At 42.7% G+C, this 117,265-nt stretch overlaps 1 protein-coding gene, 1 non-coding gene and 4 pseudogenes across 2 annotated transcripts; 4 read left to right on the top strand and 2 right to left on the bottom strand.

Annotated features, from left to right (window-relative positions):
* The first annotated feature begins 11,849 nt into the window (after nt 1-11,849).
* Nucleotides 11,850-101,316, top strand: SNX4 (sorting nexin 4). Its single transcript, XM_053564503.1, has 14 exons — nt 11,850-12,022; nt 28,759-28,880; nt 36,305-36,440; nt 36,518-36,667; nt 37,746-37,793; nt 46,092-46,147; nt 55,428-55,500; nt 67,434-67,495; nt 73,941-74,006; nt 81,331-81,420; nt 84,298-84,397; nt 88,427-88,572; nt 92,790-92,904; nt 100,019-101,316. Exons 1-14 carry the CDS (start codon nt 11,882-11,884, stop codon nt 100,064-100,066), a joined length of 1,353 nt encoding a protein of 450 aa, XP_053420478.1. The 5' UTR covers nt 11,850-11,881; the 3' UTR covers nt 100,067-101,316.
* On the bottom strand, nt 19,928-22,493 carry LOC128567322 (GTP-binding protein 4-like; annotated as a pseudogene).
* LOC128568076 (putative KHDC1-like protein) lies at nt 61,171-67,145 on the bottom strand (annotated as a pseudogene).
* Nucleotides 80,011-80,174, top strand: LOC128568330 (U1 spliceosomal RNA). Its single transcript, XR_008375134.1, has one exon. It is a non-coding gene; the product is annotated as a U1 spliceosomal RNA (small nuclear RNA).
* LOC128568352 (uncharacterized) lies at nt 94,537-94,662 on the top strand (annotated as a pseudogene).
* Nucleotides 101,317-107,978: 6,662 nt separating the features above from the next.
* Nucleotides 107,979-108,074, top strand: LOC128568315 (uncharacterized; annotated as a pseudogene).
* Nucleotides 108,075-117,265: the final 9,191 nt, after the last annotated feature.

The raw sequence follows: 117,265 nt of genomic DNA, 5'->3' as shown, positions 1-117,265 counted from the left end.
CGTTGTGGCAGGGGCCTGTAGTCCCAGCTACTTGGGAGGCAGAGGCAGGAGAATTGCTTGAGCCCAGGAGTTGGAAGTTCCTGTGAGCTGTGATGACACGGCACTCTACCCAGGGGTGTCAGCTTGAGGCTCTGGCTCAAAAAAGAGAAAAAGAAATATGTTTGTAATTTCCCTTTATAATAATACATTTTTTCCGATTTTAATATCAGGTGTATCCAGATGAAGTAGAATGATTTTGAACTATTTCTTCTTTTTCTATTGTCTATAAGATTTGGCATGATCGTTTTTTGAAATTATCTTTTATTTTTTATTTATTTATTTTTTTTTGTAGACACAGAGTCTCACTGTTCCACCCTCAGGTAGAGTGCCATGGCGTCACACAGCTCACAGCAACCTCCAACTCCTGGGCTTAAGCGATTCTCTTGCCTCAGCCTCCCGAGCAGCTGGGACTACAGGCGCCCGCCACAACGCCCGGCTATTTTTTTGTTGCAGTTTGGCCGGGGCCGGGTTTGAACCCACTACCCTTGGCATATGGGGCCGGCGCCCTACTCACTGAGCCACAGGCGCTGCCAATTATCTTTTATTTTTATTTATAAATATTAGTTGTCTATTTTTTGAGACTTTGGAAAAAAAAAAGTTGTTAACTGATGACTCCATACTGAACCTCAGAGAGAGTCAAAGCATTCTACAATAGACATACTTTTATTTGACAATGTGAATGTTACTTTTTTGCATTATTATAATTATTATTGCTCAATTTTAAAAAAAGTACCCCCCCAAAAGAGATGGAAAATATAACAAAAATAGATAAAAGCTGTAGGTTATCAGCTTAGAAGATCTGACATGAGACAAGAGACCAAAAAGAGGCAGCGCCTGTGGCTCAGTGAGTAGGGCGCCGGCCCCATATACCGAGGGTGGCGGGTTCAAACCCGGCCCCGGCCAAACTGCAACCAAAAAATAGCCGGGCGTTGTGGCGGGCGCCTGTAGTCCCAGCTATTTGGGAGGCTGAGGCAAGAGAATCGCTTAAGCCCAGGAGTTGGAGGTTGCTGTGAGCTGTGTGAGACCACGGCACTCTACCGAGGGCCATAGGGTGAGACTCTGTCTCTACAAAAAAAAAAAAAAGAGAGACCAAAAAGAAGAGAGAAAACAGGAGAAAAAAACTATTAAATGAATAAAAACAAAACAAAACATTTTTCTTATGAAAAACAGGCCCGGGTGGCGCCTGTGGTTCAATGAGTAGGGCGCCAGCCCCATATACCAAGGGTAGTGGGTTCAAACCTGGCCTCGGCCAAACTGCAACCAAAAAATAGCCGGGCGCTGTGGCGGGCGCCTGTAGTCCAGCTGCTCGGGAGGCTGAGGCAGGAGAATCGCGTAAGCCCAAAAGCTGGAGGTTGCTGTGAACTGTGTGACGTCATGGCACTCTACGGGCGGCAAAGTGAGACTCTGTCTCTACAAAAAAAAGAAAAGAAGAACAGGCCCACTATGGTGTTTCACACCTATAATGCTAGTATTTGGGAGGGCTGAAGCAGGAAGATAACATAAGGCTAGGAGTTCAAGACCAGCCTGAGCAAGAACGAGACCCTGTCTCTAAAAACATAGCTGGCTTTGTGGTGGGCACCTGTAGTCCCAGCTACTCAGGAAGCTAAGGCAGGAGAATCCCTTGAGCCCAAGAGTTTTGAGGTTGCTGTGAGGTAGGCTGATGTCATTGCACTGTAGCCCCAGGTGACAGAACAAGACACTGTCTCAAAAAAAAAAAAGAAAAAAAAACCCAAATCTTATAGAAAACAATACATTTATGAGTATGCTAATAAAGTCTCCCCATGTTATTGGATTCAGCTCTGTAAGAGTAGTGAATTAGTACTACTTTAGAATATTTGTTTTACAAAAAAAAAAATAAATAAAATAAAACAACAAAAAAAGAATATTTGTTTTACTATGTCCATGTCTTCATGACATCCAATAGCTCTTTTTTTTATTTTTTTTGTAGAGACAGAGTCTCACTTTACTGCCCTCGGTAGAGTGCGGTGGCATCACACGGCTCACAGCAACCTCCAACTCCTGGGTTTATGTGATTCTCTTGCCTCAGCCTCCCAAGCAGCTGAGACTACAGGCGCCCGCCACAACGCCCGGCTGTTTTTTTGTTGCAGTTCGGCCAGGGCTAGGTTTGAACCCGCCACCCTCAGTATATGGGGCCAGTGCCCTACTCACTGAGCCACAGGCGCCGCCCAACATCCAATACCTCTTTTGAAAGCAAGGCCCAGATAGTAAGGAAGGAGCACTGTCTACTTCCAAAAGCTACTTATCCACCTCACAAGAGCTGAAGGCTTTTTCTGTTTGTTGTTTTTTTTGTTTTGTTTTGTTTTTACCTGTATCTAGGTACTATTTGGCTAGGGGAATAGGTCTTTCTGGAGTCTTTCTCCATATTTGTATATATATTTTTGGGGGGTAAGAAGTTTTAAATGTACATTCCCTTCTGGCTATTAGGAATTATATGTAAAGAAATCCAAGACTTGGCGGCGCCTGTGGCTCAGTCGGTAGGGCGCCGGCCCCATATACCGAGGGTGGTGGGTTCAAACCCGGCCCCGGCCAAACTGCAACCAAAAAATAGCCAGGCGTTGTGGTGGGCGCCTGTAGTCCCAGCTACTTGGGAGGCTGAGGCAAGAGAATCGCCTAAGCCCAGGAGTTGGAGGTTGTGTGAGGCCACAGCACTCTACCAAGGGCCATAAAGTGAGACTCTTGTCTCTACAAAAAAAAAGAAAGAAAAAAAAATCCAAGACTGGAAGTAATAAAAAGAGAATGTTTCAATTGTATATTTGGGCTCTTAATTTTTTTCCCTATGATCATGACACAAATATATTGATAAACTAAAAATGAGGAACGAGTTAAATCCTGTATATTTAAAGGCGAGACTCTTCAACCCCTTTCTCTTTTCCTATTTCTAAAATATTGGCAGTTAGGCTTATATTCTCAGGCAAGCGATCAGAAGGTCCTTTTGGGGAGAGAAACTTCAGAGGGTTCAAGTTAAACCCTCTGTAGAAATTCTAGAAAAGAAGAAAAGCTCTCAGGAAGTAGAACAAAATGAAAAAAGATGAAAAGTAGGAATGAAATAATACAAAAATTAGAGCAATCCAGGAAATCTAACATAAAGCTAGAGGGGATTTTCAGAAGAGAAAAGCAATAGACAGGAAGACATTTGAAAAACAGCAAATAAAATTTCCCAGAACTGAATGACACGAATCCTATAGAAAGTACCGTAAGTACTCTGTACAATACGGGAAAAATAAGAGCCCCAATTAAAACATGTCATTGTGAAATTTCATAACATTAAGGATAAAGAGAAGATTCTAAAAACAGAATGATTTCACCCAATGTAACTGAAAGCTAATAGGCAAGAGCAATACCTCCAAGTGTTGTGCCAAAGTTGCATGGTGCGGCGCCACAGAGATTAAGACCTGTTATGAAATTGTATGGTGAATAAGGAAGGCTGGAGTTTTCTTATTTTGCTTTCATATTTTCCATGGCATGCAGCAACTTTATTTCTTACACCGAAGCTTATATAGGCAATACTACATGTACACACAATTAATCAATAAACATATGACTTAAACCTTAGCCCCAGGCCTCTTACTGCCTGGCACCTATGGGTCTACGGATTAACCGATAACCACTTCACTAGCATTATCTAAAGTTATGCTTAGTAATCAAAAACAAAACCACAAAACAAAGTTCTAGGGGAATAAGCTGTTTGAATGCTTGTCCTTTAACAGACCATCTGGAGGCAGTCATTCATCTTTAGGGAGTAGTCTAGAAATTCCTGAGATATACAGGTATCCGCCTGCAGGCCTGCCCCCATGAAGCCAGGCCTTTAATCACTTCTACGTGACCAGGCCTTTGGCCACATAAGGAGTTCTATCCAGGTTTTTTTCCTTTTTAACTCACAAAAGACTTCGAACTTGCCTTCACAAAATGGAACCATTTAAAGGCTTATTTATAGGCTTTCCACCTATATCCAAGTTTGCCTGGAATTTTATCCAGCCAAACAACAAATCATAATGTTCAAAATTACTTAAAATTTATCTCAGTATTTTTTGTGGAAGTTATTATATGCTTCAGAAAATGTAAAGAGGAGGGGATGGAAAGCAAGAATTGGAAAGGTATGGATGAAGTTAAGAAAAACAGGATCCAACAAAGGAAAGAGATAAAGAGAGGAATCCATTCTGTAACACTGACAAATAGTCTCCCATGACCTAGCTTCTCTAACAGCTATCTTATCTGTGGACAGTACTGATGTTAGAAAGTTCTTGGAACTAAAATCTTACTACTGGTTGAATATTCCTTATCTAAAATGCTTGGGACCAGAAGTGTTTCAGAATTTTTTGAATTTTTGAATATTTGCATTAATCTTACAGGTTAATTTGAAAGTCTGAAATCTCAAATATTGCAATGAGCATTATCTTCGAGCACCATGTTGGTGCTCAAAAAGTTTCCAGTTTGGGAGCATTTTGTGGTACCCAAACAAAGGGCCCCTAAAGGCCCCTAACTGTCTCAGCCTGAGTCCCTGCATATCTCAAACCTCTCCTTGGGTTAATTCTGAGAACAGGTTTCAGTATAAGGAAGTTCCCTGAGTTCCCAAGAACTCCTAGCAACAGGTAAAATAATGGTAGAACTTACCCCATCCTCCTAGCAATGGCTAAAAAATGGTGAAAAGTTTACTCAAGCAAAATTTCCCAAGCCAAGTTTGTCCCCATGCCAGCTGCCACGCAGTCGCCATGCTGTAGCCCCCTGACTGTAACCCCACCCTTGAGTTAACCGGCCATGTTATGCTTCTGTTTTTGCTTGGCTTGCCATGTAGCACAAAAAGAGTATAAAAATCACCCTGCTCCTCTCTTCAGGGCCGTTTGCCTTTGGGCAGCGGCCCACCTGCACAGGTGTAATAAATCACCATCTGATTTATACCTGAAGGGGGGTCCGAGTTTTTCTTCCAGGTGGCACATGTGTACAACAATTTCAAATTTCATATTTTTGGATTTGAAATGCTCAAAGGGTAGTATATCATTGGGCTCAGTTCTCATTGAGTTCATAAAAGGTGAGAATAATTTTTCTTGCATATGACAATGCTTTAAATTTTTAAATGCCATTTCATCTAGTTTTAATATTCTGAGTTTATATAGCTATTCTTCATTCAATGGGGTTTCATTTCGTGGTCACTCTTCTGATAATGCACTATGTGCCAATGTGATGTGGACTACTTGGAAAAGTTCTTAATAGTGCCAGTGGGTCTTATTTAAACCCATTGATGTCGGGCGGCGCCTGTGGCTCAAGGAGTAGGGTGCCGGTCCCATATGCCGGAGGTGGCGGGTTCAAACCCAGCCCTGGCCAAAAAACCACAAAAAAAAAAAATAAATAAACCCATTGATGTCTTCTTTTTTTTTTTTTTTTTTTTTTTTTTTTTGGCCGGGGCTGGGTTTGAACCCGCCACCTCCGGCATATGGGACCGGCGCCCTACCCGCTGAGCCACAGGAGCCGCCCCCCATTGATGTCTTCTTCCTTTTTAATGGCTTTATATAATGGAATTTTTTTTCTTTCTTGAGACAGAGTCTCACTCTGTTGCCTGGACTAGATAGCTCATAGCAACCTCAAACTCCTAGGCTGGGACTATAGGTACCCCGCACAATGCCCAGTTAAGTTTTCACCCATGAAGTATCCACAATCATGATAAATGAAAGTATTTATTCTCTTCAATAATTTACCCCCTACCCCTTTTTTAATTTTTTGTGAGACAGAGTCTCATTATGTTGCTTTCAGTAGAGTGTTGTGCTGTCACAGCTCAACACAACCTCAAACTCTTTGGGCTTAAGCGATTCTCTTGCCTCAGCCTCCCAAGTAGCTGGGACTACAGGCACCCGCCACAACGCCCGGCTATTTTCTTTGTTGCAGTTGTTGTCGTTGTTTAGCAGGCCCAGGCCAGGCTCAAACCCGCCAGCCTCGGTGTATGTGGCCGGCGCCCTACCCACTGAGCTATGGGGGCTGAGCCTGCCCCTGCCCCTTTATAATCTCTCCTTCCCACCTCTTCCCTCTCTTCACTGAGTCTCATTTCCAGGAAGCCACTATCAGCAAATGTAGTAGCTTAAGACAATAAAAATATATTCTCTCACAGTTTTGGAGGCCAGAAGTCTGAAATCTGGATGTCAGCAGGGTCATACTCCCTCTGTAGGCTCAAGGGGAGAATCCATTTTTTGTTTCTTTCAGGTTCTAATGCCTTTTGACTTTTTTTTTTTTTTTTTTTTTTTTTTGAGACAGAAAGCTCTCACAGCAACCTCCAACTCCTGGACTCAAGCGATTCTCCTGCCTCTGCCTCCCAAGTAGCTGGGACTACGGGCACCCACCACAGTGCCCAGCCATTTTTTGGTTGCAGCCGTCATTGTTTGGCAGGCCTGGATTCGAACCCACCAGCTCAGGTGTTATGGCTGGCACCTTAGCTGCTGGAGCCACAGGCACCAAGCCATCTTTTGACATTTTTTGACTTGTGTCCAGACACTTAATTCTCTGCCTCTGTGGTGGCATTGCCTCCTTTTCTCTGGGTCTTCTCCTCTCCTATCTCAGATCTCCCCCTGCCTTCCTCTTATAAGGACACTTATAAGAGTGTCGGGCGGCGCCTGTGCCTCAGTGAGCAGGGCGCCGGCCCCATATACCGAGGGTGGTGGGTTCAAACCCGGCCCCGGCTGAACTGCAACAACAACAGAAAAAATAGCTGGGCGTTGTGGCAGGCGCCTGTAGTCCCAGCTGCTCGGGAGGCTGAGGCAGGAGAATCATGGAAGCCCAGGAACTAGAGGTTGCTGTGAGTCCTGTGACATCATGGCACTCTACCGAAGGCAGTAAAGTGAGACTCTGTCTCTACCAAAAATAAATAAATAAATGGAGTCTAACAGTGCTGTCTTTTTTGTTTTGGTTTTTGTTTTCATATCTGAAAATGAAAAAATATTTTATTTTTTAGAAAAAATAGGTCAGGAAGGTTAAAAGGCAATACCAGAGGGTATGGGCACAGAACTGCATGTATTTATACAAAGTACTCATGTAAGAATATCCCAATATAGGCAGCGCCTGTAGCTCAGTGCGTAGGGTACCAGCCACATACACCAAAGGTGGCGGTTTTGAACCCAGCCTGGGCCTGCTAATGAGCACTGCAACAACAACAACAAATAGCCAGTGTTGTGGTGGGCACCTGTAGTCCCAGCTACTCGGGAGGCTGAGGCAAGAGAATCTCTTAAGCCCAAGAGTTTGAGGTTCCTGTGAGATGTGATGCCACAGCACTCTACCCCAGGGTGACAGCTTGAGATTCTGTCTCAAAAAAGAATATCACTATGTAAAGATCCAAAAATATCTCTCAAGTGGTCAAAACAAAATGCTCAAATCATTCCTAATTCCTAAGCTTCATAGCATTTCCTAGACAGAAGGGGCTAAATAGTTAACATTTGAAAAGTCCTGGCTCTGTGCCTGTGGCTCAAGGGCCTAAGGTACCAGCCATGTACACCTGAGCTGGCAGGTTTGCCCATTAAACAACAATGACAGCTGTAATCAAAAAATAGCCAGGTGTTGTGGCAGGCGCCTGTAGTCCCAGCTACTTGGGAGGCGGAGGCAGGAGAATTGCTTGAGCCCAGGAGTTTGAGGTTGCTGTGAGCTGTGATGTTACAGCACTCTACCCAGGGCAACAGCTTAAGGCTCTGTCTCAAAAAAAAAGAAAAAGAAAGAAAAAAGAAAAGTCCTGGCCATATGTGGTGCCTCATGCCTGTAATCCTAGCTCTTGGGAGGCCCAGGTATGTGTATTGTCTGAGCTCTGAGTTCAAGATCAGCCTGAGCCAGAGTGAGATGTCGTCTCTAAAAAAATAACTGGGGACTGGGCGCTGTGGCTCACACTTGTAATCCTAGCACTCTGGGAGGCCAAGGTGGGTGGATTGCTTGAGCTCACAGATTTGAGACCAGCCTGAGCAAGAGCCAGACTCGGTCTCTAAAAATAGCAGGGCAGGCTCGGTGCTTGTAGCTCAGTGGCTAGGGTGCTGGCCACATACTGGGCTGGTGGGTTCGACCCAGCCCGGGCATGCCAAACAACAATGACAACTACAGCTCTCTCCCCCCTCTCTCTCCTCTCTCTCTACCTCTCTCCCTCCCTCTCTCTCTCTCTCCCCCCCCCGCCCTTTCCTCTCTCTCTCTTTTCTCCCCCCTCTCTCTCTTTCTTTCCTCACTCCTTCTTGGTGTTGTCCTGCAAATCCCCTCCCCCCCCCCCCCCCCCGTCACCAATAAAGACCTTTCGTACAAGCAAAAAAAAAAAATAGCTGGCATTGTGGTGGGCCCCTGTAGTCCCAGCTACTCAGGAGGCTGAGGCAAGAGATTCACTTGAGCCCAAGAGTTTGAGGTTGCTGTGGGTATGATGCCACAGCACTCTACTGAGGGCAACAAAGTGAAACTGTGTCTCCCCCCCCCAACAAAAAAAAGAATCCTGAAGGCTTTTTCCTTGGTTAATTACATTATGGTTTGCCTTTAATCAAATACTTTATTTTTTTAAATGGATAAAAAGTATTAGGTACGTCCACTTGAAGGAAAGTACTACCAAATCCAAAAGGGGGGGGAGGAACCAGCCATGTAACAGTACCTCTCGCCCCCTACCATGAGAATGTGACCTTTTGTAACTGTTCCAGGAGATAGCCCCGAGCTGAAGCAGATAAAAGGGCTAAGCAAATGTTTAACTGTTAATCTTGTCTTAAGACAGTTAAGTAATGAACCAGAGTTCTTCTTATCTAAAAAGCCCCTGCTATGTCTGCTACCCCTCCCTACTTTGTGGTTAAAGCCCCTGCCATGTCTGCTACCCCTCCCTACTTTGTGGTTTTTGCCTTTATAAGCTTGCAAAACCTGCTGTTCGGGGCTTAAGTCCTCTGCTCCTGAGAGAGTTATGAGCTAAGCCCCAGCATGCTGGAATAAAACCCTCTTGCTGATTGCATCAAGTGCCGTCTCTTACGGTTGATTGGGGTTGTCGTAGTCCCGGACAGAGTGGGGGTCTTGTCCCAAATCTTTCACACTGTTATGACAGACAACACGTTGCAAATTATTTCTGGTATAATATATTCTAACAAAGCTTAGAAATATGTTGTGGTGGTTTTGGACTAAGTTTTTTTTTTTTTTTTTTTTGTAGAGACAGAGTCTCACTTTATGGCCCTCAGTAGAGTGCCGTGGCCTCACACAGCTCACAGCAACCTCCAACTCCTGGGCTTAAGCGATTCTCTTGCCTCAGCCTCTAGAGTAGCTGGGACTACAGGCGCCTGCCACAACGCCCGGCTATATATTTTTTTTTTTTTGGTTGTAGTTTGGCCGGGGCTGGGTTTGAACCCGCCACCCTCGGTATATGGGGCCGGCGCCCTACAGACTGAGCCACAGGCGCCGCCCTCTTTATCAGTTTTCTTTTCCTTCTTTTTTTTTTTTGAGACAGTCTCATTATGTTGCCCTTGGTAGAGTGCAGTGGCATCACAGCTCACAGCAACCTCTAACTCTAGGGCTTAAGTGATTCTCTTGCCTCAGCCTCCCAAGTAGCTGGGACTACAGGTACCCGCCACAATGCCTGGCTATTTTTTGTTGAAGTTGTCATTGTTGTTTAGCCAGCCTGGGCTGTGTTCAAACCCGCCAGCTTCGGTGTATGTGGCCGGCACCCTAGTCACTGAGCTACAGGCGCCAAGCCCTTTATCAGTTTCTTATTGCCTTGCTGCAACAGCCCCTATACTCTTCTGTATTTTTTTCTTGGCTGCTTCCTCAGCCATAGAAGCAGTTCCCTCCTCCCTGTCATCTGGATCCAAGTCACCATTCAAGTGGCCCCTGAAGGCCTACTACCTCCTCCATACTGGCCATGTTGCCTCTCAGAGTGCAAGGGTATGAGACAGAGCATCGAGGGCCTGCTCCTTCGTCACCCACCTATACCAGTGACCCAGTGTGATCTTTTTAAAGAGGTCTAGTTTATTTCACTCAGCATAATTATTTTGCTCTCTATCCATGTTGTGTGTTATCAGTAGTTCATTTCCTTTTTTTTTTTTGAGACAGAGTCTCACTTTGTCTCCCTCAATAGAGGCTGTGACGTCACTGCTCACAGCAACCTCAAACTCCTGGGCTCAAGTGATTCTCTTGTCTAAGCCTCCCAATTAGCTGGGACTACAGGAGCCTGCCACAAACACCTGGCTATTTTTAGAGACGAGATCTCACTCTTGCTAAGGTTGGTCTCCAACCTGTGAGCTCAGGCAATCCACTTGCCTCAGCCTCCTAGAGTGTTGGGATTATAGTTCCTTTCCTTTTTTTTTGAGACAGAGTCTCAAGCTGTCACCCTGGGTAAAGTGCTGTAACATCATAGCTCACAGCAACCTCATACTCTTGGGCTTTAGCAATTCTCTTGCCTCAGCCTCACAAGTAGCTGGGACCACAGGCGCCTGCCACAACGCCCCACCATTTTTTTGGCTGCGGTTGTCATTGTTGTTTGGCGGGCTGGCCTGGATTCGAACCTGCCAGCTCCAGTGTATGTGGCTGGCACCCTAGCTGCTTGAGCTACAGGTGCTGAACCTCGTTTCCTTTTTATTGCTGAATAATAATCCATTGTATGGATTATATCCTAATTTGTTTATCCTTTCATTTGATGGACATTTCCAGGGTTTTTGGTTTGTTTTGTTTTTGAGACAGAGTCTCACTTTGACACCTTGGGTAGATTGTCGTTGCATCACAGCTCACAGCAACCTCAAACTCTTTTTTTTTTGGCCGGGGCTGGGTTTGAACCCGCCACCTCCGGCATATGGGACCAGCGCCCTACTTCTTGAGCCACAGGTGCTGCCCGCAACCTCAAACTCTTGTGCTCAAGCAATTCTCTTGTCTCAGCCTCCTGCATAGCTGGGACTACAGGTGCCCATCACAACACCCGGCTATTTTTAGAGATGGGGTCTCACTCAGCTTGGTCTTGAACTCCTGAGCTCAAGCAGTCCACCCACCCGGGTCTCCCAGAGTGCTGGGATTACAGGCGAGAGCTATTGTGCTGGCCCAGATATTAGCACTTGGATATGGTAAGTGAGTTGAGCTTTAGGGATGAACAGAAATTTGCTCCCAGGCCAGAGCAATCCAGGAAGAGGAAATTGTATGTCACAGCTTAGAACAGGTAAGTGTTTGGACAAAAAGATCAGTATTAGTCTTGAAAAATTGAGACCAGACTTTTCACAGAAAATACTTCAAGGTGGCACAGCCTGTTACAAGCATGGAGCATTTCTCCTCAGGTTGCCATGGTGAAAGCTCATCAAGGAAGCAGGTTTAGAAAATTAAACAAGAGATGTTTGTAGAAAATTGTAAGAGATTTCCAGGCTTCACAACACATTTACAAAAGAACTCAAGTCCCTCTTCAGCCAGATTCTTCACTTTCCTCAAAGTAAGAGTTACTTTTTGCTGAATGTATTACTCAACCTGCTGAAAGTGAATAATTTATGCAGCGTTTATCTTTCTGGGAGAAAATGGAACTAACCATAGCAAGCAAGGCAGAGGCTGGGAGGAGGTCTACAATTTCTTTGGAGTTTCAAATTTTTGTGAGATGATCAACCAGAACGGTCCCTATACCTACTTCCGGTGTTGACCTTCCCATTGCCTTTTTCTCTGATCTCTCTCCATCAGTTCTCCCAGCTTTCTGGGTCTGGGGGATTAGCAGCTAACCTGTCGGCTTGTAGACCCACCTTTCCCCCAGCTCCAACTCCTCCCAGAGCCTCAAAGTCTGCTCGGCAGCAGCTGACCCGGGGCAGGGACCCGACCAGCGCGGATGAGGGGCGGGGCCGGCCGCGACAGCGCAGGCGCACTGGCTTCGCCGCGCGGCGCAGTAGCCATGGAACAGGCACCTCACGACCCTGAGCGGCAGCTGCAGCCCGCGCCCCTTGAGCCTCTGGGCCGCTGCGATGCTGGGCTGGAGGCCGCGGGCGGTGAGGAAGCAGAGGGGGCCCGGGACGCGGGATCTGCAGTCGACACGGTGAGGAGAAGGGATAGCAGGGCCCTCGGGGCCTTTGTTGGGGCCTAGCGGGCTGGCCCGGCCGGGCTGGCAGGGGTCGGGGGGTTCGGCCGGGAGGCCTAGTGAAGCCGGGGAAGCGAGGAGGAAAGGCGGGCGCCGCAGGTGCAGTTGGGGCGGGGGCGGGCCCAGTGAAGCGAGGGGGTACGAGCGCCGCGCGCTGCAGTTGGCGGAGGGAGAGGGCGGCGGCGAGGGCACTGGTGGGAGGCGTGGGTGCAGTTCCGCAGCGGTGGGGGTCGGAGGCTCTGCCTGGTGAGGCTGAAGGGGGAGCAGTTTTCCGTAGACCTGGACCAGAAAAGGGACGCTGATGTTTCAGGCAGCACCGGGGTTTGCTGGGGAGATAATACAATGGGACACTGTGGTGAGTGGGCAGCGCTGTTTGAGAAGGAAGAGAAAGGGGGCCTAGAACGAGGAGCGATCTGGGGCAATACAATAGATAGTTGGCCTGGAGCTGCCATGAGGAAGAAGTGCCAGGTTCAAAAAAAGTTGCAAATGAAAAGACATTTTTTTTAAAACTCCTTATTTGGCTGCAGTTTTTCTTATTATTCTGGGAAGGGGGAGTGCCATGTTTCTTATTAGAGGCTTTCTGTATCCCATGTACTTGCTTTGTGAAGCCCTATTGGTAATTAGTGATTTTCATTTGAGGAGGAAAATGTATCATCTTGTATTTATGTTTTTTTGTGTGTGTGGTATTTGGCCGGGGCTGGGATTGAACCTGCCACCTCCAGCATATGGGACCAGCGCCCTACTCCTTGAGCCACAGGCGCCGCCCCGTATTTATGTTTTCATTCAAAAGTGTTTTCTTGTATAAAGCAGGATTTGTAGACTAGCTCAGATTGAAGCATTTCACAAACTCCATGTTGGACCACTCTGCCCAAAGTCTCCTGTGTGTATTGTTCATCCAATTATTTTACTACTTTTTTTCTGGAACAGGTGTTAGTGCTGTTATTAACGTTGCCATCCTTGTGTTATATGGATAAAGAAAAGTGCAAGCTGTTTGCTGAATGCAACTAGAAAGACTCTTTTTTTTTTTTTTTTTTTTTTTAATTTGGCCGGGGCTGGGTTTGAACCCGCCACCTCCGGCATATGGGACCGGCGCCCGTACCCGCTGAGCCACAGGCGCCGCCCAACAACTAGAAAGATTCTTACATTTAGAGACCAGCTACCCAGGGACTTTGTTGAAGGTTTTTCCTATGTAGGAAAACATCAAGATACAGGGTAGAATGAAGACTTTAGGGCAGCGGTTCTCAACCTGTGGATTGTGACCCACAGGAACTACACTAAAGGGCCACGACATTAGAAAGGTTGAGAACCACTGCTTTAGGGTTTAAAGTTTTTTTTTGAGTTAATTTTTTTTTTACAGCAATTTTAGGTTCACAGCAAAATTGAGAGGAAGGTATAGATACATTCCATATACTCAGGACCCTTCTGCATTATCAACGTCTCCTATCAAAGTTGTACATTTGTTATAAATGATGGTCTACATTGACAACATCGTTATCACGTATAGTCTAATAGAGTTCACTGTTGGTGTTGGACATGGATTATAACATACATTCTCCATTATGATATCATACACAGTATTTTCACTGCACTAAAATTCCTGTGTTCTCTTTAGTCATCCCTCCCTCCCTCTTTAATCTTTGGCAACACCGATCTTTTTACTGTCTCCATAGTTTTGCCTTTTCTAGACTATCATATAATTGGTATCATATAATATGTAGTCATTTGAGATTCACTTCTTTTACTTGGTGATGTGCATCACCCCTAATTTTGCTTTTTTTTTTTTGCAGTTTTTGGCCAGGACTGGGTTTGAACCAGTCTGATATATGGGACCGGCGCCCCACTCCTTTGAGCCACAGGTGCCGCCCCCTAATTTTGCTATTTTTAAAAGTTATTGCTACCATGAACTTCTTTTTTTTTTTTTTTTGTAGAGACAGAGTCTCACTTTATGGCCCTCGGTAGAGTGCCGTGGCATCACACAGCTCACAGCAACCTCCAACTCCTGGGCTTAAGCGATTCTCTTGCCTCAGCCTCCCGAGTAGCTGGGACTACAGGCGCCCGCCACAACGCCCGGCTATTTTTTGGTTGCAGTTTGGCCAGGGCCGGGTTTGAACCCGCCACCCTCGGTATATGGGGCCGGCGCCTTACCGACTGAGCCACAGGCGCCACCCGCTACCATGAACTTCTTACATATCTCTTGGTGCCTATGACCAAGAGCCTAGTATAAATTTAGGAGTGGACTTAGAGGATTGTAAGTGAGACTCTCTCAAGAAAAAACAAAAAACTAAGGGCCGTGTCTGTGCCTCAGCGGGTAGGGCGCCTGCCCCGTATACCAAGGGTGACAGGTTCAAACCCGGCCCCAGCCAAACTGCAACAAAAAAATAGCCGGGCGTTGTGGTGGGTACCTATAGTCCCAGCTACTCGGGAGGCTGAGAAAAGAGAATTGCCTAAGCCCAGGAGTTGGAGGTTGCTGTGAGCTGTGATGCTACAGCACTCTACAGAGGGTGATAAAGTGAGATTGTGTCTCTAAAAAAAAAGGATATAATTTTGAGAAGGAACAAAAGGTGTAAAAGATGTGTTCTTTTAGCAACAGTTTTTTACTGCAAAATATTTATGCAAATAGTAGTCAGATATGGCAAAATCAGCTTTAGTTTTCTGCAGAATTTAGGAGGGAGAATAATTTGTACCAATTACTACCCAGGAGGTAGTATAAAGAGTATTGCCGGGCGGTGCCTGTGGCTCAGTCGGTGAGGCGCCGGCCCCATATGCCGAGGGTGGCGGGTTCAAACCCAGCCCCGGCCAAACTGCAACAAAAAATAAAAATAGCCGGGCGTTGTGGCGGGCGCCTGTAGTCCCAGCTACTCGGGAGGCTGAGGCAAGAGAATCGCTTAAGCCCAGGAGTTGGAGGTTGCTGTGAGCTGTGTGAGGCCACGGCACTCTACGGAGGGCCATAAAGTGAGACTCTGTCTCTACAAAAAAAAAAAAAAAAGTATTGCCTAAGGGTCACAAGAGTCTTGTGGTTACAAATTCACTCAGCAGGAATCTGTAAGCACATTTTCTATATACTCTCTTGTTTATCTTTTCTTTCTTTCTTTCTTTTTTTTTAGGAGACAGAGTCTCACTTTGTCGCCCTTGGTAGAGTGCCATGGCGTTATAACTCACAGCAACCTCTAGCTCTTGGGCTTAGGCGATTCTTTTGTCTCAGCCTCCTGAGTAGCTGGGACTACAAGCGCCTGCCACAATGCCTGGCTGTTTTTTTGTTGCAGTTTGGCCAGGGCTGGGTTTGAACCTGCCACCCTTGTCATATGGGGCCAGTGCCCTACCCATGGAGCCACAGGCGCCGCCTCCCCCCCCCTTTTTTTTTGAGACAGAGTCTCACTATGTCACCCTTGGTAGAGTGCTGTGGCGTCACAGCTCACAGCAACCTCAAACTCTGGTGCTTAAGTGATTCTCTTTCCTCAGCCTCCCAAGGAGCTGGGACTACAGGCGCCCAACTATTTTTTTGTTACAGTTGTTTATGTGGATGGGGCCGGGTTTGAACCCACCACCCTCGGTGCATGTGACTGGTGCTGTAACCACTGTGCTATGGGCGTCGAGCCATCTTTTTCTTTTTCTTTTTTTTTTTTTTGAGACAGTCTCACTATTTCGTCTTTGGTAGAGTGCTATGGCATCACAGTTCACAGCAACCTCAAACTCTTGCCTCAGCCTCTCAAGTAGCTGGGACTATAGTCACCTGCCACAACACCAGGCTGCTTTTTTGTTGCAGTTGTCATTGTTGGTTAGCAGGCCCGGGCCGGGTTCAAACCTGCCTGCCTCGGTGCCCTAACCATTGAACTACGAGCACTGAGCCAGTCTCTTTTTCTTTCTATGATTCTTCAGTCCTTTTCTTTTTTTTTTTTTTGCAGTTTTGGCTGGGGCTGGGTGTGAACCTGCCACCTCCGGCACATGGGGCTGGCGCCCTACTCCTTTGAGCCACAGGTGCCACCCCAGTCCTCTTCTTTTTCATCGTTTAATTAGACTTCACTTGTCTTTTCCTTTTGTTCTTTTTCCCTACGGCGAAGAATGTATTCTTTTTTTTAAGAACATATTCATTTTTTAAACCTATAGTCAGTTCTGTTTAAAATAGTTTGGAAAATGGGAAAAATGGGAGGCAAATCCAGTTTCTCAGAAAGTAGTAATTAGTCCTAGCAGAAGGGAAAAAATAGCAAGGGAATGGAGGAAAGCGTATTTTTAAGACCAGAAGTTTCCATTGAGTTGGAAGGTAACGAATGGACAGGAGTAGCTGCTTACAGTACTTCCAAAGAAAAATCATTACCTGAGGAATTCTAAGTGATTTTCTTTTCTTTTTTTTTTTGCGTTTTTTGGCCAGGGCTGGGTTTAAACCCACCACCTCCTGCATATGGGGCCAGCGCCCTACCCCTTTGAGCCACAGGCACCGCCTTCTAAGTGATTTTCAAAGGGAGAACGCCCTAGGCTGATGGGGAGTGCTGATGGGGCTAAGAGAGCTTGAGCAACTGGTCATTAAAAATTCCAGTGCACAGCCAGCACTTTCACTGACAGGCAGCAGATAACTAAGAGGAGTAGACCAGATTGTGAGTTAGGTTTGGGGCACTCTGTGGGTGAGGATAATCTAAAAAGGGAAGAGAAAATTTATAGCCATAGTTACAGACTTACCAGTTCAATAGCAGATGATAAAGTTATACTTTAAGAATTTTTATTTTATTTTATTTTAATTATTTATCAAAACAGAATCTTACTTGCTATGGCATCCTAGTTCACAGCAACCCCAGTCTCTTCCCAGTTCAAGAGTTCCTCTCAGGTAGCAGGGACTAGAGGACCTGCACAATGCCTGGCTGTTTTTTCAGTAGAGAAAAAACAGGTTGGCATACTCAAGAATTTTTTAAAAAGAAAAAAATAATTTTTCTACCTCAGTGGCTTTTAGGAAATGATAGTTAATCCTGACTTCATGGGACACCCTCTGATACTTTTTTGTTTTTTTTTTTTTTTTTAAAAAGAAATGTTTGTCAATCAATGCATAGGGGCACATGTGAAGTGAAACTCAATGAAAATATAGCAGGTGGGAAGAGGGGATGGGTAAATTCACACTTCATGGGTACAATGCACATTATTGGGTTAGGGGCACCCTTATAACTTTGACTTAGTCTGTACAAGACAAGCTGTATAACCAAAACTTGTATACTCCCATGATATTCTCAAAAAAAAAAAAAAAAAGAAAAGAAAACAAATATTGGTTATAATCCACCAAATTAATTTCATGATTTACCAATTAATTTTCATGATTAATTTCATTAATTTACTCAGTTTGGAAGCCTGTTCAAACTTATTTTATTTTAAATAAAATTGATGTTTTCTGAATAGCTGTGCTGTTACTTTAAAAGTATTTTTATAGGAAAGAAAAGCATAAGAGGACAAATCATGTATTATAATCCTGGTTTGTTTTTTTTTAATTGAGACAGAGTCTCATTTTGTCACCCTCAGTAGAGTGTTATGGCATCGTAGCTCACAGCAACTTGAAACTCTTAGGCTCAAGCGTTTCTCTTGCCTTCCTAGTAGCTAAGACTATAGGCGCCCACCACAACGCGTAGCTATTTTTTTTTGTTTGTTTGTTTTTTCGTTTGTTTAGCAGGCCTGGGCTGTGTTCGAAACCACCAGCCCTGGAGCATGTGGCTGGCACCCTAACATCTGAGCTACAGACACCCAGTCTTGGCAGAATTTTTTTTTTTAATACATACATCTGTTTAATACATACATCTGTAATGGCAGCTTCCAAACCCCAGAATCTCTCTCTTTTTTTTTGGAAACATTCTCAAGTTGTTGCCCTCAAACTCCTGGGCCCAAGCAATTCTCCTGCCTCAGCCTTCCGAGTAGCTGGCACCACAGGTGCCCACCGCAATGCCTGGCTGTTTTTTGGTTGCAATTGTCGTCGTTGTTTAGGAGGCCCAGGCCAGGCTCGAACCTGCCAGCCTTGGTGTATATGGCCAGCACCCTACTCACTGAGTTATGGGCACTGAGACTTTTATTTTTTAATGTAAGCATTTAATAGTTATAAATTTTACCCTTAGTACTACTTTATAAATTTTGCTGTGTTGTAGTTTTATTTTCTAATTTTTCTTGTGATTTCTTTTTTCTTTTCTTTTTTTTGGAGACAGAGTCTTACTTTGTCACCCTTGGTAGAATGCCTTGGCGTCACAGCTCACAGCAACCTCAAACTCTTGGGTTTAAGCAATTCTTTTGCTTCAGCCTCCTGAGTAGCTGGGACTATAGGCACCAGCCACAACGCCCAGCTATTTTTAGAGATTGAGTCTTGCTCTTGCTTAGGCTGGTCTGAACCTGTGAGCTCAGGCAATCCACCTGCCTCGGCCTCTCAGAGTGCTGGGATTACAGGCATGAGCCGCAGCACCGAGCCTAATAATTTTTCTTAGTGCATTAGTCTTTTGGGCCAGTGGCTCATGCCTATTATCCCAGCACTCTGGGAGGCTGGGGCAGGCAGATCGCCTGAGCTCACAAGTTCGTGACTCGCCTGAGCTAGAGCAAGATCCCATTTCTAAAAATAGCCAGGAGTTGTGGTGGGCATCTGTAGTCCCAACTACTCAGGAGGCTGAGACAAAAGAATTGCTTAAATCCAAGAGTTTGAGGTTGCTGTGAGCTATGATGCTACGGTACTCAACTGAGGGTGACAACGTGAGACTCACAAAAACAGAAAAGTATTCGTCTTTTAAATCATATAGAAAATAAAAAGTTGAGTTTATAAACTGCTGTTACAATAATACTAGTTTTATAATTTCCCATGTACTTATTTCTTTTTTTTTTTTTTTTTGCCGGGGCTGGGTTTGAACCCACCACCTCCGGCATATGGGACCGGCACCCTACTCCTTGAGCCACAGGTGCTGCCCACCCATGTACTTATTTCTATTGAGGTTTTTATTTCTTCGATGTGTTTGCATTGTTATCTTAAGTCCTTTCATTTACCTTGCAGGGCAGGTCTAGTGGTAATAAACTCCTTTAGTTTTTTTTTTTTTTTGTAGAGACAGAGTCTCACTGTACCACCCTTGGTAGAGTGCCGTGGCGTCACACGGCTCACAGCAACCTCCAACTCCTGGGCTTACGAGATTCTCTTGCCTCAGCCTCCCGAGTAGCTGGGACTACAGGCGCCCGACACAACGCCCGGCTATTTTTTTGTTGCAGTTTGGCCGGGGCTGGGTTTGAACCCGCCACCCTCGGCATATGGGGCCGGCGCCCCACTCACTGAGCCATAGGTGCCGCCCCTTTAGTTTTTATTCATGTGGAAATGTCTTAACTTTAGAAGACACACTATAGAAGGGTAATTTCCCAGGTATATTATTCTTGGTTGACAATTTCTTTTTTTCTTTCTTTTTTTTTGACTGGAGAATAATTTAATAGAGTATTTTAAGTACCGAGTTGACACCCTCACAAACCACTCCCTCCCACCCCTACGGTGAGAACAGGAGCCTTATGCCCACACCCGGGGGAGACGCCTTCGCTATGAAGCACAAGTTTCCTCTTTGGAGAACAACAAACAACCTAGTCAAAACAAGCATCAAAAACAACATAGTCATCCCAATATCACTCCAGTTCTGCAAATCTGAAGCAATTGATACTCCATTAAATGCAGGACCACTGCCTGCTAAAATAGCTAAAATATTATGCAGTGACAAAAATTCCTGCATCCACAGGCTTAACCCACAGTTTTCAGCAAGCAACAAGTGCTTCAGTTATATTCAGTTGTTTCCCTCTGCTTTCAAATTACAACTCCCATTTTATGAAACACCAGACCAAAGCAAGAAACTAACAACAAGAGCCTGTGCTCCATGTTGGGGGAGGCTGCTATCTCCTGTCCTTTTTACCAGCTTTCCTCTTCACGGAGAGCAAGTGCTCGGGCTTCATGTCGAATATGTGCTTGTCCGCTTCGCCTTTCTTCCCCAGGCGGTTCATTTTCTTCTGAGCATTCTTCATCATTGTCTTGGCTTTCTTCACCATCTTGATGCCTGAAGACCAGAAACATCATGTGGAGTTCTAGAGCAGCTCCGACTCTGGGCCACAGAAGAGGGAGGAATGGAGTCTTCCCGCTTTCTCTTCCAGGTGGTGCTCCGAGACCTTCTTGCCTGCACCGTGAAGTGGGCATCGTCTTTCCCATCCATGTCGACACCAAGACTACACATGTCATTCTCTAGAACCGCTCAGTGAACCTTCTTAGCAGTTTGAGGCATCTTGGGCCCCTGTGTATCTTTTTCCTTGGATTCCAGAATTTTCAACTTCTTTTTTTTCTCTGATTTGTTTCGCCAGCTGTCGGATCTCCACCATCTCTTCATCCTCCCTCTCAGACTCACTGTCATACTCTCCTGCTGCTGTTCTCAGCTTTTTTTTTTTTTTTTGTAGAGACAGAGTTTCACTTTATTGCCCTTGGTAGAGTGCCGTGGCGTCACACAGCTCACAGCAACCTCCAACTCCTGGGCTTAGGCGATTCTCCTGCCTCAGCCTCCCGAGTAGCTGGGACTACAGGCGCCCACCACAACGCCCAGCTATTTTTTTGTTGCAGTTTGGCTGGGGCTGGGTTTGAACCTGCCACCCTCGGTATATGGGCTGGCGCCCTGCTCACTGAGCCACAGGTGCCGCCCAGCTCTTCTTTTTTCAACTCTTCTAATTTCTTCATTATGGCTGGATCGATAAAATCAGCTATATTATGGCCTTCCCAGATTTCTGATATCTTATCACATTTTTCAGAAGAATTCATTAAATCCCAGTACTTCTGGAGATCCAAAATATAATCGTCTCCCATTTCCAGCTCAAGATCTTGTTCCCTCTTTTTTTTTTTTTTTTTTTTGTAGAGACAGGGTCTCACTTTATGGCCCTCGGTAGAGTGCCGTGGCCTCACACAGCTCACAGCAACCTCCAACTCCTGGGCTTAAGCGAGTCTCTTGCCTCAGCCTCCCAAGTAGCTGGGACTACAGGCGCCCGCCACAACGCCCGGCTAGATCTTGTTCCCTCTTCTGGGGCTCCTCCAACTCCATTCTCTTCCTGCGTGCCACCACGCCTTCTGGGATGAATGGGGGCCTCTCATCTCCCTTGTTTGGGATGGCTAAATGCAGTCCGTTCAGCACCTCGTTCACTTCATTGCCCTTCATTTTGGTTTCCACTCGATGAGCCAAAAGCCTGTCACAAGCCTCTGTTTTCACCTTGATGATGCCCTGCTCCATCAGGGTGCTGGTCTCTATCACAGGGAATCTTCAGCCTGCAAGTCCATGAATATTTTCTGATCATCTTCAGAAAGTTCAGCTATTCTCTTCACATCACAATTGTTTACCACAACTATAAGAGGCGTTCCTTAAGCCTGTGGCCACACTGCTCAGACAGATCCATCACGTAAAGGATGGCGGCACACAGGTGGGCCAGGGCTGTGATGGCCTGCATCTAATGGTGTTCTGATCCTCCAAGGGGTGATCCAGAATCCCTGGAGAGTCAGCAACCTGCCAGCGCAGATACTTGTAATCCATGTACCCAAAAAACAGAGACTTGGTCATGAACGCATAGGGCTGGATATCCACGTCCGCTCTTGTGACCTTATTGATGAAGCTGGACTTCCCGATGTTGGAGTACCCACACAGATGCAAAGTCCTTTTTTTTTTTTTTGTAGAGACAGAGTCTAACTTTATCACCCTTGGTAGAGTGCCGTGGCCTCACACAGCTCACAGCAACCTCCAACTCCTGGGCTTAAGCGATTCTCTTGCCTCAGCCTCCCGAGTAGCTGGGACTACAGGCACCCGCCACAACGCCCGGCTATTTTTTGGTTGCAGTTCAGCTGGGGCCGGGTTTGAACCCGCCACCCTTAGTATATGGGGCCGCCACCTTACCGACTGAGCCACAGGTGCCGCCCGCAAAGTCCTTATATTTGGATCAGTTGTTGGCAAACGGGATAAACGCTTCTGCACTTGCTCCAGGTACTCCCGGCTCTGCTTCTGCCTCTTGGTCATGGTACATATGCATCCAAGCACGGCCCGCTTCAGCTGCTTGCAGCGGTACAGAGAGTCGCCGTACTTCATGAGCCTCACATAATCTTTAGCAACATTGTCCACTAGATTTTTGGCAATATTTATTTGTCCTAGAGCCAACTTTTAATGGTCCTTATCGTAGAGAATATTCATCAAATCAGCGTAGAATGGGTGGCTGTCATCCAATTTGGGAAAATCTGTGAGAATTTGTGAGAGTTTGTCATGGTAATTCTGTTGAGTAAATTTGACTTCTCTCATGTAAAAATGTCTAATTCGATGAATTTTTTCATCAAATGTTTATGGATAACTGTTGGAGTCTTTCGTTGAGTCTTCGATAATGTCAGGTCAATAAAGTCCTTGGCAGAAGGCACCACCGTAATCTTCCTGAAGTTGTAGTGCGCCATGCCGGCTGAACAACTGACAATTTCTTTCTTTAAGTTAAATGTCTTAACTTTAGAAGCCACACTATAGAAGGGCAATTTCCCAGGTATATTATTCTTGGTTGACAATTTCTTTCTTTCTTTCTTTCTTTCTTTTTTTTTTTTTTTTTAGTTGTTTGAAAAAAAAAATAGGGCAGCGCCTGTGGCTCAGCGGCTAGGGCGCTGGCCGCATATGCCGAGGGTGGTGGGTTCAAACCTGGCCCTGGCCAAACTGCAACAAAAAAATAGCTGGGCGTTGTGGTGGGCGCATGTAGTCTCAGCTGCTTGGGAGGCTGAGGCAAGAGAATCGCCTAAGCCCAGGAGTTGGAGGTTGCTGTGAGCTGTGTGACGCCACGGCACTCTACCATGGGTGATAAAGTGAGACTCTGTCTGTACAAAAAAAAAAAAAAATATATGTATGTATATATATATATATATATATATCACTTTCTTCTAGCATCAAGTTTCTGATGAGAAATCTGCATCTTGGGCGGCGCCTGTGGCTCAGTGAGTAGAGCACCAGCCCTATGTCGAGGGTAGTGGGTTCAAACCTGGCCCCAGCCAAACTGCAGCAAAAAAATAGCTTGGCGTTGTGGCGGGCGCCTATGATCCCAGCTACTTGGGAGGCTGAGGCAAGAGAATCACCAAAGCCCAAGAGCTGGAGGTTGCTGTGAGCTGTGACGCTACAGCGCTCTACCCAGCACGGTAGCTTGAGGCTCTGTCTCAAGAAAAAAAAAAAAAAGTCTGCATCTTTTGGTTACTATTGTTGTTTTTACACTGGACACCCATGTATTTACCAGTTAGATTATATACTTTTTTATTTTCATTTCAGAATATTACAATGGTACACATGTGTTTTGGTTATATAGTTTGTTTTATGCGTAAGTGTTTGATCGACTGGTTCCAATTTAGTATTGAGTACATGTGGTGTTTGTTCTCTATTCTTGAGATTCTTCACTTGGAAATGGTCTCCAGGTTCATCCAGGTAGTTATAAAAAATACTAGATCACTGTTTTTTTATGGTTGAGTAGTACTCCATGATATACAAATACAACATTTTTTTGAAATTGTGGATTAATAGAGGGATATATATATATGATTAGGTTACATTTGGGGGGTTTGTTAGGAAAAGTCTGAGTTGTCTTTGAGTCCTTCACCCAGGAGATGGGCCATATACCCCTACATTGTACCTGTTAGGTGGGAACTTACTAAATCCCTTCCCCTCTTTCTCCCTCTCCTCTTCTTGAATTTAATTGTGTTTTTCCTCTTACATGGACCTATAGTTGTTCATCAACTAGTTTCAAATTAATGTTGGAGCACATGGGAGACAATGGGATGTTTGTTTTTCCATTCTTGAGATACTTTACTAAGGAGAATGTTCTTCAACTCCATCCAGGTAAATACAAAAGATGTAAAGTCTCCATCTTTTTTGTGACTACATAGTATTCCATGGCATACACATACTACAGTTTTTAATCCATTCATGGGTTGATGGACACTTGGGTGGTTTCCACATCTTTGGGATTGTGATTTGAGCATAATCATTCAAGTGCAAATGTTGTTTTGTTTTGTTTTTTGAGACAGAGTCTCACAATGTTGCCCTGGGTAGGGTGCTGTGGCATCACACCTGACAGCAACCTCAAACTCTTGGGTCTAGACCATTCTCTTGCCTCAGCCTCCCAAGCAGCTGAGACTACAGGCACCCACCACAACACCCATCTAGTTTTTGGTTGTAGTTGTCATTATTGTTTGGCAGACCTGGGCTGGATTCGAACCCGCCAGCTCCGGTGTATGTGGCTGGTACCCTAGCCGCTGAGCTACAGGCGCGGAGCCACAAGTGCAAATGTTCTTATGGTAAAATGATTTTTGCTTCTTGGTAAGATACCTAGTAATGGATTTCAGGATCAAATGGAAGGTCTACTTTTAGCTCTTTAAGAGTTCCCCATACTTCTTTATAAAAAGGCTGTATTAATTTACAATTTCACTGACAATGTATACGTTTTCCTTTTTTTCTGCACCTTGCCAGCATCTGCAGCTTTGGGACTTTGTGATATGGGTTATTTTCACTGGGATTAAGTGGTATCTCAAAAGTCTTTGATTTGCATTTCTCTGATTTGGAATGATGAGCATTTTTCATGTGTTCATTGGCCATTCTTTCTTCTTGGGAAAAGGTTCTGTTCATTTCTTTTGCCCAGTGATCAATGGAGTTGTTTGCTCTTTTCTTCCTTTCTTTCTTTTTTTTTTTTGACATAGAGCCTTAAGCCTGTCATCCTGGGTAGAATGCTGCGGCATCACAGCTCACAGCAGCCTCCAACTCCTGGGCTTAAGCGATTCTCTTGCCTCAGCCTCCCAAGTAGCTGGGACTACAGGCGACCGCCACAGCGCCCAGCCATTTTTTGGTTGTAGTTGTCATTGCTGTTTGGCAAGCCCAGGCTGGATTTGAACCCACCAGCTCTGGTGTATGTGGCTGGTGCCTTAGTCGCTTGAGCTACAGGCGCCAAGCCTCTTTTTTCTTTTTCTTTTTGAGACAGATTTCCATCATGCCACCCTCGGTAGAGTGCTGTGGTGTCACAGCTCACAGCATCCTCAAACTCTTGGGCTTAAGCGATTCTTTTGCCTCAGCCTCCCAAGTAGCTGGGACTACAGGTACCGCCCACAAATGCCTGGCTATTTTTTGTTTGCAGTTGTCCTTGTTGTTTGGCAGGCCCGGGCTGGGTTTGAACCCTCCAGCTCCAGTGTATGTGGCTGGTGCCTTAGCTACCTGAGCTACAGGTGCCAAGCCTGCTCTTTTCTTGTTTTTTTGCTTGAGTTCTTTGTAGATTCTGGTTATTAGCTCTTTGTCAGATTTGTACGTGTGAGTATCTTCTCCTTTTCTGAAGGTTGTCCAAATTGCATATTTTATTGATCTACTCATGTATTTAGGCATTTAGGTTGTATCACATATTTGCTATTGTAAATTATGCTGCTGTAAACATTTGAGTACAAGTGTCTTTATGATAAAATGTCCTTCTTTCCTCTGGATAAATACTTAGTAGTGGAATTAATCAAATAGTAAGTCTGCTTTTAGTTCTTTGCAGTATCTCCATACTACTTTTCATAGAGGTACTAGTTCTAGTTTACAGTCCCATCAACAGTATAAGAGTATAACTTTCAGCTTGGCGCCCGTAGCATAGTGGTTACGGTGCCAGCCTCATACACCGAGGATGGTGGGTTTGAAACCAGCCCGAGCCACCTAAACCACAATGATGACTATAACAAAAAAATAGCAGGGCATTGTGGCAGGCGCCTGTAGTCCCAGCTACTCGGGAGGCTGAGGCAAGAGAATCGCTTAAGCTTAAGAGTTGGAGTTGCTGTGATGCCACAACACTCTAACAAAGAAAAAAAAAAAGAGTATAACTTTCTCTCCACATCCCCTGCTGATAGTTTTTGGCCGGGGCTGGGTTTGAACCCGCCACCTCCGGCATATGGGGCTGGCGCCTTACTCCTTTGAGCCACAGGTGCCGCCCTTTTTTTTTTTTTTTTTGAGGACAGCGTCTCACTATGTCACCCTCAGTACAGTGCTCTGGCGTCACAGCTCACAGCAATCTCAAACTCCTGGGCTTAAGCGATTCTCTTGCTCCAGCCTCCCAAGTAGCTGGGACTACAGGCATTTGCCCACAACACGTAGCTATTTTCTTTCTTTTTTTTTTTTTTGTAGAGACAGAGTCTCTCTGTACCGCCCTTGGGTAGAGTGCCATGGCGTCACACGGCTCACAGCAACCTCTAACTGTTGGGCTTACGTGATTCTCTTGCCTAAGCCTCCCGAGCAGCTGGGACTACAAGCGCTCGCCACAACGCCTGGCTATTTTTTTTTTTTTTTTTGTAGAGACAGAGTCTCACTGTACCGCCCTCAGGTAGAGTGCCGTGGCGTCACGCGGCTCACAGCAACCTCTAACTCTTGGGCTTACGCGATTCTCTTGCCTAAGCCTCCCGAGCAGCTGGGACTACAGGCGCCTGCCACAACGCCCAGCTATTTTCTTTGTTGCAGTTTGGCCGGGGCTGGGTTTGAACCCGCCACCCTCGGCATATGGGGCCGGCGCCCTACTCACTGAGCCACAGGCACCACCCAACGCCTGGCTATATTTTTGTTGCAGTTTGGCCGGGGCTGGGTTTGAACCCGCCACCCTCGGCATATGGGACCGGTGCCCTACTCACTCAGCCACAGCGCCCTAACATGTGGCTATTTTCTTGTTGAGATTGTCATAGTTATTTAGCTGGCCCAGGCCGGACTCGAACCTACCAGCCTTGGTGTACGTGGCTAGCGCTGTAACCACTGTGCTACGGGTGCCGGGCACGATAATGTTTTTTTTTTTTTGAGACAGAGTCTCACTCTCCCTCTCTCTCTGGGTAGAGTGCCATGGCATTGTCATAGCTTACAGCAACCTCAAACTCTTGGGCTCTACCTATTCTCTTGACTCAGCCTCCTAAGTAGCTGGGACTATAGGCCACTGCTCCTGGCTAGTTTTTAGTAGAAACAGGGTCTCATTCTTGCTCAGGCTCATCTTGAACTCCTCAGCTCAAGCAATCCACCTGCCTTGGCCTCCCAGAGTGCTAGGATTATAGGTGTGAGCCACTGTGCCTCGCCCAATTTTCTTGACTACTCTATATTTTCCTTTAGTTCTTTGAGCATCTTTAAGTAGTAGTTTTCTAGTCTTAGTTTAGTAGATCTGCAATCAGGTCTTTTTTTTTTTTTTTTTTTTTTTGAGACAGAGTCTTATTCTGTTCCCCAGGCTAGAATGCCATGACATCAGCCTAACTCATAGCAACCTCAGACTCCCAAGCTTAAATGATCCTCATTCCTCAGCCTCCCAAGTAGCTACAGTACTACAGGCATCTGTCATGACACTCAGCCAATTTTTTTCTTTTTTTTTTTAGAGATGGAGTCTCGCTCTTGCTCAGGCTGGTCTCAAAGTCCTGAGCTCAAGGGATCCTCTCACTTCAACCTCCCAGAATATGAACTATTAGGTCTTCTTCAGTGGCATTTTCTTTTTTCTTTTCTGTTTTTGTTTTTAAGAGATGAGGTTTTGCCATGTTGCCCAGAATGAATTTGAACTCCTGGGCTCAATTGGTCTTCCTTCCTTGACCTCATGAGTTTCTGGGACCACAGGCACATGCCATCACAGCTAGCTTCAGGGCTACTTTTTGTTGATTCATTTTTTTCCTCTTTAAGTGGGACATATTTCACTGCTTCTTGGTATGCTTTGTGATTTTTTTGTTGAAAACTGGACATTGGAATGTAATGATGTCATAACTCTAGGAATGAGATTCTCCTCCTACCCCTGAATTTACTTTGTTTTTGTTACTACTTTTGTATATGAGGTCAAAGTTCTCAACTCCTCTTAGAAAAAGTGCTACATACCTCACTGCTGAGTATCACTAGGGTCAGTGACCTTCGAGGTACTCTCCTTGGAATGCTATGCACTGATGCCTATGCTTAGGCCACCCTTAAAAGCAATTTTGAAGTTCTTTTTCTAGATTGGCCCTCAGAGCTGTTATCATATAAAGGTTTGACAATTAAGTTTGTGAACTCATAGTGATGTTCAGTAATGAAATTTGTATCTCATCATTCCTATTATGTCTAGGTGGGGAGATAGATTCCTGGAGCTTATTACTCCACCCTCCTCCCAGCATCCTTTGTGAATAATGTGTTTTTAAGCATTTTTTCTTCCCAGCTACTCGGGAGGCTGAGGCAGGAGAATCGCCTAAGCCCAGGAGTTGGAGGTTGCTGTGAGCTGTGTGATGCCACGGCACTCTACCGAGGGCAATAAAGTGAAACTCTGTCTCTACAAAAAAAAAAAAAAAAAAGGTTTTTTTCTTACAGATTTCTATGTAAATTTATTCTTGGCCACTTATGTGAAATCTAAGTTTTAATCATCAAATGTGTGGTACTTGTTAAAATAACTCTGAGAAATTTATTTATTTATTTATTTATTTATTTTGTGGGTTTTGGCTGGGGCTGGGTTTGAACCTGCCACCTCCGGCATATGGGACCGGCGCCCTACCACTTTGAGCCACAGGCGCCGCCCAACTCTGAGAAATTTAGTGTTGATAAAGAGAGGCTGTTATTTGCTGCTATCAGCTGGTAAACCCTAACAACTCAAGAAATTATCTTGACATGTGTACCAGTAATGTGTTTTATTTATATAGCTAGGGTTTTCTGAATATAATCTAAAGGGTTCTTTTTGTTGTTGTGTTGTTTATATTTCTCCAGATGACAGAAAATAACTTTTGGTTGAAGAAGATAGAAATCAGTGTTTCAGAAGCAGAAAAGCGAACTGGAAGAAACGCCATGAACATGCAGGAAACGTACACGGCTTACCTCGTTGAGACAAGGTGGGAGGCGCCAAGTCCAGCGAGGGTTAGAAAGAATGCATTTTCTGGTAGCTATTGATGTAAACTTTGTTACGGAACACAATTTTTTACAGGCTTTTCTCTTTTAGGAATTGATTTTGTTTCTTTTCAACAGGTGAAGTAAAGAGCTGTTTTTTGCTGTGGTAGTCTTGGCAGCTCTAGCTATATTTTAATGTATTCATTTTGAGAGGAGAGGGAATGTTAGTAGAATTATTTTGGGATCTGGAAACTTGACACATGGTTTGGTAGAGTTCTTTATGTTAGAAGCCCTGGGCAGTTTTGCAAAAGAATACCAGGTTCTGGCTCGGCGCTTGTTGCTCAAGTGGCTAAGGCGCCAGCCACATACACCTGAGCTGGCGGGTTCAAATCCAGCCCGGGCCCGCCAAACAGCAATGATGGCTGCAACCAAAAAATAGCCGGGCGTTGTAGTGGGTACCTGTAGTCCCAGCTACATGGGAGGCCGAGACAGGAGACTCGCTTGAGCCCAGGAGTTGGAGGTTGCTGTGAGCTGTGATGCCACAGCACTCTATCCAGGGCAATAGCTTGAGGCTCTGTCTCAAAAAAAAAAAATAACCCAAAATAACAAAAACAAAAAAAGGATACCAGGTTCTCAGGATGGTATGGAGTGAATTTAGGTAGATGGAGATGTTTAACAGAGAATTCTAGGAGTGGAGAATGAGGCTTGAGTCACCTTAGAGCAGTTGGGAATTACAGAGGAATTAACAAAAAGAATTATTTTTTTTTCCTGATTCAGAGTCTCACTTTGTAGCCCTTAGTAGAGGGCCATGTCATACCTCAAACTCTTGAGCTCAAGTGATCCTCCTGCCTCAGTTTTTCTTTTTTTTTTTTTTTTTAGTGGAGACAAAGTCTCACTCTTGCTGAGGCTGGTCTTAAACTTGTGAGCTTAACCGATCCACCTGCCTCAGCCTCCCAGAGTTAGAATTACAGGATTATAGTTTTGAGCTAACTCGCCTGGCCTTTTTTTTTTTTTTTTTTTGAGACAGAGTCTCTACTCAGTCGTCCTGGGTAGAGTGTTGTGGCGTTATAGCTCACAGAGACCTCAAACACCTGGGCTGAAGCCGTCCTCTTATCTCAGCCTCCTGTAGGTACCTGCCACAATGCCTAGCTAGTTTTTCTATTTTTGGTCGAGACAGGGTGTCACTCTTGCTCAAGCTGGTCTTGAACTTCTGAACTTGGGCTATTTACCCACCTGGGCTTCCCAGAGTGCTAGAGTTACAGGCATGAGCCACCACGCCTGTCCAGAAAGAAAAATTAATTGAGATTGGAGTTTTAGAACTTGGGGCAACAGTGAGAATAGCTCACATCACAAAATTTCAAAGCTGCAGATGCTGGAGTGGATGTAGAGAGAAGGGAACATTTTTACACTGCTGGTGGGACTGCAAAATAATAGAACCTTGGGCGGCGCCTGTGGCTCAGTCGGTAGGGCGCCGGCCCCATATACCGAGGGTGGCGGGTTCAAGCCCGGCCCCGGCCAAACTGCAACCAAAAAATAGCCGGGCGTTGTGGCGGGCGCCTGTAATCCCAGCTACTCGGGAGGCTGAGGCAAGAGAATCACTTAAGCCCAGGAGTTGGAGGTTGCTGTGAGCTGTGTGAGGCCACGGCACTCTACCGAGGGCCATAAAGTGAGACTCTGTCTCTACAAAAAAAAAAAAAATAGAACCTTTTTGGAAGGAAGTATGGAGAATCCTCAAAGAATTCAAATTAGACCTTCCATTTGATCCTGCAATCCCATTACTAGGCATCTACTCAAAAGAAAAAAAATCATTTTATCATAAGGACATTTGCATTAGACTATTTATCACAGCTGGATTTACAATTGCAAAAATGTGGAAACACCTAAAAGCCCACCAACCCAGGAGTGGATTAACAAGCTATGGTTATATGTGTACCATGGGATACTGGTCAGCCATTAAAAAGATGAAAACTTTCCATCTTTTGTATAAACCTGGGTTGAGTTGGAACACATTCTATTAGTGAAGTATCGCAAGAATGGAGAAGCAAGTATCCAATGTACTCAGTTCTAATTTGAAGTCAGTAGATGATCTAATGCATACCCTCATAAGAGAAAAACTCAAATCAGTTCAAGGTGGGGGCCAGGGGAACGAGGGATTGGGGAGAGGGGAGAAGGGAGAGGATGGGGGTTACAATGCATAACACACCTCTTGGTGTTGGACACAGTTATAAGAGGGACATTACCTAACAAATGCAGTCAATGCAAACCTAATTCTTTGTACCCTCAATGAACCTGAAACAATTAAAAAAAAAAAAAAAAGAGTAAGAGTGGGAAAAAAAGTTCTGAAATCATATTTTTTTCTTTTTTTTTCTTTTTCTTTTTATTTATTTATTTATTTATTTTTTGTAGAGACAGAGTTTCACTGTACCGCCCTCGGGTAGAGTGCTGTGGCGTCACACGGCTCACAGCAACCTCTAACTCTTGGGCTTACGCTATTCTCTTGCCTCAGCCTCCCCAGCAGCTGGGACTACAGGCGCCCGCCACAACGCCCGGCTATTTTTCTGTTGCAATTTGGCCGGGACTGGGTTTGAACCCGCCACCCTCGGCATATGGGGCCGGCGCCCTACTCACTGAGCCACAGGCGCTGCCCAAAATTTTTTTTTTTTTCCCTGCAGTTTTTGGCCGAGGCTGGGTTTGAACCTGCCACCTCCAGCATATGGAGCCAGCGCCCTACTCATTGAGCCATAGGCACTACCCCTGAAATCATATTTTAGGTTGACAGAATAAAAATAAATTCTTGTTTCTTATACAATACCTAAAAAAAAAAAGCAAAAACAAGAAAACAAACAAAAAAAGGAACTTGGGGTGAAAACAGAAAGGACAAAATAAATCATGGAGTAAAAGTTCAAACTCACCAGCAAAGTTGTCTTTTAACCTCATCAGGAAAAATTTAAAGGAATTGAAGTTGTTTTGCTTAAGTAAAGACAAAGGGAGATTCAATTATTATTGCCAATAATAAACAGTTTACATAAAGAGTGTATTATCTCTTTTTGTCTGCAGAGACTAAGCAAAAATACTTGTAGTTAAAACAAATAGATTGGGTGGCCCCTGTGGCTCAAGGAGTAGGGCGCCGGTCTCATATGCCAGAGGTGGTGAGTTCAAACCCAGCCCTGGCCCAAAACCAAAAAAAAAAAACAAAACAAATAGATTAAGAAAGAATTTTGTTTTTCTTTTTTGACACACTCTCTCTGATGTCCAAGCTAGAGTGCCATGGTGTCAGCCTAGTTTACTCCTGTCTTGAATCCTCCTGCCTCAGCCTCCTGAGTAGCTGGGAATACAGGCACCCACCACCACGCACAGCTAATTTTTCTGTTTTTAATAGAGACAAGGGTGTCATTCTTTCTCAGGATAATCTCGTTCTCTTAAGTTCAAGCAATTCTCTCCCTCTTTGGCCTCCCAGATTGCTAGGATTATAGGCACGAAGTACCATGCCTGACCAGAATATGTCTTTTTAGAATATTTAGGAATCCCTTGATAGCTTTTGAGAGGCAATATGTCAACATTGTGTAGTTCTTCTAATTTACAAACCAAGTTAATGATGGGAGGCTGGGTGGCGCCTGTGGCCCAAGGAGTAGGGCACTGGTCCCATATACTAGAGATGCTGGGGTCTAACCTGGCCTCTGGCCAAAAACTGCAAAAAATAAAACAAAAACAGGTTAATGATAATATTTGTTGGCAGGGTTAAATTAAATATTGCATGTATTTAATCAATTATGTGCTATTAAATAGTTAATGAAGAGAAAACGGGATAGTTTTGAGGTCCAGTGAAAGTCTTCTGTGCGCTTTTATTCAGTTTCTAATTACTACTCCCAGCTTTATTTATTTATTTAGTTATTTTATGGGGTTTTTTTTTTTTTTTTTTTGAGACAGAGTCTCACTATGTCATCCTTGGTAGAGCATCATGGCGTCACAGCTCACAGCAACCTCAAACTCTTGGGCTTAAGTGATTCTCTTGCCTATGGAGTAGCTGGGACTACAGGTGCCTGCCACAATGCCCGGCTATTTTTTGGTTGCAGCTGTCATTGTTGTTTAGTGGGCCCGGGCTGGATTCAAACCTGCCAGCTCAGGTGTACGTGGCTGGCGCCTTAGCCGCTTGAGCCACAGGCGCTGAGCCCTTGAAACTTAATGTTAACACAGATATTTTTTCAGATGAAGTTGAGAATCTGGATTGGAATGGTATTAGTCATAACTAATGTTTAGGTCAACTCTTTAAAATTAATTATTATTTAATAATCCTATGTTTTTGCCATGGGAGTGATTTGTACTATTTATGTTTCATATTTATTTCCTTATTAATAAGCAATGAATAAATTTGCGACAAACTTAATATACAAAAATAAAAACAAGCATCTATTATGCCAATCATGACGTGACGTAAATACTTTCTGAAGACTTGATTTTATGCTGTTACAACACTGATTGACTTAGCTTCTGTGTCTTTATGTCCTAATATACATATGCATATTGTACTTGTATGTGCATTTCTTGGAGGGCAAATAAGTTATTGTCAAACAATTAGAAAATAGAAAGGTCCTGCTAACATTTAAAAGACTGATGCTTTCGGGGCGGCACCTGTGGCTCAAGGGGTAGGGTGCCGGTCCCACATGCCGGAGGTGGTGGGTTCAAACCCAGTCTGGCCAAAAAAAAAAAAAAAAAAAAGTGATGCTTTCTGCCTCAGTCTCCTGAGGTGCTAGGACTACAGGCACATGCTACTTCACCCGGCTGCCCCTGTAGACTCGCCTGTGCCTTATGCAAGGTCAGTTCACTCAGTCCTAGGCATGGCAAAAAAAATAAATAAATAAAAACAAATAAAAGACTGATGCTTTCTAATATAGGTGCTTATGCTAGCAAAAAATCTTAAATAGTAAAAATACTTTTAAGTATCCTTTACATGATTTTACCTTAACTTTTTCCTGGCCATAAGTTGAACTTTTATATAGATGAGATGTGGTATTATCTACCAACTCTTTATAATTAACAGTAAGACTAGAGATGAATTTTTATGATCCCTCCTTCCCCATTCTTTCAGAGCTAATCAATATTTTGTTTTTTTTTGTTTTTTTTGAGACAGTCTCACTATGTCACCTTCAGTAGAGTGCCGGTAGAGAGCTGTGGCATCACAGCTCACAGCAACCTCAAACTCTTGGGCTTAAGCAATTCTTTTTTTTTTTTGTAGAGACAGAGTCTCACTGTACCGCCCTCGGGTACAGTGCCGTGGCGTCACACATCTCACAGCAACCTCTAACTCTTAGGCTTACGCCATTCTCTTGCCTCAGCCTCCCGAGCAGCTGGGACTACAAGTGCCCGCCACAACGCCCGGCTATTTTTTTCTTGCAGTTTGGCCGGAGCTGGGTTTGAACCCGCCACCCTCGGCATATGGGACCGGCGCCCTACTCACTGAGCCACAGGCGCCGCCCGGGCTTAAGCAATTCTCTTGCCTCAGCCTCCTGAGTAGCTGAGACTACAGGTGCCCGCCACAATGCCCAGCTATCTTTTGGTTGCAATTGTCATTGTTCTTTAGCAGGCCTGGGCCAGGCTCGAACCCGCCAGCCTCAGTATATGTGGCCGGCACTCTACTCACTGAGCTACGGGCGCCGAGCCCAGTATTTTGTTCTTGTGGGTATTTCCTGTTAATTGGATTAATCTGATTTATTTGTAGTCTGAATGGAGGTTGTGTTGTGGTGTCTTGGTCTTTGTCATGAATATCATTCTCTCATGTGACACAAGTTGAAAATACATTTTATTTAGGGCTGGTGTGGTGGCTCTTACCTGGATAGCCAAGGCTGGTAGATTGCCTGAGCTCACAAGTTAAAGACTAGCTTGAGTCAGAGCGAGACCCCATCTCTAAAAAATAGCCAGGCTCTGTGGGGGGCACCTGTAGTCCCAGCTACTCAAGAGGCTGAGGCGAGAGGACCGCTTGAGCCCAAGAGTTTGAGGTTTCTGTGAGCTAAGATGCTACAGGAGTCTACCACGGGCAACGTAGACTCTGTTTAAAAAAAAAAAATACGTTTTATTTAATGAAGCATTAGCTAAGCCAAATTTTTCTATATTGTAAAATGAATTACACATTGAGGCTTTTAGAATGTTCCTAATACAACTATTTCTCTTGAGTTCAAATAGATTTTCTAATATAGAAGGAAGTGGTTAGGAGTGAGGGCTTTGGAATCAGATAGATCTGAGTCCCTTTCTGATGTTTGTGATTGTAGGCAGAGCATGTACTGTTCATTAGCTTATTTACCTATAAAAAGGTGGTAATAGCCGGGCGTTGTGGCGGGCACCTGTAGTCCTAGCTACTTGGGAGGCTGAGGCAAGAGAATTGCTTAAGCCCAGGACTTGGAGGTTGCTGTGAGCTGTGTGAGGCCCCGGCACTCTACCGAGGGCCATAAAGTGAGACTCTGTCTCTACAAAAAAAAAATAAACAAATAAATAAAAATAAAAAGGTGGTAATAAATCTCTAGTTTTGCAGAGTTGTTGTAAAGATTTAAGTAAGAAAATACATGAGAAGTTCTTAACTTAGTAGCTGGCTTATAAGCATTCAGTAAATAGAGCTATAAATTTTAAAGAAGGTTGTTTTAATGTGTTTTTTTTTTTTTTTCCAGTTTTGGCCAGGGTTGGGTTTGAACCCACCACCTCTGGTATATGGGGCCAGCACCCTACTACTTTGAGCCATAGGCACCACCCTAGGTATTTTTATTTTTAAAATAAAAATAAAATCTGGGTGGCGCCTGTGGCTCAGTGAGCAGGGCGCCGGCCCCATATGCTGAGGTTGGCGGGTTCAAACCCAGCCCCGGCCAAACTGCAACAAAAAAAAAATAGCTGGGTGTTGTGGCGGGTGCCTGTAGTCCCAGCTGCTCAGGAGGCTGAGGCAAGAGAATCGCGTAAGCCCAAGAGTTAGAGGTTGCTGTGAGCCATGTGACGCCATGGCACTCTACCTGAGGGCGGTACAGTGAGACTCTGTCTCTACAAAAAAAATAAAAATAAATAAAAATAAAATAAAAATAAAATCTGAGCGGCTGTGGTTCAGTGGGTAGGGCACCAGCCCCATATACCAAAGGTGGCAGCCCCATATACCAAACCCAGCTCTAGCCAAACTGCAACAAAAAATAGCTGGGTGTTGTGGCAGGTGCCTGTAGTCCTAGCTACTCCCAGGAGTTGGAGGTTGCTGTGAGCTGTGACAACACGGCACTTTACCGAGTGTGATAAACTGAGACTCTGTCTCTTAAAAAAAAATAATAATAGGGTGGTGCCTGTGGCTCAAAGGAGTAGGGCACTGGCCCCATATGCCGGAGGTGGCAGGTTCAAACTCAGCCCTGGCCAAAAAAAATAAAAAATAAATTAAAAATAATAATAATAATAAAATATTCTTTTTCAGGTCTGTTGAACATGCGGATGGTCAAAGTGTCCTAACAGACTCACTGTGGCGGCGATACAGTGAATTTGAGTTGCTGAGAAACTACCTTTTAGTTTACTATCCACATATTGTTGTGCCACCTCTGCCAGAAAAACGGGTAAGAAAAGAAATGATGGTAGTAGTTTAGAATTATGTAGTGCTGAGATTATTCTTAGTGGTTATTTTGTTTCCTAGGCAGAATTTGTTTGGCATAAACTCTCTGCTGACAACATGGATCCAGATTTCGTGGAGAGACGACGGATTGGGTTAGAAAACTTTCTATTGAGGATTGCCTCGCATCCCATCCTGTGTAGAGATAAAATCTTCTATTTGTTTTTAACACAGGTATTTATCTTTCACTCAGTCTTTTTAAAATATTCATTTGACTTAGTTTCTTTTATAACTGTGGAATGTTTATCTTAAGGATTTTTTTTTGTTAACTTATGTGCAGTTTATTTTATTTTTTTGTCCTGATTTCACATTACTAGATCACATCATTCTTTTGGCTAACATATTATTTATACTTTTTTGGGTTTTTTGACACAGAGTCTGACTCTATTGCCCTGGGTAAAGCGTATGGCCTCATAACTCATAGCAGCCTCAAACTCCAAAACTCTTGGGCTTGAACAATCCTTTTGCCTCAGCCTCCCAAGTAGCTGAGACTGCAGGTGCCCGCCACAACTCCTGGCTAATTTTTTTATTTTAGTAGAGAACAGGGTCTCGCTGTTGCTTAGGATAATCTCAAACTCCCAGGCTCAGGCAGTCCACTTGCCTTACCTCCCACAGTGCTGGGATTACAGGTGGGAGCCACTGAGCCTGGCCCATATTTATACTTAAAAGATACTAAAGATAGTACTTTTGGGTAGCCTTAAATGAAGTCAAGATTGGTCTTCAGTTTTTTGGGGGGTTTTTTGTTTGTTTTTTTGAGACAGAGCCTCAAGTTGTTGCCCTGGGTAGAGTGCTGTGGCTTCACAGGTGACAGCAATCTCCAACTCCTGGCTTAAGCAATTCTCCTACCTCCACCTCCCAAGTAGCTGGGACTACAGGCGCCCGCCACAACGCCCGGCTATTTTTTTGGTTGCAGCCGTCATTGTTGTTTGGCAGGCCTGGGCTGGATTTGAGCCCGCCAGCTCAGGTGTATGTGCCTGGCGCCTTAGCCGCTTGAGCCACAGGTGCCAAGCCTGGTCTTCAGTTTTTTTAAACCCCAATCTATAAAATCCTAGGTCCATTTTTTAGTAATCTTTTGGATTCTGGTGTGTATGTTTAATTTTGAAAAGAAAAGAATTTTTTTTATAACCTCTCTTGCCCATCTCTCCTGAAATAAGAACTGAATAATAGGTATTTAATTTATTTAATTTGGACTATTCTTAATGGATAGTTTTGCTTTATAATAATGATTTCTAAAATTAACTTCAATTTTTAGGAAGGAAACTGGAAGGAGACTGTAAATGAAACTGGGTTTCAACTAAAGGTAAGAATATTTGTGTGAAATAATTTGCTGTGCCCCTTTCCAGTTCCCAGTATGCTGCTGTGCACTTAGTGAATACTTTGTATTTATGGAATGAATGAATATTCATTGACTTTGCTTTTTTTTATTTTTGAGACAGCCTCAAGCTGTCGCCCTGGGTAGATTGCTGTGGCATCACAGCTCACAGCAACCTCCAACTCCTGGGCTTAAGTGATTCTCTTGCCTCAGCCTTCTAGGTAGCTGGGACTACAGGCACCCACCACAATGCCAGGCTATTTTTTGATTATAGTTGTCATTGGGGTTTGGCAGGCCTGGGCTGGGTTTGAAACTGCCAGCTCTGGTGTATGTGACTGGCGCTTTAGCCGCTTGAGCTACAGGCACCAAGCCCGTTGACTTTGCATTTAATGTGATTAGTAAGATTTTTCAAAGAAACAGTGCAATTAACTTTTGGTATGGGTAATTCAAATTTTAGCTTAGTTAATAGTGAGACTGTAATTCCCTTTTAGTTAATAGTGAAACTATAACAAGCAAATGTATTAATTTAATTCTATGGGGGGAAAATTTTTGAAGCAATTATTTAAATACAAGCTGTAGATTTTTTTCTACTACTTATTATATTTTGCATCTTTTTTTCTTCTTTCTGTCCTATTGCCACTCATACCCCATCTGCCTGCAATTGCTCACTATCAGATATGAAAGACACTTCTGAAGATTCAAGCTTAGATTTGCTAAAGACATGGTGGCCAGTCTTTAGCATAGGAGTCATTTTAAAATAGTTTGCTTCATCTCTTAATGAGACAGGCTTATTTAGTTTTTGTACAACTTTTTAAATTTAGTTTTTAGAATTGGTGTTTCAGAATGAGATTGTTAACTGAAAATTGAAGAGCATGGTGGTAGTAGGATGGCCACCCTAACTCCACTCTGCTTTCCCTATCTTCCCTAAAAAAATTGCAAACATTTTAAAGTTTTCGTCTCTGGTGTAAACTGAATTGGTAAGTAGATAAATATAATATAAATTAATAAATGATTTACATGATAATGCATTGCTAAAAGTTTAATGTAATACATTTAAAGAACAAAACATCTTTACAGTAATTTATTTATTTATTTATTTTTTTTTTTTGTAGAGACAGAGTCTCACTTTATGGCCCTCGGTAGAGTGCCATGGCATCACACAGCTCACAGCAAACTCCAACTCCTGGGCTTAAGCGATTCTCTTGCCTCAGCCTCCCAAGTAGCTGGGACTACAGGTGCCCGCCACAGCGCCCAGCTATTTTTTGGTTGCAGTTCAGCCGGGGCCAGATTTGAACCCGCCACCCTCCGTATATGGGGCCGGCACCTTACCAACTGAGCCACAGGTGCTGCCCCCTTTACAGTAATTTGAAAACACCTTTTAGACTTGGCGCCTGTGGCTCAAGTGGCTAAGGCGCCAGCCACACACACCTGAGCTGGCGGGTTCCAATCCAGCCCAGGCCTGCCAAAACAACAATGATGGCTGCAACCAAAAAATAGCCGGGCATTGTGGCAGGTGCCTGTAGTCCCAGCTACTTGGGAGGCAGAGGCAAGAGAATCGCTTGAGCCCAGGAGCTGGAGGTTGCTGTGAGCTGTGATACCATAGTGCTCTACCCAGGGCGACAGCTTGAAGCTCTGTCTCAAAAAAAAAAAAAAAACCCTTCTAGAGCTTTACACATTGGTGTATAGGTATTTGAAATTCACACAAAGTGAACTGGGAAATTTTTTTTCTGCAAATAAAATATAATAAAATAAATAATTCTATCATACACTGATTCTAATTTATAAGTATTTGGGGGGAAATGAATGTAAAAATGTTAAATTTTTTCAGCTATAATTCATTACTGTATGGCACACAAAGGGAATGGTGGAATTTTAGTTTAGGGTTAGATTTGAAATAACTTGAAACTCTAAAAAATGATTTGATAGGATAGTCTGAGAAATAGTTGAAGGTATATTAGCAAATAATCAGGAAAAGATAAAAGTAAAATATAGACCAGGCTCAGTGGCTCATACCTGTAATCTAGCACTCTGGGAGGCCCAGGTGGGTGGATTGCCTGAGCTCACAGGTTCAAGACCAGCTTGAGCAAGAGCGAGACCCCATCTCTAAAAATAGCTGGGTGTTGTGGCGGGCACTTCTTGTCCCAACTACTCTGGGAGGCTGAAGCAAGAGAATCACTTCACCCCAGGAGTTTGAGATTGCTGTGAGCTTTAACACCACAGCACTCTACCAAGGGTTACAAAGTGAGATTCTGTCTAAAATATATATATAATTGTTCTGGCAAATTCTATTTATATAATAGAAAATGAAAACTTTTTAGTTATTGATTGAGTCATTAGTCACTAGTTATCAGTTATTTGTACTTGAACACAGTTTTTGGCGAAAACTTTGGTGAGACCTTGAGAAATGTTTAAGTTTCTGCATCATTATAGAGTGCTGTTTACAGAGTGCCTTCAATCTTACACGTAGGTAGTGTCGAAGTATTTAGATAATGAGGTTTTGTATTGGGTAACCTTATGGTGAAAACTTTGGGTTTCACTTTTGTAAAAGTAAATTTGAAAGATAATACTTAATATACATTATTAATAGTTCAAAACATAAGACTGTAATGAAGTAGACCAGGAATAAAATTGAATGGAGAGAATGCAGAAACCCGTATGTCTCTCTGTATTTCTTATTTTGTTGTGGCTGTTTCTTGTTTTAAGTCCGTCCTTCCATCAAGGAAATGGAACCTTTTTGGAGAAATTTACATACACATGTACACTTACATATACATACAAACATGAGGTTGTCCACACAATACACCATATGTATATGTGTATATATATGTATAGGATTACATTTCACTTACTTGAGGTCTGTATTTGGGAGTTACAACTAACCTAAGCACAGTTGAAAGTTGAGATTTAAGCAGAACTGACTTCAGAGATGTTCAAATGAATGTAACCTGGTTCACTGCTATACTTACAGAAATACTTTGGTCTTCTCACATAAGACCCACTGAGTTTTATTACAGTTATTCCAACTAACTTGACTCTTTTTTCTAGTTTACAACATATTTTCGCAGAAAATTGTAAAGATCCAAATGTGAGTACTGCTGGAGGCAGGCACACGATGGCAGTAGTGACAATTGACCGCTAAGCCTGATGTCAATGGTATGAGACATGTTGCAGTAGAGATGCATTTGGCTGAATGCCAAATCCACACACACCTATGTAGCCCTAGAGCTTCACTGTATTACAGATGGGTTCGTTATTGATTGTTTACAGTAGTTACCTGTAGGCCTCAGAGAGAGTGGGACTGTGCTTGTTGTATGTGGTCGGTGGACTGTATGCTTCTCAGTCCTCGCCATTGTTTGTTCAGAATACTGAATTCATTCCAAATGCACTGATTCCCATTTGTCTGAAACTTGACAAATATTGCTCTGAAGTGGTAGAGAAAGGTACTTTTAGAAACATAACTTTAGAGTGTCAAAAATGGTAAAAAAAATAAATAAATAAAACAACCCCCCTGAATCTAAAGTGGTAAGTTTCTTATCTGAACATTATCATCATACAAAATATGTGCTAAACACTGTGTAATTATACTGTGTTTTATTTTAGTGAATATCACCACAGTACTTTTGAGGTTAGTCAATATTCTCATATTTTTATTATTTTTTTTCAATATTCTCATTTTTTTAGATGGAGGAACACTAGAAAGTGACTTATCCAAGGTCACATACTTAGAATTGATGGAGGCTGAATCCAAGTCTAGACCTGTCTTAACTCAAAGCCTTTCCTAATGACCATCTCATATTACCTCTGTTTTTGCCTTTTTTTTTTTTGTGGTTTTTGGCCAAGGCTGGGTTTGAACCCACCACCTCCAGCATATGGGACTCGCGCCCTATCCCTTTGAGCCACAGGCGCCGCCCCTGTTTTTGCCTTTTAATTATGTAATTAATATAGGCAAAGATGATTGGTAAAGGAAGTGTTGAAAGTTATATTTCTACGAAAATGAGATGATTCTGAATCAAATCAGATTTTTGTTTTTGGAGATAGGTTCTCACTATGTTGCCTAGGCTGGACTCAAACTGCTAGGCTCAAATGATCCTCCCTTCTCACCCTCCCAAGTAGTTATAGATGTATATTTCTGTGCCCAGCTGAAATATTCATATTTCATATTTTTTTTTGGTGGGTTTTTGGCCAGGGCTGGGTTTGAACCTGCCACCTACGGCATATGGGACCGGCGCCCTACTCCTTGAGCCACAGGCGCTGCCCCATATTTCATATTTTTTAAGGATATTTACCTTAGATCTTAGATTATCATCCTCAAATTGAAATGTTGTGAGCTTACTTTAATTTTCTTTTGCTCAGGCACATTTAACTTAATCTTTAATTTTGGCCTACCTGATTAAGATTTTCCTAAATCTTTTTAGAGTGATTATTCCACCAAGCAAGATAATTCTAAATTTAGTTTCTCTTTATCAGTGTTCTATTTAACGAAGCACGAACAACCAGTTTATTAATTATTGCTTGTTATGGGCATTTTTCTTTTTTTGGAATATTTATTTATATAAATACTCAAATTACTTCAGTGAAAGGAGAGCAAAGGGTTTGTCCTAGAGTAATGAATTTATAAGCTGGTTGCTTTAGTATAAGGTAATATTTTAACTTACTTAACTCAGTCATGAACATAAGCATCATTCCAAATACCCAAACCTTAAATGAATTTAGGCTGGTTCAGAAGAATCTGGGACCCTGTCTGTTCTGTGGAGCAGGGACTGCCAGAGCCAAGGTCTGTGCCTCTAGTATCTCCTCATCACTTTAACCGCACAGGAACTCCGAGAGAAGCAACGTGGAGATTCCAAATGCTGGGTCTCTACAGAGTATGAGGTGTTCTTCTCTGAGTGTTACGGACACAGTAGTGAATGACTTGGAAATATTCCTAAATTCTGTGTTTTATGGAGCTTGTATTTTAGTGGTTAGAGAAATTAAATTAGCATCTAAATAAAAAAATAATATACTTTAAAACAATGATAAATGGTATAAAAGAAAGCAGCATCATTGTTAAGGAGTATGATAGCAGAGATTGTTTTTCAGAGGTTACTTTGAGTTGGATGGCCATTAAGTTTATTGTCTAAATAGGAGCTATTTTGAGAAGAGAAAAGGGCATAATTAATAATAAGACTAGGACAAAAGTCATAACCAGGACTGAGCCGGTCAAACCAGGCCACATGGTCACTCTCCCTGGAAGAGCTAATATTTGAGCTCAGACACGAAAGATAAGAAACCTGCCGTGGAGTCACCATAAATGGGCCAAGAAAGAGAAACGTTCCTTGAACGAGAGGCCCACAACAAAGAAAATAAAAGCATTGCCATAGTGGCCTTCGTGCAGCTCCAGGTGCCACCATTTGCATTGTATTTTTATATAGTTCTTATATTCTTAATGGACAACCAAGAATCAAGTGAACAAAATGATTTCAAATAATGCTGTTTTATTTATTTATTTTTTTTTTGTAGAGACAGTCTCACTTTATTGCCCTTGGTAGAGTGCCATGGCCTCACACAGCTCACAGCAACCTCCAACTCCTGGGCTTAGGCGATTCTCTTGCCTCAGCCTCCCAAGTAGCTGGGATTACAGGCGCCCGCCACAACGCCCGGCTATTTTTTTGTTGCAGTTTGGCCGGGGCCGGGTTTGAACCCACCACCCTCAGCATATGGGGCCGGCGCCCTACCCGCTGAGCCACAGGCGCCGCCCCAAATAATGCTGTTTTAAAAGAAATCAGATATGGTACTATGAAACAATGATGGATTAGGGGGCATCTTTAGATACTGAGTGGGGAATCTGATCAGGTGGATGGTAACAGATTTGGAACCGTTCAGGTAGGTTGTCAGAGATCTAGCTTGTGGGAATAGTTTCTGGTTTGGTGGCCTTTTAGGCAGCTTCCCTTTTATGGAATCCTGTGAGTTGGGTGGGGTGATGGATCTGAACTGACAGAATGTTTGGTAAGCTAAGATTAGGATGGTGAACTTTCACATTTGATGACTTATAAATCGGTAAATTGAAGGTGTTAAAAGTAAAAGTGAAGTTGGTGACATTAAAAAAGCATGAGATTTGGCCGGGTGCTGTAATACTAGCAGTCTGGGAGGCCCAGACAGGTGGACCAGCCTGAGTAAGAGCAAGACCCCATCTCTAAAAAAAAAATCCAAAGCGAACAAACTAACCAGTCATTGTGGTGGGTGCCTGTAGTCCTGGCTACTGGGGAGGCCGAGGCAAGTGGATCATTTGAGCCCAAGAGTTTGAGGTTGCTGTGAGCTATGGCCATGGCACTCTACTGACTGTGACAAAGTGAGACTCTGTCTCCAAAAGAAAAAAAAGCATGACATTCAAGAAAAGATACAGGTTCAACACCTGTAGCACAGTGGTTACAGCACCAGCCATATACATCGAGGCTGGTGGGTTTAAACCTACCCGGGCCAGCTAAACAGCAGTGAAAACTGCAACCAAAAAATAGCTGGGCATTGTGGCGGACACCTATAGTCCTAGCTACTTGGGAGGCTGAGGCAGGAAAATGGCTTAAACCCAAGAGTTGGAGGTTGCAGTGAGCTGTGACACCACGGCACTCTACCGAGGGCAACATAGTGAGACTCTGTCTCAAAAAAAAAAAAGAAAAGAAAATATACAGTAAAAGTTCTCTTCTTAGAGTTTTAATGTAATTTTATCCTCATTTAAATAAGCACATTTGTGGCCAGGCTCAGTGGTTCACACCTGTAATCCTAGCACTCTGCGAGCCCAAGGTAGGAGGATTGTTTGAGATCAGGAGTTCAAGACCATCCAGAAAAGAGTGAGAACCCTTCTCTACAAAAAATAGAAAAATTAGCTGGGTGTAGTGCATGCACTGCTAGTCCCAGCCATTAAGGAGGCTAAGGCAGGATGACTGCTTGAGCTCAGGAATTCGAGGTTGCAGTGAACTGTGATGATGCCACTGTACCATAGCCCAGGTACAGAACAAGGCTGTCTCAAAAAAAAAAAAAAAAAAAGTACATTTAAAAAGAAGCATATTTACATGTAATTGAAGTCATTAACATGAGATCTTTTGGTGCTTAGTGATTTTTAATATATGCCTTAAATCCATAGCTGCTTTTATTATGTAAGGACTTGAACATGTATTAGCTCATTTGTCCTTGAGATGTAAGAAAGGTCAAGAGTTGGTGAAATGATGATTTTAGAAATGAGATAATTCCCTAAAATCAGTGATAAATTAAGTTTTTATAGATATTTTTTAGTTAGCTCTTTGAATCTCTCTTGGTCTGTATTTCTAGGAGGCTGAGTTTGTAAAACAGCATTTGTTGCTAAAACACGTTTGTTTTCATTTTCTTTAGGCAAATAATCTGGGAAGCCCTAGTTATATTTTTGTTTTGTTTTGTTAACTTAAAGTCTTTGTAATTACAGGTCAGAAACTAGAATAATGTAAAATTTTCAAGTTTATTGAGATTTTGTGAGCCAAACTGCATTTTTGAAGTTGACTCCTGATTAAGCTACCTTTGTGAGCCCTGTAGTTCTTGTACCATGGTTAGAAATGTAACCATGTTGTCTTTTTTTCTGGTTGTTCAATGAGAATTTAGCCTAGGATATGTTAAGTGTATATTTCATGAGATTATTATTTATTTAGTATTTATTCTTCTGTCCCTCCTTTGAAAGCAGTTATCTAGGCATAAGTAAAGATAGTTAAAATGTTCTGTTGTCTTGTAATATTTTCTGTTAAGTAGAAATAATAGATGTCACCTTGTTTGTTTTATTTAGTCCAGTATTACTTTAGTACATGGATTTCCATATTTTTTCCCCTAAAATAAGGATTATGGAAATGAGAAAAACCAACATATGTTTGTTTGAGACTCCATCTGAGAACTACCCTCAGTAGTGCACAGTCCCTAAAGCAGTAGTTTATTTAGTTTATAAATAGACCATTGCTATTCTTGGCTCAGAGAAAAGGTAAACTACTTTTTTCAGTGATGTATTCTGAATTTTAATAACGTTGACCTATATGCCTATTAGTGTATTGGTTGGTATTTATAGTTGTTTTACTTTGGTATCATTAAATGCCATGTATTCAGTCTAATTTATAACATGTTTTTGTGGTGATTTAAAAAATAACTACTAAGCTGTTTTTTAGGCATGTTTAATGTATTTACAATTAATTGAAAGAAAACTGTACTTGATCATTGTAATTCTATAGGGAAAGTAAAACTGTTTGAATTTTTACCCTGAAATGTAATTGTATTAAGTGAACAAATTATTTTTTCCAGGCAGACTCCAGGTTAAAAGCGCTTAATGCAACATTCAGAGTGAAAAACCCAGACAAGTAAGGTTTTGTTTTAATAAAAGTTACAATGTTGTTTTGAATGGTGCCTATCAATCTATTTAATTTTTCATTTCTGAATGTATGCACTTTATTTGCTAAATAATTAAAATAGTAATTCATATTTAGTGAAATCCTTTTAAAGTTTAAAACTGATCTTGAAATTTGGCAACTTAATTGGATTTAAAGTTGTAAATAACTGAAGTTTTAGAAATTTAAACCACTTCAAGGAGGATTTATTAAATGATATTGAAAATATCATAAATGAGAAAAGAAATTTTAATTTTATGTAAGTTTTCCTTATGTGATTTTGCTTGTCAACTGTGTGCAGAGCTTAAGATAATTATGTATTATATATTTAATAACAAATTGTCTGCTTTGTATACCAAGAAAACTTCATAGATGAATGCATACTAGCATAATAATTTCGCAGAAAGGTATTTATATGGCAGATAACTTGATTTTATTAATGTCAGCTGTTGTTTGTGAGAGTATTTCTGTATCAAAGGAAACCAGCGTATTCAGAAATGAATCCCTAAATTTGGTGAATAATTCAGGCTCTTCATCATAGGAACATTTACCTGGCAATTTGGTTTACCTAGAAGAGTTTGTTTCAGCTAGATAAATGCTTAAGCAAAGAAGCTTTTTGTTCTGGGAAACCAATTTTATGAGGTCTGTTAGAATTTTTCTAGTGAGTCCTTTAGCATTAATTCTCATGAAAGGCCTAGTTTGCATATTTTGATGACCTATTATGCTGAATTTATAAATGATAACATGACAGTAATGCTTCTTGTTATAAATTTTGAATATAAAATATAAATGAACATTTTTAAGTTTTGGTTATTAGGAAGTTGTAATGGTAACCATTAAGGTTTTTAATTTTTTTGTTTCCAATAGACTTTATTTTTTAGAGTAATCCGAGGGTTAGCATTTTAGCAAAATAGAGCAAAACGTCCAAAAGCACAGCATTCCTATATGCCCTGTTCTCCCCCAGCACCGCCCCACAGCCTTCCCCACTATCAACATCCCACACCAGAGTGCTGTATTTGTTACATTGGATAAACCCCCATCCATGCTGCATTATTCCCCAAACTCCATTGTTTACATAAGGGTTCACTCTTGATGGTTTGGACAAACAGATATGACGTGTATGTATCATTATAGTGTCATATAGGATAGTTTTACTGTCCTAAAAATGCTCTGTGCTACACCTGCTCATCCCTTATCCCTCTGTCCAACCCCTGGCAACCACTAATCTTTTTATTGTGTTCATAATTTTCTTCCTTTTCAGAATTTCATATCATGCACTATATATATAGCTTTTCAGATTAGCCTCTTTCACTTAATATAAATAAAGGGTTCTATTGAGGTTTTTTAAAGTGTTATTATAGTATGCATGATCAGTAAGAGGTATTCTCTAGCTTAAGAACTAAACTTGTAATTACCCTCACCAAGAAAACCTTTCTAAAGTTAATTTCATGGGCTTGGTGGTTGTACGTTTATTAGAGAATCATGTAACTGGTATTCTTATTAATACTATAATGTTAACATTTGTCAGTATTTTTTATTGATTTTTTTTTTTTTTATTGTTGGGGATTCATTGAGGGTACAAAGAACCAGGTTACATTGATGGCATTTGTTAGGTAAAGTCCCTCTTATAATTATGTCCTGCCCCTAAAAGGTGTGTCACACACCGTAACCCTCCATGCCCCTCCCTCCTTCCCTCTCTCTGCTCTTCCCTTCACCCACCGTGTACTAGATCATTAATTGTCCTCATATCAGAATTGAGTAAATCAGATTCTGTATGTCACCTTCAGTAGAGTGCCTTGGCATCACAGCTCACAGCAACCTCCAACTCCTAGGCTTAAGTGATTCTCTTGCATCAGCCTCCTGAGTAGCTGGGACTACAGGTACCCACCACAGTGCCTGGCTATTTTTTGGTTGCAGTTGTCATTGTTGTTCAGCAGGCCCAGGCCGGGCTTGGACCCGCCAGCTTCGGTATATGTGGCGGGCACCCTACTCATTTAGCTACGGGCACCGAGCCTGCTTCTCCATTCTTGTGATGCTTACTAAGAATAATGTGTTCCAGTTTCATCCAGGTTAATACTGAGTTTTTTTGTTGTTGTTGTTTGTTTTTTTGTTGTTGTTGAGACAGGGTCCCACCCTATGCCCCTGAGCAGAGTGCAGTGGGCGTGGTAGCTCACCACAACCTCAGACTCGGGCTGTGGGCACCCCACTGCCTCAGCCTCTGGAAGCCGCTGGGATTACAGGCGCTCGCCGCAGCACCTGGCTGGGTTTTTCCATTTTTTTCATGAGTCAGGGTCTCACTGTCGCTCAGGCGAGTCTCGAACTCCTGAGCTTAAGCGATTCTCCCTCCTCAGCCTCCCACAGTGCTGGGATTACAGGCGTGAGCCACTGCGCCCGGCAATACTGGGTATTTTTTAACTTAATGAAATACATCTTATCAATTGAATTTTTTTTCCCTTTTCTGACCTACCCAGGTTTTATGAATTGCTAAACTTCATTTACTGTTGTATATAGAATTTTAAATGTGATATGACTAATAACATTTAAAGTGTACAATTAGTAACAGAATTTGCTTGCCTAGAACTCTAGATGAGAGAATTGTGTATGTTGTTCATTGTTATAACAGAGTCTACATTTCTAATATGTAGAATCTCTGTTCTCAGTCTAGCTGGCCCAGTAGATTATTATTCATACCATTATTCAACTAATTTACATTACTAAATAGTTTAATTCTGTCATTTCCTGAAATCCAGAAAATCAGAAAGCTTGTTTCAGAGGGATTACCAAAATGATTCTTCTGTACTTCATTTATTCATGTTTATCTTTCCTCAAATTAGACTATTCAGAGTGATGATCAGGAGGACCTGGAATCTTCTGCTTTTATCTGGCCTTAGGTGCTCTGTAAATGCTTTTTATATTGCATTATTAGTAATTACATATTTTTCTTGATACTTAGATGTGCATTTCCCAACAAAGATATTTCCCTATATAACCACAGATTCGGAGACTTGCCTAATCATATTCAGAAAATTTAACATGGATAGAATTCTTTAATGTATGGCAGTTGTCCCGGTAACGTCCCTGGATCTTTTTTCACCCTGTACAGTATCTAGTTCGAAAACATGGGTTGTATTTGGTTGCCATGTTGCTTTAGGCTTTTAAAATCTAGAACAGTTCCTCTGTCTTTCCTCATCATTTATAACCTTGATATTTTTAAAGCAGTCCAGTTACTTTATAAAATATCCCTAAGTTTTGTTTTGATGTTTCTTCATGATTAAGTTGAAGCTCTGCATTTTTGGCTCAAGTAGAACAGAAGTGACCTCACGTCCTTCCCTGAGTGTCACATCTGGAAGGACAGCACGCGTTCCGCTTTACCTTGTCATTGATACAGTTTCATCACTTTACTAAAGTGTTTTCCATTTTATCCACTGCATAGCTCATGTTCTTCATTTTATAACTACTTAATAAGTGGTTTGTAGGATTATCAACTATTATTGACCTACAAAAATATACAAATTTTATATAGTTCCACATAATAAAACTATAGCAAAAAAAAAATTACATATTTTTCTTAAAAGAAATATATGTGCCCAAGGTTTATCTCCATTTATGGAGCTCCTTGTATTGTTGTTGCAAATAAACTAACCCTACCAAGACAAAATCTAGGTGGTAAACAGACCAGTTTATATAAGTAACATTTTTTTTTTTTTTTTTTTGGAGACAGAGTCTCATTATGTCGCCCTCGGTAGAGTGCTGTAGTGTCACAGCTCAGAGTAACCTCCAACTCTTGGGCTCAAGAGATTCTCTTGCCTCAGCCTCCCAAGTAGCTGGGACTACAGGCACCACAACACCCAGCTATTTTTTGTTGCAGCTGTCGTTGTTTAGCTGGCCAAGGCTGGGTTCAAACCGTCCACCCTCAGTGTATGTGGCTGGCGCCGTAATCACTGTGCTACGGGCACCGAGCCTAAGTAACATATTATTTTCATAGTTATTTTTGAATCTACTGTTTGTAGCAGAAATTAGCAATGCTAATCATTCATTTGCTATACTACCTTACATAGTAGAAGTTTCATTTGCTGTGGCTTTAGTTGTCAGTTTTTCTTGGCAAAAAGTAAAAATCCATATGACTTAAGTTAATTTCATGTATAAAATCACAATTTTCATCTTTTAGAAAAAAGGCCACACGGATTGTTAAGATTATAATTTGTTCTAGTTATTCCTTGAGTTTCTACACTGTCAGGTTATATAACATTCTAGTTCTTGTTCTTCTTCTTTATTTTCTTTACTTTTTAAATTTTTTTTTTGGTAGACACTAATTCTTTCTATGTCGTCCAGGTTGGTCTTGTGATCAAGTGATCCCTTCACCTTGGCCTCCCAAAGTGCTAGGATTATAGGCTTGAGCCACTGTGGCTGGCCATAGATATGTATAACTATGTATAACTTCTTTATGCTGAATTTGGGGTCAGTAAGTATGAATAGAGAGAAAAAGTTTGTGTACTACTATTTAGGTGTTTTTTTAGATGTGTAGTATTTTAGGGCAGGCAGGGGAAAGAGGGGTATTGTATATCTGCATCTCCCTAGTCTGGACTGTCTTTATTAATAACTTTCTTTTTGTGTGAAACTACAGCATTCTGATATGTGATTTTTAGTATTTAATCTCTTTTTTTTTTTTTAATTAAATCATAGCTGTGTACATTAATGTGATCATAGGGCACCATACACTGGTTTTATAGACCTTTTGACACATTTTCATCACACTAGTTAATATAGCCTTCCTGGCATTTTCTTAGCTATTGTGTTAAGACATGTACATTCTACATTTACTAAGTTTCACATATACCCTTGTAAGATGCACCGCAGTTGTAATCCCACCAATCCCCCTCCCTCCGCCCCACTCCCTCCCCAGCTTCCCCCAATCTTAGGTTATAACTGGGTTATAGCTATCATGTGAAAGTCATAAATTAGTTTCATAGTAGGGCTGAGTACATTGTATACTTTTTCTTCCATTCTTGAGATACTTTACTAAGAATATGTTCCAGCTCCATCCATGTAAACATGAAAGAGGTAAAGTCGGGCGGCGCCTATGGCTCAGTGAGTAGGGCACCGGCCCCATATGCCAAGGGTGGTGGGTTCAAACCCAGCCCCGGCCAAACTGCAACAAAAAATAAAATAGCCGGGCGTTGTGGCGGGCACCTGTAGTCCCAGCTGCTTGGGAGGCTGAGGCAAGAGAATCATGTAAGCTCAGGAGCTAGAGGTTGCTGTGAGCTGTGTGACGTCATGGCACTCTACCTGAGGGCGGTACAGTGAGACTCTGTCTCTACAAAAAAAAAAAAAAAAGAAAGAGGTAAAGTCTCCATCTTTCTTTAAGGCTGCATAATATTCCAGGGTGGACATACACCACAATTTATTAATCCATTCGTGGATCGATGGGCACTTGGGCTTTTTCCATGACTTAGCAATTATGAATAGGGCTGCAATAAACATTCTGGTATGAATATCTTTGTTATGATGTGATTTTTGGTCTTCTGGGTATATGCCTAGTAGAGGAATTATAGGATTGAATGGCAGATCTATTTTTAGATCTCTAAGTGTTCTCCAAACATCTTTCCAAAAGGAATGTATTAATTTGCATTCCCACCAGCAGTGTAGAAGTGTTCCCTTTTCTCCACATCCACGCCAATATCTCTGGTCTTGGGATTTTGTGATAATGGGCTAATCTTACTGGAGTTAGATGATATCTCAAAGTAGTTTTGATTTGCATTTCTCTGATGATTAAAGATGATGAGCATTTTTCCATATGTCTGTAAGCCATACGCCTGTCTGCTTCAGAGTAGTTTCTCTTCAAGTCCCTTGCCCAGCCTACGATGAGATCACTTGTTCTTTTCTTGCTTATACGTTTGAGTTCTCTGTGGATTCTGGTTATTAAACCTTTATAGGAGACATAACCTGCAATTATCTTCTATTTAATCTCTTTTTAAGAGAACACCTCATCATTGAAGGTAGCTTCCCACTTTAATATGCAGACATTGCTAGATTTTGCCTTGGGCAAAGAAAATTCATTCATTTCTTAAATATACATTATCTACCAGTGGTTCTCAACCTGTGGGTCACGACCCCTTTGTAACAATGAAAATACATCCTGCATATCAGATATTTACTTTACAATTCATAACAACAGCAAAATTATAGTTATGAAATAGCAACGAAAATAATTTCATGGTGGGGGGTCACCACAACATGAGGAACTATACTAAAGGGTTGCGGCATTAGGAAGGTTGAGAACCACTGATCTAAAGCTTGTTGGATTTTTCAATTTTTTTTTGGCTGGGGCTAGGTTTGAACCCACCACCTCCGGCATATGGGACCGGCGCCTTACTCCTTGAGCCACAGGCGCTGCCCAGCTTGTTGGATTTTTTCAAACTTCACTTTTAGGTCTTCTGATTTCCAAATAACTGTCATTTTTTTCCAAAAATGAACATTTTGTCTGTGTCACCTGGGTGTTTCAAATCTTTTAGCACTGACTCCCTAGAAATGTAATCACCTGGGGATGCCTTCTGTGTTGTCAACGCTACCTACCCCCCAGCCTTTCAGAAGAGATAGTATTCCTCTTTAATCAGATAGACTATTATAGCATGCTTTGTGCTGTGACCAAAGATGTCAGGATTTCTTCAACTCCAGAAACCTCTGGTTTGCTCAATTTAAGTGTTCTGAGGCTATTTAATGTTAGGAATTTTATAGTCATGCCAGCTCCACAGTTGACAAACTGGAAAAGAAAGGTTCTTAGGGGATCTGATCGACACTGAGAAACTCCAGAAGACTTAAGCTTATAGAATTTCTGGCTTCTGGCCCCTGGCACAAGACAATCTAATTAAGGATAGATAGAGTTTAACAAACTGTTTGTTATTTGAAACTCAAAATATTAACTTCTAAGAGAAAATTATATCAGCTCAATTCTGATTGGCTCTTCATTAAGAAAGCAGCTCATAATTATCCGAAATAATACATATTTTTAAAATTTTAATTTTATTTAAATTTAAAAAATTTAACAAGGTGGGGCGGCGCCTGTGGCTCAGTTGGTAAGGCGCCGGCCCCATATACCGAGGGTGGCGGGTTCAAACCCGGCCCCGGCCAAACTGCACCCAAAAAATAGCTGGGCGTTGTGGCAGGCGCCTGTAGTCCCAGCTACTTGGGTGGCTGAGGCAGGAGAATCGCTTAAGCCCAGGAGTTGGAGGTTGCTGTGAGCTGTGTGAGGCCATGGCACTCTACCGAGGGCCATAAAGTGAGACTCTGTCTCTACAAAAAAAAAAAAAAAAAAATTTAACAAGGTAATATATTCTTATGGTTAACCAGATATATATGTAGATTGATAGATATAGAAAAGTTATGGCTTGGCGCTCATAGCTCAGTGGTTATGGGCTGGTGGGTTTGAACCTGGCCCAGGCCTGCTAAACAACAATGACAATAACAACAACAACAAAAGCAGCTGGGCGTTATGGCAGGTGTCTGTAGTCCCAGCTACTTGGGAGGCTGAGGCAAGAGAGTAGCTTAAGCCCAAGAGTTTGAGGTTGCTGTGAGCTGTGAAGCACTCTACTGAGGGCGACATAGTGAAACTCTGTCTCAAAAAAAGAGAAAGAGGGTGGCGCCTGTGGCTCAATGAGTAGGGCGCCGGCCCCATATACCGAGGGTGGCGGGTTCAAACCCAGCCCCGGCTGGACTGCAACCAAAAAACAGCCGGGCGTTGTGGCGGGCGCCTGTAGTCCCAGCTGCTCGGGAGGCTGAGGCAGAAGAATCGCGGAAGCTCAAGAGCTAGAGGTTACTGTGAGTCCTGTGACATCATGGCACTCTACTGAAGGCGGTAAAGTGAGACTCTGTCTCTACAAAAAAAAAAAAAGAGAGAGAAAAGAAAAGTTACGAGGCCAGACAAGGTGGCTCACACCGGTAATCCTAGCACTCTGGGAGGCTGATGCAGGTAGATTGCCTTAGCTCACAAGTTCCAGACCAGCCTGAGCTAGAACGAGACCTTGTCTCAAAAAATAGCTGGGCATTGTGGTGGGTGCCTATAGTCCCAGCTACTCAGGAGACGGAGGCAAAGTGAGACTGTCTCAAAATAAAAAAAGAAAGAAAAGCTACACAATGAAAAGTCTCACTCCTGTCCCTATCTATCCATTCCCATTCCCCTTCGCCTTGCCCTTCCCCAGAGGTTAACACTTTATTACTTTTTAGGTTTATATCCTGGCTGTTACATTGGCAGGAAGATCAAGTAAGAAGAGAACTAAAATAGTTGGTGACTTTGTCAGGAATATTTTTTTTTTTTTTTTTTTGTTGCAGTTTGGCCGGGGCTGGGTTTGAACCCGCCACCCTCAGCATATGGGGCCGGCGCCCTACTCACTGAGCCACAGGCGCCGCCCCAGGAATGTTTTTTATATATATTCCATATATTCCTGGAGGCAGAAGCTAAATTCTGATAGACTGCACAGTGAATGGGAAGGGAAGTGGTAGTTATTGCTAGGGAGGTGATGGTTTATGAAAGCCTGACTTTAAAAGGGTGGGTATCAAGAGGATGTTAACAGCGAGGTGTTTTGTCAAGGGAGTGTGTGTGTTACTCTAAGAGAGACCCGAGTTAATTAGTATGCTAGTTGGAAACTTGTAGCAAGATGGAATTAGGAAGTAGGAATATGGGGTATAGCTGGATGGGAAGAAATCCTAGAGGGAGGGAAGAAATGATACAGATGTGGGGAAGTTTGCAAAGAAGGCGAGGAGGGGGTTATTCTGGTATGATGGCTTCTGCTTTAGCTATGAAAATTGGTTGTTTGGAGAGCGAAGGTATTATGTTAGAAGTTTTTGGTCTTTATGAAAAATGGCAGTTAATAGATTAGGAAAACAAAGATAATTGAGCAAAATTAAGATTGAGGTTAGAGATCATGCATTTATGGGTGTACCATATGATTGTTTGAGCACCATAAATTTTTTCCTGTATTTTTTCCAAGGTAATTTTTTATACCAACAGATTTTTTTTTTCTCTATCTCTGTCCTGTGATGTACATTATAAAGTATAACATTTTGGCTTTCAAGATTGCAAAAGAAAGTATTATTTTATTTTAGAAGTTTTTGAATTTATATTGGTTTATAAATGTTTAAGGCCAGCATATGGTTAAATGGAATCAGTTTTGTTATTCTTAGGAAGGACTGTTTTGTCTCTTTCCGTTTTTAACTGCTTGTTTTCATGAGCGAAATGATGTTTTATTTCTTGTTTCAGGAGATTTACTGAACTAAAACACTACAGTGATGAACTGCAGTCTGTCATCTCCCATCTTCTTCGAGTCAGAGCTGTAAGTGTTTCCCAAGAGCTTTTTTTTTTTTTTTTTCTTAGAGACAGAGTCTCGCTTTATCGCCCTCAGCAGAGTGCCGTGATGTCACAACTCACAGTAACCTCCAGCTCCTGGGCTTAGGCCATTCTCTTGCCTCAGGCACCTGTCACAAAGCCCGGCTATTTTTTTGTTGCAGTTTGGACAGGGCCGGGTTTGAACCTGCCACCCTTGGTATATGGGGCCAGCGCCCTACCCACTGAGCCACAGGCGCCACCCCCTAAGAGCTTTTTTATACAAGTTTATGAGAGAGTACTTCACATTTTATCATATGTGTAGTAGGTAGTATTTATGATGAATAACTGATTTTTAAATTCAAATTTAGTATGTTCATCATCCAAACTGCATTTTTAAAAAAGTGAAATATTTTCTGTTATAAACAACTCAAAGAATGTTAGCATATTATTTTTCTCCATGGGCCTTTGTAATAGCATAGTTCTGAATCTTATCAAAAGGTGAGCTGTTGCAGTGGTGCAGTGGTGAAATGTAAATAAATGTAGGGTTTTATAGCTACATATAATAATACCTTATTCTTTCAGATTTTTCTTTTTTGAGACAGAGCCTCAACCTGTCACCCTGGGTAGAGTGCTATGGCATCACTGCTCACAGCAACCTCCAACTCCTAGGCTTAAGCGAGTCTCCTGCCTCAGCCTCCTAAGTAGCTGGGACTACAGGCGCCCACCGCAACACCCGGCTACTTTTTGGTAGTAGTTGTCGTTGTTTGGCAGGCCCAGTCTGGATTCGATCCCTCCAGCTCAGGTGTATATGGCTGGCGCCTTAGCTGCTTGAGCTGCATATAGGTGCCGAGCCATCTTTCAGATTTTTTTAAGGATTGTGAAATAATTTATGGATGTTAGGCCATCTTGTTTGTGTGTTCTTAAATTCTACTAAATGTACTAATTTTGCCATGACAAAATGAACTAGAAATTGAGGAATAATTGTACTTAGGCATACAGACATGGAGAAAAGTACTTTTCAGTAAATTAATGCACCTAGGAAATGTTGTGTTGGTAACCCACTCTGGTCCTTTGAGGTAACCTAAAGGGAACCTTAGAACTTGCCTGTGCTAAAGGCTTCAAAAGAGACTGGGTGACCAATTCTAAAGATCACATTTTATGCCGATTGGAATCCTCTTGAAATGAAGTCTGTTGTGTGGAATTTGCTTTGATAAAAGAGTCCACTGATAAGGAATGAAAAGTGGGGGCAATTGTAGATGAAACTAGATTAGACATATAGTGATTGTTGAATATGGGTATTGAGAAATGGATGTGGTATCTTTCTGTTCTCTGTACTTTTTATATGTTTAAGATTTCCCCAATAGGCAACATCTATACCTCAGTGGGTAGGGCACTGGCCACATTCACCCAGGCTGGCGGGTTCAAACCCCGCCCAGGCCTACTAAGCAATAGTGACAACTGCAACCTAAAAATAGCCAGTCATTGTGGTGGGTGCCTGTAGTCCCAGATACTTGGAAGGCTGAGGCAAGAGAATCGCTTAAGCCCAAGAATTGGAGGTTGCTGTGAGCTGTGATGCCATGGCACTCTACCCAGGGCAACAGCTTAAGACTGTCTCAAAAAAAAAATAAAGATTTCCCCAATAGTATAGAAAAATAGAAAAAAGAAAAATCCTTCTGAAGATCCTCATATTGGCCCAATCTATAGTTTAACTGTTCAGAATATCACTGGCTTCTTAAATTGTAAGATGCTTTGTAGCAAAAGAAAAGGCACTTGTGAGAATTATTAGGCTGGATCTGGGTATTGGAAAGGACTATGGTTTAATGAGTAAAATTTCTATAGCTATGCTTGCCTTGAAATTACTTGGATAAATTAAGCAATTTAAGGTGTTCTTGTGGGAAAAACACCCCAGAATGCTGGAAGAGCAGTTCACACTGCTTTGTCTTCTGTGACAGAAAACCTGGAGAATCTATTTAACTTAGAGGTCTGGCTGGTTAAGAAAACTGTGTCCCTTTCAGTCAAAAGGAAGAGGAACATCGTAGATCGCTTCATTTAGCAAGCAGGTAACAGTTGAGGAGTCAGGCGTAGAAGAGGTAACTATTAAGCAGTTGCACAACTAACCAAAGTACTGAACGATGCTCAAATGGACTTTCACACGTGGAAGAAATACCCAGCCAGAATCAGATTTATCAGGAATCTCAGGTAGAGAGTGGAGAATTAAACAAAGTATCCAGTTACACACTCAGAAAAAAATCTATGAAGCAAAGGGGATAACTTTAAGTAAGATCTAGAGGTGTAAAGGAGGAAGAACTGGGCATGGGGGCAGGCACCTGTAATCTCAGCTCTTTGGGAGGCTGAGGCGGAAGGATCGCTTGAATCCAGGCTGAGCAATATAGTGAGACCTTGTGTCTTTTTTTTTTTTTTTAAATGATAAAAGAGGTTCGGCGCCTGTGGCTCAATCAGCTAAGGTGCCAGCCACATACACCTGAGCTGGTGGGTTCGAATCCAGCCTGGGCCTACCAAACAATGATGGCTGCAACCAAAAAATAGCCCGGCGTTGTGGCGGGTGCCTATAGTCCCAGCTTCTTGGATTTTTTGGCCAGGGCTGGGTTTGAACCTGCCACCTCTGGCATATGGGGCCGGCGCCTTACTCTGTTAAGCGACAAGCACCGCCCCAGTCCCAGCTACTTGGGAAGCAGAGGCAGGAGAATCTCTTATGCCCAAGAGTTGGAGGTTGCTGTGAGCTGTGATGCCACAGCACTCTACCCAGGGCGACAGCTTGAGGCTCTGTCTCCAAAATATATATATATGTGTGTGTGTGTATATATATATATATATAAAAGAAATGGAAAAAAAGGAGGAAAAGTGATTGTCATTGTTGGGAAACTGTTATACTCAGACTAAAAGAATATATGGATGATTGCTTTTATAAAATAAGAAAGCTGGGCGGCGCCCGTGGCTCAGTGAGCAGGGCGCCGGCCCCATATACCGAGGGTGGCGGGTTCAAACCCAGCCCCGGCCAAACTGCAACAAGAACAAAAAAAGTAGCTGGGCGTTGTGGCCAGCGCCTGTAGTCCCAGCTACTTGGGAGGCTGAGGCAGAAGAATCGCCTAAGCCCAGGAGTTGGAGGTTGCTGTGAGCTGTGTGACACCACGGCACTCTACCGAGGGCCATAAAGTGAGACTCTGTCTCTACAAAAAAAAAAAAAAATTAAAAAAAAAAGAATAAAAGAAAAAAAAATAAGAAAGCTATCATAAAACAAGGCATGATAATGATTGTATCTGCTTTTCTGCTGAAAGTATATTTTAAAATGTAATTAATATTTAAATAATCTTTAAAGGTTATGACAAAACCATAACTTTAAAGAAAATTTTTTTTTATTTTTTATTTTATTTTATTTTATTTTTTTTGGCCGGGGCTGGGTTTGAACCCGCCACCTCTGGCATATGGGACCGGCGCCCTACTTCTTGAGCCACAGGCGCCACCCAACTTTAAAGAAAATTTTAAAAGGATTCTCTCAGCTGGGCATGGTGGCTCATGTCTGTAATCCCAGCACTCTGGGAGCCCAAGGTAGGTGGATTGCTTAAGCTCAGAAGTTTGAGATCACCCTGAGCAAGAGTGAAACCCTGTCTCTAATAAAAATAGAAAAAAAAATTAGCTGGACATTGTGGCAGGTACCTGTAGTCCCAGCTACTTAGGAGGCTGAGGCAGGAGGATCACTTGAACTTAGGAGCTTGAGGTTGCAGTGAGCCAGGCTGATGCTGTGGCACTCTAGCCTGAGCAACAGAGTGTCTCAAAAATATATATATATATATATTCTCTCACACAACTATTTTTATATTTTTACTCTGTGCCCACTCCAGTTTAGCTCCATTACCCTTTTTATTGTTCCCAACTGTGCCAAACTTGTTTCTGCCCTAGGACTTTTATTTACTCTTTTCCATGCCTGTACGGCTTTTCATTCACTCCTCACCTTCAGAATCCTCTCTTGGAGGGGCGGCGCTTGTGGCTCAACGGGTAGGGCGCCGGTCCCATATGCCGGAGGTGGCGGGTTCAAGCCCAGCCCCGGCCAAAAATAAAAAAAAAAAAAAAAAAGAATCCTCTCTTGGCATGTTCTTGCCTATCATTTAGTTTTTTGTTTAAGTGCCTCTTCAGAAAGATCTTTCCTGGGCATCTTGCATAAAATAAGATGTCACCGTTTATCATTATTTGTCATTTCCCATTATTGCTGTTTTTGTAGCAATATTCTGTGACATTGTGTTCTATACTCATTTGTCAGTGATCTCACCTGCTCATGTGAGTGCCACAAGAGTGAGTGCTTTGTTTTCTTACCTCTAAAGCCCTGCAATAGTGCCTGACACACAGTAGACCCTCACTTAAATATTTATTGAATGAATGAATAAATGTATATGCTCACAATTGTATGTTTAAAAGATCTGAAAAAGCAATACATTGTTTCTTGAATTTAATTGTAGCCACAGGGGACTGGTTGGTAATGTGTGTAGTATATGTGAGAAGTAACTTTAAAGAAGGCAACCCTTTGGGCAGCACCTATGGCTCAGTGGGTAGGGCGCCGGCCCTGTATACCTAGGGTGGCAGGTTCGAACCTGGCTCCAGCCAAACTGCAACAAAAAAATAGCCAGGCATTGTGGCAGGCACCTATAGTTCCAGCTACTCAGAAGGCAGAGGCAAGAGAATCGCCTAAGCCCAGGAGTTGGAGATTGCTGTGAGCTGTGACGCTACGGCACTCTACCAAGGGTGACAGAGTGAGACTCTATCTCAAAAAAAAAAAAAAAGAAGGTGACCCTTTGCTGCTGCTGATGTGGGGAAATAAGTTGATACATTGATAGATTAATTTTTTTTTAAAAATGACCTTGTCATCAAAGAATTTGTAATAGCCAAGTAAGAGATGTTTATCCTAAACTTTTTGAAAACAGGCTTCAGAAACTTTATTGACACAAAAAATAGCTTGAGATCTTCAAAGGAAAGGCAGCACTTGATCTGAGTCCCATTGAAATTCTTACTATATAAATGAGAAAAATGCCAGTGAAAAACACACGATGATTTCGGATTAGCTTATGTTTTAAAACACGGTGTTCTAAAGTTGGGAGAAAGGCCATTAGTCAGTCATGGACAGAAACAAAAGTGATGTGAAGTAAAAATGGAAAGTTGAAGCCCCCCACTAACTGAAGCCCTCAGACGCTGCAGAAAGCATCACAGAAAGGGTCTTTCATGACATCCAGTGTATAGAGTAGAAGCAGCCTTGGACACTGTTTAAGACATGATAAATTGTTAACAGATGAAGAGAACATAGAATTAACTTGACTATCTTTTCTGCCAAAAATTCTTTTGAAACCAGAAAAGACAAAAAGTAAATTACAGCTGGGTTAAAGAGTTGAATATTTAAGAAGTCAAATACAACAACTGGAAAGGGCAGGTGGCCTTAGTCTAACAAGAGCTAAGTTTGGGACTTGCCTCTGCCGTTTACTGGGTCCTTCAGACAAATTCAGTAATCTTTCAATGTTTGTTTTCCTAGCTGAAAATGACAGTGATATATATCCCTTGGAACCTAATTGGTTCTGAATAAAATTTTATTTTTGCTTTTTGTTGTTGTTGTTGTTTTTAATGTATCAGGTGGCTTACTTTATTGGGTATCTTTGCCAGTAGAACAGAACACTTTCCTACATTTAGGAGACTTCCCTCAAGACACACACCTAGAAGGCCTCAGAGGGGCAGGACTGGACCCACAAAATCAGTCTTCATCAGTGCCTATTTTTTTTGTTTGTTAAATCATAACTATATACATCAATGCATTTATGGGGTACAGTGTGCTGATTTGATATACAATGTGGAATGCTTAAGGCTAACCCAAGACATTGCCCCCTCCCAACTCCCCAGGGGAGCTCAGTCCTTTATCATGAATAGAGTGAACTCAGGTGGAATCCCATATAACCAACCAACTTGAGAAGGGGAAGCCTGAGGAACGTTCAGAGACAGGTCCAATGTTGGGATCTGTGCTTGTAGAGGTGGCCAGGTCAACCTCGGTCAGGGGCTGGCTCCAGACACGTTGCAGCATCTTGAGGCCCTGGGCCTGACTATAGAAGTCCTGGCTCCCCACACACTAGACCATGTGCAACAGCCACTGCCTTTCCCTGGGTGGCCTGACCACAGTGACACGAGTCTGGCCTGTGGCTGTAAACCACCTCTCCAGCTGAATGAGGGTATAGCAGTGTACCTCAATGCAGCAAAGGTATGTGTCATTGTGCCCAAAGATAATCTGGTCTTCCTCCGTGTGAATTGTTGCTGGATTATGAAAGTTTTTGGGCGTGGTCCACCATGGCTTCTTCCTGGGAGCGCTCATTCCCATGTCCACATACTCCACTACTACCTGATTCAGAAGAGAGGCAAGAGTGTGCAAGTGGCTGAACCAGGGCTTGAAAAAGGTGCTGAATAAATTTTTATTATATTAATGGGTGCTTTACTCATGGAGTTACGAGACTCAGATGAGATTATTTATGTTTTGTGAACAAAAACAAAAGGAAAATTATACTGATATCTAACATTACCACTGGTGTCATCCACTAGTGTTCAGGCATATCACTTACTTCCCACAGCAACACTTTGATGGTAGGTACTGTTACTGGCCCCATTTTATAAGATAGGAAACCAAGGCTAATGAGGGTAACTAAGTAATTTGCCTACTATCACATAATTAATAGACTTAGTGCTAGAATTTAAACCTTAAATCTAACTCCAGAGCCTGTGCTCTTAATCGCCTACAAATGATATATTGACAAAGAATGAGAATAAAGTGAAGGAAAAGAACTGATATTCATTGAGCCACCCTGTTTGTTGCCAGGAACCTTAGAAACATTATTTTAATCTTCACAAAATTGTTTGATGGTCATTTCCACATCTCCAAAGTCAAACCCTGAAGTAAAAAGGAGGTGGAATATGAACTCATTTTTGTCTGGCTCTAAATCTCCCGTTTCCTGCTACACTATGATGCTTCTTTGTGGGAAATCAGATTTGCAAGGGTGGGTAGGGATGTAACTGCTACTATTCTAAAAATGCAAATTATAATCATTGAGATGCATTTAGCATTTGATTTGTAGTCACTTTCATTTTTTACCTTTCTTCTAAAAGGCACTTGATAAAGATGTCACTTTTAAAGGTGATAGTATCTAGGGTTTGTGAAATGTTTAGTGATGGTGGTAGTATAAAGTATTACAGCTCTTTTGGAAGCCATTTGGCAGAAAGTATCAGGAGTCTTGAATCTCATAATCTTTGACTCCCTAGGTGAATAAAGGTGGGGGGGAAGTTAGCACGTCCAGATTTTTAAAATACCATCATCTAGTAGCATGTCATGGAACTATGTCTTTCTCAGCATTTAGTTCTCTCCTACTTCAGTGAGGACAGAGAAGGCATTCTCAGTTCCATATGATTTGGAGCAGGGAAGGATAATTGGATGAGGTTGCCACATTTTGTATGTTGTAGAATTTGCTAGGTGTCAATCTTCCCCCAATCAACTGATGATGAATTTTCGAAAACAGACTTGATGATAGAAATGAAATTGATTAGCAGTCTGGACTAAACATTGGGTACAGCCCTTTTTCCCTGGCATCAATATTAATGATTACCAACAACAATTTAATCAGTCTGGTCTCAGGTTTTAATCATTCGTGTTTTATTTCTCTGCCATTTTTGCCTTTTCTTTTTCTTTAGAAATGATATTTTTTGATTTACAGTTTATAGTTTTTCTTTGCTTTATCATCTTCCTCACAGCCTAATAATCTAGACACCTTCACTTCATGTTTTAATTATAGTTGGCTTTGAAGAGTTTCTACCAGAAATGTCGTTGGTCCAACAGCAGCTGCTAAAGCCTCTATTGCCTCGCCCGTGGGTGGAGGGGCTCCACAGGTGCTCACTCCCCTCTTTGGTGTATGACGACTCTGGCCTCTTTTGGCTGTACCCACTGGACCAATATATTTTCCAGAGCTATAACTGCTATGGTGTAAGCTGCCAGGAGCAATATACTTTAAAGAAACAAAACTTTTTAATATCTGGGATTCACAAAATCTTTCTTTAAAGGTTTGTTTTGTGTGCTCACACTGCTTCTGGGTTTTGTTCCTAAGTGTTATTTAACAAATTCTCATCCTCTCCTCTATGCTTAGCTTATAGGAAGGAGGTTTGATACCTAAAAGTACAGGAATCTGGAAAAGTTAGCGGTCTAGAAGATATTTTCTTTTCTTTTTTTTTTGCCTTGAGACAGAGTCTCATTCTGTTGCCCAGGCTCGAGTGCCATGGTATCAACCTACTTTACAGCAACCTCAAACTCCTGGGTTCCAGCTATCCTCTTGCCTAAGCTTCCCAAGTAGCTGGGACTACAGGTACCCATCACAACACCCAGTTAATTTTTCTAGTTTTTTTAATAGAGAGGGGTCTAGCTCTTGCTCAGGTTGTTTTTGAACTCCTGAGCTCAGATGATCTTCCTGCCTCGCCCTCCCATAGTGCTGGGATTTGTTTGACCTAAGATGATATTTTCTACCATATATTGTTTGGAATGCTAGTCCTGTAAGATATTCACTACTGCAAACCATATCTTTCCCTTGAACACTCAAAGATTCATACATTGTATAAAAACTCTAAAAAGTTGGGCTGTACCTATGGCTAGGGAGTAGGGCGCCGGCCCCATATACCAAGGGTGGCAGGTTCAAACCCTGCCCCAGCCAAACTGCAACCAAAAAAAAAAAATTGTCAGGCATTGTGGCGGGTGTCTGTGGTCCCAGCTACCTAGGAGGCTGGGGCAAGAGAATCTCTTTAAGCCCGAGATCTGGAAGTTGCCGTGAGCTGTGACGCCATGGTACTCTACCGAGGGCGACAAAGTGAGACTCTGCCTCTAACTAAAAAAAAAAAAAAAAAAAAACTTTTATAAAGTCCTGCAGAAAGTTAGGCATGGTTATATGTGCACCTGTAGTCCCTGGTACTCAGGAGGCTGAGGCAAGAGGATCGCTTAAGTTTAGGAGTTCAAGGCTTGCCTGGGCAACATGGCTAGACCCCCATTTCTTAAAAAGTCTACAGAAAAAAACCCTGTTAAATTTTATGTGGCTCGACAGCCATACACTGGGGCTGGCAGGCTTGAACCCAGCCCGGGCCTGCTAAACAACAATGACAACTATAGCAGCAACAACAAAAAAACCGGGCACTGTGGCGGGCACCTGTAGTCCCAGCTACTTGGGAGGCGGAGGCAAGAGAATTGCTTAAGCCCAAGAGTTTGAGGTTGCTGTGAGCTGTGACAATATGGCACTCTACTGAGAATGACATAGTAAGATTGTTTCTCTCTCTCTCTCTCTATATATATATATATATATATATTTTTTTTTAATTATTATCTCAGTGTTTACCAAACTTGGTGATGGAACCACTTAAAAATTTAACACTTCATAGAATACTCAAAAATTAATTGAGAAATGACATCCTAGGGAAATTAGAGGTCTGAGGACAATCCTGAAGAATTTCAGGCAGAAATAAGACTATGAGCTTTTTCCTGAAAGCTGAATTCAGTGTAGGATCCGTTAAAACTTTTTTCTGAAGACTAGACAGTTAATGTTTCAGCTTTGTTGCCTCTGTGGTCCCTGTCATGTCTATTCAGCTCTGTGTGACAGATGAACAGTACTAACTTGAGTGAGCATGACAGTGCTCCAGTAACACTTCGATTGGCAGAAACAAGCAGCAGACTCGTAGTGTGCTGACCCTTAGTCTAGTGGTTAGTGTTCCCTCAGAGCAAGCCAAGGATAGATGGAAAACATTTTATGATCCTCTTATACCTGCTCCAAGTATTTACAGTGGTGATTCTTTCACTTTAAGCTGAATTCTTGAAAGGGTTAACATTCATTGTAGAGGCTGGGTGCAGTGGCTCACGCCTGTACGAGCCCTCTGGGAGGCCAAGGCGGGTGGATTGCTTGAGCTCACATGTTGAGAACAGTCTGAGCAAGAATGAGACACCATCTCTAAAAAATAGATGGGCATTGTGATGGGCACCTATATTCCCAGCTACTCAGGAGGCTAAGACAAGAGAATGGCTTTAGCCCAAGAGTTGGATGTGCAGTTAGCTATGACGCCATGGCACTCTACCAAGAGTGACGAGTGATACTCTGTCTCAAAAAATAAAAATAAAAAAAAGATTTGTTGTAGAGTTAATGTTTAAGTTTGAGGAATCGGGAGGTAAATCTGTATACCAGATTTTTGTTTTTTGAGGTATACTCTTACTCTGTTGCTCCAGGCTAGTTTGCCACAGCGTCATAGTTATAGCAGCTTTAAACTCTTGGGTTCAAGCAATCCCCTCCTTAGCCTCCTGAGTAGCTGGTTCTATAGGTGCCCACCACAATGCCCAGTTAACTTTTCTTTGTTGTTTTTGTTTGGTTGGTTTTAGTAGAGACTAGGATCTGGCTCTTGTTCACGCTGGTTTTGAACTCCTGAGCTCGAGGAATCTTCCCTCAGCCTCCCAGAGTGCTAGGATTACAAACGTGAACCATTGAACCCAGCCCAGAACTTTTTTTTTTACTGTTTTATATGGGATTAGCTTTTGGTCTTCTAGTTCATTACTATAACACCTTGGAGTGTTCCACCTTGGGGGAAAGTAAAGCAAATTAATTACCAAATGTGACGTTTTATTGTTTTGCTGTAACTTTTTTTTTTTTTTAGAGGTAGAGTCTCACTTTGTCGCCCTTGGTAGAGTGCTGTGCTGTGGCATCACAGCTCACAGCAAACTCCAGCTCTTGGGCTTAGGCAATTCTCTTGCCTTAGTCTCCTGAGTAGCTAGAGGCGCCCACCACAACGCCTGGCTATTTTTTTGTTGCAGTTTGGCCGGGGCCAGGTTTGAACCGGCCACCCTCGATATATGGGGCCAGCCCTACTCACTGAGCCACAGGCACCGCCCAAGTTTTCCTGTAACTTTTATAAAATTTGTGTGAGTGGCTTGTCAGTACACATTTCATCTAAGTGATCTAAATTGTAATTCTGTTGTTACTAAAATACCTAATATGTTTGTTGGTTAGAAAGAGTTATCTCTTAACAAATAGCCTAGAAGGATGTTGGATATATTTAGCATTTATGTATAAAACTATGTATCAATAAAATTGAAAATGTTTTTATCCCTTCCCTTGGTAAATTCCACTTTGGAGATTTTACATAAGAAAACAATCTGTAGGAAGAAGGCTTTTGGATATGCTTATTACGTTATAATACTAAAAAATTGGGAATAACTAAATATCCAACAAGTTATCTTCCTTTTTTTTCCTTTTTGGAGACAGAGTCTCACTTTGTCAAGCTCACAGCAACCTCAAACTCTTGGGCTCAAGTGATTCTTTTGCCTCAGCTTCCCAAATAGCTGGGACTACAGGCGCTCACCACAACGACTGGCTATTTTTAGAGACGGGATCTTGTTCTGGCTCGGGCTGGAACCTGTAAGTTTAGGCAATCCATCTGCCTCGGCCTCCCAGAGTGCTAGGATTACAGGCATGAGCCACTGTGCCCAGCTTCCAAAAGTTATCTAAGACGGAACCTTTGTGTATTTTTGTACCCTACTCAGTGGAATTTTATGCAGCTATTTAAAGTGATATTATTAAAGATAGTATTAACCTGATGGATAAGCATCTTACCACTCCTGCTATAGTAAATTTAAGAACAGTAATTAAAAACTATGCATAAAAAGAAGTTTGGAAGCATGGGATATAATAAGTAGGGTAAGAGTACTAGTTTTATTTTTGGAGGTGGGATGGGATTTTTGGAGATTAAAGGGGTTTTTTTGCCATATTTTCCAAGTTACTATACTGAGTAGTTCTTTTGTTTGTTTTATTTCTTGGATGAGGATGGATTTTTTTTTTTAGGCAATCTGTGTATAACTTTGACCTAACAGCAATTTCTGTTAAATGTTTATTTCAGAGAGTTGCAGATCGACTCTATGGTGTATATAAAGTGCATGGGAATTATGGGCGAGTTTTCAGGTAAGTACAAACTTTCAAAATAAACAACAGTTAGGTCTAATTAGCTCTTTGCAGGCCTGGCGAGGTGGCTCACACTATAATCCTGTTACTCTAGGAGGCTGAGTTGGGTGGATTGCCTGAATTCAGGAGTTGGAGACCAGCCTGAGCAAGATCAAGACCCCGTTTCTAAAACTAGCCAGGTGTTGTGGCAGGTACCTGTAGTCCCAACTACTTAGGAGACTGAGGCAAGAGGATAACTTGAGCCCAAGAGTTTGAGGTTACTGTGAGCTCTGATGCCACGGCACTCTACCAATGGTGACAGAACGAGACTCTCAAAAAAGAAAAAATAGCCCTTTGCCTAAAAGCAGTCATCTTGGAAATTTATGCATCTGCAGAGTTTTTGTTGTTGTTGTTGTTAAATGATGTCCCATAGTAGTGATTTTTGTGCTTTCAGGTATCTGATTTTTGTTTTAAAGCCTTTAGCTAGGCGCCGCGGCTCATGCCTATAATCCCAGCACTGTGGGAGACTGAGGCAGGAGGATTGCTTGAGCTCAGGAGTTTGAGACTTGTCTGAGCGAAAGTGAGACTCTGAAAAAAATGAAAACCCCAGGCAGGAGCCACCTGTAATCCCAGGTGTTTCTGGAGGCTGAGACAGCAGGATGCCCACAGATGGGGTCTGAAGTTGCAGTGGACTATGACACCACTGCACTTGGCTCAGAGCGTAGAATTGAACTTGTCTTGACAAAAAAAAAAAAACAAGGCAACTGTTTTAAAGCCTTTCTTTAAATAAAACTTAATGAGGAAGTTCAATATGTTGAGCAGATAAAGTGAAACTATGCTGAATGAAGTGGGGGGGCTTTTTACTTTCTTGGCATCCTGTCTTATAAAATTGGTGATTTTATATTTTGTTTTTGCCATTTTATAATTTATAAGACTTTTGCAAGATGAGTTTTTTCAGTCTTGGGATAATTTTAATGATAGAATGTTTGTGCACATAACTTGCATATTTTGGTTATTTTTAAACCATTTTGTGAATTTTCATGTGTTCGTCATTTTGGTTGTGATGTTTTAAAGGAGTAGGGCACCAGCCCCATATGCCGGAGGTGGCGGGTTCAAACCCAGCCCCGGCCAAAAACTGCAAAAAAAAAAAAAAGTTACTATCCAGATCTTTTTAGAAGAAAAATAGCCTCACAAATATTCCATTATAAGTCCTTTTGATTGAATTAATTTAAAAATAACAGCTTATTTTACATTTTTGAAAAGTTAGTACATTCACACAAGAACAAAATTCAAAAGCAACAAAAAGCTATGCAGTGAAGTCTCCTCAGCCTCGCCACCCCGGTGTCCTGGTCTAAGACAACTAATATCAATCCTTAGTTTCCAGTATATCCTAATAGTGACATGTAGCACTGTAAACATAATATATGAGCTTACAAACAAATACATTTTTCATTATTTTCTACACAAAGAAGAAGCATGTTGTATGCATTGCTTTGTTCATTTGCTTTAACTTGCTTTTTTCACTTAAAGAGCTGCTCTCCAGGATACATTGTTAGCAGATTAAGTAACTATGTTGGGTTTTGCTAAGCAGAAGTATCATAATTTAACCAGTCTCCTCTTAATAATTATTTTCAGTCTTTTAAAAATGCTGCAGTCTGTGGTACCCATAGCTCAGTGTGTAGGGCACTGGCCACATAACGAAGGCTGGTAGGTTTGAACCCGGCCCGGGCCAGCTAAACAATAATGACAGCTGCAATAAAAAAAAAAATAGCTGGGCATTGTGGCAGGTACGTGTAGTCCCAGCTACCTGGGAGGCTGAGGCAAGAAAATCACTTGAGCCTGAGTTGGAGGTTGCTGTGAGTTGTGACGCTGTGGCACTCTACCAAGGGTGACATAGTAAGGCTCTATGTGAGACCAAGTGTGACATAGTGAGACTCTTTCTCACAAAAATAAAATAAAATAAAAATGGCTGCAGTAAATGTTTATGTTATTTCACACACATCTGAGTATATATGTAGGATAAAATTCTAAAAGTAGAATTACTGAGTCCAAGGATGGTTATAGTTTTCGTAGAAACTGTATTACCCTATACAGAGAGTGTTAAATTTCCACCAGCAAAGTATGAATACCTGTTTTCGCTCACCCCTGCCCAAACAGTGTTTACTAGTCTTGTGGTGAAAAGTAGTTTCTCATTGTACAGATGGTCCCAGATTTATGATGGTTTCACTTCTGATGGGTTTACTGGGAATATGAGCACTTGTAGTTGTGATTTGTATTTTTCTCATGAATTAAATCAAACATTTTCCTAAGATTAATAGCCATTTTCCCCCATCTCTTTCTTTTTTTTTTTTTTTTTTGAGACAGAGTCTCACTATGTCACTGTTGGTAGAGTGCCATGGTGTCACAGCTCACAGCAACCTCCATCTCTTAGGCTTAAGCAATTCTCTTGCCTCAGCCTCCCAAGTAGCTGGGACTACAGGTGCCCACCACAACACCCAGCTTTTTTTTGTTGCAGTTGTCATTGTTGTCTAGCTGGCCCGGGCTGGGTTCGAACCCGCCACCCTTGGTGTATGTGGCTGGTGCTATAACTACTGTGCTACTGGTGCTGAGCCTTTCCCCCCCTATCTCATGAGTTGCCTGTACATATCTTTAGGGCTGATAGGTTATTTTTTATTGGTGTGCAGGTGTTCCTTATCCTTATTAAAATTAGGTATTTGTGAAATGAATTGCAGATGTCTTTTCAGTTTGTCATGTGTCTTTTGACTTTTGTTTTTCCTTTTTTTTTTTTTGTTTTGAGACAGTCTCATTTTGTCACTCTCGGTTCAGTGCCCTGGGTCTTAGCTCACAGCAACCTTAAACTCTTGGGCTCAAGTGATCCTCTTGCCTCAGCCTCCTGAGTAGCTGGGACAGCACCTGGCTAGTTTTAGAGACAGGATCACGTTCATGCTCAGGCTGGTCTCAAACTCCTGAGCTCAGGCAGTCTACCTACCTCAGCCTCCTAGAGTGCTGGGATTACGGGCATGAGCTACCAGGCCCGGCCTCTTTTGACTTTTCTTATGGTAGCTTTGACATATAGAATATTCTGTTTATTAAATTCAGTTACATATAAATAATTAGTTTTCTCCTTTTAATAATAATAGTTTCTGATTTTTTTTTTTTTGTAGGTTTTTTTTTTGGCCGAGGCTGGGTTTGAACCCGCCACCTCCGGCATATGGGGCCAGTGCCATATGAGCCACAGGCACCGCCCCAATAGTTTCTGATTTTTGTATATATTTTAGTAAGGCCATCTTGGATTGTAAAAACATTTTCCCATTTCTTTTACATTTTTATAGTCTCATACATTCCCCCCCCCTCGATTTCATACACTTTTGACTCATCTGGTCTTACTTGAATATAAGAAGTGAAGTATGGGGTGAAGTATGGGGCGGCGCCTGTGGTTCAGGAGGTAGGGTGCCGGCCCCAGATACCGAGGTTGGCAGGTTCAAACCCGGGCCCGGCCAAACTGCAACAAAAAATAGCCAGGCGTTGTGACAGACGCCTCTAGTCCCAGCTATTTGGGAGGCTGAGGCAGGAGAATCGCCTAAGCCCAGGAGTTGGAGGTTGCTGTGAACTATGATGCTGTGGCACTCTACCGAGGGCGATAGAGTGAGACTCTGTCTCTGGGGAAAAAAAAAAAAATCAAGTATGAACTCAATTTTGTTTTAATTTATTAAGAGTCATAGGTTATCCATATGTCTTTGATTGATCAATACAGTAAAATTAAGTGCAGGTTAGGACCAATCAGGATTATATGGCGTTTCCTAATGAAGATAAGTTTATTGATAGTGTAGAAATGTAAACTCTTCATTATTAGGATTAGGAGTATATGAAAATAGATGGCCAAACAAAAAGGGATAGCATAATGGGAACAAAGATAAATAGTATTCAACTTTTTGAAGTCTACTGCATACTGTATGACTTATCTTTAATTGCTTTTATGCACATGTGTCAGTCCTGATTTTTAGAATATTCCCAATTGGACCCGCAGTTAAACCTGGGAAGACTGCTCATTTAAAAAATTAACATAAAATTGGGCGGCGCCTGTGGCTCAAGGAGTAGGGCGCTGGTCCCATATGCCGGAGGTGGCGGGTTCAAACCCAGCCCCGGCCAAAAAAAATCACAAAAAAAAAGAAAAGTAAAAAATTAACATAAAATTAACATTAATCATTATCCCATAGGAAACAGAATAAAATTAGGGTAAATCAAACACTCTCCAAGGTAGCACATTTATTTTATATTTTATTTTATTTTTTAGAGACAGAGTCTCACTTTGTCACCCTCAGTAGAGTGCTGTGGCATCACAGCTCACAACAACCTGCAGCACTTGGGCTTAAGCAGTTCTCTTGCCTCAGCCTCCCAAGTAGCTGGGACTGCAGGCGCCCGCCACAATGCCTGGCAATTTTTTTGTTCCAGTTTGGCCGGGGCCAGGTTTGAACCCACCACCCTCGGTATATGGGGCCAGTGCCCTACTTACTGAGCCACAGGCGCCACCCAGCACGTTTCTTTTAATCAGCAAATGAACTTGTATTAATTTAAGAGGCAAGTAGACAAAAGGTCAATTAGTTGAATCAAATTTTAAAATAATTATTGCATTAATGTTGCCTGATAAATATTGTGCACATTTGTTTTTTGCCAACTCATTAAGTTAATAGAAAACTACTTTTCATCTAAAACATTTCACAAAACTGAATCAGGGGCGGCGCCTGTGGCTCAGTCGGTAAGGCGCCAGCCCCATATACCGAGGGTGGCGGGTTCAAACCCGGTCCCGGCCAAATTGCAACCAAAAAATAGCCGGGCGTTGTGGCGGGCGCCTGTAGTCCCAGCTACTCGGGAGGCTGAGGCAAGAGAATCGTGTAAGCCCTGGAGTTGGAGGTTGCTGTGAGCTGTGTGATGCCACGGCACTCTACTGAGGGCCATAAAGTGAGACTCTGTCTCTACAAAAAAAAAAAAAAAAACTGAATCAGGGTGACCAGAGATAGTTGAGGTCATTTAATCAAGATACAATCAACTTATATCATGTATTAGTATTTGGGATTATCGATTTATTTTTACAGTTCACTATAATAATCATATATAATTTCTATAAAAAGTAATTTTTTGAGAAGCATTTCATAGAAATGACAACAAAATGATGTGTAGTTCCAGAAGGCTTTCTTATGCAAATTACTACTGAAGTTTTTCTGTGCACCTGTACTATACAGTTGTCTTTTCTGTTAGCTATGAGAACGGTAGTGTGTAATCAGCTGTGCTCATCAGAACCATCATAGAGTACATATTTAAAAATATACATGCATTAGCCCTATCCCCACAGATTCTAATATAAATGAATCAAGTAGGGTTACTTTTTTTTTTAGACACAGAGTCTCAATTTGTCGCCCTCGGTACTGTGTCATGGCATCACAGCTCACAGCAACCTCCAATTCTTGGGCTTAGGCAATTCTTTGCCTCAGCCTCCTGAGTAGCTGGGACTACAGATGCCCACCACAATGCCCAGCTATTTTTGTTGTTGGAGTTTGGCCAGGGCCGGGTTTATACCTGCTACCCTTGGTATATGGGGCCAGCGCCCCGCTCCCTGAGCCATAGGTGCTGCCCAGCTTCTATTCTTTTTTAAAAGCTCTGCAGTTGGCTGGGCAAGGTGGCTCATGCCTGTAATCCTAGCACTCTTGGAGGCCACAGCAGGTGGATAACTTGAGCTCATGGGTTCAAGACAAGCCTGAGTAAAAGTGAGACCCCCCATCTCTACTAAAAAACCGAGGCAAGAGGATTGCTTGAACCCAAGAGTTGAAGGTTGATGCCATAGCACTGTACCCGGGGTGGGCAGCTTCAGAACTCTGTCTCAAAAAAAAAAAAAAAAAAATTTAAAAAGCTCTGCAGTTGATTTAAATAGGGATCCTATCCAGTAGGGTATCTACATGCAGAATCTGTTTTGTATAATATTTAACCTTAGCAATAGATATCAACTTTTGAAAGCTTTACTTACATTTAGTTGTTAAACTTAAGGGGAAAATAGCAAATTTGAGTCACAGAAAATAAATTTAAATAAGGGTACATTATTTAAAAATTAGGTAGAAAAGAGTCTTGAGAAGAGTACATTTAATAATATTCCAGGCTGGGCACCATGGCTCACACCTGTGATCTTAGCACTTTGAGAAGCTGAGGGTGGAGGACTGCTTGAGACTAGGAGTTCAAGACCAGCCTGAGCAATATAGTAAGACCCTGTGTTTCCAGAAATAAACAAAGTAGCTAGAGCCAAGGCAGGAGGATTGCTTCATTTGAGTTCAAGAGTTAAAGGCTACAGTGAAATATGATCACACCACTGCACTCTAGCTGGGGTGACAGGGTAAGACACTGTTTCTAAAAATGATATTAATGATAATATTCCTTAGCTCTAATTCATAATGCTTTTAGTTTTATCTTTTTCTTCCAGTGAGTGGAGTGCCATAGAAAAAGAAATGGGTGATGGACTGCAGAGTGCTGGTCACCATATGGACGTGTAAGTACCTAGAGAACACAGTGTGAAGCTTGAGGTGGAGTCCCATAGTAAAGTGCTAGTGGCACTCTTCTGTTCTTACCAAGTTTGCTGGCATTTGTATTACACTCTGTGTACACATCTGATTTAAATTTGTCTTAGGAATGCAAGGTTAGTTTAATGTTCAAAAAAATCAGTCCAATTCCCACAGAATAAAGACAAAAGTCTGTGTGTTCGGGCGGCGCCTGTGTCTCAGTGAGTAGGGTGCCGGCCCCATATGCCGAGGGTGGCGGGTTCAAACCCAGCCCCGGCCAAACTGCAACAAAAAAAATAGCCGGGCGTCGTGGCCAGCGCCTGTAGTCCCAGCTACTCGGGAGGCTGAGGCAGGAGAATCGCTTAAGCCCAGGAGTTGGAGGTTGCTGTGAGCTGTGTGAGGCCACGGCACTCTACCGAGGGCCATAAAGTGAGACTCTGTCTCTACAAAAAAAAAAAAAAGTCTGTGTGTTCATGTCAATACATGTAGAAAAAGCATTTGATGAATTTTATTACCCATTTTTAGTAAGAATTCTCATCAAACCGGGCGGCGCCTGTGGCTCAGTCGGTAAGGCGCCGGCCCCATATACCGAGGGTGGCGGGTTCAAACCCGGCCCCAGCCAAACTGCAACCAAAAAATAGCCGGGCGTTGTGGCGGGCGCCTGTAGTCCCAGCTACTCGGGAGGCTGAGGCAAGAGAATCGCTTAAGCCCAAGAGTTGGAGGTTGCTGTGAGCTGTGTGAGGCCACGGCACTCTACCGAGGGTGGTATAGTGAGACTCTGTCTCCACAAAAAAAAAAAAAAAAAAAAAAAGAATTCTCATCAAACTAAGAATAAAAGGGAATTTTCTCAGCCTAAAATTTATAGCTAATATTATAGTTAATAGTGAAAAAAAATTTTTTTTGATACAGTCTTGCTTTTGTTGCCCTCTGTAGAGTGCTGTGGTATCATAGTTCACAGAAACCTCAAACTCTTGGGTTCAAAGAATCCTCTTGCCTCAGCCTTCCCAGTAGCTGGGTGGGACTACAGGCACCAGCCACAACTTCCAGCTAATTTTCACATTTTTAGTAGAGATGGAGTCTTGCTTTTGCTCAGGCTGGTCTCAAACTCCTGAACTCAAGCAGTCTACCCACCTCAGCCTCCCAGAGTGCTAGGATTGCAGGGGTGAGCCACCACGCCTGGACTTAATAGTGAAATATTAATGCTTTCTTCTAATTGTCTACTCTTACCCCTTCTAGTAAACATTGTACTGGAGGTCCTCAGTGCAGTAAGGTAATAAAATTAAATAAGAGGCATAAATATTAGGAAGAAGCAGCTGGGTGTGGTAGCTCCTATCTGTAATCTCAGCACTCTGGGAGGCCGAGGCAGGTGGATCACTTGAACTCAGGAGTTTGAGACCAGCCTGAGCAAGAGTGATACTTTGTCTCTGCTAAAAACAGAAAAATTAGCAGGGCATTGTGACAGGTGCTTGTAGTCCCAGCTACTCAGGAGGCTGAGGCAGGAGGATTGCTTTTTGTGTTTGTTTAGTATCCCCGGGCCGGGTTTCAACCCACCATCTCTGGTACCCAGGCCTAGTACCCTAACCACTGAGGTAGGGCATCCAGGAGATTGCTTGAACACAGGAGTTGGAGGTTACTGTGAGCTAGGCTGACACTGTGACACTCTAGCCAGGTCAACAGAATGAGACATAAGGAATCAACCAAAAATACTATCGCACTAACCATTAAATTTAATGAGGATTCAGGATATAAGATTAATATCGAAAAATAAATTATTTTGGGTGGCGCCTGTGGCTCAGTGAGTTAGGGCGCCGGCCCCATATGCTGAGGGTGGTGGGTTCAAACCCAGCCCCGGCCAAACTGCAACAAAAAATAGCCGGGCATTGTGGCAGGCGCCTGTAGTCCCAGCTGCTTGGGAGGCTAAGGCAAGAGAATCGCGTAAGCCCAAGAGTTAGAGGTTGCTGTGAGCCGTGTGACGTCACGGCACTCTACCCGAGGGTGGTACAGTGAGACTCTGTCTCTGTAAAAAAAAAAAAAAATTTTTTAAAAAATTTTAGAAAAATAAATTATTTTTACATATTAGTAACAATTAGAAAATAGGGCGGCGCCTGTGGCTCAAAGGGGTAGGGCACCAGCCCCATATGCTGGAGGTGGCGTGTTCAAACCCAGCCCCAGCCAAAAACTGCAAAAAAAACCCCCAAACAATTAGAAAATAAAGTTTTCCGGGCGGCGCCTGTGGCTCAGTGAGTAGGGTGCTGGCCCCATATGCCCAGCCCCGGCCAAACTGCAACAAAAAAATAGCTGGGCGTTGTGGCGGGCACCTGTAATCCCAGCTGCTCGGGAGGATGAGGCAAGAGAATCACGTAAGCCCAAGAGTTAGAGGTTGCTGTGAGCTGTGTGACGCCACAGCTCTCTACCGGAGGGCAGTACAGTGAGACTCTGTCTCTACAAAAAAAAAAAAAAAAAGTTTTCTAATTCTAATTACCATAGCATCAAAACATAATAATTAGGTATTAGTTTAATAAAAGATGTGAAAGACTTCTACGCTGAATACTATGTGAAACATTGCTGAAAGAAATTATAAATAATCTAAATGAGTGGAGAGATAAACCATGTTCATGGATTGGGAACACTTGCTGTCATTAAGATGGTTATTCTCCCCAAATTACAGTCCCAATCAAAAGTCCATTGACTTTTAATTTTTAATTTTTATTTTTCTGAGACAGAGTCTCACTTTTTAGCCCTCTGTACAATGTCATGGCGTCGTAGCTCACAGCAACCTCAAACTCTTCGGACATCATAGTTCACAGTAACCTCAAACTCTTGGGCTCAAGTGATCCTCGTGCCTCAGTTTTTCACTTTTAGTAGAGATGGGGTCTCATTCTTGCTTAGGCTGGTCTCGAACTCCTGGGCTTAAGTGATCCACCCACCTCAGCCTACCAGAGTGCTAGGATTACAGGCGTGAGCCAACACTCCCAGCCTTTTTTTGTTTTTTTTTTCTTTTAAACAGAGTCTCACTCTGTTGCTAATTTTTCTATTTTTAGTAAAGACAGTGTCTCATTCTTGCTCAGGCTGGTCTGGAGCCCCCAAGCTCAAGGGAACCTCCCATCTTGGCCTCCCAGAGTGCCAAGGATTATAGGCATGAGCCACTGTGCCTGGCTAGTCCACTGACTTTTTAATGGATATTAATAAGCTGATTTTAACTTTATATGGAAATTCAAAGGACCTCACATAGCCAAAATAGTCTTGACAAAGAACTAAGCTGTAATATATTATTACTGTTGTGTCCAGGAGTTCCGCAGAGACCACACTGCCAAACAAGCCAAATTTACAGCAGAGTCCTTTACTGAAGAGCTGGCTGGTGACTGCCTCAGTGTCCCATCATGGGGTTTCTGAGAGCAGCCCCAAGTGCTTAAGGGGTTGGGTTTTTAAGGCTTGGTCTGCGTACTGCTTGGCATGCAGGCTGTCCGGGAAGGGTAGCAAGCAAGCATTGTACAGAAGCAGAATTTTGTGGTTAGTCAGCCATGCATCATACATCTTTTATGTTTTATTTTTTTTTTTGAGACAGAGTCTCAAGCTGTCACCCTGGGTAGAGTGTCGTGGCATCACAGCTCACAGCAACCTCAAACTCTCAAGCTCTTAAGCAATTCTCTTGCCTCAGCCTCCCAAGTAGCTGGGACTGTAAGCATCTGCCACAACACCCAGCTATTTTTTGTTGCAGTTGCCATTGTTGTTTGGCGGGGTGGGGCTGGATTCGAACCCACCAGCTCCAGTATATATGGCTGGCACCCTAGCCGCTTGAGCTACAGGTGCCGAGCCACATCTTTGTTTTAATATTTTCCCCCTGTACATCTTGGTTTCAGTATTCTCCCTACCTGGTATTGTTTATAAGTCAGTCCGGGAACAGTTGGTACCTCCTGGTCTGTTTCCCACAGAGTTAGCCAAGCAAGAAACTGGGAATGAACTAGAAGCAAGAAATTAATTATCACTTTCTCATTTATCTTGGAGTGAACTTGACTTATTTCATTTCATTTGAAAGCTTGCAGTCTGGAAGTTTGCTAGGAAGTGACTTGTATTTTTCCGTTATAGTCTAGGCCTGACACTTTTCTGTCTTAGCCTAGGCCTACTAGGCCTATCATTACTTGCCTTCAAGATTTATGTAAAATTGTTATAAAGATAGTAAGGGATATTAGCATAAAGTCCATTGGAACAGAATAAGATTCAGAAATAGACCCACACTTCTATTGTCCAATTTCAACAACTGGTGCTAGAATAATTGGATATCTACATGGAAAAGGAAAAAAATGAACCTTGAGCCGTATCTCACACTTCATCAAAAACTAATTCAATATGGATTATGTACTTAAGTGTAAAAGCTAAAATGAATAGCTTGTAGTAGGAAACATGGGAAACATTGTTGCAACCTTGTGAAAAGCAAAGACTTCTTAAAAAGACATGAAAAGAAAAAAATTTTAAATGGTATATTGGTCTTAATCAAAATTTTGAATTATTGTTTCTTAGAAGAGATACCATGGGGGAGGGAGGAATAGGAAATTAATGTTAAATGGTGTACAGAGTGTCAAATGAAAAACTTTTGAGAATTGTGAAGGTAATACTTAATGCCACTGAACTATACACTTAAAAATTGTTAAAAAGGTAAACTTTGTATCATGTATATTTTGCTATTAATAAAAAAGGCACCATTAAAATAATGAAGAGGCAAGGCTGGACATGGTGGCTCACGCGTGTAATTCTAGTACTCTGGGAGGCCAAGGTGGGTGGATTGCTTGAGTTCAGGAGTTCAAGACCAGCCTGAGCCAAAGCAAGACCCCATCTTTAAAAAAAGGTAGCTGGGTGTCATGGCAGGCGCCTGTAGTCCCAGCTACTTGGGACTGAGGGAAGAGGATCTTTTTTTGCAGTTTTTTTTTTTTTGGCTGAGGCTGGGTTTGAACCCGCCACCTCCAGCATATGGGGCTGGTGCCCTATTCCTTGAGCCACGATGTCACCCCGGGAAGAGGATCTTTTGAGCCCAAGGTTTGAGGTTGCTGTGTGCTATGATGCCATGGCACTTAGCCACAGGGCAACTGAGTGAGTCTGTATCCCAATAAAAAAGAAAGGAAAAAGAAAAAAAGGCAATGAAGAGGCAAGCCACAGGTTGGGAGCAAACATTTCTAACCATTGTATCAGTATGAATATAAAGAGATACATGTAAAGATAAAAGTGTAAGTATAAAGAACTCCTACAAATCAATAATAAAAAGACAAAAAATAGATCTTAAATATTCTCACTATCAAAAAAAGTATATTGGGTGATAAGTCTGTTAATTACGAATGTTTCGGGGCGGCGCCTGTGGCTCAGCGGGTAGGGCGCCGGTCCCATATGCCGGAGGTGGCGGGTTCAAACCCAGCCCCGGCCAAATTAAAAAGAAAAAAAAAAAAAAACGAATGTTTGATGTAATCATTTCACAACATATGCACTATCATAACATCATGTTGTACACTGTAAATATATTCAATCTTTGTCAATTATACCTTAATAAAGATGGGAGGAGAATGAGCTAGGCACAGGAGGTCACATCTGTAATCCTAACACTCTGGGCGGCCAAGGTGGGCAGATTGCTTGAGCTCAGGATTACGAGACTAGCCTGAGCAAGAGTTAGACCCCATCTCCACTAAAAATAGAAAATTGATGCAAGAGGATCACTTGAGTCCAAGAGTTTGAGGTTGCTGTGAGCTATGATGATGCTATGGCACTCTACCCAGGGTAACAGAGTGAGACTGTATAAAAAGTAATAACAATAATAAGGACTGGGCGCGATGACTCATGCCTATAATCTCAGCACCTCAGCACTCTGGGAGGCCAAGGTGTGCCAATCGTCTGAGCTCAGGTGAGACAATTCTGAGCTAGAATAAGACCCTGTCTCTAAAAATAGCCAGGTGTTGTGGTAGGTGCCTATAGTCCCAGCTACTTGGGAGGCTGAGGCAAGAGAGTCACTTGATACTTACCTGACAAGGGAGATACCATGATCACAAAGGTGGTTTTCCCAGGGCGAGGCTTATCCATTGAACTCCAGATGTGCTGACCCCTGAGATTTCCCCAAATGTGAGAAACTCGACTGCATAATTTGTGGTAGTGGGGGACTGTGTTGGCTCTTTCCCCTTTAAACAAAAATAAAAAAGAGAGAGAGAGAGAGAGAATCACTTGAGCCCAAGAGTTCAAGGTTGCTATGACCTATGACACCATGGTACTCTACCAAGAGCAACAAAGTGAGACTATAAAATAAATGAAATAATAAAATAAATAAGCGAGCTTCTAAAATGTTTTATTTTTTATTATTATTATTATTTTTTTTTGTAGAGACAGAGTCTCACTGTACCGCCCTCGGGTAGAGTGCCGTGGCGTCACACGGCTCACAGCAACCTCTTAACTCTTGGGCTTACGCGATTCTCTTGCCTCAGCCTCCCGAGCAGCTGGGACTACAGGTGCCCGCCACAACGCCCGGCTGTTTTTTGGTTGCAGTTTGGCCGGGGCTGGGTTTGAACCCGCCACCCTCGGCATATGGGGCTGGCGCCCTACTCACTGAGCCACAGGCGCCGCCCTAAAATGTTTTATAATATTGGCTCGGTGCCTATAGCTCAGCGGCTAGGGTGCCAGCCACATACACTAGGGCTGGTGGGTTTAAACCCAGCCCTGACCTGCCAAACAACAATGACAACTATAGCAAAAAAAAGCTGGGCATTGTGGTGGGCTCCTGTCATCCCAGCTACTTGGGGGGCTGAGGCAAGAGAATTGCTTGAGCCCAAGAGTTCAAGGTTGCTGTGAGCTGTGATGCCACGGCACTCTACCGAGAGCGACATAATGAGATTCTTGTCTCAAAAGAAATAAACAAATAAATTAAATTAAAATAAAATGTTTTGTAATCTTTATTTACTCTACTTTTCCTCTGTAGCTTTTTGGTATTGCTATAAATATTAATGGTTGCTACCAAGGACATGCGTGATACAAGAACAATAGTTGCTGCCAAGAACCAATTATACCACGCTCTTATTCTTCTGCAGATTTAGTAGCCCTTTTATAATATCTTTGAACAAAAGATATTACAGTTTTAGAGTGCTTCCCCTGAAACATTTGGTAAAATTCCGTGAAATTATGATGGTAATTACAGATTGCTATAAATGTTTCTGAAGGCTAAGTCTTACTTTCTGTACTTCATCTCTGCTGGGTACCAAGTTATCTTTGGACCATACTTTGAATAGTACTTCTTTAGAACACTCGTGTCCCAACTAGTACTCTATTTATATAGTGTTTTTTAAATAGGTATGCATCTTCTATTGATGATATTTTGGAAGATGAAGAACATTATGCAGATCAGTTAAAGGAGTATCTTTTTTATGCAGAAGCACTGCGGTAAGTACAATAAAAGTTCCAGATGCAGCCAGGTGGCTGATCACCATTCTTCTTCACAATGATGTGTTTTTTAAATGAATCTAATCTTTCATATGCAATCGAATAAGGTCTCATTGTATTCCTCTGTGTGGCAGATTGCTAGGCATAAACATTAAAGATGAGGCCTGTCCTTTAAACAATACATTGACAAAACTTGGCAGTCGCAGGCATCAGATCTGTCTGTTATTCTTTCTGCTTTTTCCTTTTTTTTTTTTTTTTTGTAGAGACAGAGTCTCATTGTACCGCCCTCGGGTAGAGTGCCATGACGTCACACGGCTCACAGCAGCCTCTAACTCTTGGGCTTATGCGATTCTCTGGCCTCAGCCTCCCAAGCAGCTGGGACTACAGGCGACCGCCACAATGCCCGGCTATTTTTTGGTTGCAGTTTGGCCGGGGCTGGGTTTGAACCCACCACCCTCGGTATATGGGGCTGGCACCCTATTCACTGAGCCACAGGTGCCGCCCCTTTCTGCTTTTTCCAATTTGAAGATTGGAAGCCAAATAGAGTGTGTGTATTAGTATCTGTCAGTAGGTTGTATATTGCCATTTTTTTCCTGTACTTTTTTCCATGTCTGCATGTCTTATCAGTAGACGGTATTGTATTACCTCTTAATGTCAAGGACTTCGTGTTGTGTTTATGACATCTCCTGCAGAGCCAAATAGTCCTATTTGATTAAGAAAAAGTTCATATTTTTTTTTTTTTTTGTAGAGACAGAGTCTCACTGTACCGCCCTCAGGTAGAGTGCCGTGGCGTCACACGGCTCACAGCAACCTCTAACTCTTGGGCTTACGCGATTCTCTTGCCTCAGCCTCCCGAGCAGCTGGGACTACAGGCGCCCACCACAATGCCCGGCTATTTTTTTGTTGCAGTTTGGCCCGGGCCGGGTTCAAACCCGCCACCCTTGGCATATGGGGCCGGCGCCCTACTCATGGAGCCACAGGCGCCGCCCAAAGTTCATATATTTTTATGATCAATTTAGAAAAATGAATTATTTTCCCAGAATAGGTGGCATTTGCTCAGTTTTCCCACCATTTTGAAAAGCAGTATTAGATTTCTGTTAGGAAAACAGAAGAGCAGTCAGTATTCCTTTAACTGTCAAGTAACTGGTGTAAAAACATCTGCATATTGTTAGCTTCTTTCCTACTAGAGCTTTGAGCAGTAGGAAGTTTCATCAATGTATTTTAAGTCACCATACACAAGAAAGTTGCTGAATACAATGGAATCCTGCGTAGCTCTTAAAGATTATAAAAAAGATTAGTGTGTGTTAACATGGAAAGATGTCCATGGGCAGCACCTGTGGCTCAGTGGGTAGGGCACCAGCCCGCTTTACCGAGGATGGCGGGTTTGAACCCGGCCCTGGCCAAACTGCAACAACAACAACAAAATAACCAGGCATTGTGGTGGGTGCCTGTTGTCCCACCTACTCAGAAGGCTGAGGCAAGAGAATTGCCTAAGCCCAGGAGTTGGAGGTTGCTATGAGCTGTGACACCACCACACTCTGTAGAGAGCGACAAAGTGAGATTCTGTCTCAAAAAAATAAAAAAAAAAGAAAGAAAGATGTCGATGGTCTGTTTTTCTAGGTACATGAGAACAGATGTAGAACCGTTTGGAGGGTGTGGACACGTGTATTTGTAAATGCCTAGCCAAGTTCTGGGAGGATATGTAGTATCTAGATGATGGGTTGTGTCTGGATAGTAGGATTGGTGAAGAGAGATGGTTCTTGAAATTTGGCTTTTAACTTGGGCAGTTCTGTATTAGAATCTTTTCTTTTTTTACAATAAACAGATTACTTTTGTGATTATAAAAACTAATGTGGACATGTCTGAATAACAAAGAAGTAAACTTTGAGATATCCTTTCTAAGAATACTCAGTTAATATGTAAGATTGCAGCATTAGTTCTTTTTTTTTTTTTGTAGAGACAGAGTCTCACTGTACCGCCCTCAGGTAGAGTACCGTGGCCTCACACAGCTCACAGCAACCTCTAACTCTTGGGCTTACGCGATTCTCTTGCCTCAGCCTCCCGAGCAGCTGGGACTACAGGCGCCCGCCACAGCGCCCGGCTATTTTGCAGCATTAGTTCTTATGTTAGAAAACATTTTTTTTTTTTTTTTGTAGAGACAGAGTCTCACTGTACCGCCCTCGGTAGAGTGCCGTGGCGTCACACAGCTCACAGCAACCTCCAGCTCCTGGGCTTACGCGATTCTCTTGCCTCAGCCTCCTGAGCAGCGGGGACTACAGGCGCCCGCCACAACGCCCGGCTATTTTTTGTTGCAGTTTGGCCGGGGCTGGGTTTGAACCCGCCACCCTCGGCATATGGGGCCGGCGCCCTACTCACTGAGCCACAGGCGCCGCCCATAGAAAACATTTTTTATGTTTGTGATAATGTATTTGTTGAAAGAAATGTAGCAAGAATATAGAAAATAACCTTTTTCTGTTTTAATTATATAAAATTGTTATGTTCAGGTTCTGCTAGATTTAATTTTTTTTTTTTTTTTAAGAAATGTGTGTGGAATTAGGACATTGATGGGACATTGTATTTTATTTATTTATTTATTTTTTTTTTTTTTTTTTGTGGTTTTTGGCCGAGGCTGGGTTTGAACCCACCACCTCCAGCATATGGGACTGGCACCCTATCCCTTTGAGCCACAGGCACTGCCCTAGATTTAATTTTTAATGTCGGTAGGTCAATGACATTTTAAACTCAAAAATTCTGAGCACACAAGTTTTGGCCCTAGCAAGACATTGTGAATGCCTCCTCTCTATCCCTGAAAAAATGTCTTGGCATGTTAAAAGAGAAGCCAAAGAAGTTACATGTCAGCACATTTTTCACCCCTAGGGCTGTATGCAGGAAACATGAACTTATGCAGTATGATTTGGAAACGGCTGCTCAGGACTTAGCATCCAAGAAGCAGCAGTGTGAGGAACTGGCAACTGGGGTGAGTATTTTTCTTTAGGTGTCTGGTATTATTATAGCAGATTTTATTTGGAATCAGTTGCAGTTACAATATTCAGGATGTATGTTCCTTATAAGGAGATAATTTGTGAGTGGCTTTATATTTCTTTGATTGGTATATTGATATAAAAAGATTTAAGCCATTAAAACCATATAGTATACTATGTATATTATACATATAGTATATGTATTGTATAGTATTCTATGTTTGCTGACATAGCTGTGTGTAATGAGTATCATCCAATTTCTAAGTCAAAGTGAAAAAAATATCATTCTTTGGGATTAAAACAATGTTTTTGTTTTTTTTTTTTTGCTTTCTACTCTATCCTAAAATAATGATTTTTGCCATATTTAATTTTGTAAGGTATGTTAAAGAAATTTTAGTTTATTTAGAAAAGCTGGGCATGTAATCCTAGCACTTTGGGAGGTGGAAGCAGGTGTATTGCTTGAGGCCAGGAGTTTGAGATCAGCCTGGACAACATAACAGGAACTTGTCTCTGAAAAAAATAGGAAATTAGCCAAGTGTGGTAGTGCAAGCCTGCAGTCCTAGCTACCTTTCTTTTTCTTTCTTTCTTTCTTTCTTTTTTTTTTTTTTGAGACTAGAGTCTTACTCTGTTACCTAAGCTAGTGTGCCCTGGTGTCAGCCTAATTCACAGCAACTTCAAACTCCTGGGTTCTAGTGATCCTCCTGCCTCAGCTTCCCGAGTAGCTGGGACTACAGGCCCGCACCTCAACACCTACATCATTTTTGTATTTTTGGTAGAGATAGGGTCTCTCTCTTGTTCAGAATGGTCTCAAACTCCTGAGTTCAAGGGGATTACAGGCGTGAACCATGGCAATCAGCCAGACCTAGCTACTTGGGAGGCTGAGGCAGGAGAATCGCTTGAGCCCAAGAGCTGTAGGTTGCAGTGAGCTACAAATACACCACTGCACTTTAGCCTTGACCAATGAATGAGATCCTATCTCAAGGGAAAAAAATCCTTATCCAGTTAGAATCATTGCATCTCTTCTAACGAGAAGCTTTTCATGCACTTTATCCTTTAATACTTAGTAGTTGTGGAGAAAATTCCATATCTGATTACTTTATACTTAGATCATTTTTATAGTAAGTTTTTTGCTGTTGTCCTGCTATTTCATTAAAATAAATTAGCTGTCATGGTGAGAGACATACCCTGGAAGTAGTAAAGCAGGGACTGTGTCACCATTTATCAGTCACTTCATACTTAACAAGCACTATAGGTTGAAAAGCGCTTTTCACATGGATTATTCATTTGCTTCATTTGTGAAAAATCAGAGATAAATGTGGGGAAAACCTGTGACAATGAGACATGGGTAGACTAGGTCCTTGATGTATATTTAAAATTCAGGGGCTCAGCGCCTATAGCTCAAGTGGCTAAGGCGCCAGCCACATATACCAGAACTGGCGGGTTCGAATCCAGCCCGGGCCTGCCAAACAACAATGACAACTACAACCAAAAAATAGCCGGGCGTTGTGGCGGGCACCTGTAGTCCCAGCTACTTGGGAGGCTGAGGCAAGAGAATCGCTTAATCCCAGGAGTTGGAGGTTGCTGTGAGCTATAATGCTATGGCACTCTACCCAGGGCGATAGCTTGAGGCTCTGTCTAAAAAACAATAAAAATAAATAAATAAAATTCAGGGGAAGTGCTCAGGCCATTTCCAGGGAGCTCGGTTCTCTTCTCCTTCATGTGATGGGGGAAACCTTTTCCTAGGTAAACTCCAGAGAGTGAGGAAATGTTAAAGCAGTGAAATTGGAGGCCGCCTTGCAATGCTTGGGTTTAGGCATCCTCTTTTATTCATAGATGCCCAAGTATCAGTGTGAATTCTGCAGATTTTAAAAGTGACTTCTTAGTTTATTTCCCTAGATGTCTGTTGAATTTTATCTATTTTTTGCTTCATAGAGTAATTTTTTTTTTTTTTTTTTTTTTTTGAGACAGAGCCTCAAGCTGTCACCCTGGGTAGAGTGCTGTGGCGTCACAGCTCACAGCAACCTTCAACTCTTGGGCTCAAGCGAGTCTCCTGCCTCCGCCTCCCAAGTAGCTGGGACTACAGGCACCCGCCACAACGCCCAGTTATTTTTTGGTTGCAGTTGTCATTGTTTGGCGGGCCCAGGCTGGATTCGAACCCGCCAACTCAGGTGTACGTGGCTGGCATCTTAGCAGCTTGAGCCACAGGCGCCTAGCCCATAGAGTAATTTCTTTTTTTGTTTTTTGTTTTTTGGCCGGGGCTGGGTTTGAACCTGCCACCTCCGGCATATGGGACTGGCGCCCTACTCCTTGAGCCACAGGCGCCACCCCCATAGAGTAATTTTTAAATAATGACCACTCATATAAGAAAAGAAATGAGGGCGCCCTCAGTGAGTAGGGCGCTGGCCCCATATGCCGAGGGTGGCGGGTTCAAACCCAGCCCCGGCCAAACTGCAACAAAAAAATAGCCGGGTGCTATGGCGGGCACCTGTAGTCCCAGCTACTCGGGAGGCTGAGGCAAGAGAATCGCTTAAGCCCAGGAGCCGGAGGTTGCTGTGAGCTGTGTGAGGCCAGGGCACTCTACCGAGAGCCATAAAGTGAGACTCTGTCTCTACAAAAAAAAAAAAGAAAGAAACTCAATTGTTTATGAAACCCGCACAATGTACCCCTTGATTGCACTAATGTACACAGCTATGACTTAACAATAAAAATAAATTAATTAAAAAAAAAAAAAAGAAACTCAGAGGCCAGGAGTGGTGGTTCATGTTAGAATTTTTCTCTTTTTGACTATTCCATTTATTCCGGTGTTAAAATCATATCAGGAATGCCTTATTTGTGAGGCTTATGGCCGTTTTGCCTGCACATTATTTCCTTTTTTGTGTTTGTGTGGTAAAATATACAAGACCTAAAATTTACCATTTTTAAGTTTGCAGTTCATTGGATAGTCATCTCTCAGTATCTGTGGAGGACTGTTCATAGGACCCCCATGGGTACTAAAATCTGTAGATGGTTTAGGCCCTGATACACTTCATAAAATGGCATAGTGTTTGCATATAACCTACACATACCCTCCTATATGCTTTAAATCATCTCTAGATTACTTACAGTACCTAATACAGTGTAAATGCTGTAGTTGATATGCTGCACTAGCTAATAGTTGATATGCTGTACTTTTAATATTTATATTATTTCTTTTTTATTTTTTTTTTGGTTTTTGGCCGGAGCTAGGTTTGAACCCGCCACCTCCGGCATATGGGACCGGCGCTCTACTCCTTGAGCCACAGGCGCCACCCTATTATTTCTTATTGTATTGGGCTTTGGGGGGGGGGGGTTATGGCGGGGGCAGAACAAGGCCACCCAGACTAGAGTGCCATGGCCTCAGCATAGTTCACAGCAACGTCAGACTCCTGGTCTCAAGCAATCCTCCTGCCTCAGCTGGGACTACAAGTGCCTGCCTCATAGCCCAGCTAATTTCTCTATTTTTAAAATAGAGATGGGGTCTCTCTCTTGCTCAGGCTGGTCTCAGACTGCTGAGCTCAAGCATTCCCTCCTCATCCTCTTAGAGTGCTCAGCCTAAAGGTGTGAGCCACTGTTGTATTGTTATTTTTTGTTAATTTCCGTGTATTTTCAACCTGCACTTCTTGAATCCATGGATGTGGAACCCACAGATACAGAGAGCTGACTGTATTAAATGCATTCACACTATAGCACAACCAATCTCTAGAACTCGAAATTTCTTCCCATTAAACATCTATCCATCCTTCCCTCTCCTCCCTTCCTGGCAACCACTAATTCTACTTTTCTGCTTTCTGTCTCTATGATTTAACTATTCCTGGTACCTCGTATGAGTGGAATCTTAACAGTATTTGTCTTTCTGTGACTGGCTTATTTCACTTAGCATAATGTCCTCAAGGTTCATCTGTGGTACAGCATATGCCGAATTTCCTTTCTAAGGCCGAATAATATTCCATTGTATGTATATACCATGTTTTGTTTATACATTCCTCTATTCCTGTATTTCCTTTTAGACTGTGAGAACATTCTCTTTGAAAGGAATGACTACCAAGCTTTTCGGTCAAGAAGCTCCAGAGCAGAGAGAGGCCAGAATAAAGGTGCTAGAAGAACAAATAAACGAAGGAGAACAACAACTAAAGTCTAAAAATCTGGAAGGCAGGTAAACATGCTAAGATACTTAACAGAGTTAGACTTGTAGACTATGTGGCAGATTATTTTTATTTATAAAAATTTCCAGCTTCATGGGCACAGTGTGGCTCATGCTTATAATCCCAACACTCTGGGGTGCCGAGGTGGGTGGATTGCCTCAGTTCACGAGTTAGAGACCAGCCTAAGCCAGAGCAAGAGCCCGTCTCTAAAAATAGCCAGGCGTTGTGGCAGGCATCTCTAGTTCCAACTACTCGGGAGGCTAAGGCATGAGAATCACTTGAGCCTAAGAGTTTGAGGTTACTGTGAGCTGTGATGCCACGGCACCCTACCAAGGGTGACGAAATGAGACTGTCTCAAAAAAAAAAACACTGAACAAACAAAAAAAATTCCAGCTTCAAGGGAGTGGTGAGGAGGGGGGAGACAGGTGTGCCCCCACTTAATGGGCACAATGTTAGGGTATAGGGCACACTTCTTGGAGGGGGTGGCACAATTATTAGAGGGACTCTACCTAACAAATGCAAACATTGTAACTTAATTCTCTATATCCTCAAATGAACCTGAAACAATAATAATTAAAAAAAATTCCAGGGGCGGCGCCTGTGGCTCAGTCGGTGGGGTGCCGGCCCCATATACCGAGGGTGACGGGTTCAAACCCGGCCCCGGCCAAACTGCAACCAAAAAATAGCCAGCTTCATTAGCATCCTGGATACAGCCTGTTCTAAAATGCAGTGATGCGATCCTAAGAAATTCGAGTTTTCAAAAATCATATTATAGGGCGGCGCCTGTGGCTCAAGGAGTAGGGTGCCGGTCCCATATGCCAGAGGTGGCGGGTTCAAACCCAGCCCCGGCCAATAACAAAAAAAAAAAAAATCATATTATAAAAACAGTTGTTTCGGAATAGGGGAAAGAGGAAGAAGAGATCAGCTTTGTAATATTATTTTCTTGCGCTTTCCATGATGTCTGTGCTTTGCGCAATCCCTCTGCTCTTCTCTGTCATTTAACCGAAGCCCATCCATCCTTCAGGATTCAAGTGTCACTTCACTGTGAAGCCCTCTCTCAGCCTGTCAGGCCATCACAGCACTCAGTTCTTTGCACTGCAACTTGACATTTGTGTTTGGTGTCTGTTCTGTGTGACTCTCACAGGCTAATAGCCCTGCAAAGTCGGTGACTGTCTCTTTCATCTTACCCTTTCCAAACCAACTTTTCTGCCACCCAAATACTCCCAGCTATTATTATTTTTTTTTTAGAGACAGGGTTTCACTTTATCACCCTCGGTAGAGTGCTATGGCATCACAGCTCACAGCAACCACCAACTCCTGGGTTTAGGTGATTCTCTTGCCTCAGCCTCCCAAATAGCTGGGACTACAGGCGTCTGCCACAACGCCGGCTATTTTTTTGTTGCAATTTGGCTGGGGCTGGGTTTGAACCCACCACCCTCGGTATATGGGGCCGGCACCCTACTCACTGAGCCACAGGTGCCGCCCCCCAGCTATTATTTATTTTGGGCAGGAAAGAGATTGGTGGATTACTTGTAATTATCCTATGGTTTTAAAAGAGAAAAGCATAAATATGAACTCACACGGTGATTTTATTATCTATTTTAGGTTACATAAAATAAAGTGTTTTTGTTTCTTTTTCTTTTTTTTTTTAGAGACAGAGTCTCACTTTATCGCCCTCACTAGAGTGCCATGGCGTCACACAGCTCACAGCAACCTCCTGCTTCTGGGCCTAGGCAATCCTCTTGCCTCAGCCTCCCAAGCAGCCGGGATTACAGGCACCCGCCACAACACCCAGCTATTTTATGTTGCAGTTTGGTTGAGGCTGGGCTTGAACCCACCACCCTCGGCATATGGGGCCGGCGCCCTACTCACTGAGCCACAGGCACCGCCCGTGTTTTTGTTTCTTTTTTTTTTTTTTTTGTAGAGACAGAGTCTCACTTTATGGCCCTCAGTAGAGTGCCGTGGCCTCACACAGCTCACAGCAACCTGCAGCTCCTGGGCTTAAGCGATTCTCTTGCCTCAGCCTCCCGAGCAGCTGGGACTACAGGTGCCCGCCACAACGCCCGGCTATTTTTTTGTTGCAGTTCGGCCGGGGCCGGGTTTGAACCCGCCACCCTCGGCATATGGGGCCGGCGCCTTAACGACTGAGCCACAGGCGCCGCCCCGTGTTTTTGTTTCTTTAGAGTGTGATACTTTTTTTTTTTTTTGTAGAGACAGAGTCTCACTTTATCGCCCTTGGTAGAGTGCTATGGCATCACACAGCTCACAGAACCTCCAGCTCCTGGGCTTAGGGTATTCTCTTGCCTCAGCCTCCCGAGTAGCTGGGACCACAGGCACCCCGCCACAAACGCCTAGCTATTTTTTGTTACAGTTTGGCCGGGGCCAGATTTGAACCCACCACCCTTGGTATATGGGGCCAGCACCCTACCCACTGAGCCATAGGCACCGCCCAGAGTGCGATACATCTTGAAGCAATCTCCAGGATACAGTCCAGACTTCCTGTTACATGTCTCACAATAGAACATGATTTTTCTCCTTCTGCCTTTCTCATTTCTTCTAGCAATGCAATCTTTCATTGATTTTTTTTTTCATTTTCATTATAAAATTCATCTTCCCATGTAACCTTTCCTCTAGTGTCAGAGATGGTGGTCTTCTGACATCATCTGATACTGAATGCTTCAAATTCAAGTTCAAATTCAAGAAATTCTTGAATTTCTGTTCCTCTCATTGCTCATAAGCTGAGTGGGTAAACAAATGTAACCAAAATAACCTTGTTGGAAAGCTTCAGACATTGGAGGGGAATGGGAAAATCATATGGATGGGAAAGGGTTTTAATGTCCCCGTGCCTGGCATATGGCTTAGAGTGTAATTATTCCATAAATATTTCTTTTTTTTTTTTCTTTTGAGACATAGTCTCACTATGTCACCCTCGGTATTAACGTACAGCAACCTCAAACTTTTGGGCTTAAGTGATTCTCTTGTCTCAGCTTCCTGAGTAGCTGGGACTACAAGCACCCACCACAACGCCCAGCTATATTTTTTGTTTGTAGTTGTCACATTGTTTTTAGCAGGCCCCGGGCCAGATTTGAACTGGCCAGCCCCAGTGTATGTGGCCGGCACCCTAACCACTGAGCTGTGGGCCCCAAGCCCCATAAATATTTCTATAAATCAATTTCTTAGTAATCTGCTATTGAGGTTTGGTGCGTTTTCCCTTATTATTGTGTTCATATGACAGTCAGTGAATAGAACAAGACAGATCAAGAGTATATTCTTGATTTTGAGGTTGTTTTATTAATATTTAGAAGTGATGGCACCAAATAATGCAAAGTAAACTTTCAAGAATAGAATTTTTTAAAATATGCCTTTCAGAATGTTTAAGACTCTGGTTGTCATTTAAAGGAAGAACATGCTAACTGTGATTTGTACTCTATTTTGTCAGAAGAGTATTTTACAATAGTCCCAGGAAAACATTGCATTTTGGCATCTGTTAGGCTTTTGAGCTGGTTTAAAGAGTCATCTACATCAGTTTTTTTTTTTTTTATCTATTTTTTATTTTTTTGAGACTGAGTCTTTGTTGCCCTCAGTAGAGTACTGTGATGTCATGGCTCTCAGCAACCTCAAACTCTTGGGCTCAAGTGATTCTCTTGCCTCCACCTCCCAAGTAGCTGGGGCTATAGATGCCTACCACAGCGCCCAGCTATTTTTAGAGACAGGTCTCGCGCTGGCTCAGGCTGGTCTTGAACTCCTGAGCTTAGGCAATCCACCTATCTCAGCCCCCCCAGAATGCTAGGATTACAGGCATGAGCCACCACACCCAGCCTCTACATCACTTTTATATTAATAATTTGAAGGTAGAATTCTTGTGGCAAAAAATGTCAAGTATTAAAATGTAGAAGAATGTATGACTCTTGGCTTTTTCCCCCTCATTACAATATTTTTAAATGTCAGAATATTATCGGGGTACAAAAGCTTTGCTTACATGATTACTTTTGTACAGTTCAAGTCAATGTTATAAATATGCCCCTCACTTGGAGGGGGGGCATATTTAATATGCCCCTTGTGCAATGTACCTGTCAGGGGTAGAAAAAACAGAACTATCTTATACAGCAGTAGCTTTTTTCCCTCTATATAGACAGTTAAAAACCAACTCAAACAAGAACTGATTAGTTGAATTTATAATATACAGTTTATTTAATAAGAATAATAATGACTATACCTTTTATTTCAGAGAATTTGTGAAAAATGCATGGGCTGATATTGAACGCTTCAAAGAACAAAAGAACCGTGATTTAAAGGAGGCCCTCATAAGCTATGCAGTCATGCAGATCAGTATGTGCAAAAAGGTAGGTTTTGGTTTCACTGAAGATTCAGGTATATGTAGAAGTGCTTATGAATTTCTTTGAAAACCAAAAAGATGGCTTGGCGCCTGTGGCTCAAGCGGCTAGGGTGCCAGCCACATATACCGGAGCTGGCGGGTTCAAATCCAGCACAAACCTGCCAAACACCAATGACAACTACAACCAAAAAAATGAATAGCTGGGTGTTGTGGCAGGCGCCTGTAGTCCCATCTACTTGGGAGGCTGAGGCAAGAGAATCCCTTAAGCCAAGAGTCTGAGGTTGCTATAAGCTGTGAGGCCATAGCGCTCTACCCAGGGTGACATAGTGAGACTCTGTTTCAAAAAAAGAAAAAAAACCAAAAGATTTTCATTTCACTTTCATGTTCTTCCCTTCTAAAACATTTCCAATTTCTCTACTTAATTTTGAAAGAAATGTTACAACCAAAATGTCACCTACTAAGTCTCTACTCCATCTGAAGTTCCAAATTTGTATCTCTCATTTATGACTTATATTTGAAAATAGATACCAACATTATTTTGATTATGTGATGTTCTTAGGACAGTAAAATACCATCCCCAGTGTATGCTTTAATTGGAAAATAACTTAATCATTGTTTGTGAAAGTAACTCATTATTTGGTTATGATGTGGTTTGTTGATTTATCCTTCTGAATGCTGATATCCATAGTGAAAGATATGAACATTAAAGTTTATTCTAAAGGCCATTTTTGTAATACTAGCACACTAGGAGGCCGAGGCAGGTGGATTGCTTGAGCTCACAAGTTCAAGACTAGCCTGTGCGGGCGGCGCCTGTGGCTCAGTTGGTAAGGCGCTGGCCCCATATACCGAGGGTGGCGGGTTCAAACCGGCCCTGGCCAAACTGCAACCAAAAAATAGCCGGGCGTTGTGGCAGGCGCCTGTAGTCCCAGCTACTTGGGAGGCTGAGGCAAGAGAATCGCTTAAGCCCAGGAGTTGGAGGTTGCTGTGAGCTGTGTGAGGCCACGGCATTTTACCGAGGGCCATAAAGTGAGACTCTATCTCTAAAACTAGCGGTAATCCCAGCTAGTCAGGAGGCTGAGACAAGAGGGTGGCTTGAGCCCAAGAGTTTGAGGTTGCTGTGAGCAATAATGCCATAGCATTCAACTGCAGAGCAACTGAGTGAGACTCTGTCTCAAAAAAATAAATAGGCTTGGTGCCCGTAGCATAGTGGTTACAGTGTCAGCCATGTACACCGAGGGTGGTGAGTTCGAACCTGGCCCAGGCCAGCTAAACAGCGACAACCGCAATAAAAAATGGCCGGGTGTTGTAGCGGGTAGCTGTAGTCCCAGCTACTTGGGAGGCTGAGGCAAGAGAATGGCTTGAGCCCAAGAGTTTGAGGTTGCTGTGAGCTGTGACACCACAGCACTCTACCCAGGGTGACGGCTTGAGACTCTGTCTCTAAATAAAGTGGAGAGCAAAGTCCTTTGAGCTATAATATAAAAGGTCGTGCATGTTATTTTGGAAAAGAAATAAATGAGAGATCACATAGTGAGACTCTGTCTCAAAAATAAATAAATATAAATAAATAAGTAAGGTTAAAAAGAATGATTTGATGATGGCCGAAGTCTTTCTAAAATGCTCTGTTAAGAACAAAATATGGAGCTTTGCATAGTCGCAGTATCATAGCCAATGTGGTTTTTCTAAGGCATAATTACTACTAATTGAAAACTTCCCCAATTGCTATACAGTAGGCATTTGCAATTTTTGATGCTCTCTGAAGCAGAGAGCATCAAAAGAGAGAATAAAGGAGAGAATAAAGGAGAAAAAAAGTAACAAAATACAGGATGCAGAGGCAGGAGGGTTGCTAAAGACATGGAGTTTGAGACCAACCTAAGCAATATAGCAAGACCCATCGCTACAAAAAAAAAAAAAAAAAAAAATTAACCAGGTGTGGTGCTTGTGTCTTTAATTCTAGCTAGTTGGAAGGCTGAGGTAGGGGATCACTTGAACCTACAAATTTAAGGTTACAGTGAGCTATGATTGCACTCCAGTCTGGCCAACAAAGTTAGACCCTGTCTCTTAAAAAAGCAACAATAATAGAAAGAACCAAATAGAAACCATTCCTTACCTTCTTTTAATAACTTGACACCTGTTGATATGACTGTCAGTGACAGTGCTTTCTCACTTGTCATAGCATATCACAATTTATCAAGCAATTTAACATGCATTAATGTCAAGTAAATTACATAATAACGGCCAAGTGCAGTGACTCATGCCTGTATTCCTAGCCCTCTGGGAGGCAGGTAGATTGCCCTGAATTCACAGGTTTGAGACCAGCCTGAGCAAGAGTGACACTCTGTCTCTAAAAATAGCTGGGAGTTGTGGTGGGCACCTGTAGTCCCCAGCTACTTGGGATTCTGAGGCAAGAGAATCGCTTGAGCCTTCAAGAGTTGGAGGTTGTTGTGAGCTGTGATGCTATGACATTCTACCAAGGACAACAAAGTAAGACTCTCTCAAAAAAAAAAAAAAAAAAAAATTACATTAAGATCAATTCCTATATTTATGAAGACCTCCTTAGAGGGAAAATCATATTTCTATAAACACATAGATAATTCTTTTCCTTTAATTTATCCAAAAGTTTTTTTTTTTTGGCAAGAGCTGTCGCTTTCCTTTACCTTTTCATTTGTATCACCAATATTAACTGTAGAGAGTAGAGATATTTCAAAACTAGATACCAGACTCATTCACTAGTTAAGTGTGCTCCTTTTGACTTTTGTAAATTCATATTTACGCCTCAGTAAATTATAAGTTACATTATGTAGATTTTTGGGATCATATAAAAGAAGTTAAAATTATGACTGGTGAATCTTCAGGCCCTGAAGTTTGAGTGTGACTTCCTTTCAGTCCTCTTGGCCTGCTCCTGGGTGCTGGACATTTCTAGTTCTTTTCTAATCTAACTTGTTTTGTTTTGGTTTTTTGATACAGAGTTCCACTCTGTCACCCTGGTGTCATCATAGCTCACAACTTGGGCTTAAGCAATCCTCTTGCCTCAGCCTCCCGAGTAGCTGGGATTACAGGTGCCCGCCACAACGCCCAGCTTGTTTTTCTATATTTAGTAGAGACAGGTATTGCTCTTACTCAGGCTGGTTTTGAATTCCTGAGCTCAAATGATCCTCCTACCTGGGCCTCCCAATAGTGCTAGGATTACATGTGTGAGCCACCATACTCACCTCTAATGTTTTTTTTTTGTAAAGACAGAGTCTCACTTTATGGCCCTCAGTAGAGTGCCGTGGTCTCACACAGCTCACAGCAACCTCCAACTCCTGGGCTTAGGCGATTCTCTTGCCTCAGCCTCCCGAGCAGCTGGGACCACAGGCGCCCGCCACAACGCCCGGCTATTTTTTTTGGTTGCAGTTTGGCCGGGGCCGGGCCCAAACCCACCACCCTCGGTATATGGGGCCGGCGTTCTACCGACTGAGCCACAGGCGCCACCCCTCACCTCGAATGTTTTTAACATCCAGAATTCTGAAAGATCAGATATGAAAGATTTTTAGAGTTTTTTGTTTTTGTTTTTCCTGTGGAAGACTCATTAATAAGCTCTGTGATTTCTCATTTACTTCTTTTCCAAAATAACATGCATGACCTTTTATATTATAGCTAAAAGGACTTTTTTTTAGAGACAGAGTCTCACTTTATCACCCTTGGTAGAGTGCTATGACATCACAGCTCACAGCAACCTCCAACTCCTGGGTTTAGGCGATTTTCTTGCCTCAGCCTCCCCAGTAGCTGGGACTACAGGTGCCTGCCACAACGCGTGGCTATTTTTTTTGTTGCAGTTTGGCCGGGGCTGGGTTTGAACTCTCCACCATCGGTATATGGGGCCGGTGCCCTGCTCACTGAGCTACAGGTGCCACCCTAGCTAAAAGGACTTTGCTCTCCACTTTATTTATTTATTTAAAGACAGAGTCTCAAGCCGTCACCCTGGGTAGCGTGCTGTGGTGTCACAGCTCACAGCAATCTCCAACTCTTGGGCTTAAGCAATTCTCTTGCCTTAGCCTCCCAAGTAGCTGGGACTACAGGTGCCTGCCAGAATGTCCAGCTATTTTTTGTTGTTGTTGTTTTAGCTGGCCCAGGCCAAGTTCAAACCCACCAGCCTCAGTGTATGTGGCCAGCACTCTAACCTCTGAGCTATAGGCTCTGCCCTATTTTTTTTTTTTTTTTTAGTCTCACTCTATTGCCATTGGTAGAGTGCCATGGCATTACAGCCCAAAGCAACCTCAAACTCTTGGGTTCAAGCAATCCTTTTGCCTCAGCCTCCCCAGTATCTGGGACTGCAGACACCTGCCCAGCTAGATTTTTCTGTGTTTAGTAGTAATTGGGGTGTCAAAAAAAAAAAAAAAAGAAAGAAAGAAATTGGGGTCTCACTCTTGCTCAGGATGGTCTTGAACTCATGAGCTCAAGCAATTTCTGCACCTCAGCCTCCCAGAGTGCTAGGATTACAGGCATGAGCCACTGCACCTGACTCCCCACCTTATTTCGCAAGAATGGTACTATAAAATTTGACGTTCATGGGCGGTGCCTGTGGCTCAAGGAGTAGGGCGCCAGTCCCATATGCCAGAGGTGGCGGGTTCAAACCCAGCCCCAGCCAATAACCAAAAAAAAAAAAAAGATTAAAAAAAATTTAACGTTTATGGGCAGCGCCTGTGGCTCAAGGAGTAGGGCGCCAACCCCATATACCAGAGTTGGTGGGTTCAAACCCGGCCCCGGCCAAAAACTGCAACAACAACAAAAAAAATTTGATGTTCTATTTTCTTGCCTAAATGGAGCAGATTTTTTTATTTGAAATTCTACAGTGTGATTTTCTTTAGATACTTAAAATCAAGTGCCAGAGTCAAGGGTAACATCAGTTTTTCTTCAATAAATATGGATATATTGAATAAATATAAATAGTTTGTATATTTTACTTGTGTATTAACTTTTATGCTTTGTTATAATGTCAGCTTCAGATTGTTAATTGAATATAATCAAAGTGTTCATTGAGTATAATCGGACGACTAAATTGTAGTAGTAATAAAGCAAAGCAAAAAACTTAAATCAGTATTTTAAAAAGCAAATAGCACTTCCATATATTTTTTATTCAGATTTTTTGATAGTGAATGGTCTAATTTAATGAGTCAAATAAGCTGGGGATTTCTTTTTTTTTTTTTTTTTTGTAGAGACAGTCTCACTTTATGGCCCTCGGTAGAGTGCTGTGGCATCACACAGCTCACAGCAACCTCCAACTCCTGGGCTTAAGCAATTCTCCTGCCTCAGCCTCCTGAGCAGCTGGGACTACAGGCGCCCGCCACAATGCCCAGCTATTTTTTGGTTGCAGTTTTGGCCGGGGCCGGGTTTGAACCCGCCACCCTTCAGTATATGGGGCCGGCGCCCTACCGACTGAGCCACAGGCGCCACCCTCTTTTTTTTTTTTTTTCATAGAGACAGAGTTTCACTTTATTGCCCTCCATAGAGTGCTGTGGCATCACACAGCTCACAGCAACCTCCAACTCCTGGGCTTGAGCGATTCTCCTGCCTCAGCCTCCCGAGCAGCTGGGACTACAGGCGCCCGCCACAACGCCCAGCTATTTTTTGGTTGCAGTTCAGCCGGGGCCGGGTTTGAACCTGCCACCCTCGGTATATGGGGCCGGCGCCTTACTGACTGAGCCACAGGCGCCACCCCTAAGCTGAAGATTTCAAAAATAATTGTTTTTTAAGCTATTTTGTCTTTGTAGACTAAAAAATTAGTTATAAAAATAGCACATATGCTTATTGCAAAAATCCCTAATAATCCAGAACTGTATTAAATCGAAATTCTCCCCCTCTTCCTTAAAATTCCTTTTTAAAAACTCACCAGTGTTATACCTTCATGTCTATCCTTCCAGAATTTTTTAATTATGCTGTCAATTATAAAATATGTACTTTCCTCCTCTCCACAAAAATAGACTGCATTTTATGAGCCATTGTGTAGTTTTTGCTTTTCCATTTGATGTCTTGTGGACTCCAGATGTCAGTATGTAAGATCGTACTCTAACAGTGGACCCTCCCTTAGTTTCTGCTTTATCTATCTGATTGGAAGCATTTTAAAGGAGTTTTGTTTTGTTTTGTTTCGTTGAGTGCTGTTGCGTCAGCCTTGCTTACAGCAACCTCAGACTCCTAGGTTCAAGTGATCCTCCTGCCTCAGCTTTTGGAGTGCAGAAACCCTCCACAACACCCTTTTTTTTCTCTCTCTCTCTCTCTCTCTATTTTTAGTAGCGACAGGGTCTCGTTCTTCCTCAGGCTGGTTTTGAACTGCTGAGTTCAAGTAATCCTCCCATCTTGGCCTTCCAGAGTGCTAGGATTACGTGTGAGCTACCGTATCCAGCCAGATTTTGGGTTTTTATTTATCTGTTTTGTGTATCCCATCAGGGAGGAAGGAAGAAGATTCTTGCAAAACTTGTTTAAGGCCTTGCTAAATATTTACACATTTTAAGGCTTATGTATTAAAGAAAAAGTTTCTTCTGCATAACTTTGCTGTTATTGGAGAATACATATATTGTTTATTGAAAAAATACCTTTGTTTTTACCACTTCTTTAGGTTTTAGTGTTAACATCATCTTTACAAACACGCATTTTTGTCTAAGCATATTAGGCCATCTATAGCCCTGTGCTGAGTAGACTGCCAGGTCTGCTAAGAGGGATTTGATAATTTACTGCAAAAGTATTTTTTTTCAGAACTTTAATTATTAGACTAATAATTTCGATTTATATTTGTTAGGGAAGTTTTTGTTTCATATATTACATTGAAAAACTGACTGAAAACTTGTTTAGTTTACAAATAGACATGAGTGTGTGATATGAATAAATGAGTTTATGATACGAACCTTGAAAACTCAATTTTCCAACAAATTGTCCCATTCTTTCTCCATTTTGAAGATAAGGTCATATAAGAGATTGTCTTATTCTTTTTAGAGGCATTAGACATTTGTTTATATTGGCTATTTTTTGAAATAGTGTCATATTTGCTGGACTTGTTAGTAATTCCAAAAAGCAAAACTTATCATACTATTAAGCCAAATATTTAGGTTTGCAGATTCCTCCCAGAATCTTTTTTTTCTTTTTTTTAGGGCATTCAAGTTTGGACCAATGCTAAAGAATGCTTTAGCAAGATGTAATCCTGTGAAATGAATTTCTCTTCAATCAAAGTGCCCCAAAACAGAAGCACAAGTAAATAAAAGAAATTCAAGTTGCTACCCACTATATATACAATAAGTTGGATAAATTTAGCTTTCTTTAACCTAATTGTAGTTGTGTTAATATAGCACAAAAAGGATGTATTTTAATGAAGAATAAATATTATAATTTGAGGTTTTGGGGACTGGTGCTGATTCCAAAAAAATTAATTTTTTATTAATATATGCCAACAGATTTTTTTGTTAGGCTTCTGAACCAATGACTGAATCTCAATATGTTGGTTAATTTCTAGATGTTTGTTTCAGTGCCAACTGTTCCAGATCTACTAATGTAGAGAATTTTTCCTTAAGATTGAATTTCTTTATCTTCCTGATAGATACACTAATCTGTTATAGGGGCTTGTTTTCTCTTGCCTTATAGTTGAGCTATTTGGTTTGACAAAGCTCAGCAGAAACTTACAGTGAAAAATCTAAGATTTTCTTCCACATTCATTGAGGCCCCTTGTAACATTTGCATACACTAGAAAATGCCTTCGATTTGTGTTTTACCAGAATTTTGATACAGGTTAGAAATTTTATACTGCCAACCGAGAAGACTCAACTTCTCAGACAGCGGAATGTAGTGGAATACATTGTTATGATCTAGTCATGGCTATAGATAGAAGGTTTTAGCGGGCTGTGTTACGTGTAAGAATTAAATTCTTCTCAGATAATTCTTAACCTCAGTGATGAGCCTAAATTTACTCTGCTTGGCTCTCTACACATGGCATTTCAGGGTACAAGATGTAGCATTTCAGTGTATAAGATACATGTAGTAAACATATGTGTTGGTATCTTCATCAACATCCTTTTTTATTGCTCGGCTGTAATTCTTGTAAAGATAAATTATATTGTTTTTCTATGTGTGTTTTTGTGGTATATGTTCAGAAGCCAGGCATCCTCGTTTTGCTAGCTTGCAGAATCTTAAATGTGTACTCATTATTTCTAATGATGTTAAAAGAAAAACAAAAAAACCTCTGGTACTGTTTAGCATTTGACTTTTATACATGTTTAAAATGTTGCTGGATTTGGGCGGCGCCTGTGGCTCAAGGAGTAGGGCACCGGTCCCATATGCCGGAGGTGGCGGGTTCAAACACAGCCCCGGCCAAAAACCACAAAAAAAAAAAAAAAAAAAATGTTGCTGGATTTTTGTGCTGTTTGCCAAACTTATACAATAAATATATGAAGTATTATGATGATTTTCAGATGATTTTTGTTATTTTAGCAAGGTAATTCATACACATTAATATCTGATGCTCTGTGAGAAAATCATACATGCTATATTGTTTTAAAGTGTTTAATTATATGAATTTGTCTTCTACCAAAATGTTGGTTTTTTAAAAAATAAGATGCTTGCTGGGGATGGTGGCTCACACGTGTAATCCTAGCATTCTGGGAGGCACAGAAGGGCAGATCACCTGAGCTCAGGCGTTTGAAACCAGCCTGAGCAAGAGTGAGACCACTTCTCTACTAAAAATACAAAAAATTAGCCAGGCGCTGTGGCAGACATGTGTAGTCCCAGCTACTTGGGTAGGCTGACACAAGAGTTCCAGGTTGCTATGAGCTATGATGCCATCACACTCTACTGAGGGTGACAGAATGAGACTGTCTCAAAAACAAAACAAATAACAACAACAACAAAAGATTCTGAAATGAGATACGATATTTAAAATTTGACTGGAGTATTAGAAAAGATAAAATTGGTTGAAGCAAAAGCCATCTGTATGGATATAAATTTCATCTTGACAAATGAGATAATACACTTTTCTACTTGGCATTTAAAAATCATAAGTCTTCTCAAAACTAACTTTAGACTAAGTGTAAATTGTGTTTACTTTTTTTCTATTAGTGGACTTAAGAAGGCTATTGTTAACTATGATCTTTTTTTTTTTAATTTCAGATTATTGTGAGGGTACAATTAGGTTATAATGTTTGCATCTGTTAGGTAAAGTCCCTGGTATGGCTGTGTCCCGCACCCAGAAGGAGTGCCATAGACCCTTCCTTCCATTGTGCCCGTTAAGTGGGAGCATACCATACCAATTCTCTTCCCTTCTCCTCTCTCCTCCCTCCCTCTTTCTCCTAACCCCAACTAGGATTGAATTGAGTTTTTCTCTTGTATGGACTTGTATTAGAGTGTTTACTGGCTTCATAGCCTGTTTCCCTGAAAATAAGACATCCTCCAAAAATAAGACCTACTTATAGGAAAGATAAGACGTCCCCTGAAAATAAGACCTAGCTCATCTTTGGGAGCACACCTTAAAATAAGACACTGTCTTATTTTCGGGGAAACAGGGTATTAGTATTGAGTACATTTGATATTTGCTTTTCCATTCTTGTGGTACTTTACTAAGAAAAATGTATTTCCGCTGCATTCAGGTTAATATAAAAGATGTAAAATTTCCATCTTTTTTATGGCTAAGTAGTATTCAATGATATACGTATACCACAGTTTATTAATCCATTCGTAGGTTGATGAGCATTTAGGTTGTTTCCATATCTTGGCAATTATAAATTGAACTGCGATAAACAATGTAGTGCAAATGTCCTTGTAATAAAATAATTTTCTTTTCTTCTGTATAGATGTCTAGTAATGGGATTGTGGGATAAAATGGAAGGTCTATTTTGAGTTCTTTGAGGATTCTTCATACTTCTTATTAAAGAGACTATATTGGGCGGCACCTGTGGTTCAGTGGGTAGAGCGCCAGCCACATACACCGAGGCTGGCGGGTTTGAACCCAGCCTGGGCCAGCTAAACAACAATGACAACGACAACAACAACAACAAAATAGCCAGGCATTGTGGTGGGCGCCTGTAGTCCCAGCTACTTGGGAGGTTGAGGCAAGAGAATTGTTTAAGCCCAAAAGAGTTTGAGGTGTGATGCCATGGCACTCTATGCAGGGTGACGGTTTGAGACTCTGTCTCAAAAAATAAATAAATAAAGAGACTATATTAGTTTAACACTCTTTTTTTTTTTTTTTTTTTTTTTATTTAACACTCTTTTTTTTTTTTTTTTTTTTTTTAATTTGGCCGGGGCTGGGTTTGAACCCACCACCTCCGGCATATGGGACCGGCGCCCTACCCGCTGAGCCACAGGCGCCACCCAAATAAAGAGACTATATTAGTTTGTAGTCCTACCAACAATGTAAAAGTGTTCCCTCTTTCCACATCCATGCCAGCATCTGTAACTTTGTGATGTGGGCTGTTCTCACTGGGGTTAGGTGCTGTGTTAGGGTGGTTTTGATTTGTATTTTTCTAACGATCAGGGACGATGAGCATTTCCCATACGTTTGTTGCCCATTCTATCTTCATCAGAAAAGGTTCTGTTCAGGTCTCTTGCCCAGGGATAAATAAGATGGTTTGCTCTTTTTTTATTGATTAATTTTTTTTGTTTGTTTGTTTTTGTTTTTGGCCGGGGCTAGGTTTGAACCTGCCACCTCCGGCATATGGGACCGGCGCCCTACTCCTTGAGCCACAGGCGCCACCCCTTTTTATTGATTAATTTGAGTTTTCCGTAGATTCTAGTGATCAAGCCTTTATCTAATTCATAACATGCAAATATCTTTTCCCATTCTGAAGGTGTCTATTTGCTTTAATTGTTGTGTCTTTAGTTGTGCAGAAGCTTTTCAGCTTAACTAAGTCCCATTTGTTTATTTTTGTTGTTGTTGTGATTGCCATGGAAGTTGTCTTCATAAAGTCTTTCCCGGGCGACGCCTGTGGCTCAGTGAGTAGAGCACTGGCCCCATATGCCGCGGGTGACGGGTTCAAACCCAGCCCCGGCCAAACTGCAACAAAAAAATAGCTGGGCGTTGTGGTGGGCGCCTGTAGTCCCAGCTTCTCGGGAGGCTAAGGCAAGAGAATCGCGTAAGCCCAAGAGTTGGAGGTTGCTGTGAGCCGTGTGACGCCACGGCACTCTACCCGAGGGCGGTACAGTGAGACTCTGTCTCTACAAAAAAAAAAAAAAAAAGAAAACATAAAGTCTTTCCCCAAGCCGACATGATCAAGAGTTTCCCAGCACTTTATTCTGGGATTTTTATTGTTTCATGTCTTAGATTTAAATCTTTTATCCATCTTGAGTTAATGTTTGTAAGTAGTGGAAGGTGTGGATCCAGTTTCAGTCTTTTACATGTGGTTATCCAGTTCTCCCAGCACCATTTATTGAATCAGGAGTCTTTTCCCCACTGTATACTTTGGTTTGGTTTATCGAAGATCAGGTGGCAATGAACTGGTTTCATCTCTTGGTTTTCTATTCTGTTCCATATGTCTGTGTATCTATTTTTGTTCCAATATCATGCTGTGTTGATCACTGTGGACTTGTAATATAATTTGAATTCTGGTATAGTGATGCCTCCAGTGTTTTTATTTATTTATTTTTGTGGTTTTTGGCCGGGGCTGGGTTTGAACCCGCCACCTTCGGCTTATGGGACCAGCACCCTACCCCTTTGAGCCACAGGTGCCTCCCTCCAGTTTTGATTTTTTTTTTTTTTTTTTTTTCTGGCCAGAGCCAGGTTTGAACCCACCACCTCCAGTATATGGGGCCTGCGCCCTACCCCTTTGAGCCACAGGTGCTGCCCCAGTTTTGTTTTTATTACTAAGAATTATCTTGGCTCTGTGGGTTTTTTTCTGGTTTCATACAAAACGAAGAACTATTTTTTCCAGTTCTTCAACGTGTGATGTTGGTATTTTACGGGGATTTTTTTTTTTTTTTTTTTTTTGTAGAGACACAGTCTCACTTTATGGCCCTCAGTAGAGTGCCGTGGCCTCACACAGCTCACAGCAACCTCCAACTCCTGGGCTTAAGCCATTCTCTTGCCTCAGCCTCCCGAGTAGCTGGGACTACAGGCGCCCGCCACAACGCCCGGCTATTTTTTTTGGTTGCAGTTTGGCTGGGGCCGGGTTTGAACCCACCACCCTCGGTATATGGGGCCTGCGCCTTACCGACTGAGCCATAGGTGCCGCCCGATGTTGGTATTTTAATAGGAATTGCATTGCATCTATAGATTACTTTATGTAGTGTAGACATTTTTTTTTTTTTTTTGCAGTTTTTTTTTGGCCAGGGCTGGGTTTGAACCCGCCACCTCTGGCATATGAGGCCAGCGCCCTACCCTTTTGAGCCACAGGCACCGCCCTGTAGTGTAGACATTTTAACAGTGTTCTTCTCAACTAAGAGCATGGAATGTTCTTCCATTTGTTAATGTCTCCTGCTATTTCTTTTCTTAGGGTTTCATAATTCTGTTTATAGAGATCCTTCGCCTCTTTTGTTAGGTATATTCCTAGGTATTTCATTTTCTTCAAAGCTACTGTGAAGGGAATTGTGTCCTTGATTTGCTTCTCAACTTGGCTATTATTGATATATACAAAGGCTACTGATTTGTGGACATTGATTTTATACCCTGAGATTTTACAGTTGGAGTCTCATGGTTGAGACTCTAGGGTTTTCTAAGAATAAGATCATATCATCAGCAAAGAGCAAGATTCTAACCTCCTCTGTTCCCATTTGGATCCCCTTAATTTCCTTCCCTTGCCTAATTGCATTGGCCAGAACTTCCAGACTGTGTTAGATACTAGTGGCAATAGTGGTCAGCGCAGTGGCTCACGCCTGTATTCCTAACACTCTGGGAGGCCAAGGCAGGTAGATCGCCTGAGCACAGGAATTTCATACCAGTCTAAGCAAGAGAGAGACCCTAACTCTATTAAAATTCCCATACATAAATGTCTAAGCGAGTGTTCTGCTTTTTCTATATTCTTTTTGTGTGTTTGTGTTTTGCCGGGACTAGGTTTGAACCCGCCACCTCCAGCATTTGGGATCAGCGCCCTACTCCTTGAGCCACAGGCGCCGCCCAGCTTTTTCTATCTTCTTTTCTGCCTTTTTATATGACTGGGTTTACTCAAGAGCCTTATCCTCTAACTCTGAGATTCTTTCTTCTTCTTGGTCTAGTCTGTTATTGATACTTTGTATTGCTCTTTAAATTCCCTGATTGACTCCTTCAATTCCTTAAGCGCCACTATATCCTTTCTAATTTCTTTATGTCTTTCATTCATTATTTGGGTCAGTTTGGGGATTTTCTTTTGTTGATTTTTCACTGTTCCTTCAATTCCCTTTTTTTTGTTTTTGCCATCATATTTTAAATTCCCTTTCTGTCATTTCTATAATTTCTTTATAGGTGAAATCCTCCGTGGAGTGGGGGGCAGCGCTGATCTGTTCTGGTTTTTCAGATTGCCAGAATTTTTCTATAGGTTCCTCCTCGTGTGTATTCTCTTCTTTTTTTTTTTTTTTTTTTTTTTTTTTGTAGAGACAGAGTCTCACTGTACCACCCTTGGGTAGAGTGCCGTGGCGTCACACGGCTCACAGCAACCTCTAACTCTTGGGCTTATGCGATTCTCTTGCCTCAGCCTCCCAAGTAGCTGGGACTACAGGCGCCCGCCCCGCCACAACACCCGGCTATTTTTTTGTTGCAGTTTGGCCGGGGCTGGGTTTGAACCCACCACCCTCGGCATATGGGGCCAGTGCCCTACTCACTGAGCCACAGGCGCCGCCCGTGTATTCTCTTCTTGCTCACTTCTTCCCCTACTTTTTCCTCTCACTTTTTCCTTCACTTCAAATCACCTCGTCTCTGTGCATGTTGAAGGTGTTGAAGGTATATCTTTTGGTATAGGGACAAAAGGAAGAGACCAGTACAGAGCAAGAAGGGAGAAAAGAAAGAAAAAGAGAAAGAAAAAAATGAGGGTTAAAGGGAAAAAATATTTCAAATATTTTTTAATGAATTCATTTTTATGAATTTAAAAATATTCAACACTGATTCATGATTTAAAACTCTCAGCAAATTAGGAATAGAAGGAAACTACCTCAATTTATGAAAAACCTACAGCTAACATCATATTTTGGAAGTTAAACTTTCCTCCTAAGAATTAGGAGCAAGGCAACAATATCCACTAGACAGCATGTGTCCCTACCTTCCCCTTTCCTCCCACCAATGCTGAAGTCCTTCCAGCTTTCACCTTGATCTCCCTCCAGCAGCCCTCTCCTGCCACCGTTCCTTGGCCTTACTGATGATCCTTTTTCTCAGAATATCTGTTGAAGCCTGAGCAATAGATGCTCCATACTTGAATCTATAACAAAGTGTGTTCACTAGGTCATCACTTCAAATTTAGAAGGTTTAAGGGTTGGACATAGTGACTCACACCTATAATCTTAGTACTATGGGAAGCCCAGGGGGGAGGATTCCTTCAGCTCAGGAGTTTGAGACCAGCATAAATAGAGTGACCCTGCCTCTCCTAAAAACAGAAAAATTATATGGGTGTTATGGCAGGCACCTGTACTCCCAGCTACTTAGGAAGCTGAGGCAGGAGGATCACTTGAGTCCAGGAGTTTAAGGTTATTGTGAGCTATGATGCCACTGTACTCTAGTATAGTCAGTAAAGGGAGGCCCTGTCTCAAAAAAGAATAATAAAATAATGTCTTAGTCCTTTCCTGCTGCTATAACAAAATACCTTAGACTGAGTAGTTTATAAACAACAGAAATTTATTTCTTACAGTTCTAGAGGCTGGGAACTTAAAAATCAAGGCACTAGCAAATTCTATGTCTGGTGAGGGCCTATACCTCACAGATGGCACTTTCTTCGTGTCTTCACAAGCAGATTCCCTCAGCCTTTCTATGAGGACACTGATCCTATTTATTGGAGCAGGGTCCTTATGACAGAATCACCTCCTAAAGGCCCCGGCTCTCAGTATTCCTGTCTCAGGGTTAAATTTCAACATGAGTTTTGGAGGGACACAAACATTCCTACGATGCCAACCATTACAGATGAAGGGAATAGGGGAAAAGACAACTGTGTGAAAGAAATGTTCACAGAATTTATCCTTTGGTAATTCGTAAGTGTGATGACTGAGTTTTCACGATCACATGTGAGATGTGCCTCCTTGTTACGATGTTGGCTCATTACCAGTCTGGAGTGGGAAAAAAACAGGTTTACAAAATTTTGGAAAATAAAAAGATGGGTGAAGCTGGGTGTGGTGGCTTATACCTCAATTTATGAAAAACCTACGGCCAACATCTTATTTTGGAAGTTAAGCTTTCCTCCTGAGTAAGAGCAAGGCAACAATGCCCACTAAACAACATGGTGGTCCCTGTGCCCACCTTTTAAAACTCTATTCTAGGGCTGCGCCTGTGGCTCAGTGGGTAGGGCGCCGGCCCCATATACCGAGGGTGACAGATTGGAACCCAGCCCCAGCCAGCTAAAACAGCAGTGGCAACTGCAACAAAAATAGCTGGGCGTTGTGGCGGGCACCTGCAGTCCCAGCAACTTGGGAGGCTGAGGCAAGAGAATCGCCTTAGCCCAAGAGCTGGAGGTTGCTGTGAGCTGTGATGCCACAGCACTCTACCAAGGGCAACAAAAATAAGACTCTGTTTCAAAAATAAATAAATAAATGAAAATAAAAACTCTATTCTAGGGTGGCGCCTGTGGCTCAAAGGAGTAGGGCGCTGACCCCATATATAGGAGGTGGTGGGTTCAAACCCAGCCCCAGTCAAAAACTGCATAAAAAATAATAATAATAATAAATAAATAAATAGGGCGGTGCCTGTGGCTCAAGGAGTAGGGCGCCGGTCCCATATGCCGGAGGTAGCGGGTTCAAACCCAGCCCCGGCCAAAAACCACAAAAAAAAATAATAATAATAATAAATAAATAAATAAAAACTCTATTCTAATCATAGCACTCCCAGGGTTGAGGCAGGAGGATCCCTTGAGCACAGGAGTTCAAGACCAGCCCCAGCAAGTTGGAGACCCCACCTCTATCTACTAAAACTAGAAAAAAAAAGGGCGGTGCCTCAAGGAGTAGGGCGCCAGTCCCATATGCCGGAGGCGGCGGGTTCAAACCCAGCCCCGGCCAAAAACCACACACACACACACAAAATATATATATTTATACATATATATAATAATATATAATATAATAATATATATTATTAAATAATATATAATATAATAATATATATTATTAAATAATATATAATAATATATATTATTAAAATATATATATATATATTTAGCCAAGCGTCATGGCGGGGGCCTGTAGCCCAGGTACTCTGGAGACAGAGGCAGGAGGATCACTTGAACCCAGGAATTTAGAGGTTGCTGTGAGCTAGGGCGATGCCACAGCACTCTAGCCTGGGCGACAGAGTGAGACTCTGTCTCTAAAGAACAAAAGCAAACCAAAAAATATCTTCTGTATTTCAATCCTAATCCATACGTGCATTGCCTTTTTATGCTCTTACAACCTTCCTCTGCTATCTGCTCCTGTCCAAGCTCTGAATGCCTAGTTCCTTCAACCATCCCTCACACGCCTTCCAGATCCTTTCCCCAACTGAGCTGATCTTGCCTGGAAGACTCTGGTTTGGAGGATCCTTCTCAAAACTTAGCAGCCGCAATGCGGTATGGCCCTCCAGAGGTCAGTGCAGCTTGCAAGCAGGGCACAGGACGGCTGTTGGTGCTTACACTCTGCACCCCTAGGCCCCTCTCGGTTCCTATCTGCAGGCTGATGTCACCACTGCAGGAACTTGGGTGTCTTCATTGCCTCCCTTGTCACATAATTCTCCTATTCTTGATTCACAATCTGTGTACACGTGTGCGTGTGTAAATATGCAGAGACAGAGGAGAGCCAGGACAATTCTCTCTCATTCTCCACCGGCCCCCTGCCCCAAGGCCAGTGTTATCCTTCTGCTGCTGTGTATGTTAAGTGCGATGACTGAGTGGCAGCTGCCTGTGAGGTCTGATTCCTAGTCGAGGCTCAGCAATGGCTGGAGGACATCCACCTCCTCTTCCTTCCACCTTGTGGCAGCCTCAGGAAAACAAAGAAAGGCATTATGTCCTCCAATTAAGGACTTAGTGAAGGTAAGCCAAATGTGATGGCTCATGCCTATAATTCCAGTACTCTGGGAGGCCAAAATGGGAGGATCACTTGAGGGGAGGAGTTTGAGATCAGCCTGGGCAACAGCAAGACCTTGTCTCTACAAAAAGTTTAAAAAATAGGGTGGCGACTGTGGCTCAATCGCTAAGGCGCCGGCCCCATATACCGAGGGTGGCGGGTTCAAACCCGGCCCCGGCTGAACTGCAAACCAAAAAAAAAAAAAATAGCTGGGCATTGTGGTGGGCGCCTGTAGTCCCAGCTACTCGGGAGGCTGAGGCAAAAGAATTGCTTAAGCCCAGGAGTTGGAGGTTGCTGTGAGCTGTGTGAGGCCACGGCACTCTACCGAGGGCCATAAAGTGAGACTCTGTCTCTACAAAAAAATAATAATAATAATAATAATGATAATTAGCTGGATGTGATGTCTTGCATCTGTCTCCTGGCTACTTGGGAGGCTGAAGCAGGAAGATTCTTTGAGGCCAGGAATTTGAGACTTGCCCAGGCAACATAGGGCAACCCTGTTCCCCCTACCCACCAAAACCAAACGTACTGAGTTGGCCCCTGGAATAGATCCAGTTCTTTTTTCTTTTTATTAAATCATAGATGTGTACATTAATGCGATCATGGGGCACCATACACTGGTTTTATAGACCATTTGACATATTTTCATCACATTGGTTAACATAGCCTTCCTGGCATTTTCTTAGTTATTGTGTTAAGACATTTATATTCTGGGGCGGCGCCTGTGGCTCAGTGAGTAGGGTGCCGGCCCCATATGCTGAGGGTGGCGGGTTCAAACCCAGCCCCAGCCAAACTGCAACAAAAAAATAGCCAGGCGTTGTGGCGCGCACCTGTAGTCCCAGCTGCTCGGGAGGCTGAGGCAAGAGAATCGCGGAAGCCCAAGAGTTAGAGGTTGCTATGAGCTGTGTGACGCCACGGCACTCTACCCGAGGGCGGTACAGTGAGACTCTGTCTCTATAAAAAAAAAAAGACATTTATATTCTACATTAGTAAGTTTCACATGTACCCTTGTAAGATGCACTGAGACCCAGTTCTTAAAGTGATGGGATCCCTGAATCTTTAGCTAGAAGTGAGCTTAGAGATGATTTCATTTTAGAAATTAAGGGACTGAGGACCAGAGAGGGGAGGAGATTAGCTCATGGTCACACAGCCAATGAGCACAGATTTCCAACTTCCAAACGTGCTCCTTCCTTTATTAGTTCTTTCTATACCTTGCTGAGCTAAGAGTCTGTATGGCTGCCCAAGCCTCTTGGCTGTCATATCCCATTGCCTGCTCAGTAGCCAGGGACGGGGGGACTTGCAGGAGGATAACGTGAGGTCGTACACCAGGTCAGAGGCTGTGTTGAGAGGACACAGGAAGGCAAGTGGCTAAAATGAAGGTTTGGGATAAATACTCCATTTCACTTTTCCAGGGACTTCGGACAGTAACTGTTGCAAGCACCTCTAGAGTTCCCTCCTAAACATGAGCCTGTGTATGTGACACCTTGGCATGGTGAGCAGGAGGCCAGTGATAGCTGTGTTAACAGGTGGCCTGAGCCCCAGAGAAGCGATGTGTGAGCTGGGGCTGGACAAAGTCAGGGAATCCACTTTGCTCGACTCAGCCTGCAGGGAGACCCTCAAGGCTTTTTAGAGGTACCCAGGGAGGACAGGGGAAGGGTTTCTTTAGGAGCTGGCAGAGCCTCAGGAGTCCTGTGTCCTCACCTACAGGGAGCTCACCAAGCCTGTCTGACACCTGAGCTCGGGGCAGCTCCTTTTCCGGCCCAGCTCATGTTCCTGTTTGGGGGACATGCCCTGTCTTGGTAGTAACTGAAGACCACTGTCTCCTGTTAGAGATGGAAACTGAACCATGGCTTTGGGTGAGGCCACAGGGTATTCATGACAGGGTCACTGTGTGGAAGCAGGCTGACTAAGCGCACAAGGGATGCAAAATCTGGGAAGCAATTCACAGTTCCCTGAATGCACTCTCTTGTTTGCCTGGAGGTCTTTCGACCTGTGGCCTCCCTGCTGGGGACAGTTCAGCCCCCGGCCCCATGTCCTCTAGCTGGATAACTTATTCTCACAAACTCTTCTTAGTCATCACCTCCTCTGGGAGATCTTCCCTGAGCTTCTAATTAGAGGGTCTCTGGCTCCTGGAACTCCCCATCTTAGAATTTAGCCCCAAGTACTGAAATTGCTGATTTGCGTGTGTGTTGAGTTTTATAACTGTTCAATGTGTGTCTTCTCCAGCTGTAGGGGGCAGTGTACTACACCGGCCCATATTAAGCTGTTAAATCATGTTGTTCCGATGTCTCTTTTTGGTCCACTTTATCAATTACTGGAGGAGGTATATTAAAAATTTTCTGTGTCGGGTGGCACCTGTGGCTCAGTGAGTGGGGCGCCGGCCCCATATACCGAGGGTGGCAGGTTCATAACCCAGCCACGGCTGAACTGCAACCAAAAAATAGCCGGGCGTTGTGGCAAGCGCCTGTAGTCCCAGCTACTTGGGAGGCTGAGGCAGGAGAATTGCGGAAGCCCAGGAGCTAGAGGTTGCTGTGAGTCCTGTGACATCACGGCACTCTACCGAGGGCGGTAAAGTGAGACTCTGTCTCTACAAAAAAAAAAAAATTTTCTGTGTCAGTGTTGTACTTGTCAAGTTGTCATTGTAGTTTTGTTAATTTTTGTTTTTATGAGACTTTTGTGTTTATGCGACAGAGTCTTGCTTTGTCACCCCACAGCAACCTCAAACTCCTGGGCTCAAGTGCCTCAGCCTCCTGAGTAGCAGGACAACGAGCTTATTTTTCTGTTTTTAGTAGAGATGGGGTCTTGCTTTTGCTCAGTCTGATCTCGAATGCCTGAGCTCAAGAGATCCCCCACTTTAGCCTCCCCAGAGTGCTAGGATTACAGGAGTGAGCCACCGTGCCTGCCCTGCATGACATATTCTGAAGCTATCCTATTAGGTGCATTTAGGCTTTTAGCTTTTATCCTTTCATTTAATGTGTTCCTTTTATCAATGTGTATCCTCTGTTTATAATAGCATGATTTCCACTCCTCCCCCCAATTTATGTGCATTTTCCTTTGAAAAAATGTTAAAGACCGCATGGATAAACCAAATTTAATTAATTTGTCCTCTATTATCGGACATTTATTATTCCTAAATTTTCACTTTTATGAGCCACATAGTAATAAGCACCCTGTTATCAGTTCTTTCCGAGGATGTCCTGTGTAGGTAGATTTCTTGTAATGGAATCACGAGGTCGGGGTGTATGAACATTTTAAGGACTTTTTATATTTGTTGCCCCTTCATGGCTGTTCATCAGATTAGAACTTTCTGTGCCTGTGTCACCCAGCTGCCTCCTGTTGAGCTATCTGTTCCTAAAATTCCTCAATGTGGCTCGGCACCCATAGTTTAGTGGTTAGGGCACCAGCCCCATGCACCAGGGCTGGTGGGTTCAAGCCAGGCCCAAGCCAGCTAAAACAACAATGGCAACAACAACAACAACAAAAAATAGCCGGGTTGTGGCAGGCATCTGTAGTCCCAGCTACTTGGGATGCTGAGGCAAGAAAATTGTTTAAGCCCAAGAGTTGAGGTTGCTGTGAGCTGTGACACCATGGCACTCTACCGAGGGTGACATAGGGATACTCTGTCTCCAAAAAATAAAAATAATAATAAAAATAAGTAAAATACAATAAAATCCCTCACTGTGTTTGACTTGACCTTTTTTCATCACCCTAGCAGTCTCCCCCACCCCACTATTTGTACACTTGGCAAAACTTAAAAATTTTGAACTTGTGTTACCTTTTAAATTTCACCTGTCAGATTGGCCCATCTCTGCAACCTGCCTCTCTCTCAGCTCTGATTTGGCAGTATCTGGTGCCGACATGGGGGCACGTCTTGTGTAGCTTCACTCAGTCAGTGATGGAAAAGAACTCCACGGCAAGTCAGTGATGGGAAAAGAACTCCACGGCAAAACACTGGAAACCACCACACGGGGCTATCAAGTTCTTTTCCAGTAAGATTAATAGTTTATTAAACATTTATTATGTATTGGTCACTACATATATGTTAACTCACTTAATCATCAGCACAACCCCCCCAAATTAAGTATTCTGGTCTCTGTTTTAAGAGGGATCAAAATTCTGCGAGGAACTCAGCCTAACTGGTCACACTGCTCCTGAGTGAGCAGGTAGAAGATTCTAACTCCAGACTTAGGTTCTGGCCTTTAACCCAAACGGTCAGCCCTGCTCTATGGAAGTCTACCACCAGGTGGCAGTACAGCCAGTGGGCTCTGGTTTGCCATCTGAAATTAGCCACGAAAATTGCATTTTTTCCCTATAAGTGTAGCACTGACTTTTATTGACATAACTAAAACAAGATTATTTAATAGAACAAACATTAACTCAACAGGCACATTCCTTGGGTAAAAAGATAGTAAAGCAAGCAAACCTTTGAACTTAGGCCTTTCTAGCCTAGATTTCATCAATACAATTCCTCCGGGGAAAATTTCCCTTTTTTGTAACTCATCTACACTTGGATGATTCTCCCAGATTTCCTGCCCACTCTGTGCTGCCTCTGCCCCTAGTGCTAGCACAGCCGTGGTGGTAACCGAGGCCATAGGGTGATCTTCTACTGGGAGACCAGCCGGGTGGTGGCCGTGAAAGCCTCCAGGGGGTGCAGATATTCTTTTTTTTTTTTTAATTATTTTATTTATTTTTTTGCAGGTTTTTTTTTGGCTGGGGCTGGGTTTGAACCCGTTACCTCCGGTATGTGGGGCTGGAGCCCTACTCCTTGAGCCACAGGTGCTGCCCCGGGTGCAGATAGTCTAGCAGATATTCCTGATTTGGGAGAAAGCCTTTGCCTCCCCAGCCCCCCTCCATCCCTCCAGAGTGGGAAGAAGGAATGCTTCTTTCTGATCTAAGAGCGTGCAAATGAATCTCATGTCTTCAATCTCCTGATCACATTTTGAGATTTTTTGGTTTGTTTTGACAGTCTGACGTTGTCACCCTTGGTAGAGTGCCATGGCGTCTCACAGCAACGTCAGACTCTTGAGCTCAACCGATTCTCTTGCCTCGTCCTCCCAAGTAGCTGAGACTGCAGGCACCAGCCACAAGAGACAGGGTCTCACTCTGGCTCTGGCTGGTCTTGAACCTGTGAGCTCAGGCAATCCACCCATCTTGGCCTCTCAGAGTGCTGAGGTTACAGGCCCAAGCCAGTGGCTTGCCTGGCCCTGGGATTTTTTTTCGCCTTCTCGGGGTGGGGGGGAATTTTATTCTTCAAACATCTCCCCCTCTCCCTTTTTAGTGTTCCTACACAAACACTGGGCTTTGGCTGATGATTTCCCCCTGATGGTTGGCATAATCTTTTTCAAACTTTTGGAACATACATTTGACTTGTTTAACTGCATTATATTGCAACAGAAATAGAACATAAAAAGGACTTTCTACACCTTCCCCCACACCTGGGTTCTGCTTGGATGGTCCAGTGTTCAACTCTAACCCACTCCTGGCTGTGTCCCAGGCTGGAAGCTGACAGCCTCCCAGGGGCCCAGTCCTCACACTTAGGAAAGGAGAGCTCCTGAATGATGTCGGGGTCAGTAGTGTCCAGGTGGGGCTGGCCTTGAAAGAACCTGAGAGTGGGGCTCCAGGTTGCAAGTCAGAGGATTCCATGGTCAAGTTCAGGCCTGGTTTGACTCCTGTTTCTACCTCTTGCAAGTTACATGACATTTAAATTACTTACCTTTGCTGAGCTTCAGACTCCTTGGGGCAAAGTGGGGGTAAGTAGAGCACCTGCTCTGCAGAAATGTTGTTCGATACGCTAATGCACACCCAGTGAGCTCGGTGCACTGTGCTGAGTAGACAATGTTGGCTATTGTTCAGTTAAGTAAGCTCCCAGGGGCCCATAAGATCGTAGTCTAGTTCTCTCAAATAAACAGATATCTTGTTTTACCAGCCTGAATGAAAATAGTGAACTGTTATTTAAGGTCCAAGTAAGTGACTCCAAGCTCCCAACATACTACTTACTACAATGTCCTCCCTGGAACTCCTCCTACAGCCAATCTAGAGGCCTCTGGGTGCCACCCAGCCATGGTCACTTCTCCCTGAGAAGAAACAAATAGGCCTACAAGACCATTCTTCGTGTGACTGCTGTGGACAAAACAGGTGCCCCAGCGGTGTGCCATGTCCACTCAGAAACTGCCCGAGGGCGGGGGCCTTGCCTACCCAGGAGATTCCCAGGCCACTGCTGCTGCCTCCTGTGCTGCCGCTTTTTCCAGGCTGCATATGGGGCCCAGTACTCCATAGTCTGGTTATAGTCAGCACAGGGCCTGCCTGGGCGCCATGGCCACAGCGTTTTAGAAAATAACTGAACTGATGCATACACAGTGGGTCACAAGCGTGGTCCTGCTCAGCCTGGACCATTTCTCCCCATGGCTCAGGAGAAGCTCCAAGGGCTCTCAGCATCACCTTGAAGCAGGGAGGCTGCCCCTCCCTGTGCAGCCAGAAAGAAGAAAATGGCAGCCCCGGGATGCACCAAGCTTTCCCCTACCTGGCCAGGACAACTCACCCCCACAGCCAGAGCTGCTCGCTGCCTTCCCAGCGCCTCCACCTCCAGTTCCTGAAGCCCCACAGTATCCTCCCAGTCTCAAGGACCACTTCTTTTTCTGCCCAGTGGGGCCTCCCATTTCCTTCAGGAGACACCACCTTCCAGCTGCCTTTGTGTGTATTTTGATGAGAAAACTGAAGTCTGAGAGAAGAAAGGTGACTTTGCCTAAGTCCCTGTGGCTAGTCGGTGAGGGAGGACACATGTCCTGACACCCAATTTAGAGCTCTTCCTCTAAACCGTAATGGGCCCAGGTGAGAATGCGGACAAGGAAGGAAGAGGCAGGGGTCAAGGTTCAGGGGTCAGACCAGTAGGTTAAGTCAGGGTATGGAGGAGAGCTGTGTGGGTGGCTGAGTCTGCAGTTGGTAATGGGTGGAAGCCAGTGAGGTTCCAGGTGCCCTGGATACTGGGTTTTCATTTTTGGTAGGAACTTCTCTCACAAGCTGTGTGATTAGGTGTTCAATGAATCAGAAACCCTTTTTTCTTGGACGATTAGAAGGAAATACTCAGTGCTGGCCCCTGGGTTTAGGCTTGTTCAAAAATAAAACCCAAAGCCATTAAGTTTGGGGACTGTGAATTCCACTCATTTTCATGTGAGCTACCGTTAATTTGTAGTTTCCCTTTTGGGGCTCTAACTAGGTGCACA

The sequence above is a fragment of the Nycticebus coucang genome, chromosome 16, assembly GCF_027406575.1.
Source record: "Nycticebus coucang isolate mNycCou1 chromosome 16, mNycCou1.pri, whole genome shotgun sequence".
Lineage (NCBI taxonomy): Eukaryota > Metazoa > Chordata > Mammalia > Primates > Lorisidae > Nycticebus > Nycticebus coucang.
The sequence above is the reverse complement of the archived record's forward strand: the minus strand, read 5'-3'. Positions and strand labels throughout refer to the sequence as shown.

Excerpts from the sequence above, each read along its gene's own strand:
- SNX4 (XM_053564503.1), top strand. The coding sequence starts at position 11,882 with ATGGAACAGGCACCTCACGACCCTGAGCGGCAGCTGCAGCCCGCGCCC. Across the intron at positions 81,421-84,297 it reads TTTTATGCAGAAGCACTGCG|GGCTGTATGCAGGAAACATG; the intron begins GTAAGTACAATA and ends TTTCACCCCTAG. Across the intron at positions 88,573-92,789 it reads TCTAAAAATCTGGAAGGCAG|AGAATTTGTGAAAAATGCAT; the intron begins GTAAACATGCTA and ends CTTTTATTTCAG.